Below are 129587 nucleotides of genomic sequence, written 5' to 3'. Positions count from 1 at the left end.
TTTTTATTTTTTTCTTTTTCTTTTTTTTTTTTTTTAAAGACAGAGTTTCGCTCTTGTTGCTCAAGCTGCAGTGCAATGATGCAATCTCACTCAGCTCACTGCAACCTCTGCTTCCCGGGTTCAAGCAATTCTGCCTCAGCCTCCCAAGTATCTGGGATTACAGGCGCCCGCCACCCTGCCTGGCTAATTTTTTGTATTTTTAGTAGAAACGGGGTTTCACTATGTTAGCCACCTGAATTCCTGACGTCAGAAGATCCACCCGCCTCAGCCTCCCAAAGTGCTGGGATTGCAGGCGTGAGCCACTGCGCCCAGCCTGTTTTTTTCTTTAAAAATGAAAAATATTTTACACTTCTTTTCTGATTATAAAATCAATAATCAGTATGGCCAGGCATGGTGGCACTTTGGGAGGCCGAGGCAGGTGGATCAATTGAGGTCAGGAGTTCGACACCAGCCTGATCAACATGTTGAAACCCCATCTCTACTAAAAATACAAAAATTAGCCAGGCATGGTGGTGCGAACCTGTAGTCCCAGCTACTCGGGAGGCTGAGGCATGAGAATCGCTTGAACTTTCGAGTCAGAGGTTGCAGTGAGCCGAGATCGTGCCACTGCACTCTAGCCTGGGCGACAGAACAAGACCCTGTCTCAAAAAACAAAAACCAAAACAAAAACAGTACATTCTGCTGGTAAAAAAAATAAAAATAAACAATACAGATATGTATGAGAGTAAAAAGTGAAAGAACCCCGCAATTCCACTGCCCAGAGGTAACCAGTGTTAATAGTTACTATCTTCTTAGTCATGCACACACACATAAAACACAGGCAGTGAGGTAAGTGGTCACATTCCTGTACCTATATACACATACACACATGGACACCCACATATATACATACACAGTGTGAAGGGAAAATAGAATCTCAGGACCCCAAACTCACTATGCCAAAGGGAAAAGTTAAGCTTGGAAATTGAGTCACACCAAAAGCTGCCTTTTCTTGTTTCTTTCTTTCTTTCTTTCTTTTTTTTTTTTTTGAGACAGATTCTCACTCTGTTTGCCCAGGCTGGAGTGCAGTGGCGCGATGTCAGCTCAATACAACCTCTGCCTCCCGGGTTCAAGCAATTCTCCTGCCTCAGCCTCCTGAGTAGCTGGGATTATAGGTGCCTGCCACTACGTCCGGCTAATTTTCATATTTTTTAGTAGAGATGGGGTTTCACCATGTTGGGCAGGCTGGTTTCGAACTCCTGACCTCAGGTGATCCACCCGCCTCGGCCTCCCAAAGTGCTGGGATTACAGGCATGAGCCACCATGCCTGACCAAACTGCCTTTCCTTTTGTTTTTAAGGAGATAGCTACAAAATAGAAGACCACATCTCCCCTGGTGGCCTCCCTCACCCTGACTATGTACATTAACACCTTATCTTCACAGGTATGAAACAAAGACAAGACTAAAAATCACCCTTCCAGCCACCCAGAGGTATGCAGATTTACTGAGCAGGTGTCAGAGGCATAATTGCCTGTACCTCCACCCTCTCCTTTCACAGGTAACACATGGATTTGGTGAGCACTAACCAAAGCCTCACAGAAATGTTCCCCTTATTTTACGGCCTACCCTCCTTTTTTTTTCCTTCCCCACTTCCCCTCCTGCCTGCTCTTTCCCCTTCTAATACTGAAGCCCTCAAAATCTTCTCTGAAAAAATTATGGGGCCACAGATCCCACTGTGGCATATGCCTCTTTTTTTGGCCACATCCTCAGCCTTGTCAAAATAAACCTCTAAATTGATGGAGACTTGCCTCAGATACTTTTCTGGGTTACAACACGCATATATACATATATACATACATACTATATATATAATCTGTATCTACACACGCACTTATGCACATATACACATACCTGTGTGTATATATACATACACACATGGACATGCATGCATGCACAAATACACACACACATATATACACGTGTGTATATAGAAATACTGTTTTGGAACTTATTTTTTCATGTAACATAATATATCCATTTCTCCACATCAATTCACATAGATTAATCAGCCTCATCCCCTTTATATTTAACATTTTTTCTTTATTTAAAAAATATATTTTTTTAGAGATGGGGTTTCACTATGTTGGCCGGGCTGCTCTCAAACTCCTGACCTCAAGCAAGCCTCCTACCTCAGTCTTCCAAAGGTCTTCCAAAGTGCTGGAATTACAGGCATGAGCCATTGCACCTGGACAGACTCACCTTTTTTTTTGGTTTTTTGTTTTTTTTTTTTTTTTTGAGATAAGCTCTCAGTTTGTCACCCAGGCTGGAGTGCAATGGCATGAACATAGCTTACTGCAACCTTGACCTCCCCGGGCTCAAGTCATCCTTACCTCAGCTTCCCAAGTAGCTGGGAATATAGGCGTGTGCCACCAGGCCTGGCTAATTTTTGTATTTTTTGTAGACATTGGATTTCACCATGTTGCCCAGGCTGGTCTCAAACTCATGGGCTCAAGCAATACACCCACCTTGGCCTCCCAAATTGCTGAGATTACAGGTGTGAGCCACCATGTCTGGCTGCCTTATCCTTTTCTTTCCTTTTTTTGTTTTCTTTTCTTTTGTTTTCTTTCCTTTCCTTTCATTTCCTTTTTTTTCCTTTCCTTTCCTTCCCTCTTCCTTCCTTCCTTCTTTTTTTTTTTTTTTTTTTTTTGAGATGGAATTTCACTCTTGTTGCCCAGGCTGGAGTACAATAGCATGATATCGGCTCACCATAACCTCTGCCTCCCAGGTTCAAGAGATTCTCCTGCTTCAGCCTTCTGAGTAGCTGGGATTACAGGCATGCGCCACCATGCCCGGCTAATTTTTTGTATTTTTAGTAGAGACTGGGTTTCTCCATGCTGGTCAGTCTGGTCTCAAACTCCTGACCTCAGGTGATCCGCCTGCCTGGGCCTCCCAAAGTGTTGGTATTACAGGTGTGAGCCACCGTGCTCAGCCCTTTCTTTTTTCTTTTTCTTTTTTTTTTTTTTAACTTAAAGACTACATTCCTTTTGATGGCTGCTTAATTTCCACTGTAGGATGCAGAATTATTATTTTTTTTGGTAATAAATCTCTTATTTCTGGATTTTTGTGCTGTTTCCAATTACTTTAATCATGACATATGACTCTGCAATGAACATATACCTTGGCACATGTGTTTTTCCTAGAAGTGTAATTGCGGGGGCAAACAGAAGCCATGTTTAATGCTTTTCCTCCACATTAATACATTCCTTTTAGAAGATTGTACAGGTATGAATTTGAAGGTAGTACTCGTTTTCCCATATTTATGCAGCATTAGCATTATATCTTTGCCAATGGTATAGGTGAGAAAATGTTTCATTGTTGGTTTAATTTGTGTCTCTTTAAAACCTGGTGAGACTCCTTTTCCATGATTACAGGCTATGTGGATTTTTTATTTTGTGAATTCCCTATTTATGTACATCTTTGGATGGTTATTTATTAAAGCTGCATTGCCTTAATAATTGTAACAGTAATATAAATCTTAATTTTATTTTTTGGAGACAGAGTCTCACTCTGTTGCCCAGGCTGGAGTCCAGTGGCACAATCTGGGCTCACTGCAACCTCCGCCTGCCTCCCAGGCAAGCAATTCTCCCACCTCAGCCTCCCGAATAGCTGGGATTACAAGCATGTGCCACCACACCCAGCTAATTTTTGTATTTTTAGTACAGACAGGGTTTCACCATATTGGCCAGGCTGGTCTCGAACTCCTGACATCAGGTGATCCACCTGCCTCAGCCTCCCAAAGTGCTGGGATTACAGGCATGAGCCACCATGCTTGGCCTGAATCTTAATTTAAAAAAAAAATATATATATATAACACCATATATATATGTTTTATATATATATCATATATATATACACACACATGCATATATATATATCTCTTTACCCCATGATCTCCAATCTGAAGACAGAGAAATTCTCATGAAGGAGGCACACTCAGGGTGGTCTGCGGGCAGAGCCCTGGTGTGAGTAGTAGGAGTTCATGCTCCTGGCTAGCTTTGCAGCTATCCTGCTGGGAGCGCTCAGGCAGGGCATCCACTTGGGCTTCTGGGAGCCTCTGCTTCCTCCTTCGAGGCCTGTGGCTTTCAAAATCTTAATATGGAATCCCACCATGATAGCCCAGTGTTTCTCAATCCTGGCTGCCCTTTTGAAAAACTGGAGGAACTTTAAAAATATATACCTCTTCTCAGTCCCCAGAGATACTGACTCAATGCCTGACTTAAAAAGCTGCTCAGGTGGGCACAGTGGCTCACACGTGTAATCTCAACCCTTTAGGAGGCCGAGGTGGGAGGATCGTTTGAGCCCAGTAGTTCAGGACCAGCGTGGGCAACAAGGAGAGACCCTGTCTCTACATAAATAATAAAAAATATTAGCCGGGTGTGGTGGTCCACGCCTATGATCCCAGCTCCTCGGGAAGCTGAGGAGGGAGGACCGCTTGAGCCCAGGAGGTCAAGGCTGCAGTGAGCCAGATCGTGCCACTGTGTTCCAGCCTGGGCAACAAAGCAAAACTCTTGTCTGAAATAAATAAATAAATAAACAAAAAACAACAACGAACGAACGAAAGAAAGAAAAGAAAAGGAAGGAGAGAAAGAAAAGAAGGAAGAAAAAAGAAAGAAAATTAGAATGGGAAGAATTTCAGTTTTACAACTGTAACTGATAATTTTAAACGTATATTTATTGTAAAATAAAACCCAGAGACATAATCCAATGGATCCCACGTACGGCTTAACTAATTACTACAAAGTGAACTGCCTCCGAGACCAAGAAAAAGAACTCTGCCAGCCACAGCAGAAGTCTCTCCACGCGCCCCACCCCAGTCACTCCTTCCTCTTCCATAAGTAGTCATCCTTATTCTGACTCACAGAACGCACTGATTGCATTTTTAGCAGCAAGTCCGCTGGAGGTGGGAGTAGCTCGGGGAAGCTTCTAGGGCCGTCAGGGCCCATTCCCTCCGCTAACACCCCTCTCTCCCCAGCCCTCAGGTTGCGCAAGACCTCCCCAGTCAGGCGGACCCCTGGGGCGGGCTCAGCAGTCCTCCTCCAAGCTCAAGATGCAGTTTGATGTAACCCTAGAGGACGCAGTTTCAAGTTTCTCCAGATAGAGAAGCGAAAGAGGATCCGAAACCGCGCTTCACGTCTGAATCTGATTTCAGATTCCTCTGGAAGAAAGCAGAAGCGCGGGGTTGAGGGCGCAGACCTGGGCAGAGGAGAGGCGCGCAGGTCTGCAGGGACGCAGCGCAGGGCGCGCGGTGGCGCACTCGTGGCCTGACGCATCCGCAAGACTGCACGCGGCCACGCGGGGGCCCGAGCGGGGCTGGGGCATGCGGGGGCAGCGTCGAGTGGGCCCCTTGCGGGTGGGGATGGGGGTGAGGGGCAGTCGAACTAGGGAGAGAGTCTGTGGAAGGGCTCAGTTGTCACTTCACACCTTTCCCCGGTGTTTATTGATCTTTAATTTTTTTTTTTTTTTTTTTTTTTTTTTGAGACGGGGTCTCGCTCTGTCACCCAGGCTGGAGTGCAGTGGCCGGATCTCAGCTCACTGCAAGCTCCACCTCCCGGGTTTTACGCCATTCTCCTGCCTCAGCCTCCCGAGTAGCTGGGACTACAGGCGCCTGCCACCTCACCCGGCTAGTTTTTTTTGTATTTTTTAGTAGAGACGGGGTTTCACCGGGTTCGCCAGGATGGTCTCGATCTCCTGACCTTGTGATCCGCCCGTCTCGGCCTCCCAAAGTGCTGGGATTACAGGCGTGAGCCACCGCGCCCGGCCTATTGATCTTTAACACTCTCTCTCTCTCTCTCTCTCTCTCTCTCTCTCTCTCTCTCTCTCTCCCTCCCCTCTCTCTCTCCCCTCCCTCCTGTCCACCCTTTGGGGTCATCTCTTCCAAGAAACCACCCGTCTCTCCCAGCCCATAGGAAATTGTTTCTCCTGCGAGCTTATCCAGCCTGAGCAGTTCTCATCCATGCGGATACCGGTTGCTTGTGGAACCTTGTAAGAGTTCTTCCCTCTCCCTGTAAAACGGGGATAAGGTGGGTGATGCTGAGGCCAGCGCCGGGCACACTCACCCTCACCTTCTTCCTGAGAGAGGAAACAGCCTGGAGACCTGGATTCTACCTCTGCCCCCAACCCCCACCACAGGCTAGCCCTGCCACCACCTGCTGGTTCATTGGGCAAGTCACCCCTTCATTGGACTTCCATTTCCTCAGCTCTAAAATGAAGGAAGTGAGCCCAGTGTGGTGGCACCTGTAGTTCCAGCTACCTGGAGGCTGAGGCAGGAGGATCGTTTGAGCCTGGGAGGTGGAGGTTAGAGTGAGCAGAGATCTTGCCACTGCACCCCAGCCTGGGTGACACAGCAAGACCCTGTCTTTAAAAAAAAGTCATAAAAAATAGAAATACAATGAAGGAGGTGAACAAACTCAGGAATTTTGTATGAATGCCATAATGACCACATTAGAAGGAAGTAGCTTTCCTTCTCTCTTTTTTTCAATCTTGTGCAGATTTTCTTCTAAGCCCCAGCTTCCCCTCTGCCCTCTGCCCCCCTCGTCCCTCCCTACCATCCTCCAGCTCCCCAAAGCCCTCCCAATTTGAGCTTCCTTTGGAAAACATCTCTGAGGATGGTACTGTGGGTATCGGTGACTAAGGGGCTCCAAGGACACCCCTCTGGGGGATTTCTGAAATAATGAGGAAGTCCATTTCCAAAGTCACGGGAAATCCCAACTGGGCCTCCCAGACAGTTGACCATTGAGTCTGTCCCTTAAGGATCTGCTTGACTTGACTTGCACAGTCTTAAAGGCATCATGTCGGGTTTTTTAACGTAATTTCAGTTAGTAGCCAACAGTTCAGATCAAGGGATCACACAGCCTGTTTGACCTGTTCTTGCAGGGTCACGCATGCCAGTGCAGTAGGGGAAATGTTTTGCCATCAGAAACCCTAAGCCGGCTGGGCACGGTGGCTCAAGCCTGTAATCCCAGCACTCTGGGAGGCCGAGACAGGCGGATCACGAGGTCAGGAGATCGAGACCATCCTGGCTAACCCGGTGAAACTCCGTCTCTACTAAAAAATACAAAAAAAAAAAAAAAAAACTAGCCAGGCGAGGTGGCGGGCGCCTGTAGTCCCAGCTACTCGGGAGGCTGAGGCAGGAGAATGGCATAAACCCGGGAGGTGGAGCTTAAAGTGAGCTGAGATCCGGCCACTGCACTCCAGCCTGGGCGACAGAGTGAGACTCCGTCTCAAAAAAAAAAAAAAAAAAAAGAAACCCTAAGCCTTTATGGACAAGAAATTCTGCAGGGACAGACTGGCCTTGACCCCAGAAATGTCACATTGGACTCCGGGCCTTGCTTTTCCTCATCTATACAATGGTTGATCGGACTAGTGATCTTTTTTTTTTTTGTTTTTTTTTTGAGAACAGAGTCGCCCAGGCTGGAGTGCAGTGTTGCGATCTCGGCTCACTGCAACCTTCACCTTCTGGGTTCAAGCAATTCTCCTGTCTCAGCCTCCCAAGTAGCTGGGACTACAGGTACACACCACCACATCCAGCTAATTTTTGTAATTTTAGTAGAGATGGGGTTTCATCATATTGGTCAAGCTGGTCTCAAACTCCTGACCTCAGGTGATCCACCTGCCTTGACCTCTCAAAGTGCTGGGATTACAGGCGTGAACCACCGCACCCGGCTGAGATTAGTGGTCTTTAAGGGGCCTGTGGACTCAGCAGTTTAGACATTTTAGGGCCTGTGCACTTCCGCGGTGATGGTTTCTTGTTTTGTCCTCACTCAGAGGGCACGTTCCTCAGGCTGGTGGTGTGGGCCATTGTCCTAGAGTCCCTGGGGCCAGGCCCTACCATGAATTCTACCTCTCCCTTCAGCCCTTGTCCCTCCCTCCATGCCATGGCTTGGCACCGTTCCTGTCTTTGCAACCCTCCATGGGCGCCTCCTCCTCTGACCCTTCAAACTTTCCTGCCCTCAAACTCTGTCTCCCCACACCTCCCTGCCTTCCACTCCATGTTTCTGCCATCTCCCTCAGCCCACAGATACTACTGACCATGGTTGCCAGCCCTATGTTAGGCCTGGGAATTCAAGAGAGAATTAGAGCCCTCTGTGGACTCCCAGCTCTACTAGGGAGAGAGACCCACAAATAGGGATAGAGAGGGGTAAATGCTTCAGTGGGTGAGTACAGGGCCTGCGAGGCCACTCAGCTCAGACTGAGGGAGTCAGAGAGAGCTTCCTGGAGGAGGCAGTATCTGAAGTGAGAAGCGGAGGGAAGTCCACCGGGCACGCACAGCAGGTCAGGGAGAGTGCTCCAGGCATATGTGAAGGCCCAAGGAAAAGCAGAGCAGGAAGCATGCAGGCCCTGGATGGGAGAGGCTGCAGCTGGGGAGGTCCCGTCCTGAGGCTGAGAGCAGGTTTAGGAGTCTGGAAACGCTGCATCCCCTGCTGTCTCCCTGGCTGTTCAACTCCTTCTAGGCCTGACATTCCCCAGCTCTTTGAAGACAAGATCATGCAGATACTTTTCAGCACACAAGTCTAGTCTCCCTGGCAGGTGCCCAGCTCTGGGCCTGTACCCTCCCAGCAGCGCCACCCAAGGTGGCTGGCCTGAGCTCATGAGCTGCTCACTGGGGTCCCTCCCCTGACCCTAACCCTGCTTCAGTCACCCACTAAGGGATCCCTGGCATGCAACATGTCCTTGGCTCCAGAGGGGTTAGATCCGTGGGACTCCAACGGGCAGAGCTGCCCCTTGTGGCATTTTGAGTACTCGTGGGGACAGTTTGGGTTGTTGCAGGGATGTGGGAGGCACTGCTGGCATTTGGGCCAGAGACCAGAATGGCTGAACATCCTGCAATGCTCAAAGCTGCCCTTTGGGACAAAAAACAAAAACTGTTCTAAGTATTCTGATTTTCAAATGTCCCTTCTGTAGCATCCCCTCATTTGTTCTACTTTCTTTCTGTGTCCTGACCGAAAATCAAGAGTGCCTTGACTGCTCCGTGACCCAACCAGCTGCAGGGCTTCCCAGCAGGCTTGAATCCAAACCAGGGCCTCGAACATTCCCAGGCACTGAAAATGATGTCTAAGTTATTGCCCCAAACCCTGAATGAAACTGGCCCCAGCCTTGAGCCCAATTCCTTAAAGCCTCAGAAAAATTCCACACCCTGATCCCATGGCTGTGGACACACCTAGGTGGACCTCCGTTTCTCTCCTGGCCACCTGAGGATGTGCACGGCCCCGTGGAAGTGAGCTCCCCTAATAAAAGCCTGGACTCATCACACTGGCGCTTCGTGCTTCTCTCCTTGGAATCCCAGCGGGCCGCCTTCAGGATGATTCAGGTACTCCCTTGTGGGAACTCCCCTGCCACCACTTTCGGGGCAATCCTAGCTGAGGGCTGGGGGTGAAACAAGACGCTTTCACATATTCGTGTCAGTGAAAAACCAAACTCCATTTCACATGTAACCACGAGGTATTTTTGAATATTTTATTTTTTTATTTATTTTATTCTATTTTTTGAGATGGAGCTTTGCTCTTGTTACCCAGGCTGGAGTGCAATGGCTCGATCTTGGCTCACTGCAACCTCCATCTGCCAGGTTTAAGCAATTCTCCTGCCTCAGCCTCCCAAGTAGCTGGGATTATAGGCATGTGCCACCACACCTGGCTAATTTTGTATTTTCAGTAGAGACAGGGTTTCACCATGTTGGTCAGGCTGGTCTCGAACTCCTGACCTCAGGTGATCCACCCGCCTCAGCCTCCCAAAGTGCTGAGATTACAGGCATGAGCCACAGCACCCAGCCTATTTTTTATTTTTGAGACAGAGTCTCGCTTTGTCACCCAGGCTAGAGTGCAGTGGCACAATCTCGGCTCACTGCAACCTCTGCCTCCTGGGTTCAAACGATTCTTGTGCCTCAGCCTCCCGAGTAGCTGGGATTACAGGCATGCACCACCACGCCCGGCTAATTTTTTTATTTTTAGTATAGGTGTGGTTTCACCATGTTGCCCAGGCTGATCTTGAATTCCTGACCTCAGGTGTTCCACCTGGCTCGACCTCCCGAAGTGCTGAGGTGTGAGTCACTGCACCCAGCCTTTTTGCATATTTTAAAACATACTCTGAGAACGCAAATGAATGGAAGATTGGACTTTGTTTTGTACAGAACTTTGCCAACAGTTTAACCATTTCAGAGAATCACAGCACTGATAGCGGCTTCTCTCCCAGGTTCAGGTCCCCAAAACAGCATCCTCCACCATCGGGGTTGGTGGCTGGGCGTCTGTGATGCTTCCCATGCAACGTGAGCAGTTGCCCACCGTCTCCTGGACTCCTAAGACCCTTCCCTCACAATCCTAAGACAGTATTGCCTTTTCACTGTGATGGCGTTAGTGACATAAAAGCCACTGTGGGCCGGGTGCAGCGGTTCGCACCTGTAATCCCAGCACTTTGGGAGGGTGAGGCAGACAGATAGCCTGAGTCCCAGAGTTTGCCCAGACCAGCCTGGGCAACATGGCGAGACCCCATCTCTACAAGCAATAGTAACAAAATTATCTGGGCGTGGTGGCATGCACCTATAGTCCCAGCTACTCAGGAGGCTTAGGTGGGAGAATTGCTTGTGCTCGGGTGGTCAAGACTGCAGTGGGCCATGATTGCGCCATTGCACTCCAGCCTAACAAAAAAAAAAAAAAAAAAACCACTGTGGGTGAAACTGCTGGAACTTCAGGAAGCAAGGCAGTGGCCGCGAACTGGGCAGGTCTCTGTGCGCTCCCCTAGGTAAGCACTTGCAGGGAAAAAACATGTCTGTGTCACTTAAGTACACACCCTTTTGATCTACTGTGTGATGAAGCAGGCATGCACACAGAGTGCCTGCTCCAGAGCAGGGGGGCTGGCTCGCAGAAACAGCTTGTCAGAGGTGGAGCCACATGACCCTCTGGTCCGGGGAACACCGTTTATTTTATTTTTTAAATTAATTGTATTTATTTATTTATTTATTTTGAGATGGAGTCTTGCCCTGTCACCCAGGCTGGAGTGCAGTGGTTCGATGTTGGCTCACTGCAACCTCCGCCTCCTGGGTTCAAGCAATTCTCCTGCCTCAGCCTCCCAAGTAGCTGGGATCACAGGCACACACAACCAGGCCGGGCTAATTTTTTGTATTTTTAGTAGAGACGGGGTTTCACCATGTTGGTCAGGCTGGTCTCGAACTCATGACCTCATGATCCGCCTGCCTCAGCCTCCCAAGGTGCTGGGATTACAGGCGTGAGCCACTGCGCCCAGCTGGAGAGCACTGTTTATATGGGAAAGAACGACGAACAGACATGTGATGGGTATTCAGATCTGGGCATTTGGCAGACAGACATTTTCTCATAAATGAGCAAAGTGAGCCTGTCCCTTCAAGAAACGGAAGCATTTGTTGCCAATGATAAAGTTGGAGCTTGGAGCTTTCAAGGGAAAATTAGAATTTTGGAAAATCTGTATACACCACCACAAGTCTGACAACTTCTCAATATTTAAAGATTTTTCTGATGCGATGGATGGCAGTGCTAACAAATGCTATTTTTTGACACTGTTCAGTGACATGTCATCTTTCAGAAGATGTATGCGATTTAATGGGTACCAAATTTCAAAATGGCCACATGATGCTGCAAATCATATGTGGGTAAAACAGCCATTCACAGTACCAGATAGGCCAGGTGCAGTGGCTCATGCCTGCAGTCCCAGCACTTTGGGAGGCTGAGGCAGGCAGATCACTTGAGGTCAGGAGTTCGAGACCAGCCTGGCCAACATGGTGAAACCCTGCCTCTACTAAAAACAGAAAAATTAGCCAGGCATGGTGGCACGTGCCTGAAATCCCAGCTACTCAGGAGTCTGAGGCGGGAAACTCACTTGAACTCAGGAGGTGGCGGTTACAGTAAGCCGAAATGGTACCACTGCACTCCAGCCTGGGCAACAGAATGAGACTCCTCCAAAAAAAAAAAAAAAGGACAAGATAGGCCCGTGCATTTTAATAAAGCATTGATATGGTTTCAGGTTCTACATTATAACCAACCTTAAAGAAACAATTGCTTGTTACGTTTTGGTGTAGCATTAAAGAAGAATATTTACAATTATCTGAAAAAGCTATCAAAATACTCATCCTTTTTTCCAACTGTGTGTTTGCGGGAAGCTGGATTTTCTTCAATCAAAACAATATATTGCAGGGCACAGTGGCTCACACTTGTAATCCCAGCAGTTTGGGAGGCTGAGGTGGGCGGATCACCTGAGGTCAGGAATTCAAGACCAGACTGGCCAACATGGTGAGACCCCATCTCCACTAAAAATACAAAAAAAATAGCTGGGTGTGGTGGCGCACGCCTGTAATCCCAGCTCCTCAGGAGGCTGCGGCAGGAGAATTGCTTGAACCTGGGAGGCGGAGGATGCAGTGAGCCGAGATTGCACCATTGCCCTCCAGCCTGGGCGACAAGGGCAAAACTTTGTTTCAAAATAAAATAAAAATAAAAATTTTAAAACCCCCAACATATTGCAACAGACTGAATGCAGAAGTAGAAATGAGGCTCCCACAGTTAAGACAGTTGCTTGAGAGGTTTGTAAAAGTGTAAAACAATGCTGTTTTTCTCACTAAATTTCTCTTTGTTTTGGAAATGAAGATATTTTTCGTAAAAATATGTTGTTTGTGTTTACATGTAATGAGTTCATTATTCCTTTTTGATAAATTAATAAATATCTGGGTCCTCAATAATTCTTTTTAAATTTTTTTTATAATTTAGGGCTGGGCACGGTCGCTCACGTCTGTGATCCCAGCACTTTGGGAGGCCAAAGTGGGCAGATCACTTGAGGTCAGGAGTTCAAGAACAGCCTGGCCAATATGCTGAAACTCTGTCTCTACTAAAGATACAAAAATTAGCCGGGCGTGGTGGCACGCGCCTGTAAACCCAGCTACTCAGAGGCTGAAGCAGGAGAATCGCTTGAACCCAGGGGGCAGAGGTTGCAGTGAGGGGAGATCTGCACTCTAGCCTGGACGACAGAGCAAGACTCCTTTTCTTTTTTTTTTTTTTTTTGAGACGGAGTCTCGCTTTGTCGCCCAGGCTGGAGTGCAGTGGCCGGATCTCAGCTCACTGCAAGCTCCGCCTCCCGGGTTTACGCCATTCTCCTGCCTCAGCCTCCCGAGTAGCTGGGACTACAGGCGCCCACCACCTCGCCCGGCTAGTTTTTTGTATTTTTAGTAGAAACGGGGTTTCACCATATTAGCCAGGATGGTCTCGATCTCCTGACCTCGTGATCCGCCCGTCTCGGCCTCCCAAAGTGCTGGGATTACAGGCTTGAGCCACCGCGCCCGGCCAAGACTCCTTTTCAAAAAAACAAACATGTAGCAATGAAGCCATTAAAATAATTTATTTTTTATTTCTTTTTCTTTTTGTATGAATCGACTTTTGATAAGAAAAAATAATCTACTTTTTAAAGAGCTGGGTTTGGGTGGTGGGACACGTATTGGGTGCAACAATGTTGAGAACACTGCCCTCTGGCGGTTACTTCCAGTATAGTACCAGACAGGAGGGGAAGCTGCTCTTGCTATTCTAGGACTGAACACGAGACGGCAGAAGAACACAGTATTTGCTTCTTTTCTATTTCGGTTATTCTTGCTTTTCTTTTTCTTTTCTGTTTCTATTTGCTTCTTTTCTATTTTCTGTTCCTTCTTTTTTATTTTTTTTTAATTTAAGTGTAGCTAAGGGGACTTGCTATGTTGCCCAGGCTGATCCCCAACTCCTGGGGTCAAGTGACCCTCCCACCTTGGTCTCTCAATGTGCTGGGATTATGGGCATGAGCCACCATGCTTGGCCCAAAACTGTGTTCCTAATCTCTAGGTTGATCCTCAAAGCCTCACACTCAGCTGGGTACCCAGGGATTGGGGCAGGAGTGACCTCACAGAGCTGCCCACAGTAATGATGCCTGAAGTGCTCCAGTTAGCAGGCTAAGCCTTGTCTTCTCTGCCTCCACAGGAACTCATAGGAGCACTAGGGAAGGCCACATCCCGGACCCCTAAACCCAGAGAGACAGAACTCAGACCTGGGCGGCAAGGACTCAGTAAGTTACTGGTTGCCAAACCTGGCCACCACTGTGCTTGGCTTTAGGAAAACTTGACATTTTGAAACCCCGTCTCTACTAAAAATACAAAAAAATTAGCCGGGCAAGGTGGCGGGCGCCTGTAGTCCCAGCTACTCGGGAGGCTGAGGCAGGAGAATGGCGTAAACCCGGGAGGCAGAGCTTGCAGTGAGCCGAGATAGCGCCACTGCACTCCAGCCTGGGCGACAGAGCGAGACTCCGTATCAAAAAAAAAAAAAAAAAAAAAAAGTTTAATCTCTAGTAGGTGCTCAAAAAAGCCATTCAGTCTTTCATGTAACCAAGAAAAGATGTTTGAGCACCTACAAAGTGCCAGGCCCTGTCCGAGTCACTGAGGACACAGTGAGGAGCAAAAGGGGCCCAGGTCCTGCCCACATGGGGACTTATAATTTGGTGAGGGAACAAAAAGTTTAGTCTCAACAAACCAAAGTTTGGTTAGATGCTGTGAAAAAGGATGGGGTTCTTTAAGGGCATCTGAGAGAGGGGTCTTGTTTATTCTGAGAGCCAAAAAGAAGCATAAACGTTGTTATGGTTTGGATGTTTGTCCTCAAAATCTCATGTTGAAATGTGATTCCTGGCCAGGTTCAGTGGCTCACACTTGTGATACCAGCACTTTGGGAGGCCGAGGCAGGCAGATCACTCGAGGTCAGGAGTTCGAGGCCAGCACGGACAACATGGTGAAACCCTGTCTATACTAAAATTACAAAACTTAGCTGGGCATGGTGGCACTCAGGAGGCTGAGGGAGGAGAATAGCTTGAGCCTGGGAGATGGAGGTTGCAGTGAGCCGAGATTGTGCCACTGCTCTCCAGTCTGGCCAACAGAGCAAGACCCTGTCTCAAAACAAACAAACAAAACTACATCTTAACTTAATTTAGTGCCCTGCTTTTTTTTTTTTTTTTTTTTTTTGAAACAGGGTCTCAGTCTGTTACCCAGGCTGGAGTGCAGTGGCGCAATCATGGCTCACGGCAGCCTCAAACCCCTGGGCTCAAGCAATCCTCCCACCTTAGGCTCTTGAGTAGCTGGGACTACAGACACGTGCCACCACATCTGGCTAATTTTTTTATTTTTATTTTTATGTGGAGATGGGGGTCTCACCATGTTGCCCAGTCTGGTCTCAAACTCCAGTGGCGGAATCTCAGCTCAGTGCAACCTCCACCTCCCACGTTCAAGCGATTCTCGTGCCTCAGCCTCCCGAGCAGCTGGGATTACAGGTGCCCACCACCATGGCTGGCTGATTTTTGTATTTTTAGTAGAGAGAGAATTTCACCATGTTGGCCAGGCTGGTCTCGAACTCCTGACCTCAGGTGATTCACCCACCTCAGCCTCCTAAGGTGCTGGGATTATAGGCATGAGCCACTGCGCCCAGCCCAATTCTGTTATTAAAGGACTCTGATGCATTCTTCAGTGTGCTAATTGCATTTTTCAGCTCCAGAAATTCTGCTCTGGGTGTTTTTAATTATTTCAATCCTTTTGTTAAATGTATCTGATAGAATTCTGAATTCCTTCTCTGTGTTATTTTGAATTTCTTTGAGTTTCCTCAATCAGAATTCTGTCTGAAAGGTCACAGCTCTCTTTCTCCAGGATTGGTCCCTGGTGTCTTATTTAGTTCATTTGGGGAGGTCATGTTTTCCTGGGTCATGCTGCTAGTAGATGTTCTTCGGTGTCTGGGCATTGAAGAGTTCGGTATTTATTGTAGTTTTCATTGTCTGGGCTTATTTGTACCCTTTTTTTTTTTTTTTTTTTGAGACCAAGTCTCACTCTGTCACCCAGGCTGGAGTGCAGTGGCGCGATCTTGGCTCACTGCAACCTCCACCTCCCGAGTTCAAGCAGTTCTCTGTCTCAGCCTCCCGAGTAGCTGGGATTACAGGCGTCTGCCACCACGCCTGACTAATTTTCGTATTTTTAGTAGAGATGGGGTTTCACCATCTGACCAGGCTGGTCTTGAACTCCTGGCCTCGTAATCCACCCGCCTCAGCCTCCCAAAGTGCTGGGATTACAGGCATGAGCCACCACGCCCGGCTGTACCCATCCTTCTTAGGAAGACTTTCAAGATATTGAAAGGACTTGGGTGTTGTGATCTAAGCTGTATCTGCTTTAGGAGGCGTCCCACACCCAGTAACGCTGTGGTTCTTGCAAACTCATAGAGGTACTGCCTTGATGGTCTTAGAGAAGATCTGGCCGAATTCTCTGGATTACCAGGCAGAGACTCTTATTCTCTCCCTAACTTTCTCTCAAATAAATGGAGTCTCTCTCTCTCTCTCTCTGTTCTGAGCCACATGAAGCTGGGGGTAGAGTGACACAAGCACCCCTGTGGCCACCACCACTATGACAGTGCTGCAGACCCGAGACCAGCACAGCAATGGGTCTTGCCCAAGGCCGGCTGTAACCACTCCCTGGGCAGTGCCTATGAGTGCTCAAGGGCCTGGGGCTCTGCAGTCAGCTGGTGGCGAAGCCAGCCAGGCCTGTGTCCTTCCCTCCAGAGCAGTGAGGTCCCCCAGGCCCCAGGCAGGTCCAAAGATGCCTTTTGCAAGCCAGGGACTGGCGTCCAAAACCTGACAAGTCTACCTGGTGTTCTATTGTACTGTGGCTGAGCTGGCACTCAAACCACAAGACACAGCCCTACCCGCTCTTCCCTCCCCTTTCTAAAGGCAGAGGAGCCTCACCCTGTAGCCACCGCCACCACAGGCCCACAGGGAGTTCTGCCAGAGTTCCCTTAAGACCCAAAAGCTCTTCAGTCAGCTTGTGGTGAATGCTGCCTGGCCTGGGACTCACCCTTCAGGGCAGTGGGCTCCTCTCTGGCCCAGGGCAGGCCCAGAAATGACACCCAAGAGTCAAGTCCTGGAACTGGGGACCCCAAGACTGCACTTGGTGCTCTAGTCCTCTATGGCTGTGTCAGGACCTGAAGCGCAAGACAAAGTCCCCTTTACTTTTCACTCTGCTTTGTTCAAGTGGAAGGAACCTCACCCCACAGCCACCGCAACTGGGAATGTGCCGAGTCTCACCTGAAGCCAACAAGACTCAGAGGCTCACTGAGGCCCTCGACGTAGCTCCTGGGCATCGCCGCTGGTTATTCAGGCCCCAAGGGCTCTTCAGTTAGCAGCGGGTGAATGCTGCCAGGACGGGCTCCTTCCCTTCAAGGCAACAGGTGCCCTTCCTGCCCAGGGTGTGTATAGAAATGTCATCTGGGAGCTAGGGCCTGGAAGTGGGGTCTCACAACTCTGACTAGTCCCCTACCTGCTGTGGCTGAGCTGGTAGTCAACATGCGAGACAAAGTCCTCCCCACTCTTCCCCTCTCCTCTCCTTAAGAGGAGGGAAGGGGTCTCTTTTGGAGCCATGAGCTGTGTAGCCTGGGGTTAGGGGAGGGGTGATGCCAGCACGCCCTTGGCTGCCCCAGCTGATGTCTCAATAGGTCGTGTGTCCTGCCCCCCGGCTGGCTGAGTGATTTTGAGTGACCTTGGACAAGTCATGTCACCACTCAGAGACAGATAATGGGTATGAATCACACATTCATTCAACAAACACTTCTTGGGAGCCCATTGTTGCCCAGGCCTGTTCAGGACACTGCACAGGTAGCCGGGAGCAGGACTCTCGCTCTGTTTCCAGGCTTTCCAGTCTAGTGGAGAATCTGGACACAGACATGAACAGGTGGTCACACTACTGTAGTGTGCACAGAGTGACCCAGCACGGTCGGGGACATAGGAGCTCTTGCAAACCAACTCCTGGGGACTCGGCCCAAACCCTTTGCTGGCCAGTCCTTCCTGGAGGCCATGATCTGCTGCAGCCGCTAAGCCTGGGGTGGTGGATGGGTGCAGCCGGCCTGGGGAAGAAGGGGATGGCACAGATGCCCTCCGTCCCTGATCCCCGGGCATCCCTGGAAGTGGCTTTGGGGAACAAGTCCCTCAAATACCCTTGAGATTATTTTGTCATTTGCTCTTTTTCTTGAATATGACGGGGGGTGGGGGGGCGGCAGATGTGTGGCTGTTAGTTTGCCCTGCTTGCCCTCCCTCTCTCCCTCCCCGTTCCCATCTTCCCTCCCTCCCCCTCCCGTTTGCAGAGCCCCTTACACATTTTCCCAAAGCAGCAGCCCTGTGAGTTCCTTTGAATCAGACAGTTGAAAAACAACAGGATCCATTCAATGTTCACTGTTGGAAAGCAGAAAGAACTGTCGCCCCTAATCTTGCTCCTCAGAGAGAACCATTGAGAATATCTTGGAAGATAGACATCTAGGTTTTTTTCTCTATGTGTATTCATTTTATTTTATTTTATTTTATTTTATTTATTTAGTTTTTGAGACAGAGCTGTGCTCCTGTTGCCCAGGCTAGAGTGCAATGGCGTGACCTCGGTTCACCACAACCTTCGCCTCCTAGGTTCAGCGATTCTCTTGCCTCAGCCTCTCGAGTGGCTGGGATTACAGGCATGTGCTACCACACCCCTCTAATTTTTGTGTGTGTTTTTTTTTGTAGAGACGGGGTTTTTCCACGTTGGTCAGGCTGGTCTTGAACTCCCTACCTCAGGTGATCTGCCCACCTCGGCCTCCCAAAGTGCTGGGATTACAGGCATGAGCCACCGCGCCCAGCTTTGTTGTTATTTTTTATTTTTTGAGACAGAGTCTCAAAAACTAAAAGTCTCTGTTGCCCAGGCTGGAGTGCAATGGTGCCATCTAGGATCACTGTAGCCTCTGCCTCCCCAGTTGAAGCTCTGGGCTCAGTCACTTTGGGAGGCCAAGGCAGGCAGATAACCTGAGGTCAGGAGTTCAAGACCATCCTGGCCAATATGGCAAAACCCTGTCTCTACTAAAAATACAAAAATTAGCTGGGCGTGGTGGCACACACCTGTAGTCCCAGCTACTCAGGAGGCCGGGGCAGGAGAATCACTTGAACCCAGGAGGCTGCAGTGAGCTGAGATCATGTCACTGAGCTCCAGCCTGGGTGACAGAACGAGACTCTGTCTCAAAAATGATAATAATAGTTAAAAATAAAAATTGATATTCAGTTTTACACTATAGGGTCACATTGTATATATTGTTTCATAACTTTGCCTTTGCAATCCATGCGGTTCCTGTTTAAAGAGAGAGAGACTGAGGCAGAGAGGGAGGAGTTACTGTCAGAAAATGTTGGGGCAGAGTGGGGCATGAACCCCTGTTCGTGTCCTGTCCCTTGGGGCCCTTGGAGCAATTCCAGGGCCCACCTGGAGCAGGTAGGGCAGAGGCTGACAGCCCATGGGAGCGGCCCCTCCACCTGCTCTCCAGATGGTGCAGGACATGGAGCCTCTGTCAGCCATACAGTGTGACCGAGACCCAGCCCCCAACATGAGCAATTCCAGGGCCCACCTCACATCCCCTCCTGGACACACATCTGGGCTGCATGCCGTCGTCCAGGCAAAGCATCCCATTGTTTTCTCTCAACAAAAAGAGTTCAGAAATCACCCCCAGATCCCACCACTCTACACATGGTCCAGTAAGAAGGGAAATGCCTATCTTTACCCATCAGCTCCCAGCACCGCCCTCCCCTCCTGCCACATCTGCTGCATTCTAACCCGTTACCAGTTTGGGGCATAGTCTTCCCAAACGTCCCCCAAGTTTAAGTAGACATCACTTTACAGGTAAGTGTATAGATAGTTCACAGAAGAATACATTTTTTCCTTCTTAAACATGAGATTAGGCTGGGCGCAGTGGCTCATGTCTATAATCCCAACACTTTGGGAGGCCGAGGAGGGTGGATCACCTGAGGTCAGGAGTTCGAGACCAGCCTGGTCAACATGGTGAAACCCCGTCTCTACTAAAAATACAAAAATTAGCTGGGTGAGCCAGGCGCAGTGGCTCAAGCCTGTAATCCCAGCACTTTGGGAGGCCGAGACGGGCGGATCACGAGGTCAGGAGATCAAGACCATCCTGGCTAACACGGTGAAACCCCGTCTCTACTAAAAAAATACAAAAAACTAGCCGGGCGAGGTGGTGGGCGCCTGTAGTCCCAGCTACTCGGGAGGCTGAGGCAGGAGAATGGCGTGAACCCGGGAGGCGGAGCTTGCAGTGAGCTGAGATCCGGCCACTGCACTCCAGCCTGGGCGACAGAGCAAGACTCCGTCTCAAAAAAAAAAAAAAAAAAAAAAAAAAAATTAGCTGGGTATGGTGGCACATGCCTATAATCCCAGCTACTTGGGAGGCTGAGGCAGGAGAATTGCTTGAACCTGGGAGTCAGAGATTGCAGTGAGGGGAGATCACGCCACTGCAGTCCAGCCTAGGCGACCAAGCAAGACTCCATCTCAGGAAAAAAAAAAATGGGATTATAGAGCCAGGTGTGGGGATGTACACCTGTAGTCCCAGCTACTTGAGAGGCTGAAGCAGGAGGACCACTAAAGCTCAGGAGTTTGAGACCAGCCTGGGCAACATAGTGAGACCCCCATTTAAAAAATTTTTTTAAATGGGATTATGCTCTTAATATTGATCTGTATTTTTTTTCACTCAGTAATATACTATGAACATTTTTTTCTTTTTTTCTTTTTTTTTTTTTTTTTGAGACGGAGTCTTGCTCTGTCGCCCAGGCTGGGGTGCAGTGGCAGGATCTCAGCTCACTGCAAGCTCCACCTCCTGGGTTTACGCCATTCTCCTGCCTCAGCCTCCCGAGTAGCTGGGACTACAGGCGCCCGCCACCTCGCCCGGCTAGTTTTTTTTTTTTTTTTTGTATTTTTTAGTAGAGACGGGGTTTCACCGTGTTAACCAGGATGGTCTCGATCTCCTGACCTCGTGATCCGCCCTTCTCGGCCTCCCAAAGTGCTGGGATTACAGGCTTGAGCCACCGCGCCCGGCGAACATTTTTTTCAACTCAGTATTGATAGATTTACTTTATCCTTTTCCAATGACTGCACAGAATTTCATTGCATGGACATAGCATCATTTATTCACTCAGTTCACAATTGATATATAGCTATACATATAAACATAGACATAAATATAGATTGATATTACTTTCAGTTTTCTTATTTTTTAAAAAACTTTTATTTTAGGTTCAGGAGTACATGTGCAGGTTTGTTATATCGGTAAACTTGTGTCACAGGGGTTCGTTGCACAGATTATTTCGTGACCCAGGTACTAAGCCCTATACCCAGTATTTATTTATTTTTTCCTGATCCTCTCCCTCCTCCCCACTCTCCACCCTCTAGCAGGCCCCAGTGTCTGTTGTTCTCTATGTGTTTATGTGTTCTCATCATTTGGCTCCCATTCACAAGTGAGAACATGCAGTATTTGGTCTTCTGTTCCTGATTTAGTTTCCTAGAGATAATGGCCTCTAGCTCCATCCATGTTCCCAGAAAGGACATGATCTCTTTTTTTTTTGGAGATAGAGTTTCGCTCTTATTGCCCAGGCTGGAGTGTAATGGTGCCATCTCGGCTCACTGCAACCTCCGCCTCCCAGGTTCAAGCAATTCTCCTCTCTCAGCCTCCCAAGTAGATGGGATTACAGGCGCCTGCCACCACACTGAGGTAATTTTGTATTTTTAGTAGAGACGGGGGTTTCTCCATGTTGGTCAGGCTGGTCTCAAACTCCCGACCTCAGGTAATCTACCTGCCTTGGCATCCCAAAGTGCTAGGATTACAGGTATGAGGCACCTCGCCTGGCTGATCTCATTCTTTTTTATGGCTGCATACTTTCAGTTTTCTTCATTACAATATTACAGCAAACATTAACATCTACACCTGTAACTGTATGTTTGTATCAATCTCTGACATTGTCATGCTTTTTCTATAGGGTCAACTTCTGGAAGTGAGATGGCTAATTCAGAGGGGATGTGGATTTAAAATGTTAGTACCTGCTATCAACTTACTCTCCTAAATTTACACTCCCATGCACAGGCTCCCCAGCCCTGGATGTAAAATGTTTTCTGCCTTTAAAAATAACTGCTCTCAGGAGGCCGAGGTGGGCGGATCACGAGGTCAGGAGATCGAGACCATCCTGGCTAACACTGTGAAACCCCGTCTCTACTAAAAATATAAAAAATTAGCTGGGCGTGGTGGCGGGCACCTGTAGTCCCAGCTACTCGGGAGGCTGAGGCAGGAGAATGGCGTGAACCTGGGAGGCGGAGCTTGCAGTGAGCCGAGATCGCGCCACTGCACTCCAGCCTGGGCGACAGAGCGAGACTCCGTCTCAAAAAAAAAAAATAGCTGCTCTCCCGTCCTTTGCAAGGCCCAAGATTGCCCGGGTGAAAACCCATCAGGCCCAGCAGGCAGGGAGGAGGCTGAGGGAGGCAGGTGTGGATCATGGGAGCTGCACCTCCTCATCCGAAGAACCTGGGACTGTGTTACCTCAGGGGCAAAGGGTTTTGCTGATGTGATTAAGGTTAAGGACCTTAAGATGTGGAGATAATACTGGATTAACTGGGTGGGCCCAAACTAATCACACACGTCCTTAAAAGCTGATAACCCTTCCCAGCTGTGGTCAAGAGAGGCGAAGTTGCTGGCTTTGACTGTGGAAGAAGAGGCCGTGGGCCAAGGAACATGAGCAGCCTCTAGAACTGGGAAAAGGCTAAAATGGCCTCTCCCCTAGAGCCTCCAGGAGCACAGCCCTGTCCACACCTGGATTTTAGCTCAGTGAGACCTGTGTTGGACTTCTGGTCTTTAGAACTATAAGATAATTAATTTATGGTGTTTTAAACCACAAAGTTTGGAATTATTTGTTACAGCAGCAACAGAAAATAAATACAGTGGACACGGAACTGCCTATTAACCTGGCCAGATTTCTCAGGACCTGGGAGGCTAGGTAGGCCTCTCTGGCTCCAACTCCTTCAGGGAAGAACCCTTTAGCCACCAATTCTCACCACACCCAGCACGAAGCAGGCACTATCCTGCTGTACTGATTCTCCCACCAAGAAGGCCCGGCTGCCTCCCTTTGGACTTGGCCTTCAGATCCTTCCGGCCCAGCCCCTACACTCTCCCCACCTGCCTTCTGGAGCCCAGTCAACCCTCAGAGAGCACCTCTTCCTTGAACACAGTGCGACTGGGCTCACCTGTGCCTCCTCTTTTGTCGGGAGGATGGGGGAGCAAAGAGAAGCATAGGATACCCTCTCTCCTCTCCTGAGCCCTGAATCCATTTGGGGCACACAGACCCACAGAGAACAAGGGCTCATGTGCATGGCTGGGCCCTTCTCCAGGCGAGCACCAGCCTTGAAGGGCAAGACAGCGTTGCTCTTCTGTGTCTTCAAGAGCTTTTACTTGATTTGGGTGGTAAGGTACCTAAGCAGATGCTTTTAATGGCCTTGTCACGCCCCTTCAGCGCCTGATGACAGCCACAGCTGTGGTGGACCGCTGTAAAGGGATGCTGAGGGTGGCTCATCCCTCGAAGCTTACCCTCTGTGGCCCTCCACTCCTCTGTCCCAGGACTTTCTCAAAAGCCACAGGATCTTGCTGGGCCCCTGGGCAAGCACGGCCTGGTAGGGTGGGGAAGCTGACCCCCAGGCCATCCACAACCAGTGCGGGGAGGAGCCAGGGGAGGAACCCCAGCCTCCCACACTGAGATGGACCATTCTGGGCCAGGTGTGATGCCTTGTGCCTGCAATCGCGCTACTCAGGAGGCTGAAGAAGGAGGATCGCTTGACCCCAGCCAGGGGTTCAGGATGGATCATTCTGGGATGACTTCTGTATGAGACAAGCAACCTCAATCACACACCTTTTATCAGCATTTATACTATCCCTGTAGCAGCCCCTCCCTTCCTCACCCCTGCTTCCTGGGAGGACCCTGATAAACTCTTGCACCCAAGTCCTTGTCTGAGGCTCTGCTTCCAGGGGAAGCTGTAAGGGTCTCCAGGGTCATAGGAATTTAATCAACCTAAACAATCCACTTGTTTTATAGCCTCCTGCCCTGCAGCCTGTTTCTTCCTAAACCCTGTGTGGAATGCACTCACCTACTTGGTTAAAATCAGCTCCTGGCCGGGCATGGCTGCTCATGCCTGTAATCTCAGCACTTTGGGAGACTGAGGCAGGCAGATCACATGCAGCCAGGAGTTTGAGATCAGCCTGGGAACAGGGTGAAACCCCATCTCTACAAAAGATACAAAAAGCGGCCAGGTGCAGTGGCTCACACCTATAATCCTGGCACTTTGGGAGGCCAAGGCAGGTGGATCACTTGAGGTCAAGAGATCGAGACCATCCTGGCCAACAAGGTGAAACCCTGTCTCTACTAAAAATACAAAAATTACCTGGGTGTGGTGGCGTGCAGGAGAATCTCTTGAACCCAGGAGGCGGGGTTCAAGGTTGCAGTGAGCCAAGATCGTGCCACTGCACTCCAGCCTGGTGACAGAGCAAGACTCCGTCTCAAAAAATAAAAATACAAAATACAAAAATCAGCTGGGTGTGGTGGCTAATTAATTAGTTCCAGCTATTCGGGAGGCTGAGGTGGGAGGATTGTTTGAGCCTTGAGCCTGGGAGGCGGAGGCTGCCATGAGCCAAGATCGTGCCACTGCATTTCCAGTCTGGGCAACAGAGTAAGATCTTGTCACCAAAAAAAAAAAAAAAAAAAAAGGCCAGGTGTGGTGGCTCACACCTATCATCCCAGCACTTTGGGAGGCCGAGGCAGGCGGATCACGAGGTCAGGAGATCGAGACTATCTTGGCTAACATGGTGAAACCCTGTCTCTACTAAAGATACAAAAAATTAGCCTGGTGTGGTGGCAGGTGCCCGTAGTCCCAGCTACTCGAGAGGCTGAGGCAGGAGAATGGTGTGAACCCGGGAGGCGGAGCTTGCAGTGAGCCGAGATTGCACCACTGCACTCCAGCTTGGGCGACAGAGTGAGACTCCGTCTCAAAAAAAAAAAAAGTCAGTCCCTGACAGAGCCGTCAACTTACGGATGAACCCACGTGACCTCTCCTCATGAGCCTGCTACAGTCTCCACTCGGAAGAAGCGATGGCTTCATCACCATCGCATGCGGCCCAGGTGCTGGCGTGATGGCTCACTACATCTACGCCACTGGGGCCCTGCCTCTGCGCACAACCACACACCCTCTCCCCTCTCCTCGCCCGATCAAACCCTCCTGTCACTGTCCCTAGAAGAGACACTGCTTTAGAGAATTCTCCCAGTGTCCTTACTCACGCTAAGTAATAAAATGCCTATTGTTCAAAACAAACCCTGGGTTTTTTTGCAGGTAACAAACCCAAACTAAGGTGCTCAGGAACAATCACAACCAAAATTTGAGTATCTTGTGTACCAGAAGTATCAATAAGGGCCCTCAGACCCAGCAAAGTCACCCCCACAACACACAAGTGTGGGAGATGGTTTCAGCCTAAGCCAGACCAGAGGGACCGAACAACCAAATGCAGCCAATAAACTTGATTGGATCCTGGATCAGGAAATAAAAAAGACACTTTAAGGGAAAAGTTGAAGCAATGTGAGTGTCCTGCGGACTGCATGTTTGCTGATCTTGTTGAATTAATGTTATTCTTGGGTGTCATGATGGTTCTGTAGGAGGATGTCTTTGTTCTTAGGAGATGTACACCTTCGTGTTTATGGGTGAAGGGCCAAAAGATTGGCAAGTTACTTTCAAATTAGAAAATAGAGAGACAGAGGCCGGACGTGGTGGCTCTCATCTGTAATCCCAGCACTTTGGGAGGCCAAGGCAGGCGGATCACCTGAAGTCGGGAGTTCGAGACCAGCCTGACCAACATGGAGAAACCCCGTCTCTACCAAAAATACAAAAATTAGCCAGGCATGGTGGTGCATGCCTGTAATCCCAGCTGAGGCAGGAGAATCACTTGATTCCAGAAGGTGGAGGTTGCGGTGAGCCGAGATCGCACCATTGCATTCCAGCCTGGGCAACAAGAGGGAAACTCCATCTCAAAAAAAAAAAAAAAGAAAAGAAAGAAAAAGAAAATAGATAAACAGAGACAGAGTTTAAAAGGATGGGAGGGAGAAAACATGCTAAAATGTGAAGAATTAGTGAAATCTGTTTGGGGGCACACAAGTATTCATTGTACTAATCTTTTGGTACAACTTTTCTTAAATTTTGATGTTTTAAAATAAGAACAGGTGTGCAGAAAGGGCTGCAAGCCTCCGGATAAAGAAAGAAGCTATTCTTGAGGTCCATGCCTCATGCCTGTAATCCCAGCACTTTGAGAGGCCAACGTAGGTGGATCATGAGGTCAGGAGTTCAAGACCAGCCTGGCCAACATGGTGAAACCCAGTCGCTACTAAAAAATACAAACATTAACTGGGCATGGTGGTGTGTGCCTGTAATCTCAGCTACTCGGGGGGCTGAGGCAGGAGAATCACTTGAACCTGGGAGGCAGAGATTGCAGTGAACCTAGACCACCCCACTTCAGTCCAGCCTGGGCAACAAGAGCAAAACTCTGTCAAAAAAAAGAAGGAAGGAAGGGAAAGGAAAGGAAGAAAGAGAGGAAAGAAAGAAGGGAAAGAAAGAAAGAAAAAAGAAAGAAAGAAAGAAAGAAAAGAAAGAGAAAGAAAGAAAGAAAGAAAAGAAAGAGAAAGAAAGAAAGAAAAGAAGGAAGGAAGAAAGGAAGGAAGAAAGAAAGGAGGGAGGGAAGGACAGAGGAAAGGAAGGAAGGAAGGAAAGAAAGAAGAAAGAAGGAAGGAAGGAAAGAAAGAAAGGAAAGAAGGAAGGAAGGGAGGAAGGAAGGAAGGAAGGAAGGAAGGAAGAAAGAAAGAGAAAGAAAGAAAGAAAGAGAAAGAAAGAAAGACAGAGAAAGAAAGAAAGAAAGAAAGAAAGAAAGAAAGAAAGAAAGAAAGAAAGAAAGAAAGAAAGAAAGAGAGAGAAAGAAAGAGAAAGAAAGAAAGAGAGAGAGAAAGACAGACATTAATTCTTGGCGAGCCAGGAAGGCTTCGTGGAGCAGGTACTATCTAGGATGAGCCTGAAGGTTGGGTATGTTCATGGCAGAGACCAAAGGTGTTCCCAGCACAGGAAACAACACGTGCGAAGGTGTGAGGGTTAGATGTGACTTAGCTGTAATTAGCCGACAGGTTCCTCCTGCTTGCTGCATGGACAAAACCAATTCATTGAGACCATGGTACTGCAGTAGAGAAAGAAGGCTAGCTATGTGGAAGACAGAGTTATTACTAAAATCAGTCTCCCCAAAGGCTCAGAGGTTAGAGTTTTTCAAGGAGAGTTTGGTAGGCAGGGGGCTGGGGGAGGGGGAATATTGATTGGTTGGGGGTGAAATTACAGGGGTGTGGAAAATTGTCCTCGTGCTCCAAGTCCTCTCGGTGGGGGCCACAGGACCAGTTGAGTTACGAGTCGGTGGTCCAGGAGGGGTCAGTTGATCGTCAGAAATGCAAAAGTCTGAAAAGACATCTCAAAAGGCCAATCTTAGGTTCTACCATACTGTTGTTATTTATAGGAGTAATTGAGGAAGTCACAAATCTGTGACCTCTGGAACAATACTGATAGTAATTTACTGTGCCTTCATCTTAGCAGAGTTCAGGCCCTTCTCATAACCCTAACTTTGTGGACTTTTATTAGATTTACAAAAGTGGTTTAGTTTTGGGAAGGGCTATTACCATCCTTGCCTTAAACTAAAAACTAAATTCCTCCCAAAGTTAGCTTCGTCTATGCCCAGGAATTACCAAGGACAGCTTGGAGGTTAGAGGGAAGATGGAGTCCACCATGTCAGATTTATCTCACTGTCATAATTTTGCAAAGGTGGTTTCACTAACACAATGTGGCAGGTGTTATGGGTTGGGCCACTCATCACATATTCAAATTGGATCAAGAAGGATCTTAGAAAACTATAAACTCACCTTATCTCAAGCCCTTGCAGCTAGCAGTGGCCATGTGACACAATTTTGACCAAGAAAGCTACTGAGGAATCCCAGGAAAGTCTTTGCTTTCCTGATATGGCCGCAAACTTGTCTTCCACTTCCCTCCTCCTGGAACTCAGACCTAATTGATGTGGGGCTGGCCATGCAGGAGACAGAAATTTGTAGAACACAATACTCACCAACAGTAGAATACACATTCTTCTAAAATACCCATGGAATGCTGGTCAAGATACACCATATGGACCAGGCATGGCAGCTCATATCTGTAATCCCAGCACTTTAGGAGGATGAGGTGGACAGATTGCTTGAGCCCAGGCGTTCAAGACCAGCCTGGGCAACATGGCAAAACCCCATCTCTTCAAAAAATGAGAGAAATTAGCTGGACGTAGTGGAGCACACTTGTAGTCCCAGCTACTCAGGAGGCTAAGGTGGGAGAATTGCTTGAACCTGGGAGGTCAAGGCTGGGGGGCAGCCTGGGGGACAGAGTGAGACCCTGTCTCAAAAAAAAAAAAGACAAACCCTATGTTGGGCCATAAAATGAGTCTCAATAAACCTAACAGGATTGAAACAATACAGAGTATGTTGTTTGATGCAATGGAATTAAATAAATTCTTTTACAAATCAATATAATCAGTATCAGTATGATATTCAGAAACTCCCCCAAAGTAAGCAAGACTTCTAAATACATATTCTCTGGGTCACGGAAAAAAATCACAAGGTAAATTAAAAAATACTTATAAGTGAAAGATAACAAAAGCACAAGATATTAATCTCTTTTAGTAGATTTTTATTTATTTTTTTATTATTATTATTATTATTATTATTATTAGGCGGAATCTCACTCTGTTGCCAGCCTGGAGTGCAGTGGTGTGATGTTGGCTCACTGCAACCTCTGCCTCCCAGGTTCAAGCGATTCTCCTACCTCAGCCTCCCAAGTAGCTGGGATTACAGGTGCCCGTCACCATGCTCAGCTAATTTTTTCATATTTTCAGTAGAGACAGGGTTTCGCCATTTTGGTCAGGCCAGTCTTGAGCTCCTGACCTCAGGTGATCAGCCCGCCTCAGCCTCCCAAAGTGCTAGGATTACAGGCGTGAGCCACTGTGCCCAGCCTCTTTTAGTAGATTTTTAAATTTTTCTTAGAGACGGTCTTGTTCTGTCACACAGGCTGGAGTGCAGTGGTGCAGTCACAGCTTGCTGCAGCCTCGGCCTCCTAGGCTCAAGTGATCCTCCCACCTCAGCTTCCCAAAGTGCTGGTGAAGGGCTGACAAGCATTGCATGCTGGGTTCTAGACAGAAATACAGTTACAATTAAGTATTAATCAGGCTACACTTTTGCCCACTTCCTCGTTTCTAGAAGTCAGCATGAGATCCTGACCAATTGCATCCCCATTGTTCCCATAGACAGGGTCTCCGATATTAGAATCATAAGGCTTTTCTTGAAGCATCACTTCAGATGTTTTTCAGACCCCAAATTCCAGCAGCCAGTTTGGAGACCCCCACAGAGGAATGGGATCAGCATGGGAATACAGCTGCTTCCTCTCCCAGTCCCATGACTTCACCCTGCACTTTTCCACCCATCAGTGATCTCCACACTTCAGCCCACTCCAAAACCCTTAGGAACCCTAGCCCCAGGCTCCTCAGGGAGATGGATTTGAGGTTCCCTCCCATTTCTTTGTTTGGTGACCCTACGATTAAACCTCTTTCTGTTCTGCAGCCTGGGGTCTTGTTGTATTGACTTGCTGTGGGCTTTGGGCAATGAACCTCTCACAGTTATACTGAGGTCACAGGCGTGAGCCATGGTGCCCAGCCCTCTTTCAATAGATTTTTGATTTTTTTTTTTTAAGATGGAGTCTCGCTCTGTTGCCCAGAATGGAGTGCAGTGGTGCGATCTCGGCTCACTGCAACCTCTGCCTCCTGGGTTCAAGCAATTCTCCTGCCTCGGCCTTCTGAGTAGCTGGGTTTACAGGCACACACCACCATGCCTGGCTAATTTTTGTATTTTTAGTAGAGATGGGGTTTCACCATGTTGGCCAGGCTGGTCTCAAACTCCTGACCTCAGGTGATCTGCCTGCCTTGGACTTCCAAAGTGTTGGGATTACAGGTGTGAACCACTGCGCCCAGCCCGATAGATTTTTTTATTTCAGATATTGTATCTGGCTATTGTAGGATTTCCATGGGCTTCTTAATTCCCCTGGCCTCCTCAGAGTCTCACCTGGCACATGTGCAGGTCAGGAGTTGGCAAAGAATCTTAGGATGTTCTTAGGCAGATGTTACCCTCCCCCTCCCCAACCCCCTGTGGCTCCCACTCTGCTGGGATTTCCTTCCTCCATCCCTAGCTGCTGGACCCACTCTTAACTCCTGTTACTACTAGGGATATCTCCAAGTCACGTGGCACCAGAGTATGTTAGAGGCAGTGAATCTGTACAGGTCTGCAGCAATCTCAATCCTTGCCTCCTCAGAAGACAGAATTCAACCAAGGGGCATAAGGCAGAGTGAGAGACCAAGGCATGTTTTAGAGCAGGATTGAAAGTTTATTAAAAAGTTTTAGAGCAGGAATGAAAGGAAGTAAAGTACACTTGGAAGAGGGCCAAGCAGGCAACTTGAGAGAGTCTAGTGCACGGCTCGACCTCTGACTTGGGATTTTATATGTTGGCATGCTTCCACGGTTTTGCATTATTTCTCCCCTGATTCTTCCCTTGGGGTGGGCTGTCTGCATGCACAGTGGGCTGACAGTACTTGGGAGGGAGCATGCTCAGTGCGTGTACTGAAGTTGGGCACATGCTCACTTGAGGTGTTCTTCCCTTAGCAGTGAGTGTTCCTAGAGGAACATACCAGTTAAACTCTATCATTTTCCATCTTAATGTGCATGCTGGAGCCCACTCACCCAGCTCCTGAGATCTTACCCAGAAGCTGCTTCAGGTGCTTCTGTCTATTACGAGACTGCCTTTCCCTGGCACTGGCTGAACCACTTAATATTTTAGAGACAGTTAATAATCGCCTGACCGTCACCCGATGGTTGCCTGATATTCCTGGTGTTGGGGGGCCCTCTCCTGCCCTGCTCATGTCTCACTAACTGTCTACTGTAACACCCTGACCTCTGATCCCTCTGACCTCTGATACCAGAGGGTCTGGGCCATGTTCTCCTGGGAAAAACTGGAGAAACATGGATCTCAGCCCATGACCCCCTTCTTTCAAGAGTCACATCCACTCCACTCTCCTGCTCTGTGCCGTTCTCCAGTGCCTCCAAACAGTTGTTTTTTTTTCTATTGCATCCAGAGCTGTAATTGTTCTTGTTGTTGCTGTTGTTGTTTTTGAGATGGAGTTTCGCTCTTGCTGCCCAGGCTGGAGTGCAATGGTGCAATCTTGGCTCACCACAACCTCTGCCTCCCGGGTTCAAGCAATTCTCCTGCCTCAGCCTTCTGAGTAGCTGGGATTACAGGCATGCGCCACCACGCCCAGCTAATTTTTTGTATGTTTAGTAGAGATGGGGTTTCTCCATGTTGGTGAGGTTGGTCTTGAACTCCTGACCTCAGGTGATCCACCCGCCTTGGCCTCCCAAAGTGCTGGGATTACAGGCGTGAGCCACCATGCCCGGCCCCAGAGCTGCAATTCTTATGATTTTTCCATCTGCCAACGGCAGATAAATGACTCTGCCATTCCTGGGAGCCAGAAGTCACTCTAGCCCTTGCCTGATCATCTTCCCAGGTATTGGCCATGTGACATGCATGTGGTTTCACACAAATGGAGCCATACAGCTCATGTGGCATTATAGTGTGTATTTTTCGTCAGCAATGACATGGATGTCTTTTTAGGTCCAGGTTTCTAGATCTACATTATCCTTTCTAATAGCTACATAGTTTTCCATAGATATGTATAAATTATTTTCCTAGTTCCAGTTCAGTACACATACAATACTGTGTAAAACACTTTGTGCAGTTCTTTTTTAGTATTTATTTATTTATTTATAGAGACAGGGTCTCACTATGTTGCCCAGACTTGTCTTGAACACCTGGCCTTAGGCAATCCTCCCACCTCAGCCTCCCAAAGTGCTGGGAATATAGACATGAGCCACTATGTCCAGCCCCTTTGTGCATCTTTGTGCACTTCACCCAGTTATCTCTGGGGACAAATTTCTAGAAATGAAATTGCTGTGTCCAAGGCATACCTCCATGATACCCCCTCAACTTTTGGGGAGTCTTGAGACCCTCTTCAGTAAGCAAAAGAAAAACATAAATATTTTCCACCCACCTCTGGCCCCAGTCACCCAATTCCCCTTCCTGGAAGCAACTAGCATATTAATTTCTACGTAATTCTTCTGGGCATACTCCATGCTTCTACATAAAAAGATAGTAATATATTTCTCCCAATCCATTTCACACAATGGTAGCCTGCTCTGAACATGATTCTGCCCTTCTGGCACATTCTACTTGCTTTGTTTCAGAGACAGGGTATCTCTGTCACCCAGACTAGAGTGCAGTGATGTGATCTTGGCTCACTTCAGCCTCAACCTCCCAGGCTCAAGCGATCCTTGTACCTCAGCCTTCCAAGTAGCTGGGACTACAAACAGGAGCCACCATACCTGGTTAATGTTTTTTCATGTAGAAATGGGGACTCCCTGTGTTGCCAGCTCCTAAAGTGCTAGGACTACAGGTGTGAGCCACCATGCTTGGCCCTTCTAGCACACTTTAATTTTTTTTTCTGGTATCTTCACAAAGACGGAATGGCACATTTTAAAAGTAAAGATACTAAGAATAAAACACGGCCGGGCGCGGTGGCTCAAGCCTGTAATCCCAGCACTTTGGGAGGCCGAAACGGGCGGATCACGAGGTCAGGAGATCGAGACCATCCTGGCTAACACGGTGAAACCCCGTCTCTACTAAAAAATACAAAAAAAAACTAGCCGGGCGAGGTGGCGGGCGCCTGTAGTCCCAGCTACTCGGGAGGCTGAGGCAGGAGAATGGCGTGAACCCGGGAGGGCGGAGCTTGCAGTGAGCTGAGATCCGGCCACTGCACTCCAGCCTGGGCGACAGAGCGAGACTTCGTCTCAAAAAAAAAAAAAAAAAAAGAATAAAACACAATATTGTAAGCTTTAAAATGGGCCCCCAAAATATTTTCCCAAGAAGTTTTTTAATTAGTCCCCAAAGATGGGAGAAAAGAGACATAACTAATGTTAAAAAGTTATATCCTCTCTCTTTGATTGTCTGTAGACAAGTCACTGTCAGTGGCAGAGATGCAGGACAGAGGGAGAGGCGTGACCCTGCCACCCATGTCCTGCTAAGGCCACGTCTGTAGACAGCCCTGTTTGCCAAGAGGAGATGCCCCTTCACCTCCCACTCTTGGCCAGGGCTTATTTTTATCCACCCCAGTCACCAGCTAGCCTGGCAGCCCTGTAATTTGGGAGCCTGGCCACCCCTGTACTATATAATTCCCTGGCAGATGCTCAGACCTTAGGTTGGCCCCTTTGACTTGCGTTTTGGTGATGCTCTGTGGCCAGAAGCCTCTTTGGCAAATTAGGGGTCAGAACTTGGTGCAGTGGAGTCAAAATGGGGGAGGGAGTCTGGGGCCTTTGGATTTTTCACAACTGTCTCACTTCTACCATCAAATTGCATCTGGCCATCCTGGAAATATGAGTGCACCACCACTTCTCAAAGGAGACCAGTTGGTGCTGAGTGTGGGGCTTGCTATAAAAAGGTGAGGCTGGGTCAGATGTGGTGGTCTGTAATCCTAGAAGTTTGGGAGGCCAAGAGAGGTGAATTACTGGAGGTCAAGAGTTCGAGACCAGCCTGACCAACAAGGAGAAATCCTGTCTCTACTAAAAATACTAAAATTAGCCAGGCATGGTGGCACACACCTGTAATCCCAGCTACTCGGGAGGCTGAGGCAGGAGAATTACTTGAACTCGGGAGGTAGAGGTTGCCATGAGCCAGATCACACCACTGCACTCCAGCCTGGGTGACAGAGCAAGACTGTCTCAAAAAAAAAAAAAAAAGTTGAGGCTGGAGGAGCAGCATGAGGGGCCAGTGAGCTGAGACTGTGCCATTGTAGTCCAGCCTGGGCAACAAGCACAAACCTCCATCTCAAAAACAAACAAAAAAAGATTATTGGTAAAATAAAAATGTCTTGAAAATTTAGACATTTGATCTAAATTAGGCAGGTCAGATATTAGGTTTGCTAAATGCTTTAAGGCCATAAACTGCTTCTTTGACTTTTAAAAATTGTTCAATTACCTACTTTGGAGTATTAGATTCTAGAAAGGGTTCTTTTTTTTACAACATGTGGTCTCTGGGCAAGATGGTCATCCTGAGAAACAGAAAAGATAAGAAACGGAAAGAAGAGAAAGAGAGAGAGAAAAGCATTACCTGTGGCAGGGTGGGGAAGGCAAGGTGCTCAGGGAAGCCAGAGAAAAACCCACCCATTGCAGCGATGCTGAATTAAAAGTTCAGGCAGCCACTTGTCAGTTGCAAAGGGGTCTTTTCCAACAGTCCCATCAGCTCTCAAGTTTCTCCTTTTGGGGCGGAAAAAGCTCCCCATGTTCCATATCCCTGTACATGCCTAATCGTGTCAACAACAGCCCTCAGCAAACAGTGCAAGGCAGATTAATTCAAAGAGAGTAACAGTAAACATCCTATAGTGCCAAACCCGTTCTTAGCTGAGAGGGACTTTACTGAGGTGGGGGGCCTCTAACTCCCTAAACTTTAGGAAGGGCTTTAACCTTCCTGAGTTGAGACTTGAATCCAAGTTCAGTCAAGTGCCCTTACCTTCTTTATTTTATTTTATTTTTTTTTGAGATGGAGTCTCGCTCTGTCGCCAGGCTGGAGTGCAGTGGCGTGATCTTGGCTCACTGCAATCTTCACCTCCCAGGTTCAAGACATTCTCCTGCCTCTTACCTTTTATTAAGAGGAAGCTTTAAACTTCTCTATCTTAGGAGAGACTCTAACTCCTCTAAGTTGGGCCTCTAACCCAATCCCACCCTTTACCCAGGTCAGTGCACCCCACTTACCTAAAGTCAACCAATCAGTGCTATAGTCTATTTTCTTTGGGTTGGGGGTCTCCTCAGTATCATCCCTTCCATGGTTCACCAGAAAGATGTTACCAGAAAGCGGTCCCAATCCAGACCACAAGAAAGGGTTCTTTTTTTTTTTTTTTTGAAACGGAGTCTCACTCTTGTCACCCAGGCTGGAGTGCAGTGGTGCAATCTCAGCTCATTGTAGTCTCAACCTCCCAGGTTCAAGTGATTCTCCTGCCTCAGCCTCCAAAATAGTTGGGATTATAGGAACCCACTACCATGCCTAGCTAATTTTTGTATTTTTAGTAGAGACAGGATTTCATCGTTTTAACCAGGCTGTTCTCGAACTCCTGACCTCAGGTGATCCACCCGCCTCAGTCTCCCAAAGTGCTGGGAATACAGGCGTGAGCCACCATGCCCATCCAGGTTCTTGGATCTTGCGCAGGAAAGAATTCAAGGCGAGTTCATAAAGTGAAAGCAAGTTTATTAAGAAAGTAAAGGAGTAAAGAATGGCTACTCCATAGGCAGAGCAGCCAGCCCCGCATTCTATCTCTTGATAGCATTAACCTCTACTTCCTGGAGTGTCATTTGCTTTCCATTCTGTTATCGGATCCTGGCCTGTTTCTCCCTAGAGTATAAGCCCCTTGGAAACAGGGACTTAGTCTGCTTTAATCGCAGCTGAATCTTAGCACCTAGAGCAGGGATGGCGTGCTGAGGGCAATCAGCTGGTTTCACAGAACAAATTCAGGGGCAAAGTCTGGATCCAAACCCAGGTCTTGTAACCACCCAATGGGTTCACCTTGCCCGCTGCCTAGACAGACAGAGCCGATTCATCAAGACAGGATAATTGCAATAGAGAAAGAGTATTTCACGCAGAACCGGCTGTGCAGGAGACTGGAGTTTTATTATTACTCAAATCAGTCTCCCTGCACATAACGGGATCAGTTTTTTTTTTTTTTTTTTTTTTTTTTTGAGACGGAGTCTTGCTCTGTCGCCCGGACTGGAGTGCAGTGGAGTGATCTCGGCTCACTGCAAGCTCCGCTTCCCGGGTTCACACCATTCTCCTGCCTCAGCCTCCCGAGTAGCTGGGACTACAGGCGCCTGCCACCTCGCCCGGCCAGTTTTTTGTATTTTTTAGTAGACACGGGGTTTCACTGTGTTAGCCAGGATGGTCTCAATCTCCTGACCTCGTGATCCGCCCGTCTCGGCCTCCCAAAGTACTGGGATTACAGGCTTGAGCCCCCGCGCCCGGCCGGGATCAGTTTTTCAGGATAACGTGGTCAGTGGTGGGAAGCCAGTGAGCTAGGGTGCTGACTGGTCAGGTCAGAGATAAAATTGTAGGGAGTTGAGGTTGTCCTCCTGTGCTGAGTCAGTTCCTGGGTGGGGGCTACAAGATCAGATGAGCCAGTTTATGGATCTGGGTGGTGCCAGCTGATCCATCAAGTGCAGGGCCTGCAAAATATCTCAAGCACTGAGGTTAGGAGCAGTTTAGGGAGGGTCAGAATCTTGTAGCCTCCAGCTGCATGATTTCTAAACTATTATTTCTAATCTTGTGGCTAATTTCTTACTCCCTACAAAGGCAGTCTAGTCCCTGGGCAAGAAGGAAGTTTGTTTTGGTAAAGGGCTGTTATTGTCTTTGTTTTAAACCATAAACTATAAACTAAGTTCCTCCCAAAGTTAGTTCTGTCAACGCCCAGGAATGAACGAGGACAGCTTAGAGGTTAGAAGCAAAATAGAGTTGGTTAGGTTAGATCTTCACTGTCTCAGTCATAATTTTGCAAAGGCAGTTGCAGTTTGCCTGATGCTAAATGGTTGCTTTTTCCATCCACCATCCTACTAAAGGAACACAGTGAGGTTATGTGATGGAAGGAGGCTGCAGGGTCAGCTGCAGCTGCACTCAGGATTTCAACCCAGGTCCTCCAGTCCCAGGCTGTCCTGATGGAGTCCCTAGTGGGTGGGACCGTAAAAGAGTTTGCTAAACACCCACGCTCCTTCCTCCTACCTCTTGCCTGGAAAGTTTAAGCAAGGGGATTTGAGTGAATGGTAGACATCTGGGATATTTCTGAGCATGGCAGCAAAACCCATTCAAAGTTCTCCAGCGGGGTAAGGGTTACTATTGTGGCCAGTCCCTGTATGAAACCTTTGGCTACCTTGGACTGAAGGCCAGTATCCAGTGCCAGGTCTGCAGTCACAGTCAGATGGATCTGTGTGTTCCTCACCAGCTCAAAGCGAATTCTGGTCACCATGGAAACTGGGCCCCTGGGCTTCCTTCTAAGGACATCTTTGGACACCATCCCACCAGCCCAGGAACCCCTCCTGCCCAAGCTGGCCCTGAGGAGAGGCTCAGAGTGGCCTGGGGTATCCAGGATGGCAGGGCTGACCTGTTGACCCCGTTTCTGATCAGGATTCCAAGAAAGGAGAGATTGCCAGGATTCGTGCATTTTGGCAGGGGGTTGTGGGTGGCTGGAACCCTGTGCTCAAGGCTGGAGAATGGGCCACTGTAGAGTCACTGATCCAGAGCTACAAGGGACCTTGAGCATCAACTCATTCAATGTCTTTGTTGTCCGGATGGGGAGACTGAGGCCCAGAGAGGGGAACCAACTTGCCCAAGGTCACATAGGGAGTGTCAGGGTGGAAATGGTTTTAGGTTGGATTCCCTGAAGCAGGCCCTGAGTTTAGGATTTGTGTGAAAGTGATTATTTGGAATTCTTTGGGAGTAGGAAGAGATGGAGGCCAAACAAAGGGGTAATGTCAAGCCATGTACCACAGGTAGGGAGGTGGGGACCCAGTCCTGGAGGGAGCTTAGCTCTGGAAGCAGCGTGGGTCACACCTATGCAAGTTGTCGGAATTAGAACAGTCACTGACATTTTTTGAGACAGAGTCTCACTCTTGTCACCCAGGCTGGAGTGCAGTGGCGCAATCTCGGCTCACTGCAACCTCCACCTCCCGGGTTCAAGCAATTCTCCTGCCTCAGCCTCCTGAGTAGCTGGGATTACAGGCGCCCTCCACCACGCCCGGCTAATTTTTGTAGAGACAGGGTTTCACCATGCTGGCCAGGCTGGTCTCGAGCTCCTGACCTGTAGTGATCCCTCCACCTCGACCTCCCAAAGTGCTGGGATTACAGGCGTGAGCCACCGTGCCCGGCCAAACAGTCACTAACATTTAAAAACAAAACAAACAAACAAACAAAAACCTGACAAATAGAGCCAGAGAAGGCCACGAAGAGATGGTTCTCATGCTTGTATGCCTGATAACAAAAACTATCACAAAAGACTGCAAAACCACAGCCTTGCACAAAGGCCAATCACAACCTTACACAAAAATTCCTTCTGCAAGGACATCTGCCTGGCAACTGACTGTCCAAACTTGAACTGGCGTCACCATGTTACTGATCTTTGTAGCCAAGGATAATTATTTCAAGACAATTATGTAATCCTCCTCATTTTTCCCTTTAGAAACCTCTGTCTTCCTTTACCTCCCTGAATACCCACATAGTTTACTATGGCTGCATATTCCCAAAGCAATGCTCCATTTCCAAATACATTCCTTTTCTTTTGGAGAGCCTCTCTCTGTTATTTAGGTTGATACATCTCAAAGCTGTACTGATCAGGTGACAAGGGAGCTGGAAATTCTATGGCTCCTCACATGCTAGCTGTTGACAAAAATCTGCCCCAGGAGACCGTGAATTCCCAGGTCCTTCCGGGGCTCCCTCCTGAGCACAAGCCAGGGAGGTGATGCAGCCCAGGACAGTCCTTCAACAAAGAGACGCAGGCACTGGCTGCGGGGGGTGGAGCACACAGGGAGAGGGTGGCCCAGAGGTGAAGGGAGCAGGAAGGAAAGGTCTCATCTGCTCCAGAGTTCACCAGGTTCTCTCCCTCATTGTACAGAGAAGGAAACTGATGCTCAGAGAAGGCAAGTGACTTGCTTAAGGTCACACAGCTAGTTAATAGCAGAGCCAGGCCTTGGACCAACTCCCCTGACTCCAAGACCTATGAGTTTCCCATTTTACTCAGATGTTTCTCATCCCACTCCCACCCTGAGCTGCTGGAAATCAGGGAGGTGAAGGAAGAGAAAGGCAAGAGGAGACAGGCAATGCTTGGACAAGCCATTGGTGTGTCTAGCTCCAACTGACACATTGGCTCTGCACACAGGAGGTATTCTAGAAATGCTCAGAGCGGCCAGGCGCAGTGGCTCACACCTGTAATTCCAGCGCTTTGGGAGGCCGAGGTGGGCAGATCACAAGGTCAGGAGTTCGAGACCAGCCTGGCCAACATGGCAAAACCCCATCTCTACTAAAAATACAAAAATTAGCCAGGCATAGTGGCACATGCCTGTAATCCCAGCTACTCAGGAGCCTGAGGCAGGAGAATTGCCGAGAGGCAGAGGTTGCAGTGAGGTGAGATCGTACCACTGCACTCCAGCCTGGGCGACAGAGTGAGATCCCATCTCAAAAAAAAAAAAATTTTTTTTCTTCAGCCGGATGCAGTGGCTGGTGCCTGTAACCCCAGCATTTTGGGAGGCTAAGGTGGGTGGATCACCTGAGGTCAGGAGTTCAAAACCAGCCTGGCCAACATGGCGAAACCCCGTCTCTACTAAAAATGCAAAAATTAGTCAGGTGTGGTGGTGCACGCCTGTAATCCCAGCTACTCAGGAGGCTTAGGCATGAGAATTGCTTGAACCCGGAAGGCGGAGGTTGCAGTGAGCCAAGATTGCGCCACTGCACTCCAGCCTAGGCGACAGAGTGAGACATCATCTCAAAACAAACAAACAAACAAAAAAACAAAACAAAACAAACAAAACCCGGGGGCTTCAGCCTCAGGCAGCCCCAAGCCCAGATGCCAGTTCCGCCACCTTCTGGCTGTGACCTTTCTGAGTCTCAGGTTCCTCATCTTTAAGATGGGACAATAGCGGACTCTACACTGTAGGTACTTAGCACAAGGCTGGCGCAAAGTATGAGGCTTACTACTACCGTCATTGTGTGAGACGCAGGGAGAGGAATCCCTTTATACCCAGGGACACCACGGAAGGCTTTGCAGAGGAAGGATGCTTAACGCAGGTTTTATGGTGATTCCATTTGCCCCCTTCACACCCCATTCATTCTCTGCACTTCTCAGCCTGCTGTGTGCCAAAGAACTGGACCACTACAGGTGGCATCACCTGGGCCCTGTCCTCTGGCTTCTAGTTGGGCTCAGCCTATGAAAGGCACTGGCAGGAGATGGAAGCAGGGAGGTGAGAGAAATGGGGATATTTACTCCTCCCAGATCCAGCTCTCCCTGGCTCCAGTAGCCCCCTACCTCTTCTTGCCCCAAAGACCTTCAAGCTTCCCCCAAGTGCTAGTCCCTGGATAGTTCCCATATCTTGGTACCCCCCAACCCTGCTGACATCTCTGTCCTCTGTCCTTTCATGAGAGCATCTTAAATGTGCCAGGATCTTAACGAAATAAGGTTGGAATTGGTATCCCTGGTGAAGAGGGAACAGCATGTGCAAAGACACAGAGGCATTCATTCATTCATTCATTCATTCATTCATTCATTCATTCATCATTATGTAGGACTGGCCACAAAATTTGTGGGGCCCTGTGAAAAATAAAAATGAGGGTATGTTTTTTCGAATTGTTGAGAACTTCAAGACAGCATCAGCAGAACATACAAGTGCAAAGCCCTTCTAAGCCCAGGGCCCTGTGCAGTTGCACAGTTGCACATGCATGAAGCTGGCTCTGAATTCATCAAAGCTTGACAAATATCTTGTAGGAACCAAGCACTGGACCAAATACTGGGGATGCATTGGGACCAAGACAGATAAGAACAGGGGCCTTGGAGCAGGCAGCCTGGTGGGCAGTAAAGCAGGTCTCACTGCGGGAACTGCAAGAGTTTCAGGGTTGAAATGTAAGGTGTGAAATGGGGAGTGCCTGAGAGACAGAAGGTCCAAGTTCCCCACAGAGTGGTGCTCTGTAGACAGCGAGGGGATTGGATTGGAGGAGGAGAGCTAGAGGCACAGAAGCCCTTAGGGCTCTGTGATGGTCTAGAAGAGAGATGAACAAGGTGTGAGCAGGGCCAGGCAGATGGAGAGGAGGGCACACGAGTTATCTGATTCTAGAAATAACCAGCCAGTGCCCAGTCCTGGGGACCGAAGGGAAAGGTGACCACATGAGACTCCACAGACCAGACTCTGGCCTGCTCACTGATCCGCATAGCCTTGGGTGTCTATTATCTCTTAAGGCCTCAGTTTCCCCTTCCATATATCAAGGACATGGTGTCATGGCTCTGAGCACCCTCCCTGCTTGGGATTCTGAAACGGGGAGCAAAACCGAGTGCTCTGTGCTCCAGCTTCGCTTCTGCCCCTCTGACTTCTGTGCACACATTGGTCTGGTGCGTTTGGAGGCTCACTGCAACTCCACCTCCCAGGTTCAAGCTCTTCTCGTGCCTCAGCCTCCTGAGTAGCTGAAACTACAAGCACACCACCACACCTGGCTAATTTTTGGTAGAGATGGGATTTCACCATATTGGCCAGGCTGGTCTCAAACTCCTGACCTCAAGTGATCCACCCGCCTTGGCCTCCCAAAGTGCTGGATTACAGATGTGAGCCACCACGCCTGGCCCATATCATTATTTTGGGGGTTAAATTCCAAACTCCAATTTTGGAGACACACATACATGCAAAACCATAGCAGTAGGTCTTTTCTCCAAATACAGTCTCTCTGGGGGTTAGGGCTTCAACATATGAATGTGGCAAAGTGGGCAACAATTGTGTCCATCACAGGGGGAATTTGGAGAAAGGCAAAAACTACATTCTGCCATTTTCATCTTCCCAGAATAAGAGAGGCTCTGGGGACAGCCCACGCAGGTCAGCTACCCAGGACGTGGAGCAAAATGGAGCAATTACGGTGCTATGGTTGAATGTTTGTCCTCTCCAAAACTCATGTTGAAATTTAACCCCCAAAGGGACAGTACTGAGAGGACTTTAAAAGGTGATTAGGTCATGAAGGCTCTGCCCATTAATGGATTAATGGATGAAAGGACTAATGAGTTATCATGGGTATGGGATGGTGGCTTTATAAGAAGAAAAGAGATCTGAGCCAGCACACTGAGGCCCTTTTTCGCATGATGCCCTTCACCACCTCAGGACTGCAGGGAGTCTCTGTCAGCAAAAAGGCCCTCACCAAATGTGGCCCCTTGCCTTGGACTTCTCAGCCTCCATAACCGTAAAAAGTAAATTTCTTTTCTTTACCAATTATCCAGTTTCAGGTATTCTGCTACAAGAAACAGAAATGGAGAAGGACATGAGAAGAGATCTGGGGGATATAGGAAGAGTCCAGAGCATCAGAAAGCCCCCATGGTTGGGTCCTGCCGACCTCTGCCTGTCTTCTCCTCCTCATGCCTACTGCCTCTCCCTGCATGCTCCAGCAACAGCAAACTGCTTCTCATTTTCCCTGCACATACCACACTGCTCCTGGCCTCTTGCCTTGGCTCACACAGTGTTGACTGCCCGTAATGCCTTTCCTCCCTCCCTACCCACTTCTCTCCATTTCAACTAAGAGCTTGTCCTTATTTTATCCTTTTGCACTTATACCTTAGGCCTCTCCTTCTCTAGAAAGTCTTTCTAGATGTCCAGGTGGCTGCAGGGACCTGCCTGCATGCACATGTATATATATATATGCATTCATGTGCACGCGCACTCCCATGCCACCCACCTACGCCTCCTCATTGCACTTGCCTTATTGCATTGTAATTGTTTCTTTGTGAATCCCCCCACTAGACTGTAAGCTCTCTGAAGGCAAGCAAGGTTTGTGCCTCATCACTTGCAGCAGACTGGATCATTGCTCTCAATTTTTCATTCCCTTCTTGAATTATCTTCATTGAATTATCCAGCTATGCCGTATCATGGCTTCACAGTGGGCAGAATATACATCTCTGCCTCAGTGACTTTAGATTTGGGTATGGGATTTGCTTTGGCCAATTATATAAACAGAAGTCTTCATTGTGCCTGTGTGGTTTGGCCCATCTCCTGTACTCATACTCCTGTAATCTATCTTGAGAAGAACATATACCAGGGTAGCCACTGGGCCAAGTAGAATGTGGAGATATGAGTAGACTTGAACCCAATCCAAAGTCTGGTCCTAGGGCCAACCAACTCATGGTCTGAAACAGAACCCTGCTGACCCACTGACCTGTGAATGAGGAAAACAAATATTTGGTGTTGTAAACCACCAAGATTTGGAGGATGTTTGTTACATGGCACTACGGCAGCAATAGCTAACTAAGACATCATTCATCCTTGTGTTCCCAAGCAGAGTCCTAGATTAAAAGATATTCACTGAATAAAGAAGCAAATATGTTCATTGATCTAAAACATGTAGTATGAGTGTTCTCATAGGTCCTCTGCTTTTTTCCAAGTGGATAGTAATGGCTTTTTTCACAGGGTTGATGTGAATATTAAATGATACAATATAGGTAGAGCTCTTGGTACTTTGCCCTAAGTAAGTGAAATTTTTCTTCCTTCCTCTCCACCCCTTGACTTCTTTAAGTGAGCTCCTAGGCTAAAGTTATTAGAGGCAAAGGAAGTACTCTAGGCTACTGAACCTCTGAGCCCTCTGACCTCTGTGGGGGAGCCTCTTTGTGCTCTTCTTCTCCCTCCCTCTCTTTTGCCCCTAGGATTCTTCCCTGAGTCACTGCCTAACTGGTTTTTCCTTGCCTAGAAAAGAAGATTTGCCCTAGATTCTGAAATAGCTCAGCAACTTCCTGTCTCAAGAGGATGGGCAGCTTACATTTCTCCCTCTTGCAAGTTAGCAGCTACAAGAAGTCTGTCTCCTCTGAAACCACCATGTTGTGAGGAAGCCCAAGGTAGTCACATAGTTTGAGCCATAGAGGCCATATTAAGAAACATCAAGGTGCCGTACATATGAGTGAAGCCTTCTTGGACTTTCTAGCCCAGCCCAGCCCAGCTGACCGAAGCACAGTGAATGATCTCAGTTAATGCCATACAGAGCAAAGGAATCTTCCAGCTGAATCCAGTTAATCCACAAAATTGTGATAAGTAATACATTTCTGTTGTTTTAAGGCATTAAGTTTTGAGGTAGTTTGTTATGCAACATATAAATTAATATATGGACAAAACTTTATAATTATTATTATTATTATTTTTTTTTTTTTTGAGACGGAGTCTCGCTCTGTCACCCAGGCTGGAGTGCTGTGGCCGGATCTCAGCTCACTGCAAGCTCCGCCTCCCGGGTTCCCGCCATTCTCCTGCCTCAGCCTCCCGAGTAGCCGGGGCTACAGGCACCCACCACCTCGCCCGGCTAGTTTTTTGTATTTTTTAGTAGAGACGGGGTTTCACCGTGTTAGCCAGGATGGTCTCGATCTCCTGACCTCGTGATCCACCCATCTCGGCCTCCCAATAATTATTTGTTTTATATATAATATTACTTATTGTTTCTGAACCATCTGAGAGGAAATGGCAAAAATCATAACCCTAAATTAAGGGAGAAGACCACCTCTCATATAACTTCTGCCTAATTTCTGCCTCAAAGGAAAGAGAAAGTAGGAGTTAAAGAAAAGGCAGAAGTGAAATTAATAGTCAGACAGCCCGGTGCCACACCCCAGGCCTGGTAGTTAAAGATCGAGCCCTGACTTAATCGCTTATGTTATCTATAGATTCCAGACATTGTATGAGGAAGCATTGCGTAACTCCCTGATCGGTTCTATTCTGTTCTGATCACCAATGCATGCAGCCCCAGTCACGTAGCCCCTGCTTGCACAATGTATTGTGACCCTTTCATGGGAACCCCTTAGTTAGTTGTAAGCCCTTAAAAGGGACAGGAATCTTGACTTCAAGGAGCTCAGATCCTGAGATGCGAGTCTACCGATGCTCCTAGCTGATTAAAGCCTATTCCTTCCTAAAACCAGTGTCTGAGAGGTCTTGTCTAAGACCGGTGCTGCTACATTTCTTGGTTCCCTGACTGGGAAGCAAGGTGATTAATGGAAGGTCAACACCGCCCCTTAGGCGACTTAGGCCTGCCCTGTGGAGCATCCCTCGGAGGGACTCCGGCTGGCTTTAGTGACGCAAATCCTGAGAGCCTCCCAGGTGGGCAATTGCCCCAGTGGAACGCCTCTCCAGAGCACGGCACAGTAGGCTCCTGCAGATGATTAATGCAGCAGCTGAGCACTGGGAAGGAATCGGCGCTTAGAGTCTGGACATCTGGAACATGGTAAGACCGGTCTTGGAACTTGGCCACTCCATCTAAGTGGAAGCATGGCCTGATCACCCACAGCGTGCCTTTATCGGCACCTTGGTTTTGGTTTTGATTTTGACTAGATTTGCACTGTTTTGGTAGATTTCAGTATTTACTTTCGGATATGAACTGTTTTGGCTTTGATTTCAGTTCTGACTTGGCTCAAATTGCTTAATGAATGAGTAACTCCTTATCCCTACTTTGGTTTTAATGTGAATTGCTTGGTGAGCAGGTGACTTTTTGCCCCTTTTTCCCTTCCCTCTTTGTGGTAAGAGTGTTGTTTTGTCTCCTGAGAGAGGAGTAAAACACAAATAAGCCTACCCCTTTAGGAACTATGTTAAAGAATTTCGAGAAAGGATTCAATGGGGACTATGGAATCACTATGACACCTGGAAAGCTTAAGGCTTTGTGTGAGATAGATTGCCTGGCATTAGAGGTGGGATGGAAGGAAGCCTAGACAGGTCCCTAGTTTCAAAGGTATGGCATAAAGTGACTGGTAAATCAGGACACCCAGATCAGTTTCCATACATAGATACTTGGTTGCAACTGGTTTTAGACCCCCCACAGTGATTAAGCAGACAGGCAGCACTAGTACTAGTGGCAAAGGGACAGACAGCCAAGGAAGAAAGAGTAGCTCCACTCCCGCAGGTACCTCCCTTAGGGGAAGAGGAAGGAGAGAGGAGAACAGCAGCATAAGTGGCTTGCAGAGGCAAGGAAAGACCAGCAGAGAGAAAAAGAGAGAGACAGAAAGAGAGAGAGGGGAAAGAGAGCGAGAGAAAAGAGAGAGACAGAGGACAAGAGAGAGGATAAGAGGCAAAGAGAGAAAGAAAGAGAGAGAAACAGACAGAGAGACAAAGAGGGAGTCAAAGAGAGAGAAAGGGGCAAAGAGAGAGAGGAAGAGACAGAGACAAAAAGAAAGTCAAAGAGAGAGAGAGAGATAGAAAGTCAAAGAGAGAAAGAGAGAGATATACAAGTAGTTAAGAAAAAAACAGTGTACCCTATTCCCTTAAAAGCCAAGGTAATTTTAGAACCTATAATTAATAATTAAAGGTCTTGTCAGTGACCATATAACACTCCAATACCACTTTGTTTTCAGTTTAAACAAAGGCATAGCCCAAAAGCACTGAGGCCACTAACAACCCATAGCCTTCCTGTCAAAATTCCTTAACCCAGTAACCCGTGGATAGCCCAAATACATTCAATCTGTAGCGGCAATGGCTTTGCTAACAGAAGAAAGTAGAAAAATAACTTTTAGAGGAAACCTCGTTGTGAGCACACCTCACGAGTTCAGAACTATACTAAATTAAAAAAAAAAAAAAGCGAAAAGGTAACTTACTAACTCAAAAAAGTATGAGGTTATTCTGTTAGAAAAAAATGATTTAATATTAACCGCTGAAAATTCCCTTAACCCAGCAGGTTTCCTAACAAGGGATTTAAATCTTAATTACCACACAAAGGTCCGACCAAACCTAGGAGGAACCCCCTTCAAGACTGGACCATAGATGGTTCCTCCTGGGTAATTAAGGAAAAAAAAAAATAAGAGAGAGAGAGAGAGAAAAAAAAAAAGCTGGGGAGGGGGGAAGAATTTATGTAAAAAGAATGCTATATGGTAAATTCTTGTCCTAAAATACATTAACTGGTTGTTTAAAGAAAAGGATGTTTGCAATAAGTCAGAAAATTGAGACATGTCAAAGAACTGTCTGCAAAAGTCGTGAAAGAAGAAAAAAAATGTGTGTTATAAAAAAGGAATTTATGCAAGAAATGTTGTATAATTTAAAAGTAATCAGGCCTCCCGAATGTAAAACTATTGAAGAAACAGTTTATATGCAAGGTGTATAAGGAAAGTAAAATATACTTTTAGTAAAAGGATTATAAGGAAGCATAAAAATGTGGATTTTTACCTACATTAAAAAGTTAAAAAAATTTTTTTTGTTTTGAAGGTTTAAGCAAGTTTTAAAACATTAATTGTAAAAGAAATTCTGTATGTAAACATATTGGCTAAAGTTAAAGAGGTATCATCCAGTTTTTCTGTGAACTGGACAATAAAGTAAAAACACAATGGATTTTTCTTAAAGCACTAACCTGCTCTTTAAAAAAATTATAATAGATTAAAAAGAGTCTATAAAAATCTTACCTTATGGTCAGATATTAAAATTTAAATAAATATGTCTACAAAGTTTTATTAAAACTAAGTTTAACATTAATAACACACTAATATAAAGGTGAACTTTAGCTTATCTGGTAGAAAAAAATCATACAGAAAGCATTGTCAGATATAAAATGGTGTTTGGCTTTCTTTGGTCTAAAAACTAATAAAAATAGGTGCTAAAGGAAATTTCTCAGTAAGAAGACACCAAGGACTATAAAATCCACTGCTGATGTCACCACATTTAAAACAAAAGGTCAATTTCTTAGAAATTACATACTTGGTTTATCTTCCACTTTCCTTTCCCTCAAAACTAAAAGTCTTTTAGCACATGTACCACTAGAATTTCCGATAAACCACCACCAGCCTGAAGATTATGTTCTCATCAAAGGGTGGAAAGAAGGAAAACTCCAGCCAGCCTGAGAAGGACCCTACCTTGTGCTGCTAACCACCAACATTGCTGCTCATACAGCAAAAAAGGGATGGACTCATCACACCCGAGTCAAGAAAGCACCACCCCCTCCAGAGTCCCAGGGGAAACCCCTATCAAACTAAAGCTAAGAAAAATTTAACTCTTCATCGATTCTATTACTCTTTCTTCTTTCCTAGTTCTATTGCTGACCATCTAGTTATTAACATAACCAAGTCAATTTTGCCTCAAGCTATTGCATTTAATGCTTGCCTTGTTATACCCTGTGGGGACTTGCCAAGTCTCAAAGACAGCTTTCTACTTCAGAAAAGTACTTCTGTCCCTCCTGACTCTCCTCAGACTGGGCATTAGTAAATTGGGACCATTTAATCTGGGGAGATTTCAATAAAGATCCCAGTGTCAACCAGGAATCTTGCCCCCCAATGTAGAGCTTTTATGCCATAGTTGGTCCAGTGTTCTGTGGACCACTAAAGAGCAAGGATGGACTGCCCCAACCGGTTTTTGTAATTTCCTAAAACCATACATTCATTTTACTAGAGGATCATGGAAGTTAAAGACTTAAAACAAACTTTGGCAGTTAGGACAGGATACCAAGATGTAAATGCCTAGTTGGAATGGATCAAATATTCCGTCTGCATGTTAAACAAAAGCAATTGTTATGCTCGTGCACATGGCAGGCCAGAGGCCCAGATTGTTCCCTTTCCACTAAGGTGGTCCTCCAGTCGACCAGGCGTGGGCTGCATGGTAGGTCTTTTCCAGGATTCTACAGCCTGGAGTAAAGGTCATGCCAAGTTCTCTCCCGAGGGCCATCCAGCTTCAGCCTGGAGTAAAGGTCATGCCAAGTTCTCTCCCGAGGGCCATCCAGCTTCCGTCTCCCAACACTAAGTTCACTTTGTGTCTCTCACAACAGGGAGGTAACTTAGTGTTCCTTGGAGACCTGAAGGGATGCAGTGAACTTAAGAACTTTCAAGAGCTTACCAATAAGTCAGCCCTTGTTCATCCCCAGGTGGATGTGTGGTGGTATTGTGGTGGACCTTTACTGGACACTCTGCCAAATAACTGGAGTGGCACTTGTGCTTTAGTCCAATTGGCTATCCCTTTCACCCTGGCATTTCATCAGCCAGAGGAAGGGCAAGTGATAGAAAAAGGATGGATCTGGTCATCGGATGGAAGAATGGCTGTGTCACAACTGCTAGGAGCCTCAGTCATACTGGCTGTGCATGAGTCCACACACCTGGGCCAAGAGTCACTTAAAAAGTTGTTAGGCTGGTACTTCTACATCTCATATCTGTCAGTACTTGGTAAAACAGTGGTGCAGCAGTGTGTCACCTGCCGGCAGCACAATGCTAGGCAAGGTCCAACTGTACCGCCCAGCATACAGGCTTATGGAGCAGCCCCCTTTGAAGATCCCCAAGTAGACTTCACTGAGACGCCCAAATGTGAAGATCTCATCGCTAGGTTTGGACTGCCCTTACAAATTGGCTCAGACAATGGGCTGGCGTTTGTGGCTGACTTAGTACAGAAGACAACAAAGGTGATTGGGTGTGGATCAAGGTTTGGAACGTAGCCGCCTTGCGGCCACGGTGGAAAGGACCTCAGACCATCATCTTGACCACTCCCACAGCCGTGAAAGTAGAAGGAATCCCAGCCTGGATCCACCACAGCCACGTGAAACCCACAGCACCTGAGACCTGGGAGGTGAGACCAAGCTCGGACAATCCCTGCAAAGTGACTCTGAAGAAGACGACAAGCCCTGCTCTAGTCACACCTGGAAGCCAACTGGTCCATGCATGGCTGAAGTATGAGGAAACTCACTGTGGGACTTATTTTCCTTAAATTTTGGAGTTGTACAGTAAGGACTTCAACTGACCTTCCTCAAACCGGGGACTGTTCCCAGTGTATACATCAGGTCACTGAGGTAGGGCAAAAAGTTCAAACTGTCTTTTCGTTCTATAGTTATTACAAATATGCTGGAACTCTAAAAGGGACTTGTATGTATAATGCCACCCAGTACAAGGTATGTAGCCCAGGAAGTCACCAGCCTGATGTGTGTTATAACCCATCTGAGCCCCCTGTGGTCACAGTTTTTGAGATAAGATTAAGAACAGTCACCTGGTGGGGTCTAAACCATACTAAGAAGAATCCATTTAGTAAGTTTCCTAAGTTGCAAACTGTTCGGGCCCATCCAGAGTCTCACTGGGACTGGATGGCTCCAGCTAGACTATACTGGATATGCGGGCATAGAGCCTACAACAAACTACCAGAACAATGGGCAGGTAGTTGTGTTGTTAGCACCATTAAGCCATCCTTTTTCCTACTGCCCATAAAAACAGGTGAGCTCCTAGGCTTCCCTGTCTATGCTTCCCGAGAAAAGAGGAGTATAGCCATAGGCAACTGGAAAAATGACGAGTGGCCCCCTGAAAGTATCATACAGTACTATGGGTCTGCCACATGGGCACAGTATGGCACGTAGGGATACCGAACGCCCATTTACATGCTCAACCAGATTATATGTTTACAAGCTGTCTTAGAAATAATCACTAATGGGCCGGGCGTGGCGGCTTAGGCCTGTAATCCCAGCACTTTGGGAGGCCGAGGCAGGTGGAGCATGAGGTCAGGAGATCGAGACTATCCTGGATAACACAGTGAAACCCTGTCTCTACTAAAAATACAAAAAAACAATTAGCCAGGTGTGGTGGTGGGCACCTGTAGTCCTAGTTACTCAGGAGGCTGAGGCAGGAGAATGGCGTGAACCTGGGAGGCGGAGCTTGCAGTGAGCCGAGATCGCGCCACTGCACTCCAGCCTGGGAGACAGAGCAAGACTCCATCTCAAAAAAAAACAAAAAAAAAAAAGAAAGAATCACTAATGAAACTGGCAGAGCTTTGACTGTTTTAGCCCAGCAAGAAACCCTGATGAGAAATGCCATTTATCAGAATAGACTAGCCCTAGACTACTTGCTAGCAGCTGAAAGAGGAGTTTGTGGGAAATTTAACCAATTGCTGCCTGCACATAGATGACCAAGGGCAAGTAGTTAAAAATATAGTTAAAGATATAACAAAGCTGGCACATGTGCCCATGCAAGTGTGGCATGGGTTTGATCCTGGGTCCATGTTTAGAAAATGGTTTCCAGTGCTAAGAGGATTTAAAACTCATATAGTAGAAATTATAATAGTAATAGGAACCTGCTTGTTGCTTCCCTGTGTGCTGCCCTTGCTCCTTCAAGTAATAAAAAGTTTTGTTACTCACTTATTCCATCAAAATACTTCAGCACAAGTGTACTACATGAATTACTATCTATCTATCTCATAAGAAAACCTGGATAGCGAAGATGAAGATGAGAACTCCCACTAATAAGTGAGATTCTCAAAGAGGGGAGTAAGGGAGGAGACCACCTCTCATATTGTCTTCTGCCTAATTTTTGCCTCAAAGGTAAGAGAAAATAGGAGTTAAAGAAAAGGCAGAAGTGAAATTCAATAGTCAGACAGCCCAGCACCACACCCCAGGCTTGGCAGTTAAAGATCGACCCCTGACCTAATCACTTACATTATCTATAGATTCCAGACGTTGTATGAGGAAGCATTGTGTAACTCCCTGATCGGTTCTGTTCTGTTCTGATCACTGGTGCATGCAACCCCAATCACATAGCCCCCGCTTGCACAGTGTATCATGACCCTTTCACTTGTACCCCTTAGTTAGTTGCAAGCCCTTAAAAGGGACAGGAATCTTGACTTCGGGGAGCTCGGATCTTGAGATGTGAGTCTACCGATGCTCCCAGCTGATTAAAGCCTATTCCTTCCTAAAACTGGTGTCCAAGAGGTCTTGTCTAAGACTGGTCCTGCTACAAAATCTTTAATGAACAAAACATCCTTTTATAAAACCACAGTACGACTAGCACTCACTTATTAGTGGGAGTTCTCGTCTTCATTCTTCACTATCTAGGTTTTCTTGTAAGACAGATAGATAGTAATTCATGTAGTACACTTGTGCTGAAGTATTTTGATGGAATAAGGGAGTAACAAAACTTTTTATTACTTGAAGGAGCAAGGGCAGCACACAGGGAAGCAACAAGCAGGTTCCTATTACTATTATAATTTCCATTATAAGAGTTTTAAATCCTCTTAGCGTTGGAAACCATTTTCTAAACATAGACCCAGAATCATTGAGACAATATTACCTATTTTGTCACTATTCATATTTTACCAATTATCTAAATAGTGTCTTTCATAGTAATTTTTTTTTTTTTTTCAGTTTCAGGATCTAGTTCAGGATGACACATTGCATTTAGTGGTTGTATTAGTTAAATTTAGCTGCATAACAAACTTAGTAGCTTAAAACAATGTTTGTCATCTTAGTTTCCATAGGTCAGGAATCTAGACGTGGCTTAGCTGGGCTCTTTAGCTCAGGGTCCCTCACAAGACTGCAACCAAGGTGTTGGCCACAGTCATCTCAAAATTCAAGTGCAATACAATCTGCTTCCAAGCTCATTCAGTGATTGTTGGCAGGATTCAGGTCACTGCAGACTGTTGGATTTAGGGCTTCAGTTCCTGGCTGGCTGTTGGCCAGGAATCCCTCAGTTCCTTGAAACATGGGCCTCTCCAGAGGGCAGCTCACAGTTTGGCAACTTGCTTCATCAGAACAAGCAAGCTGAGAAGAGCCAGAAAGAATTTTAGCAAGACAGAGGTCTCAGTCCTTTGTAACCTAATCTCAGAAGTGACAGCTCATCACTGACATCTGCCTATCACATGTTTATGTCTCTAGTTTCTTCTGATCTGGAAGAGTTTCTTAGCCTTTTTATTGTCTTTCATGTCCCCCGGCATTTTAAATACTGCAGGCTAGTTGTTTTGTAAACATCCTTTGTTTTGTAAACAGGTTGAGTCTGTTTGATATTTCCTGTGATTCCATTCAAATGATGCATTTTTGTCAAGAATACTTCACACTCAATGTAGTATTCTCAGTGCATCGCATCAAGACGTTTGTCCCCTTATTAGTGACAGTAACTTGGATTGCTTGCTTAAAATGGTGCTCAAGCTCTTTACTTTTTTTTTTTTTTTTTTTTTTTGAGACAGGGTCTCACTCCATTGCCCAGGCTGGAGTGCAATGGCTCACTTCAGCCTTGGACTCCTGAGCTCAAGTGGTCCTCCACCTCAGCCTCCCAAGTAGCCAGGACCACAGGCATGCACCACCACGCCTGGCTAATTTGTTGATTTTTTTGTAGAGACAGGGTCTTGCAATGTTGTCCAGGTCCCAAACTCCTGTGCTCAAGAGATTCTCCTGCGTCAGCCTCCCAAAGTGCTTGGATTACAGGTGTGAGCCACTCAAGCTCCTGTATTCTTAACCACTCTGCAATTCTGCCTCTGGCCAGGAAAGTTCTTTCCATTTTTCAAACAGGGTAGAAAATGAGACCAATTCTCTTGGCTGAGAAATTGTGGGAAGAAATTGAGCCTGGAAACTATTTTAGGACAAAAATTCCCAGTGTCCTGGATCAGACCCTCTGGCTCTCATTTGCACTCAAGATACCCTCACTGGAGGCCCAAGCATTTGCTGCCATGCCAGTCCACAGCTTGGAGGATGAATGTCCTTTCACACCTGTTTTTCTTTTTATTACTGGTTCCTTCATCTAGAAAACCCTTGGAGGGGCCAGTGGTGTAATGGATAATACGTCTGACTACAGATCAGAAGACTCTAGAAAAGCCTTTGTCCCACCTCTACCTCCTTCTCTGCCTCTAGAACGCCTGTTCATCTCTCAAGCCTAGGCCAGGGTTCAGTTCCAGAAATAAGGCTGCAGCATTGTACGATTCCAGTAGTGCCTGGCACGCCCTGGAGTTGTGCTAGCCTGTGGTTCTGCTCTGGAAACCCCTCCCCAGCCTCACCTCATGTGCACATTTTCTTGTTAGTATTTGTTTAGATGTATGTGTGTCTTCTCCAGACAGAGAGGAGGACTAAGGCTTGTTTCCCCTGTGGACCCAGTATCCAATATGTGCTCAACAAGGGCTGAGTGAACACAGGAATTTTTCGTCCCACCACCACTCTGCCCTGAAACAATGGCACAGTCCCTTTCTCCTTAATATGATGGTGACACAGCTCTGGCATTTGGCCTTTGTATCCCTGAGGTGCATCACAAAGTTCCCGCAATAAAATCCAACACTCCAAATGTCCCAGTGGAAAGGCCCCTTATAAGGCCAGCAGGTGCAGTTAGAATGTGGCTTCTTGACAAACTTGTGAGGCTGAACCGTGGCCCTCCCATCCGAGACAGAAGAGTGCTGAAAAGCTGTTGGAGAGCACGCAGACTGATTCCAAGGCAGAGGCCACCGGTAGGGTGGGGTGGGGTGAGGGCAGCCGGGCTGCTGAAGATGCAGACAGGGACTTGGAAGTGAGCTGGGCTCTGAATTCTCAGCAAACCTCTGGTTCCCGAGGGCAGGTCACAGAACTATTAGTAATAGGACCAAAGCCCCCAAACGGGTTTTTCTGCTGAAAGAGACTCTTCGGTCTCACAGGAGGATCTGGAGTGCTTCATCCAGGCTCCTTCCCCAGCAGTCTTGGTGGAAGCTTTAGCTGGTCTGGACCCAGACGATGAACTGCGACCTTTGACTCCCACCCGCTGAGAAGCCAGCTCCTGGGAAAGCGTGGTTCTAAGGTTAGCTGAGAGAAAGGACCAGAGAGAGACCCAAGGTCAGGTGAGTAAGTTTACTAACGTGCCGGGCTGCTTCACCACAGTCAGAGGAAGAAGGCCTGAGCTTACAAAATGAGGGGTTTATATGGGGGAGAGAGACCCTGGGGTTGTTTGTCGGTTAACTTTACCACATATCATCATGTGACCAGCTTACAATATAGGAGTTTACAAGAGGGTGTAACTTAGGTTTATTCACGTTTCTCATGACCTTCCCGATGCTGCCCGGAGGGCTGTAAGCAAGTCTGGTGACCTTGCTGTAACACCTAGATAAGGGTCCAGTAATACAACTGCAGAGTGTTCAGGGTCAGGGCCAGCTGCCTTGTGTGTGGGGGGGGGAGTCCTGAGGCAGCTTGTCCCTAACATTCCAGCCTTTTAATAGGTAATAGAAAAGCGACACGTTGTTATCTGGCTGCTTCTTGCTGGATAGGGGCGACAGTTAGGGGGAGAGGCTGGGTGGTAGGGACTGCCGTTCCTGGAGCTGTCGGTATTCTTGGAGCAGCATCATATCTTGTATTGTTCCATGGCTGAAGGCTCTAATACGGTCCTGTAAAAACTGGGTAAGGAGACGTAACAGACAAGGGCCAAGCACTAAAAGGAGGAAGAGGTTTATGGCAGGGCCTAGAAACGGCAGTAGCCATGGTGCCCAGGAGTTACGAAACCACGGGGGCCAGGAGTCTGGAAGGTACTGCCTGATTTCAGAAGCTTTTTCATTTATTCGTCGGGCGGCATCTTGCACTAGTCCTGACCGGTTAGTATAGAAACAGCACTCTTCTCCTAAAAAGATGCATAATCCACCTTTCTTGGCAGTGAGGAGATCTAAACCACAACGGTTTTGAAGTGTCACTGCTGCTAAAGAGTCTCTTTGGGATTGGAGAGCAAGGATGGATTCAGCTACGTGTTGTAGGCTGTCTGAGAGATCTGTTGAGAGAGCGTGATAGTAGGACAGGGAAGTGGACAAGCCTGCTATCCCTGTTGCTGTTGCAGTGGTAGTTCCTAGTCCTATAAGCAGGGGTATTAGCTGTACGGCTCTGCGTTGACAGACTTGAGCCTTAACAGAGACTGGTAAACTCTGATTTCCAGGGGCAATGTCAATTTTGGGACTTAAGAAGACCAGGGTGCAGGTGCCGGTCCGATTGGCAGGGAGGCACACATAGGTTGAGGTTCCACACAAGAAAAATATGCCTTGACTGGGCAGACAGAACTGGTTATGTTTATTGAAAAGGTGCGAGAGTATATTGTTTTATTGTTTTCATTTTCCCACATGCCTAGAGTCCTTGCTAAGGTGGCTCCAGTGAGTGGCTGAAAAGGAGTTGCAGGGACAGTTTGAGTGCCTCCTTGTGTTTTATTTTCCCATTGGAGAAAGAATCGTTTTGTGTCTATTAGGAGCCAGTCAGAGGAGTAATTGAAAGAGGGTATGAGGAGGCATTTGGCAGGGAGGGGAGCCGTGCTGTAAGGGGTCCATGGGTGAATGATCATACTGCTCATATGTCTGCCATTACAAAATCCTGAATGTTTATTTAGTAAAGAGCTGGTAATGACGTTTGGGGGTCCTGAAAAACTGACAAGCTGTTTAAATTCGGCTGTTTGGGTGACCTTACAATTTTGGTGGTCGTTTGTGGCTTGAAGCTGTAAGGTATAGTTACATTGATGGGTCCGTAGGTGACCTAAAGGCAGACCTGAGGACAGGGTGTGTTGGATACATATTGCGGCTTGAAAAGTTAAACCGGTGGTCACAGGGCCATGAATGGGCTTATTATTACTTGCCTATTAGGTAAGATTGGAGATACAGGAGCGTAAAAGTTGTACTGCGTGCCTGGTCAGAGTGTTTTTTGTCATGTCTGTGATAGAAAATTTGGCCAATAACTGCATGTCTAAAAGTCAAAAGGGGCGTTCTCCTTCATAACGGGGGTGATAGGTTAATTTAGTAAGAACCCAGTTTTTTGAGGAAACGGGGGTAGCAACATAGGTGGTAGTTGATAGGGAGATGCAGAGCCCGCAGTCTTGCTAGGATGGGGTTGGACTGGTGTAGCAGGGAATGAGTTAGGTTAAGGGTCTTAGAGAGGTAGTCGGGTACTATTGGAAGGGAAGGTGTGGCTATGTGGGCAGCCAAGGAGTAGGAGAGGTAGATAGGCAAAGAGTGAGTAGGAAGGTACATAAATGCGTTTCATCTGGGGAAAAGTCACATAAGGTGACTTTAGAGTGGATAGAGAAGGTCATCTATCCACTGTAAAAGAGAGTCAAGATTGGGAGTTTGGGGATGAAACCAAGAGTCTTGGCAAATAGAGATAAGGAAGAGGGTGAAGCGGCAAGGTAGGCAAGAACAGAGCATTTAAGAGACATCAGGAGTGTACTTGCGGTTGTCAGGAAGGCAAGGAGGAGTCTGGGTATTGTTCAAGGGTCTTCTTCAGGACAGGTGTGAGGCGGAGTTTGGTTGGGCCAGGGAGAGTACTGGAGAATCGACAGAGGATGGCAGTCAGCGGGTTGGTGGGTGCTTCAGGGGCTCTTTTTAATCTGGAAAGATGGTACCAAGAGATACGTCCTGAGAGTTTAGCTGCGGTGGGGGTAGTGAGAAGAACTTGAAATGGGCCTTCCCACTTTGGTTTAAGGGTTGTTGGGTTAAGAGTTTTTAGGAAGACATGCTCTCCTGAAAGGAGAGTCTGGTCGGTGGGGCCTTCATGGGGTTTTGGGAGGGCCTGGTCAGCTTGTTGGTGGAGGAGATGGTGGATAAGCGAGAGTGCTGGGAGGTATTCTCTTAGCTGAGAGTTAGAAGGGGACCTGTTTTGTAAGATGAAAGGCCATCCATACATTAACCCAAATGGACTGAGGAATGAGGGTGTTTTGGGACTGGCTCTGATGCGGGCCAGTGCTACGGGCAAAAGGGAGGTCCATGGTTTTTGGACTTCAAGAGTGAGTTTGGTCAACTGAGCCTTAAGGATCCCATTTGCCCTCTTGACTTTTCCAGATGACTGGGGCCGGTATGGGATATGGAAGCACCACTGGACACCGAGGGACTGAGAAACCTGTTGGGTGATTTGGGAGATGAAGCTAGCTAGGGCCACTGTCTGATTATATGGAGCAAGGGAGACCAAATCTAGGGATGATTTCTGTTATAATAATTTGGGAGACTTCTGCGGCCTTTTCTGAAAAGGTAGGAAATGCTTCTACCCACCTAGAGAAAGTATCTATAAGAGTAAGAAGAAATTTTGTCCTCTCGACGGGAGGCATGTGGATGAAGTCTACTTGCCAGTCCTGCCCTGGGAGTGTTCCTCTGAGCTGATGTGTAGGAATAGGGGGAGAGTGGAGGCCCCTTGGGAGGAAGTAACGCAGCATATGCAACAGTTGGAGGTTATGTCTCTTAGTGCGGTGAATAGATGGGGGGAGGAGAAATGAGGGCAAAGGAGTAGGTACAGGGGGTGCACACCAATATGGAAGGATTGGTGAAGAGATGTCCGAATTTCTTTGGTTTGCTCTTGGGGGAGGACGAGCTTTCGATTTTTGACTATCCAGTCTCTTGAAAGGAGGCTCCTTGCTGTAGCAGTAAAGATTTCTCGGTGGGAGAGCACTTGGGTTGGATTGCTGGGATACCGAGGAGGAGAGGGGGAGGGGCAGAAGAAAGGGAGGATTACTTTGCTGCCTCATCGGCCTTTCTGTTTCCTCTTGAGATTGCATCTGATCCTGCTTGATGTCCTCGACAGTGTATAACTCCTGCTTTAGTTGGGAGGTGTGTGGCCTGAAGGAGTTGGTAAATAAGGGAGCTGTTAGTGATAGGAGTTCCTTTGGCAGTAAGGAATCCTCTCTCTTGCCAGATAGAGGTGTGGGAGTGAAGCCTGTGATAGGCATACTTGGAGTCTGTATAAATGGTGACTCGTTTGCCTTTGGAAAGGGTTAGGGCCCTGGTGAGAGCTATGAGTTCTGCCTTTTGGGAAGAGGTTCCTGGGGGTAGGGACTTGGCTTCAATTACTGGTCAAGGGAAACAACTGCATATCCAGCAATTTTGGGGGAGCCGGTGGGCCCAGAAGAGGAGCCACCTATAAATAGTTGGTCATTGGGGTTGGTGAGAGGCTCGGAGGAAATGTTTGGGAAATGTGGCTGTACGTGGTCCAGAATGTCAGTGCAATAATTAGTAGGAGGGGAAGAGGATACAGGGAGTAAAGATGCTGGGTTGGGGGGAGCACTTTTGGTAAAACTGGATTCGGGATTTTCGATAAAGAGGGCATGGAGTAATTGAATCCAGGAAGGAGGAAGGGAGCTTAATGCTCGGGAGGAGAGGAGATCTTATAGATTATGAGGACTGTGGATGACGGTATTCTGGCTGAAAGTTAGTTTCCTGCTTTCTAGAGCTAAAACGGCAACTGCTGCTAGCGCTTTAAGGCAGTTTGGCCACCCTTTGACTGTGTTATCTAGTTGTTTAGAGAGGTAAGCTACAGGGGCAAAGGAAGGACTTCCTTTCTGTTGTCCTAAGACACCGAGGGCTCTTCCTTGGCTTTCGGCAGTATAGAGAGTGAAAAGTTAAGAGATACCAGGTAAGGATAGAACTGATGCAGTGACAAGAGCGGTTTGGAGTTTGTGAAAGCTGGGGAGTATGTGATGTGTGGGGTTTAGGGGTTCATTGAGAGGGCCTTTGGTCGCTTCATAGAGGGGATGAGCTAGGAGGGCAAAGTTGGGAATCCATATTCTAAAGAAGCCTGCTAGCCATAGGAAGGAAAGGATTTCGCTTTTGGAGGAGGGTGGGGATCGATTATCTATTAATGCTGCCGCAGCTGGAGTCACAGCCTGGGCCCTGGGGAAAGTTGAATTCCTAAGTAGGTCACCATGGAGGTGGAGAGTTGGGCCTTGGACGGGGAGACCCTATACCCTTTGATAGCAAGAAAGTTTAAGAGAGCAGTGGCTGTGTGAATTTGAGAGTCTTTTAGAGAGGGGCTGCAAAGATGAAGGTCATCCACGTATTGAAGAAGAAGACTGGGAGACAGGTTTAAGGAGGTGAGGTCTCAGGCTAGAGCTTGTCTGAAGAAATGAGGGCTATCCCTGAAGCCCTGAGGGTGGACAGTCCATGTGAGTTGCTGTGACTGGAGGGTGTCAGGGTCAGTCCAGGTGAAAGCAAACAGGTTTGGGGAATCAGGGTGTAGGCGAATGGTAAAGAAGGCATCCTTCAGGTCAATTGTGGTATAGTGGGTGGTGCTAGTGGGAACGAGAGACAGAAGTGTATAGGGATTAGGGACTATGGGATGGATAGGGAGGACAGCCTAATTGATAGCTCCAAGGTCCTGAACGAGTTGGTATGAGCCATCAGATTTTTTTTTTCTTTTGAGACAGAGTCTTGCTCTGTTGCCCAGGCTGGAGTGCAGTGGTGTGATCTCGGCTCACAGCAACCTCCACCTCCCTGGTTCAAGCAATTCTCCTGCCTCAGCCTCCTGAGTAGCTGGTATTACAGGTGCATGCCACCACACCTGGCTAATGTTTTTATATTTTTAGTAGAGATGGGGTTTCACCATGTTGGTCAGACTGGCCTCAAACTCCTGTCCTCAGGCAATCTGCCCACCTTGGTCTCCCAAAGTGCTGGGATTACAGGCATGAGTCACCACGCCCGGCCCAGAGTCATCAGTTTTTTTTAACAGAGAGGATGGGGTGTTATATGGAGAGTGTGTTGGTCTAAGAAGACTGTGTGAGCAGAGCTTGTTTACTATGGTCTGTAGGCCTTTTTGGTGGGTTAGAGAGATTGGGTATTGGGGAACGTTGGGAAATTTGGAGGGGCCTTTTAAGCAGATTTTGATGAGGTCATGGTGAGCAGCTATGGAAAGGGTGGTGGTGTCCCACGCAACTGGGTTAATGAGAGAGGCAGGAAGTGGGTACTGGGGAGAGGGGCCAGGGGCCGGACTAGTGGAGAGGAGCAGGAGGGACTCTGCTTGAGGGGAGCAGGAAAAGGTGATAGAAGCTTTGAATTTGTCTAAAAGGTCTTGGCCTAGGATGGGGATGGGGCAATGAGTCATGATAAGGAAAGAGTGTGAGAAAACAGTATCAAACAGGGAACAAGTAAGAGGTCTGGTGGCGCATGGATGTCAGATGAGTCAGTCAACCCCCACAATTAAGACTTGATGTTGGTAGAAGAGCTGAGGCAGGACTGGCTTGTCTGTTGAAATATAAGAGTATTGGAAGATGTCCGGTGTCCAGGGTCTAAAACCCCTCGTGGCCTCTGGAACACCAAGCTCTGTGCCAAAGGGTGGAAGGCTGCCCTGCCGCACCACAAATCTAAGCCCAGGGCATAAAACCGCTCATGGCTTGGATGGAATCCAGGGTTCAGGGCATAAAACCCCTTGTAGCCTCTGGAATGTGCACAGACTTCATGTTGGTGGCTCTCCCAGGCTCGTAAACATGTTCTCCATTATCTCAAGCAGCAGAGCATATTCTATATGTGTCAAAGAAAACACTAAACCATCACAGCTACGCTTGATGCACCGCTACCTTTCTACCCCCACATCTGCACATCCTCACCACCTGCTTCTTTGTTTGATCACCGATAAACAGTGTGGGTTCCCAGAGCTCGGGGCCTTCTCAGCCTCCATACCAGCGTTGGCCCCCTGGACCCACCTTATGCACTCTTACCGTGTCTTTTCTCTTTCCTTTGACTCCACCGGACTTCGTAGCCCCCATGGCCTAGTGTTGGGTCTGATCATCCCAACATTTCTGGCACCCAACATGGGGCTGTGAAGACCCTGGTGAAGGAACACTAGAGCATGCAGAAGCAGAGGATGCATTGTCAGAGGACACCCGAGGATGACTGAAAGAAGTTTGGCAGGTAAGCTGGGCTCTCAGAAGAACCAGTGCAACAATGGGACAGAATGAAAATAAACATTCTGCTTATTTAAATTTCTTTTTTTTTTTTTTTTTTGTGGGCAGCAAGCCACCCAGGTGGTGAGGCAAGAGACTGAAGCTGTTCAATAAAGAAACAAGCTGTTCAATAAAGAAAATACCTAAAATAAGAATAGTTATATTAGACATAAAATATAGACATGATTATATATGAATATTATCAATAATTAGTTGGTAGCATTACTCTTTATTCCAATGTTATAATAATCTCTGCTTTGCAATTATAACCTAGGAAAAACCAGGCCATACAGAGATAGGAGCTGAAGGGACATGGTGAGAAGTGACCAGAAGACAGTGTAAGCCCTTTGTCACGTCTGGACAGGGCCACTAGAGGGCTCCTTGGTCTAGCGGTAACACCAGTGCCTGGGAAGGCACCCGTTACTTAGCAGACCTTGGTCTAGCGGTAACACCAGTGCCTGGGAAGGCACCCGTTACTTAACAGACCAGGAAAGTTAGAGAAGATTCTGCTCCACCACCTCTTGTGGAAGGTTTGACATTAGTCAAGCCCACCCACAGCCATCCAGAGGCCTAAACGTCTCACTGTGCTGTGCTTCAGCAGTCACACTCCTGGTCCACTTTCATGTTCCACCCTGTACACCTGGCTCCGCCTTCTAGAGAGCAGTAGCAGAATTAGTGAGAATGTTAAACTCTTTGATCTCTCCAAGAAATGCATAGAAGAAATAATGACCTAAGCTGTCCCCTCTTTCTCTCCGCCTCGGCTACCAAACAGGGAACGGCCCCCTGTCTGGTGGACACATGACTTGCATGACCTTACCTATCATTAGAGATGACTAACACTCCTTATCCTGCCCCCTTGCCTTGTATACAATAAATAGCAGTGCAGCCAGGCATTTGGGGCCACTATTGGCCTCTGCATCTTGGTGGTAGTGGTCTCCCGGACCCAGCTGTCTTTTTTTTCTCTTTGTCTTGTGTCTTTATTTCTATGATCTCTCATCTCTGCACATGAGGAGAAAAACCCACAGGTCCTGTAGAGCTGGTCCCTACATTTTTTGAGACAGAGTCTTGCTCTGTCACCCAGGCTGGAGTGCAGTGGTGCGATCTCGGCTCACTGCAAGCTGTGTCTCCCAGGTTCACGCCATTCTTCTGCCTCAGCCTCCTGAGTAGTTGGGACTACAGGTGTGTGCCACCACACCTGGCTAATTTTTTGTATTTTTAGTAGAGACGGGGCTTCACTGTGTTAGCCAGGATGGTCTCGATCTCCTGACCTTGTGATCCGCCTGCCTCAGCCTCCCAAAGTGCTGGGATTACAGGCATGAGCCACCGCGCCCGTCCTTGGTTATTTAAATTTCTTAAGGCATTTATTATGGAGAGGGGGAGTGAAAGTTAGTACTCAGAATTTATTAACACTCTTTAGTACTGTAGAGTAGTTTTGCCCATGATTCCCAGAACAAGGGACAGTGGAGTTGGATGAATGGGAAAGAATTGGCAGAGATTTTTAAAAGGCACATAAAGAAGGAGCCAAATTCCAGTGTCTTATTGGTCAGTGTGGGCGTTGATAAAGGCAGCTCTTGAGCCATTTCAAACAGATGATGAGGCAGGTTCAGATGAGGAAGAGGCAGACAAGTGTGAAAAATTAACTTCAGATTCTGAATGTGAGGAACAGGAACTAGAGGAAATTAAATAAAAGAAAGGGAAACTGAAAAAGGTACATTTCACTAGCCTGTTGGTTCCACCTCCTGAATTAACTGAATGGCCACCTCCTCCCTTTCCCTTAGTGGGCAAGAAAATGAATTAGCTGAAAAACTTACTGCTCCTATAGTTGCAACATGAAAACCTAGAGTGATTGGTGATGCTATACAAAATTCTATTCAAAAGGCTAGAGCCGAGGGAAACCTTGAAGCGTGGCAATTTCCAGTTACTATAACCCAACAAGGAGGACAGAGTGTAGCTAATTGGGCCACTTTTCCTTTTAAGTTGTTAAAGGAATCTAAGCAAGCCATTAGTCAATATGGGCCAAATTCTCCTTTTGTAAGAACTTTACTAAAAAATGTGGCTCTTGATAATAGATTAATACCATATGATTGGGATACTTTAACAAAACCCGTTCTCACTCCATCCCAGTACTTGCAGTTTAAAACTTAGTGGGCTGAGGAAGCTCAAACTCAAGCAAGAGAAAACACACAAGCGCAGCTGCCTGTGCCTGTTTCCTTTGAACAATTAATGGGGTTGGGCCCTAATTGGGGCCGATGAGACAATCAAGCAGTAATGAAAAAGGTTGCCATTGTTCAGTTACACACTGTGTGTTTACGGGCATGGAAAAAAAATAAATGTTACAGGGAAAAAATATCCTTCTTTCAGTTCTGTCCGACAAGGACCTAAAGAACCATATACTGACTTTATTGCTCAGCTCAAAGAGGCCATGCATAAAGCCATAACTGATAAAACAGCTCAAGATGTGGTAATACAACTCCTGGCATAGGATAATGCCAATACAGAGTGTCAAAGTGCTATTAGACCTATGAGAGGGAAGGCTCATTTGGCTGAATATATTAAGGCTTGTGATGGCGTTGGAGGTAACTTAAATAAGGCTTCTATTTTAGCCCAAGCTGTGGCTGGACTAAAGGTGGGAAAAAATATGCCCCGTTTCTCAGGCTCTTGTTTTAATTGTGGGAAGTTTGGACACACAAAAAAGGAATGTAGAAAAGGAAATCAAAAGGCTAAAACTATTACCACCAATCAACAGAAAAGTCCCAGTGTATGCCCCAGTGTAAGAAGGGCAATCACTGGGCAAATCAGTGTCATTCTAAATTTAGCAAAGATGGGCAACCTCTTTTGGGAAACAGGAAGAGGGGCCCGAGGCAGGCCCCTCAACAAACCGAGGCATATCTGGTACACTCAGTGCCCTTACAAACGTACAATAATTGTCCCCCGCCACAGCAGACAGTGCTGCCGGAGATCTTTGCAGCAGTTCCTGTTTCCCTACTTCCTGGGGAGCCACCAAAGAACGTCCCCATGGGAGTTAGGGGCTCTTTACCCTCAGGAACAGTTGGTCTATTGCTTGGAAGGTCTAGTTTAAATTTCAGAGGTATCACTGTACATACAGGAATAATTGATTCTGATTATACCAGAGAGATTAAATTAGTTATTAGTTCCTCAATTCCATGGTCTGCTTCCCCAGGAGAAAGAATTGCTCAGTTGTTACTGTTACCTTATGCAAAACTGGGAAGCAGGACAGTAAAAAGAATAGGAGGCTTTGGTAGGACTAATCCAGCAGAAGCTGTATATTGGGTTAATCAAGTGTCTGATAAGAGACCTATGTGTACAGTAACCATTCAAGGAAAGAACTTTGAAGGGTTAGTAGATACTGGAGTTGATGTCTCTGTTATTGGTTTAAATCAATGGCCCCAGCATTGGCCTAAGCAAAAGGCATCCATTGGTATTGTTGGAGTAGGGGCTGCCTCAGAAGTTTTTCATTATTTAATTTTGCCATGCCAAGGGCTGAATTGCCAAGAAGGGACAATTCAACCTATTATTACACCTATTCCTGTCAACCTATGGGATAGAGACTTATTACAACAATGGGGTGCTAAAATATCTCTCCTATGGATTAGTATAGTAGTAACAATAAACAAATGGCGAGAAAAATGGGATATCTCCCAGGGAAGGGACTAGGAAAAAATGAAAATGGCCAACCAGAACCTTTAGAACTAAAAGGACAAACAGATCAAACTGGATTAGGGTATCATTTTTAGGAGCAGCCATGGCTGAGCCTCCGGCTCCCACTCCTCTTGTTTGGTTAACTGCCAAACCAGTTTGGGTGGAGCAATGGTCACTAAACAGGAAAAACTGGAGGCTTTAAAAGAATTGGTACAGAAACAATTACAAAAGAGACACATAGAGCCTACTTTCTCTCCTTGGAATTCTCCTGTGTTTGTTATTAAGAAAAAATCAGGGAAATGGAGAATGTTGACAGATTTGAGGGCCATTAATGCTGTAATTCAACCCACGGGCAAGTAGCAACCAGGGCTGCCCTCCCCAACTATGATTCCTAAATCCTCGCCTCTAATAGTGATAAATTCAAAAGATTGCTTCTTTACTATTCCTTTAGCTACCCAAGATTAGGAAAAACTTGCTTTTACTATTCCCGCTATAAATAACAAAGAACCAGCAGATGAATACCATTGGAAAGTATTACTATTTGTCAAACTTATGTCAGAAAAGCTATTAAGCCAGTTAGAGAACAATTCAAAAAATGTTGTATTATCCATTACATGGATGCTATTTTATGTGCAGCCGAAACTAGGGAGGAAAAGGCTGTAACTGCAGCAGGGTTAATCATAGCCCCTGATAAAATCCAAACTTCTCCCTTTAGAGGAGATAGATTAGAAGAGATAATTTAAAACCCCTAAATGATCTTCAAAATTTATTGGGAGACATTAATTTGATCCATCCCACTTTAGGCATTCCTACTTATGCTATGTCTCACCACTTTTCTACCTTACGAGGTGATTCTAACTTAAACAGTAAACACTCCCTGTCCAAAGAGGCATTAGAGAAACTTCAATTAATTGAAGAAAAAATTCCACAGGCACAAGTGACTCGAATTGACCCTATGCAACCATTACAGTTTTTAGTTTTTCCTACTAAACATTCACCTACAGAAGTTATTGTTCAACAGAATGGTCTGGTTGAGTGGCTTTTTCTACCTCACAATACAATCAAAACGCTTACTCTGTACTTAGATCAAATTGCTGTACTAATAGGACAAGCAAGGCTGCACACAACAAAGTTAATGGGATATAATCCAATCAAATTACAGTTCCATTAAACAAACAACAAATTGAACAAGCTTACATTAATTCCCAGGAATGGCAAGTTAATTTGGCAGGTTTTATTGACATCCTTGATAATCATTATCCTACATCCAAAATATTCCAATTTCTTAAATTAACATCATGGATATTGCCTTCCATTACTCAAAAAGCACTTATTGAAGGGGCCATTACTGTTTTTATTTGATGGATCTAGTAATGGAAAGCCTTCATTTGTGGGACTTCAACAACAAGTTTTTCAAACTGACTTTGCTTCTGCTCAAAATGCTGAACTTATGGCTGTGATAACAGTGTCACAATCTTTTAAACAGGCAATAAACACTGTTTCTGATTCAGTCTATGTAGTGCAAGCCACACAAAATATTGAATGTGCCTTAATTCAAAATGTGACTAATGACCAACTTAATCTTTTATTTCATTCTTTACAGCAAGCAGTACAACAAAGGCATTCCCCTTTCTATAGCACTCATACGAGAACACATACTAACATCCCTGGCCCTTTAACTAAACTTAATCAAAGGGTGGATAATTATATGGGGAAGAGGATTTGCTTGTATCTCTCCAGGTAACAATCAGGTGCCTGTATGGGTGCCTACCAAACATCTGAAAATCTATCATTAGCTACAGCAGGAAGACAGGGCTCTGGGAAGAGTCATCTGGGAAGAGTCCAGAACTCCTGATACAAGTGATGGTGCAAATAAACATCTCAGAGATGAAGGAGAAAACCAATAATAGTCATCAGGCAAATTCTCCAACATGGGGACAAATCAAGAAGTTGGCACAGATGGCAAAGGACAACTTGAAAGCACAGAACAAACTAAAGACAACTAGTAACCTGATGGTGGCCATGCTGGCGGTACTCACCATGGCAGTAAGCCTCCCTACTACAGGAGCAACTCAGAATTTCACTTATTGGGCATATGTCCCATTTCCTCCTTTAATTACGTCTGTGAGTTGGATGGACACTGTTATTAAGGTATACACCAACGACAGTACCTGGATACCTGAGCACATAGATAACCAAGGGCCAATGCATCCTAATGAGGAAGGCATAAAAATAAATATATCCATAGAATATAAGTATCCCCCAATATGCCTGGGACCTGCTATTGGATGTTTACAGATTGACACACAGGCCTGGTTGGCAGTAGTCCCCAAAAAAATAAATCATGGGCTGCTTTGCATATGATTTTGGGGCATAGTTTAAAATATAATCATTCCCATCCTAAAACCCTGCAGTTCCATCTGAATAAGTTCAAATATAAACAAAATAGAGTTTAGTTTAAAGGTATGGACGCTTGAACTTAGGAAGATTGTATAGCAAGTAAGGCTGAGGTGCTACAAAATAATTCCTATCGAATCATCATTAATTAGTCCCCTAAGAGGACTAATTAACAAAGATCCCACTAAGGGGATCTTTAAAAAAAATTGCAACAGGCCGGGCGCGGTGGCTCAAGCCTGTAATCCCAGCACTTTGGGAGGCCGAGATGGGCGGATCACGAGGTCAGGAGATCGAGACCATCCTGGCTAACACGGTGAAACCCCGTGTCTACTAAAAAATACAAAAAAACTAGCCCGGCGAGGTGGCGGGCGCCTGTAGTCCCAGCTACTCGGGAGGCTGAGGCAGGAGAATGGCGTAAACCCGGGAGGCGGAGCTTGCAGTGAGCTGAGATCCGGCCACTGCACTCCAGCCTGGGTGACAGAGTGAGACTCCGTCTCAAAAAAAAAAAAAAAAAAAAAATTGCAACAGAAGGCCTTCTTATAGAACAAATGTAATAAACTGATGGAACCATTGGCAATTAAATCATACACAATATATTTGGACAAAAGCTGAGGTCCCTATCATATGGAGTCCTAGTGGCACTGTTGGCCCTAGTCCAAAAATAATATCTCCTGCCATGGGACAGGGACATTCTGAATTATGGAAATTAGCTATGGCTCAAAGTTCAACCAAAATTTGAGAGAGTATATGTAACAAGTATAAAGGGGAAGGAGGTAAAAATAAATATGCTCTTCCTTTTCTTTCCAACAGGACTTTTTGGATTCAAAGTTGTGTCTGGTCACCTTTTGTGCTAGCAATAGGAAATATTACCCTTGATATAAATACACACTTTATTTCATGCCCTGAATGTCATTTGTTTACCTGCATTAATTCAACTTTTAATAAAAATCAGATTATCCTAATAATTAAAGCCAGGGAAGTAGTCTGGATCCCCATGTCTTTAAATAGACCATGGGAGGCCGGGCGCGGTGGCTCAAGCCTGTAATCCCAGCACTTTGGGAGGCCGAGGTGGGTGGATCACTGGGTCAGAAGATCGAGACTATCCTGGCTAACACGATGAAACCCTGTCTCTACTAAAAAATACAAAAAACTAGCCAGATGAGGTGGCGAGCGCCTATAGCCCCAGCTACTCGGGAGGCTGAGGCAGGAGAATGGCGTGAACCCGGGAGGCAGAGCTTGCAGCGAGCTGAGATCCGGCCACTGCACTCCAGCTTAGGGGACAGAGCGAGACTCCATCTAAAAAAAAAAAAAATTACAAAAAAAAAAAAAAAAGACCATGGGAGGTATCTCCATCCATTCATATAGTAAGTGAAATCCTCAAAAAACTTTTATCCCATTCAAAAAGATTTATAGTTGCTCTGATAGTTGCTACAATTTGGCCTCACTGCTGTTACTACTACTGCTGCAATAGCTGGTGTGGCTCTACATTCATCTGTACAAACTGTTAAATTTGTCAGTAAGTGGCAAAAGAATTCCACAAAATTATGGAACTCTCAAACTCAAATCAATAAAAAAATAGTTAACCAAATTAATGATCTCCACAGACAGTGATTTAAATGGGAGATTGCATGTAAGTTTAAAAAGTAAAATTCAAATGCGAGGTGATTGAAATACCTCTGATTTTTACATTACTCCTCGTCTGTATAATAAAACAGAACATGAGTAAGAAAAAGTTAAGAGACATTTAAAAGGTCATACCAGACATTTATCTTTGGATATTGCAAAACTGAAGGAATAAGTATTTCAAGCCTCTCAGGGACATCTGACACTAATGCCAGGAATTGAAGTGCTTGAAGGAGCTGTAGGTGGATTAGCAGCTATTAACCCGTTAAAATGGATCAAGACACTTGGAGGCTCTGTGATTTCAATTATGATTGTGCTTTAAATCTGTGTTGTTTGTCTTTATATAGTCTGCAGATGCAGAAGCCACCTCTGGAGAGAAAGCCGCCACCAAGAGCAAGCAATAATAACTGTGGTGGTTTTGCAAAAAAGAAAAGGGAGGCATGTTGGTAGAAGAACTGAGGCAGGACTGGCTTGTCTGTCATAATGTAAAAGATGGAATTTTTCCAATGTAAAAATTAGAAGATGTCCGGGATCTAGGGTCTAAAACTCCTCATGGCCTTTGGAACACCAAGCTCTGTGCCAAAGGGTGGAAGGCTGCCCTGCTGTACCACAAATCTAAGTCCAGGGCATAAAACCCCTCCTGGCTTGGATGGAATCCAGGGCTCAGGGCATAAAACCCCTCATAGCCTCTGGAATGTGCACAGACTTCGTGTTGGTTGCTCTCCCAGGCTCGTAAACATGTTCTCCATTATCTCAAGCAGCAGAGCATATTCTATATGCGTCAAAGAAAACACTAAACCATCACAGCTACACTTGATGCACCACTACCTTTCTACCCCCACATCTGCACGTCCTCACCACCTTCTTCTTTGTTTGATCACCAATAAATAGCGTGGGTTCCCAGAGCTCAGGGCCTTCACAGCCTCCATACCAGCGTTGGCCCCCTGGACCCACCTTATGCACTCTAACCTTGTCTTTTCTCATTCCTTTGACTCCGCTGGACTTAGTAGCCCCCAGGGCCTAGTGTTGGGTCTGATTACCCCATCATTTGAGAGGGATGAGTCAGTCCTGAGAACTCAGGCAAAGCCAAGTAGGTGGCCCCACTATCGATTAAAAGAGATTGGCTTACCTGCTGCTAGTAGAGTTACCCTGGGCTCCAATGCAGTGATTGCAGTGGGGGCCGGGAGCCCTGGGCCTCATCAGTCTTCAGTGGCTAGGCCAAGGAGCTGTGGGAGTGCAAGCAGTTCTTCACTTTTTGTCTTATTGAAGGGATGGTAGCTCTGAGGAGCAGGCTTGTCTGTCCATCTGTTGAGAGGACAGTCAGACTTCCAGTGGCCAGTCTGCTGGCAGACTGGGCAAGGGATCTTTGGCACTCATGGGTTGGGACATGCCTGCACCCAGGGGCCTTCTTTGCCGCACTTAAAACAAAGCCCAGGAGGATTGCTGCTATCAGGTCTTTTGTGCCCTTGGGTACCATGGCTAGGTTGACAGATAGCTGCTGCTAAAAGCTGGTATTTAGCATGATCTCTTTGGGTTTTGTCTAATTTATTTCGCTGATCCCTGTGACTAAAGACTTTGAAAGCCACGTTAAAGAGGTCTTGTTGTGGGATTTGAGGGCCATCTTCAGCCTTTTTAAGTTTGCACTGGATGTAAGGGGCAGACTGGGAAATAAAATGGGTATTAAGAACAATAGATCTGGGGAAGGTTCCAAAATGGCCGAATAGGAACAGCTCCAGTCTACAGCTCCCAGCGTGAGCAACACAGAAGACGGGTGATCTCTGCATTTCCAACTGAGGTACCGGGTTTATCTCACTGGGGCTTGTCGGACAGTGGGTGCAGGAGAGCAGGTGCAGCCCATGGACTGAGCTGAAGCAGGGCAAGGCATTGCCTCACCTGGGAAGCGCAAGGGGTCAGGGAATTCCCTTTCCTAGCCAAGGGAAGCCGAGACAGATAGCACCTGGAAAATCGGGTCGCTCCCACCCTAATAATGTGCTTTCTGAACGGTCTTAGCAAATGGCACACCAGGAGATTATATCCTGCACCTGACTCAGAGGGTCCCACACCCATGATGGGACTAGCACAGCAGTCTGAGATCTAACTGCAAGGCAGCAGCAAGGCTGGGGGAGGGGCACCTGCCATTGCTGAGGCTTGAGTAGGTAAACAAAGTGGCGGGAGGTTCAAACTGGGTGGAGCCCACCACAGCTCAAGGAGGCCTGTCTGCCTTTTTAGACTCCACCTCTCGGGGCAGGGCATAGCTGAACAAAAGGCAGCAGAAACTTCTGCAGACTTAAATGTCCCTGTCTGACAGCTTTGAAGAGAGTAGTGGATCTCCCAGCACAGAGTTTGAGATCTGAGAACGGACAGACTGCCTCCTCAAGTGGGTCCCTGACCCCAGAATAGCCTAACTGGGAGGCATCTCCCAGTAGGGGCCGACTGACACCTCATATGGCCAGGTGCCCCTCTTGAGACCAAGTTTCCACAGTAACGATCAGGCAGCAACAAGGCTGTTCTGCAATATTTGCGGTTCTGCAGCCTCTGGCAATACCCAGGCAAACAGGGTCTGGAGTGGACCTCCAGCAAACTCCAACAGACCTGCAGCTGATGATCCTGACTGTTAGAAGGAAAACTAACGAACAGAAAGGGCATCCATACCAAAAGCCCATCTGTATGTCACCATGATGAAAGACCAAAGGTAGATAAAACCACAAAGATGGGGAGAAACCAGAGCAGAAAGGCTGAAAATTCTAAAAATCAGAGCGCCTCTTCTCCTCCAAAGGAACGCAGCTCCTTGCCAGCAACAGAACAAAGCTCTGACTTTGATGAGTTGAGAGAAGAAGGCTTCAGATGATCGTAATAACAAACTTCTCAGAGCTAAAGGAGAATGTTCGAACCCATTGCAAAGAAGCTAAAAACCTTGAAAAAAGATTAAACAAATGACTAATTAGAATAACTAGTGTAGAGAAGACCTTAAATAACCTGACGGAACTGAAAACCATGGCACGAGAACTACGTGATGCATGCACAAGCTTCAGTAGCCAATTCAATCAACTGGAAGAAAGGGTGTCAGTGATTGAAGATCAAATGAATGAAATGAAGTGAGAAGATAATTTTAGAGAAAAAAGTAAAAAGAAATGAACAAAGCCTACAAGAAATATGGGACTATGTGAAAAGACCAAATCTACCTCTGATTGGTGTACCTGAATGTGACGGGGAGAATAGAACCAAGTTGGAAAACACTCTTCAGGAGAACTTCCCCAACCTAGCAAGGCAGGCCAACATTCAAATTCAGGAAATACAGAGAACACCACAAAGATACTCCTCGAGAAGAGCAACCCCAAGACACATAATTGTCAGATTCACCAAAGTTGAAATGAAGGAAAAAATGTTAAGGGCAGCCAGAGAGAAAGGTCAGGTTACCCACAAAGGGAAGCCCATCAGACTAATAGTGGATCTCGGCAGAAACTCTACAAGCCAGAAGAGGGGGGGGGCCAATATTCAACATTCTTAAAGAAAAGAATTTTCAACCCAGAATTTCATACCCAGCCAAACTAAGCTTCATAAGTGAAGGAGAAATAAAATCCTTTACAGACAAGCAAATGCTGAGAGATTTTGTCACCACCAGGCCTGCCTTACAACAGCTCCTAAAGGAAGCACTAAACATGGGAAGGAACAACTGATATCAGTCACTGCAAAAACATGCCAAATTGTAAAGACCATCGATGCTAGGAAGAAACTGCATCAATTAATGAGCAAAATAACCAGCTAACATCATAATGACAGGATCAAATTCACACATAACCATATTAACCTTAAATGTAAAAGGACTAAATGCGCCAATTAAAAGACACAGATTGGCAAATTGGATAAAGAGTCAAGACCCATCAGTGTGCTGTATTCAGGAGACCCATCTTACGTGCAGAGACACAAATAGGCTCAAAATAAAGGGATGGAGGAAGATATACCAAGCAAATGGATAACAAAAAAAAGCAGGGGTTGCAATCCTAGTCTCTGATAAAACAGTCTTTAAACCAACAAAGATCAGAAAAAAAAAAATCCTTCAAAAAATCAATGAATCCAGGAGCTGGTTTTTGAAAAGATCAACAAAATTAATAGACCACTAGCAAGACTAATAAAGAAGAAAAGAGAGAAGAATCAAATAGACACAATAAAAAATGATAAAGGGGATATCACCACTGATCCCACAGAGATACAAACTACCATCAGAGAATACTATAAACACCTCTATGCAAATAAACTCGAAAATATAGAATAAATGGATAAATTCCTGGACACACACACCTTCCCAATACTAAACCAGGAAGAAGTTGAATCCCTGAATAGACCAATAACAGGCTCTGAAATTGAGGCAATAATTAAGAGCCTACCAACCAAAAAAAGTCCAGGACCAGACGGAGTCACAGTTGAATTCTACCAGAGGTACAAAAAGGAGCTGGTACCATTCCTTCTGAAACTATTCCAATCAATAGAAAAAGAGGGAATCCTCTCTCACTCATTTTATAAGGCCAGCATCATCCTGTTACCAAAGCCTGGCAGACACACAACAAAAAAAGATAATTTTAGACCAATATCCCTGATGAACATCGATGCAAAAATCCTCAATAAAATACTGGCAAACCAAATCCAGCAGCACATCAAAAAGCTTATCCACCATGATCAAGTTGGCTTCATCCCTGGGATGCAAAGCTGGTTCAACATATGCAAATCAATAAACATAATCCATCATATAAACAGAAACAAAGACAAAAACCACACGATTATCTCAATAGATGCAGAAAAGGCCTTCAAAAAATTCAACAGCCCTTCATACTAAAAACTCGCAATAAATTAGGTATTGATGGGACGTATCTCAAAATAATAAGAGCTATTTATGACAAACCCACAGCCAATATCATACTGAATGGGCAAAAACTGGAAGCATTCCCTTTGAAAACTGGCACAAGACAGGGATGCCATCTCTCACCACTCCTATTCAACATAGTGTTGGAAGTTCTGGCCAGGGCAATCAGGCAGGAGAAAGAAATAAAAAGTATTCAATTAGGAAAAGAGGAAGTCAAGTTGTCCCTGTTTACAGATGACATGATTGTATATTTAGAAAACCCCATCATCTCAGGCCAAAATCTCCTTAAGCTGATAAACAACTTCAGTGAAGTCTCAGGATACAAAATCAATGTGCAAAAATCACAAGCATTCTCATACACCAATAACAGACAAACAGAGAGCCAAATCATGAGTGAACTCCCATTCACAATTGCTTCAAAGAGAATAAAATACCTAGGAATCCAACTTACAAGGGACGTGAAGGACCTCTTCAAGCAGAATCACAAACCACTGCTCAATGACATAAAAGAGGACAAACAATGTTCTTCCAAACAAATGGAAGAACATTCCATGCTCATGGATAGGAAGAATCAATATCATGAAAATGGCCATACTGCCCAACGTAATTTATAGATGCAATGCCATCCCCATCAAGCTACCAATGACTTTCTTCACAGAATTGGAAAAAACTACTTTAAAGTTCATATGGAATCAAAAAACAGCCTGCATTGCCAAGACAATCCTAAGCGAAAAGAACAAAGCTAGAGGCATCACACTACCCAACTTCAAACTATACTACAAGGCTACAGTAACCAAAACAGCATGGTACTGGTACCAAAACAGATATATAGACCAATGGAACAGGACAGAGCCCTCAGAAATAATACCACACATCTACAACCATCTGATCTTTGACAAACCTGACAAAAACAAGAAATGGGGAAAGGATTCCCTATTTAATAAATGTTGCTGGAAAAACTGGCTAGCCATATGTAGAAAGCTGAAACTGGATCCCTTCCTTACACCTTATACAAAAATTAATTCAAGATGGATTAAAACTTCAATGTCAGACCTAATACCATAAAAACCCTAGAAGAAAACCTAGGCAATACCATTCAGGACATAGGCATGGGCAAGGACTTCATATCTAAAACACCAAAAGCAATGGCAACAAAAGCCAACATTGAGAAATGGGATCTAATTAAACCAAAGAACTTCTGCACAGCAAAGAAACTACCATCAGAGTGAACAGGCAACCTACAGAATGGGAGAAAATTTTTGCTATCTACCCATCTGACAAAGGGTGAATATCCAGAATCTACAAAGAACTAAAATTTACAAGAAAAAAATCAAACAACCCCATCAAAAAGTGGGCAAAGGATATCAACAGACATTTCTCAAAAGAAGACATTTATGCAGCCAACAGACACATGAAAAAAAAAAAAAAAAACTCATCATCACTGGCCATCAGAGAAATGCAAATCAAAACCACAATGAGATACCATCTCACACCAGTTAGAATGGCGATCACTAAAAAGTCAGGAAACAACATGTGCTGGAGAGGATGTGGAGAAATAGGAACACTTGTACACTGCTGGTGGGACTGTAATCTAGTTCAACCATTGTGGAAGACAGTGTGGCGATTCCTCAAGGATCTAAAACTAGAAATACCATTTGACCCAGCCATCCCATTACTGGGGATATACCCAAAGGATTATAAATCATGCTGCTATAAAGACATATGCACATGTATGTTTATTGTGGCACTATTCACAATAACAAAGACTTGGAACCAACTCAAATGTCCATCAATGATAGGCTGGATTAAGAAAATGTGGCACATATACACCATGGAATACTATGCAGCCATAAAAAAGGATGAGTTCATGTCCTTTGTAGGGACATGGATGAAGCTAGAAACCATTATTCTGAGAAAACTATCACAAGGACAGAAAACCAGACACCACATGTTCTCACTCATAGGTGGGAATTGAACAATGAGAACACTTGGACACAGGAAGGGGAACATCACACACCAGGGCCTGTCATGGGGTGGGGGAGACGGGAGGGATAGCATTAGGAGAAATACATAATGTAAATGACGAGTTAATGGGTGCAGCACACCAACATGGCACATGTATACATATGTAACAAACATGCACATTGTGCCCATATACCCTAGAACTTAAAGTATATATACATAAAAAAAGAACAATAGTTCCTTCTTGGGAGGCAGGGTCAATGCAGGTATATTTTTGGAGAGCCTCTGAAAGGCGGGAAAGGAACTGGACAGGATTTTCATCTGCCTTTTGGGAAATTTCTTTAAGTTTTTCAAAATTTACAGCCTTATGGGCAGCTTTGTTTTTGTTTTGTTTTGTTTTTTGTTTTTGTTTTTGTTTTTGTTGTTTTTTAACATGGAGTCTCGCTCTGTCACCCAGGCTGGAGTGCAGTGGCACGATCTCAGCTCACTGCAACCTTTGCCTCTCGGGTTCACACCATTCTCCTGCCTCAGCCTCCTGAGTAGCTGGGACTACAGGTGCCCGCCGCCACGCCCAGCTAATTTTTGTATTTTTAGTAGAGGCAGGGTTTCACCATGTTAGCCGGGATGGTCTGGATCTCTTGACTTCGTGATCTGCCCACCTCAGCCTCCCAAAGTGCTGGGATTACAGGTGTGAGCCACTGCACGTGGCCTTTACCTTGCAGCTTTGTTAAGGCCTGCAATGAGGCAAGTAATCATATGGTTACAGACGCCCAGCCTGGGTCTGTAGGTTGGTACTCCCAGGAAGGCTCTTCCCAGGGAACAGCAGCAGCTCCTACGGGCTTAGTAGGATCTTGCCCATGAAGATTGTCAGCATGTGCCTGTGCTGTGAGCCACACTCTTTCCTTCTTTTCTGGAAGGAGATATAGAAGAGAGGATAATGTAGAGATCATGCCAAGTGAGTTCATAAGATTGGGTAAGATGTTTAAATTATTTGATGTAAGTATCGGAATCAGAGGAGAAGGATCTGAGACATTTTTCAATCTGTTGAGAGATTGGAAAGGGAGAAAGGGACATGGACACGGATGGTCCCCTTGGCTCCTGCTACTTCTGGAGAGGAAGCAAGGGAGCTGGTTGCTGAGCATGCTGGGCCCAAGAGCAGGTGAGGGGCGGAGATGGAGAGGACTCAGAGTCAGAAGCGGAGTGGTTGGAGAGAGGGGGACAGAGGGTTAGAGCCAGAGCGGGGACATACAGTGAAGGATCGTGATGCTCTGGTGGAGGATCATGATGCTGTCAGGGAGGGGGAAAATTGGTGGGGTCAAAGAAAGAGGAGTTGTCGGCTGGGGCTGTTACAGGTGTGGTGGGAGACCAGTCGGGAGAGGAGGATTTGGAAAGTAGAGCAGGACTGTCAGAGGGAAGGGCGGTTACGAAGAGTGAAGAAATCCTGAACATCAGGAATCTCAGACCATTTCCCACTGCGATGGCAAAAGTTGTCTAAGTCTCTAAGTATATTGAAATCAAAAGCGCCGTTTTCAGGCCATTGGGAGCCATTGTCCAGTTGGTATTGAGGCTATGCGGTATTGCAGTGAAAGATAAGCCTCTTAGAATGGACCTCTGAATGGAGGCTGAGAGCCTTGAGATTGCGGAGGAGACACCCAAAGTGGGTGGTCTTGAGATGGGTAGACTGAGAGGCTCCCATAGTGAATGGAGAGTGGTAGGTAGAGGAAGAAGAGACTGCCAATGACAAGGATGGCAAGAGAGGGTGTCCCCTGTCCTGTGGGCCTTGTCTGGAATACAGGAGGCAGCTGCCAAGTCAGGCATCCTCCAGGCCTCCTCTATTCTGGACACCTCTTTTCTGAGGGGTGATGGAGGGTGTGGGGGAGGAGAGAGAGAGAGAGAGAGTCCTCTAAGTACACCCAGCCAGAGCCTATCCCCTTCCTGGGTTTCGGCACCAAAATGTAACGTTAGCCAAGAGAAAGAACACAAGAGAGACCCAAAGTCAGGCAAGTAAGTTTATTATCCTGCCGGGCTGCTTCACCCCAGTCAGTCAGAGGAGGCAGCCCTGGAGCTTACAAAATGAGGGGTTCATATGGGGGAGAGAGACCCTGGGGTTGTCAGTTAACTTTACCACATATCATCTGGTGACCGGCTTGCAATATAGGAATTTACAAGAGGATGTAACTTAGGTTTATCCACATTTTTTGTGACCTTCCCCATGCCGCCCATTGGGCTGTAAGCAAGTCTGGTGACCTTGCTGTAGCACCTAGATAAGGGTCCAGGAATGCAGCTGCAGAGTATTCAGGGTCAGGGTCAGCTGCATTGTGTGGGGGGGGGGGCGGGTCCTGGGGCAGCTTGTCCCTAACAGGGTCAGGATCAGTTCTATCTGGTTCTGTATTTGCTGTCCGTCTGTAAATGCTGAGAATGGCAGAGGAAGGTCAAATGTAGACGTTCAGGTTTTATCTTTTTTGGATTTTCCTACTTCTCCTGTACAGGAAATAACTTACTGTCTAAACCTCATACTATCCCATTAAATGTCAAGAGTGCTGTCTTAGAGAGGCCTGAATTAGTTCATGACGTTAAGTACTGGAAGTCCCAGGAGGAATGCCCAGCAAGTGGAATCCAAGACGTTCTCGCCTTCTAGGGGACAGGGCCATCACCAGGATTCAGACAAGGAAAGGGGAGGTTTGGTTTGTGTTCCAGTTCTGAGCCCTTTACCTCGTCCCTCCAGAAGCTGGCCTTTGCACCTCGGAGCTGGTGCTGCCCAGCCAACCACGCCATGCGCGGGAGGCCACTGGGACCCCACTTGCCTGGCAGCCCAACCGGAGACCCAGCTGCCTGGGAAGGTACGAAGATAATGACAGGCAGCCCTGGCGGGCCCGGAAGACCCTCTATCCCTCCTGTTTCCCTGTTCTTGCATTCGGGGAGCCCTGGACTGGCTGGCGGCGCAGGAAAGCGCGGAAGGGCGGGTGGGGGACCTGCTACCGCCCAGGGAGATGGTGCTGCGTTCTTTGGAAATCAGGGAGACCGTCCTCTAGCCCCCTTGCCCCAGGCGGCAGCGGGAAGATCCTCTCCAGGCAGAGATGACGGGGAACCCCTGCAGCCGGAGGGTCTCCCTGGCAAAGGTCGGGGGAGAGGGGAGGCGGTAACGGCCCGGGGGCTCCGGCACTGAGACGCCAAGGAGGTTCTCCAAGCAGCCTCCACCCACCAGCCTCGCCAGGAGAGCGTGGATACTTGAGCGGCCCCAAGCGAGTCCTCGGGGACTGGAGGGCCTAGGGGCAGCGCCCGGAACAAAGGCCCGCAGAGGGGTCCTGGAAAGAGCGGCTCCCCGGGGGCGGCTCCCCTCTCTCCCCTCCTCTCCCGCCAGCTCCTCCTCCTCCTCCCCTTCCTCCCGCAGAGGCCCGGCCAGCGCGCGGCCCGAGCAGCGCCAACTTCGCCAACGGTTCCCAAGTTGCCGGGAGCGCAGGGGTGGGAGCTGGGTGGGGTGAGGAAGAAGAGGAGGAGGGCTCCCGGACGCCTTGGACGCGGTTCAGGAATCCGCTGCCACTCGCCGGCTAGGGCCGGAGCGGGGAGGGCGCCAGGCAGGACTTCTCGCGGGCTCGCTGCGCAGGACGGCGCCCTCCTGGCGCCGCTTCCCTTCCAGCGTGCGGACCGGCCCGGCCGCGCCTGCATCCCTCCCGCCTGCCCCGGAGAGGGCGTACAGCCCGGGCCGCGCGGGCGCCGGGGCCACGGAACCGCTTCTGTCGGGATCTTCCAAGAGGAAGGCAAAGTTGCGAGCGGATGCTGCCCGCGCCGGACCCCAGCCGTGGAGGGTCGGGGCCGCCCGCGCCGGTGGAGCCTCGGCAGCTGGGGTAAGTGCGGCGCGGGCGTCCTGGAACCGCCGCCCGGCCGGGGGGAGGCCGCCCAGCCGGGAGCCCCCCGCCTTCCGCGTCCAGGCGCGCGCGCCAAACTTTGGAGGGAGAAGGGGACGAAGCGGAGGGTGGGAGGTGGAGTTCCCGGCTCGGGGAAAAGCCCAGGCAGGCACCCACAACCCGCTGCACCCTGATCACACCTGCCAGGTACCCACAGCTCATCGCCACTCATACCCCGCACACCGCGCAGGCCGATCTGCGCACACCCACACCGGCCAGGCACGTGCCACCCACCGAAATGCACATTCCTGGGAGCGCGGGGGATTTGGCCTCTACACCAGGCACGTCCTCACACCCCTCCCTCACATCCACGGCCTTTGTCTGCTACCCCCGCAGCCCCCAAGGAGAGGGAGCCCCCAAAGCGCAGCGGGCAGGAGGGAGGCTGCCTGGGTTTTGAAAAGTCGTGGCCAGAACCCCGAGACCAAGGGCGGGGGAGCAGACGTTGCAGTGGGTTCTCGGGGTTCTGCAGGAGCCGATTTGGTGTGGAAACTCGGTGTCTGGGTGATGTGTCTGGGTGTGCGAAGCCCTTCCGGAGGCGAGGCCCAGAGAGAGGAGGGAGTGATTCATAAACTCAGAGCCGGCGTGCCAGGGTCTGTGAGCAGAGTGGAAGAGGCTGGCAGGCCGCTGCTGCGCTAGACAGAAGGGTAGTGGCCGTGACAGTCTTCCAGGGAAGCAGGGACCCTTCCCCCCAGCGGATGTGCTTCCTCCAGGGACTTCCAAGGGAACTGGATGAGCAGATTCCAGTCCTGGGTGTGGACGGAGTAAGGGGAGGTAAGGGAATTTAAGCCTAAAAGGTTAGGGAGACCAAGGCAGGCCTGAAGCCTTAATGATTTTCCTCGCACCTGAAATTGTGTTTGGTTTCTGATGCGTGGTGTTCCTGGGCCCCAGGATGTCCCTGGGATTGTCCTGGGCCTAGCATAGTGCCTGGCACAGTGGGCACTCAGTCAGTACTTGCTTGATGAATAATGACCCCGGTAATTATCACTCATTATGGACTCACTGTGAGGCAAGCCCAGTGGGCCTCTGCTGGTTTGAAATTGGTCTTCCAGCAGAGAAGGGGACCTGAGTAGCTCCTGGGAGCCCTGCCTGATCTGTTTGGGCCAGTGGCCCAGGTACTGTGTGTTCCACTGTGTCCCGTGGGCTGGCCTTGGGAGACTTGAGCTCATCATTGGCCTCTGCCCCTCTGAGGGCAGCAGGAAAACTTCATTTCTGTATCTGGCTAAGATGGGGTTGATGTGGGTTTTGGTAGATGGCAGGCTGTTTGGCAGATTCTGTGGGTTCTCAACTGAAGAGTAACTTTAGATCTGCAGCAGAGAGAGGAGTTGATTCCATCAACCCCCCCCCCGCCCCCACCCCCGTCTCCTGACTGCAGGAGAGAGGGGTGGGTACCTGGAGAAAGAGACGGGCCAGGCTGCTGGGCATGTGCTGGGGGCAGGCAGAACATGGGAACATGTAGAATTCAGGGGCAGCTGTTTTTCTGCCTGGCTTCTGATGGCCTGGCTGGAGATGGGTCTCATGAAGGGTCTAGGAGCTGTGTTCTGCAGCAGTGGCTTGGCTCTGTAGTGGCAGCAGTTAGAGGGGTGGTCACAGTCCCTTTACTGAGTATTGCTGTGGAGTTTCCCAGAGGAGCAGAGACATTCGTGTTCCTGGAACTGGATTGCCAGTAGTCTTGGGATTGAGAGTGCACAAAGATGTGGGGGCGGCCTGGGCATGTCATCCAAAAGAAATGTGTCATTCCCCACCCCTGCCCCCTTGTGAAGAGCTCTGACTAGGTTCAGTGTGCATTTCAAACTTCTAAATGCTGAAATCAGCAAGGCATGTGGGCGGCACCAAGGACTGTGGCCTCAGATGAAAGAGTAGGTAATCTGGGCTTGGCCATCCCCAATTTCAGGTGGAACCCTGCAGCCAGTTCCTTCCCTGTATCACCTTTCCACCTTCATTATGCCCTCTGTGAATCGAGAGTTCTGTATACGTTTTCTAATTATATCATTACATCATTATGAGGTTAGCATTTCATCTCCATTTTGCAGATTAGGAAACTGAGGATCAGAAAAGTTAAATAACTTTTTCAATGTCACACAGGCAGTGAGAGACAAAGCCAGTATTGGTGTATTTGGTTTTTTGTAACTTTGTGTTAGGTTCAGAGGTACATATACAGGTTTGTTACATAGCTAAATTGCATGTCTGGGGGTTTGGTGTACAGATTATTTCATCAGCCAGGTAGTAAAGCATAGTATCCAACAGGGAGTTGTTGGGTTTGTTTTGTTTTGTTTTGTTTGTTTGTGTTTGTTTTGAGACAGGGTCTCTATTGCTCAGGCCGGAGTGCAGTGACATGATCACTGCCACTCACCATAGCCTCAACCTCCCGGGCTCAGGTGATCCTTCTGCCCCAGCCTCCCAAGTAGCTGGCACCACCATCCTGACTAATTTGTTTGTATTTTTTGTGGAGACAGGGTTTCACACAAAAAAAATGTTGCCCAGGCTGGTCTCAAATTCCGGAGCTCTAGCGATCTGCCTGTCTCAGCCTCCCAAAGTGCTGGGATTACAGGTCTGACCCACCGCACAGGCCCGAGATAGGTGGTTTTTGATCCTCACCCTCCCACTCCCTCCACCCTCAAGTAGGCCCTAGTGTCTGTTGTTCCCTTCTTTGTGTTCAGATGTATATTCAATGTTTAGCTCTCACTTATAAGTAAGAACATGTGGCATTTGATTTTCTGTTCCTGTGTTAGTTTGCTTAGGGTAATAGCCTCCAGCTCCATCCATGTTGCTGCAAAGGACATGATCTCATTCTTCTTTATGGCTGCATAGTATTTCATGGTGTATATTTATCACATTTTCTCTATCTGGTCTACCACTGATGGGCATTTAGGTTGATTTCATGTTTTTGCTATTGTGACTAGTGCTATGATAACCAAACATGTGCATGTATCTTTATGGTAGAACAATTTATATTATTTTGGGTATGTACCCAACAATGGGATTGCTTGGTGGAATGGTAATCCTACTTTGAGTTCTTTGAGAAATCTCCAAACTGCGTTCCACAATGGCTGAACTGATTAACATTCCCCCCAGCAGTGTATAAGCACTCTGTGTTTTGTTTTGTTTGTTTGTTTTTGATGGGGAGCGGGGGGATGGAGTCTTGCTCTGTGGCCAGGCTGGAATGCAGTGGTGCAATCTTGGCTCACTGCAACCTCCACCTCCCAGGTTCAAGCGATTCCCCTGCCTCAGCCTCCTGATAGCTGGGACTATAGGCGCTTACCACCACCATGCCCGGCTAATTTTTTTTTTTTTTTTTTAATTTTAGTAGAGACGAGGTTCCACCATGTTGGCCAGAATGGTCTCGATCTCCTGACCTCGTGATCTGCTCGCCTCAGCCCCGCAAAGTGCTGGGATTACAGGCATGAGCTGCCTCGCCTGGCCAGCACTCCCTTTTCTCCACAACCTGACCAGCATCTGTTAATGTTTGACTTTTTAATAATAGCTATTCTGACTGGTATGAGATGGTATCTCATTGTGGTTTGATTTGCATTTTTCTAATGATTAGTGATGTTGACCATTTTTTCATATGCTTGTTGGCCACATGTATGTCTTCTTTTGAAAAGCATCTGTTTGTGTCATTTGCCCACTTTTTAATGGGGTGGTTTTTTGCTTGTTAACTTGTTCAAGTTCCTTATAGATTCTGGATATTAGACTTTTGTCGGGTGTATAGTTTGCAAATATTTTCTCCTGTTCTGTAGGTTGTCTATTTACTCTGTTGATAGTTTCTTTTGCTGTGCAGAAGCTCTTTAGTTTAATTAAGTCCCATTTGTCAATTTTTGTTTTTGCCACAATTGCAAAGCCAGTATTTGAACCTGGATCGTCTAACTCCAGAACCCACCCTGTCTCTACCATGCTAGGCTGTCTGCAAGGTCCTTATTGGTTCTCCATGGCAACAGGGAAACAGCCTTGATGCTTCTTACTAACATGGTCCCAGGGCCTCTGCTTGCATTCTTCTTTTTCCACACACTCTGCCGAGCCTGGATTATATCTTAGGCTGTGGGAATCAAAGGCTGGGTGGTACCAGGCTGCTGGAGCCTTCTGTGTGGCTCTGGAGTCAGGAAACTGTGGAGATTTGAGGGGGCACACAGGGAGATGTTGCAGTAATTCCAGTGAGAGATGACTCACTGCTTATCTGAGAAGTTGGGGCAAAGCTGCCACTTGTGACCATACCGTGAATAGGGAAGAAATTGCCAGGTAGACAAAACATCCTCAAATGTTACTGTATTTTTTTCCCCTTTTTGGTCCTCTCCAGGGTAATCTATTACCTGGGGAAATCAGCCCTCACCTGACACCTCCGATTGTCATTCACCTGGTGAACACGAGGGGCCATGTCACAGCTGTCCTTCTGCCCCTCCACATGCTCTGGGGAGCTGGACTCCTCAGCAGTGCCCGGTCCACAGGAGAGAAGGATAGGGCAGAACCGCGACAGCCAGGGGAGGTGATAACCACATGTTCATCTGGTTCCCAGCTCTTGCTTTTATACCCACGCCCCACAGGGAGACAGTAATTATCCGCTGGACCCACTTTACAGCTGAGGACATGAGGCTCAGAGAGGTGCAGTGGTTGCCCAAGCTCATGAAGCCAGGGAGCTGCAACGGCCTGGGACAGCCATGTTTTCAGTCACGGTGGTATTTTCTCTCCCCGCCCCCAAGGGCCGAGAGTGGTTATCCCTGCTAGGGCAGGGTCCTCACTGCTCCCCGCACCCTCATCTGTGCCCTGAGAGCCCCCAATACAGGTGTCCATAGCATGGGAAAGGCTGGCACCCTTCAAAAGATGCCAAGAGCATTGGTTGAGCACTGCCCAGCCGGCCCCTGCCCACCTTCCGCAGGAAGCCTGCCTGGGTGAGTTCTGAGAGCTTTCCTAGCACTGAGCTGCAAAGAAACTGGAACCCTCTCGGCCTCCATTGCAGAGGGGACACGCTGACCAGGATGGAAGTTGGGGGACTGGGTGTAGGAAGAAGCCATCCCACTGCAGGGGCCAAGGCTGTCCATCTTTGTGCCCCTGGTTCTATGCCGGTGCCTGAGGCATGGGAGGTTCTTGGAAATGCAGTCAGATGCTGGGTGAAGCCCCGGGAGGGGCTATGAACGCTTCTGCTGGGAACTCCTAGAGGGGCGGCACAGAGAGGCTCTTTGATGCGACCAACACTCAGAGAGTCTCTGGCTTTTGTGAGGTCGTGCCTCAGGAGAGGAGACACTTCTCCTTTTCATCTGTAAAACAGAAATGATATTTGTCACCTTTTCTTCTCTGAGGCCTAAAGAGATGACAGAATGCTGCTGGTCCCACCCTGAGCCCGTGGACTCCACAGCAGGGTGTGGGGTGGCCCCTGACAGGCCTGGACGGTTTGCTCTGTGCTTGCTGGTGGACACGCTTCAGCCCTCTGTCTCCATGGCCCCAAATCTGTTCTGTGGCTCCTGGGCCCCCACCAGCATGGAGGGCAGGGGTGGGCCCCAGGAGCCCCTGACCACCAGTGACTTCTTGTCTCTAGCCGCCCTCCTTCCTCTTGATTCCCCCCGACCCCCCGCCACCTCCTCACAAAGATGGCTGTGTGCTGAGGGACTGTGGCTTCCCTGGGCCCTGGGAAATTTATCACTGAGGTTTCAGAGGACTCTATGAAAAGGATCTGGAGAAAAAGTGTGGAAAATAAACAAGCCAGTTCCCAGCTCAGCCTCTCCTGAATGCCACAAGTAAACAGCCACCTCGGAGGCCAGCCCGGGATGTTCTTATTTGGCCTCTGTGGTTACACCTGCCCCTTCCCCGCCCAGTTCCTCCTCCTTGACTTTGAGAGCCTCATAAGTCAGGGAACACACCCTCCGCTGGCCAGTCCTTGTGCTGCAAGGACGCTGGTGGCCGGGCACAGGAGGAACATGTATATGGGAGAGAAGACGGCCGGGGGTCCCAGCTCAGCCCTGCTCCCTCTGAGTCAGTCCCAAGCCCGGACCCTCCCCAGCAGGCAGACAGTGACCTCTTGGTTGGTTGGTGAGTTTAACTTTGATGGTGCAGAATGATGGGACTTTTCTCCAGTTTTGTGGCATCTAAGAAGCTTTACTTCTTAAACATTGCTTTAGGTTGGATAAACCAAAGCTAATTTTCTCGTTATGTCTCTCCAAGGTGGGGCCTACCTGTGAGCAAACCCTCATACATTCATTTACTTTGTAGGCTACCTGAACAAAAATGTCAGATTTCTTTGCTTTGGGCTCGAGTCCTATCAGCTCAGGGGTGGTGGTGTAAGGTGGCACCAGTGATTTCCAGAAACTCAGGCACTATTCTGAGTGACTAAGTCTGTGGGATAGGAAGCACATTTTCCATCCTTAATAACTTCGATTTACTTAGTGACCAACTTTAAAACCAAGCACCTGGTGAGAAGCGAGAGAGCCGGGCTTGGCAGTGGAGGGTCCTCACCTTGCATCCAGGAAGTGGCTGAGGGCTCTTCTCATTCTCTGTGGCTGTGCTGAGCTGAGTCTGCAAGCCTCTGGGATTTGGGGAGTGGGGCACTGCCAGAAGGTTCTGGTTCCTGCTTTGTCCTGCTGCTGCCAGGCTTCTGGAGAGGGTGGTTGTGAGGTGAGTCCTGCATTCCGCACATCCACTGGTTCCAATTCTACATATTGGGCTTCCGAAGAAAGTTCTGGTTCATAAGACGGCTTCACAGCTTAGCCGTCTGCAGACTAGTCTGCAGGTTGATCGGCTTTCTGTCGTGTGCGTGCTGTTCCTGTTCACACATGCCGCGCCGATGCCTGCCTGTGCCTGTGCCAGCCCCAGCCCACACAGCTACCTGAGATTTAGCCCTAGGCGTCCCCCCCACCCTTTCCCGCTTCCCCCTTCTCGTCCCTTCCTCTCCAGCTGCCTCGCCATCTGCAGGATTCTGGAAAGTGCTAACGTGTGTGAGCCAAACAGTGCTATCCGAGGAAATATTTTGAAAACACCCCGGCCACCCACTTCCCCACACTGTGACTACGCTGATTTTCAGCGAGGAGTTCACAACTCCAGCCACAGGGCAGGGCTGCAGGTGCCTCGCTTTCCTCTGGAGACTTCCAGGGGCTTGTCAGGGACCCAGAGGCAAGCTGAGGGCCTGTCCTGCAGGGTTGAGGACAGACGTGTCTGAAAAGGCCCCGAGAATAGGAACCTAGAACCTGCTAGTCATGAAGCAGTGTCAGCCACCAGAGGATGAAGAACCGACCGTGATCTCACAGGTCAAGCACTTGCCTTCTTTTTACCCGGACACATGCTATTTCTTTTTCACTTTTCTTCCTTCTTTTGCATCTGGTGTAGGTGTCTGGGGGTAGCATGCACAGGAAACAATCATAGTAAGAGCAGCTGGCGTGCCTAGCACTACCCTGAGCACCTCCAGGGCGTCCTCACTGAGTTCTCACCGGAAGCTCCAGAGATGGCTCCGGTTATTCCCAACATTTTACAGATGGGAAAACAGAGGCAGACAGGCTGGATAAGTTGCTGACATGCCACAGGTGGTGAGGGGCAAAGCTGGGCCCAACCCCCGCAGCTGACTGCAGACTCTGTGCTCTCAGTACCACCTGTGTGTGCATCTGTCCCATTTGTGGCTGCACCGAGAGGAGAAACGGCACACAGACACTCATTTTCAAACCGTGGCCAGTGCATGTCATTGCATTCTGACTGGGAAGCTCTGGCAATGCTGGCATTGCATGGCCTATTATGGGCACTACCAGTGAGCCTCGGCCTTCTCCAGGTCTGACTCTGGTACCTGTTGGCTGCCCTGGGTGGGGCATTTTGGATCCTGCATCAGGGTCTTTTGCCCGCTCTGCTGATTCTGCTCCCCTGTGCTCTGACCTGGTCACAGGAAGGGTGCAAATGGCAGCGGGTGTGGTCTCAGTTAGCAAGGGGGAGCTGGCAGATCAGGGACTTCTGCCTCCCTAGTGGCCATTCCAGCAAGACAGAAACCCCACCCTGAGTGATGTCTGGCCCTGTGATCTTTCAGCAAATATTTCTTCCCCAGCCTCACCTGGACTCGGTATCCCACGTTCCAAATTGTCCTCATTTCCCAGACACACACACCCTGCTCTCTGTAGCCTTCCCAGCTGCCAAGGACATTCCCTTCTTCCCCCTTTTTCCCTTGGCTTGAATGCCACGTTCTCCTGGAAGCCTGGGTGGTGGCCCTCCCCATGGCTGCCCATGGGTCCCCCTCGCCGCACTGCCCACAGTATTGTGATTGCTGGTTCAGTGATCTGTGGTCTGCACCAGGCAACGGGATCTGCAAGGGCAGGACAGCTGTCTGCCTTGTTCATCCTTGTAGCCCCTGACTTAACAGTGAGTGCCGCTACCTGTTTATGGAAGGAATGAGTGACAGATGTGGCACAGGACCCTCAGGGGGCTGCTGGCTGGGAGAGTGGGGCAGGCCCAGTCCAGGATGCTTCTGTGAGGGAGTGCTTTGTGTCTGGGGAGGGTGGCAGGAGTCATGGTGAGCGGGAGGGGTGGCTAACATGGGCCAAGGAAAAGACAGGAAGAGTGGGACCCGGGCACATGGCCTCTTGAGGTCATTATCCCATGGGTATTTGACTGGGATACGGAGGATGAGCCTGAAACCCTTCTAGAAGCCCCTCTAGTCCCGCCACTAGTCTGTCTGCCTGCCCTGGATACCCCTTTTTGGGCTGGTGGCTGGCTGCACTCTGGGCCCACTGCTCAGCCCCACCAGCTTGTGGACAGCTGTTCAACCGCTCAACAGTCCAGTCCCCATCCCCAAATAACAAGGCCTCCCGTGGCTGAGTCGTTTCCCTGAGCAGAGAGAAGGAAGTCCTGCTGGCCGGCTGCCTCCCCATGGGTGGGTAGAAGTGTTCTGTGGCCCCAGCTCCAGCCCTCAAGCTGTCTGTCCTTGCAAAAGTAGTGGGGCGCAGAGTGCTGGGTTCTTGGGCGTCACCTGTCCAGGTATTGCTCACCTATGCTCATGCTGACACTGCAAGATGGAGGGACTTTCAGGCTGGAAGAGAGGAGACCTGGGTGCCCCAGTAACCACCTTTGATTCCCGCTGTGATGAGTCCACAAAGGTAGACATGAGGGAAGGCTTGGGGAAGGCTTCCTGGAGGAGGCAGGCATTCCAGTGCACGAGGGAAGCTGGGCAAAGGCACGAGGATGGGAAAGTTCAGATCGAAGACAGGGACTGGTGAGGAGTCTGACTGGACTGAACTGAAATGTGTAGATGCACAAGGAGAGAGAGACAGGCAGGGTGGAGTTGCGGTTACGCACATAGGCTCTAGAGCTAGGCTGCCTTCATGGGAACCCCAACTCCCCACTTACTGGCTGTGTGGCCGTGGCCAAGTAGCTTACCTTCTTTGTGCTCAGTTTTCTCACTACTGGTACCCACCACATGGGGATGATATGGGAATAAAATGTATTTCTATACAAGTGTTGAGAGCAGTGCCTGGCACACTGAGCATCAAGAAGGGTGAGCTGATATTATATAGGTATATGTTTTAATGCAGCTAGAAAAGGAAATCGAGGTCAGATCATAGAGGCCCTTGAATGTCATTCTTTCCATTCACTAAGCACCTGCCATGTGCCAGATTCTTCACAGTCATTCTCACCAAGCGCCCTACAACCCGGCAAGGTTGTTATCAATGTCTCCATTTCACAGATTAGGAAACTGAGGCTCAGAGAGGTTGAGTAACCTGCCGAAGGTCACTCAGTCAGGGAGAGTCAGAGCCAGTAATAACACCCAGGTCTGCTGTCGCTTGAGTCTTCCCTCAAAGTGAAGATTGGAGAGACATGGCAGGGGCATCACAGGGATGAGCCCTGGGCTGGGGCTGCAGTCAGGAGCAGAGCAGGAATGTGGCAACTGTGGGTCCCTGGAACAGGGCGGAGACGGGGAGAGATGCCAGGCGGGCCTGGAGGGTAGGGAGGCCCGGAGGCCACAGCATACAGCTCACCATTCATAGCCCAGGGCAAACCATTGAGTCATTGGGGGAAAACATGACATCACTGAGTCTCACTGTCTGCCGCCCACCTGCTGTCTGCCCTCTGTGGTTCTCCTGATGACCTCAGTGCTCCAAGTCCTGCAAGGGGACCCACACACCCCAGGTCGCAGGGCCAGGTCAGCACTCCAGCTTCCTGCACTGGGTTTCCCTCCCCAGCCACTGTCTCCCACTTCCCCACCTCTCCCCTCCCTGCTTGGGGCTCCTGCCCCAGCCCTGCTCGTACACACTGCTGAGGCAGAAGCTTCTGGAAGTGGTACTGGGCATGAAGAACTTCCAGAAGGGCTTCCATGCCAAGCCCTTGATTGGAATTCCGGGCGGGGAGGGGACAGCTCAGAAGCCTGTGTCGAGCTTTTAGAGTTGCTTTTCCTTGAGAATGGTGCTGCTGTTTGGGTGGGATCACTTTTAAAAAGTAGAGCCTGGTAGAGCTACGTGACCAGCACTATGCCATGACCTAGAGGAGATTCCGACTGACGGGCAGGCCCCGCCTTCCTGGATAATACAGTTGAGTGTCTGAGAGTTCTTTCTGTACTAAGCATCTTTGAGCTGAGTGCTTTGTTTTCATCCACCTGATTGCACAAGGTAGTCTCATTTTACAGATGCCATTCCTGAGGCCCAGAGAGGTTAGGCAACTTGTCCAAGGCCACACAGCCAGGATTCACACCCATAACTGTCCAACTCCAGATGTGCTCTTAGCCACTCTGCCATCCGGCCACAAATGAAGCTACCAGAGAACCATAGAAGGTGGAACGTACGCAATATTTGCCCCATAAATTGTACAGTGCAGACAGGAAGTACAGGGAGTTTTCATGTCAGAGTGTAGGTCACTCCCCCAAGTGGCTTGAAGTCTGTAGATCCATTTAGGAGAACATCCAGCTTCACTGGCTGTGCAAATCCCACCCATGCAGCTGTTTGGGGTGAGAAGTTTCTTTTTTTTTTTTTTTTTTTTTTTTTGAGACGTAGTCTCGCTCTGTCGCCCAAGCTGGAGTGCAGTGGCCGGATCTCAGCTCACTGCAAGCTCCGCCTTCAGGGTTCACGCCATTCTCCTGCCTCAGCCTGCCGAGTAGCTGGGACTACAGGCGCCCGCCACCTCGCCCGGCTAGTTTTTTGTATTTTTTTGAGTAGAGACGGGGTTTCACCATGTTAGCCAGGATGGTCTCGATCTCCTGACCTCGTGATCCGCCCATCTCGGCCTCCCAAAGTGCTGGGATTACAGGCTTGAGCCACCGCGCCCGGCCGAGAAGTTTCTTTAAATGTCTGTTGACTCTCCTCTCTGGAAGGAGCACGGGGACTCAGGGGGCGCCTGTCCTGGTGTTGGTGGCCACACCTGGAAACGGACTATGAGTCAAGCCAGGGGCCCAGTGCCAGCTTCTTTGGCCTGTCTGTGGGTGCAGATGCCAGCCTTTGTAGCTGCTGCGGCAACTCACAGCTCTCTCCCTGTGCCGCCCCCATCAGGCCAGCTGGAGTGGAGCGGCCAGTGGCTGGGCCCTGTGCAGAATGATACCCTCTCACCTTCGCAAGGGAAGTGTGATTATCCTTGCTTTCCAGGTGAGGACACTGAGACTTAGAGTTTTCTGGCTGCCTGAGCTCCCTCGGCGGGAAAGAGGTAGAACCGAGACTCGTCTTCTTTCTGCAGGGAGATGGCCAGTTTCTTCCTAGAGGAGGGAGGAGCCAGCCTGCCCTCTGGCACTGGGTGGCACAGCCCTGTTCGGTTCTCTGGGGCTTGCACTTCTGATTCATTCTGCAGTCACCGGCTGCCTGTGATTCGGGAAAATGACCCTCTAGGGTAGGAGAAAAGCTCTTGGAGCACTTAATGAAGCCATAGAGGCCCTTTCCAGGCTTTGGGAAATGTTCCTTCTCCACCAGGATGCCAACACCACCCTGGTCCTGGCGGTACCTGTCCCTGGAACGGCCTCACTGCGGTGACTGATTACCCAGCATGCAGCACATTGCCATTGCTCTCAATGGGCAGGTGCTGTGGGGACACAGGTCTGCTGGCCTGCCATCTTCTGGGGTCCCCCATGTCTTTTAACGCCTACATCAATGTACCCCAAGCCTCAGTTCTGTGTAGTTTGTACAACTCTGGCCCCTACCCCAAGGATTTCTGGGAAGCCCCCAGGAATGCTGCTAAGCCCACAGTCTGCCCTCCCCAGCCCCAGTCTCATCAGGCTTCAGGGATGGCCATTCCTCCCCTATAGGAGAGAGAGAGAACTCAAACCAGTAACTCCCCCTCCTCAGACTCAGGCCCAATCATTGCAGTAATAATTTCTGGGGAGCTGTCTTTGTTCTTGCAGAGAAGGCAGGCTTTAAAGTTAGACTGTAGGGGCCATTTTGCTTCCAGTTGCCCCCAAATTTTCCTTTCTGTGATAGGATTTGTCCTTTGTCTCTGCCTAAATTCAAAGACTTGTTAAAATGACTTTTCTCAAACAAGAGGCTAGCCTCAAAATAACTTTGCCTCTACAGATAGAAAACTGGAATCTACTTTTATTTTGGTTTTACTTTTATTAAATTTTATAAAATCAATAATACATGTCCACGGTGCAAAGTTGAAAAGGCACAAAACAGTCTATGTGCGGTCTCTTTCCCATGCCGGACTCGGACACTCAGCATTGTTAGTTTCGTGTATGTGTAAGCTGCATTTAAATTGTCCAGCTTTAAAACAAAACCCTTCCCTGTTTCACAATTAGGTCGACCGAGGTACACCCTGAAAAATAACCTGGAAATAGCATCGGGCCCCCTGCAGCGTCCAACTCTTCCCAAGGACTGTTATTATGATAATGATCATTGCTAAGGCTGCCCCTTCCCAAGCAGTGCTGCTGCCCACAGTCCCAGCCCCCAGACCTGAGCAGCCACCCACGCAGTATGAATGCGGCCAGCCCCAGCCTGCCCGCTCAGCTTCCAAGCCTAGCAGTCTCAGGCTCTGGGCTAACCCTGCCCTTCCAGCTGCCCCTTCTACATTGTCCCCTCTTGTCTTGCAGGGCAGTAGCCACAGCTGGGGCTGTGGGGTCAGGGCATGGCAAGGGTGATCTGACCAAACTATGCTGCCTCTTAGCCAGACTGTGTATTCGGAGTCCCCTAAGCTCGATGTTTTTTGTTTGTTTGTTTGTTTGTTTGTTTGAGACAGGGTCTCACTCTGTCACCCAGGCTGGAGTGCATCAGTACAGCCATAGCTCACTGCAGCCTTGACCTCCCAGGCTCAAGTGATCCTCCCACCTCAGCCTCCCAAGTAGGTGGGACTTCAGGTGTGCTCCACTTAATTTTTAAAGGTTTTTTTTAGAGAGGGGGTCTTTCTATGATGCCCAGGTTGGAGCTTGATTGCTTGTTTGTTTGTTTGTTTGTTTTGAGACAGGGTATTGCTCAGTTGCCCAGGTTTGAGTGCAGTGGCACGATCTCAGCTCACTACAACCTCTGCCTCCTGGATTCAAGTGATTCTCCTGCCTCAGCCTCCTGAGTAGCTGGGATTACAGGTGTGCACCACCACACCCAGTTAATTTTTGTGTTTTTAGTACAGACAGGGTTTCATCATGTTGGCCAGGCAGTTTTGGTTTTTGTTTTTTGTTTTTTTTTTAAAGAATGTATCCTACCAGCTGCGTCTGAGCCACTGGCTGAGAAGGGAATTCCATGAAGCATTCAACAGTAGTAACAGCACCACCACTTCCTCATATTGAAGAAGCCTCTATGCTTCTTCCTATGCCTTCCTATGCCTCTATGCTGACTTCTGGAGAAGCCAGTCACTTGCCCGGTCACACTGTAAGAAGTGGCTCAGGGCTGGACTCGCTGAATTATGCCTATAATCCCAACACTTTGGGAAGCCAAGGCGGGCAGATCACTTGAGGTCAGGAGTTCGAGACCAGCCTAACCAACATGGTGAAACCCCATCTCTAATAAACATACAAAAATTAACTGGACATGGTGGCAGGCGCCTGTACTCCAGCTACTCGAGAGGCTGAGGCAGGTGAATTTCTTGAACTTGGGAGACAGAGGTTGCAGTGAGCCAAGATCATGCCATTGTACTCCAGCCTAGATGATAGACTGAGACTCCATCTTGACAAAAAAAAAAAAAAAAAAAAAAAAAAAAAAAAAAAAACCAAAGTGGCTCAGCTGGGCTTGGATCTCCAACGTGCTGGGCCCCAGTCACCAGGTTCCTAACCCCGTGCTGCCAGGCTTCCCCAGAGGGTCTCATGAACTCAACAATCTACCCCCTTCTTCCACAAGGTAACCTCTCATTCCCCAGAGCTCATTTAATAACAAGAGGAGTAATCATAGTTAACCTTCTTTACCCTTTACTATGTGCAAGGCATTGTTCTAGAAGCACACACATCAATCACTGAGTCCTCACAGCACTCCCAGGGGCTAGGCGCTGTCCTTATACCCTTTTTGCAGATGAGAAGCCCAAGACACAGGAGCCTGCCTGATGAGCAGCCCATGTTTAAAGGGCAGCGAGGAGCCGGCCTCTAGGGAATGCAGGGCTCCTCTTGTGCCCAGAAGGGAGGCACCCTGCCTCTTCTCTGTGGAGCCTTTGGAAATGGCCTCCGAGGGGCCCCTGCTCAGCACAGCTCTGTGGGTCAAGAGCAGGAGTGTTTGAGGCACAGATAGATGATGTCTGGACCTCTCCCCGGGATGCCTCCTCATGTCTGACCTTGGGGGTCCAGTGCCAAGGGGAAGTTCAATAACATACCAGGTTTCTCCTTGCCCTGGTACAGGTTCCTTCCCTTCCCTCCTCCCTGCATCCTTCTTTCCTTTCTTCCTTCTTTCCTTACATATTTATCCAGTGCCATACAGCGATAGCGCACACATGTGACCTCTGATACAAGGTGAAAAGCGATATGAATGGTGCAAGGTAGAGAGAGGAATGGTGCTGCGAGAGGAGCGTGTGGTAGGAGGCCCTCCCTTCACATCCTGGCCTCAAACCTCCAGCCAGGTGGCTTTGGGCGGGTCACTCAGCGTCTCTGGACCTCTGTTTCTCATCTGGATAATGAGGGAGAGGTTGGAGGTGAGGACCCCGGTTGCCTGCCAGGCTCTTGTGAGAATTGGAGGTGTAAAAGGGCTTTCTTTTTTTTTTAGACGGAGTCTCGGGAGAGGGGTTAGATGGCGGGAGAGGGGTTAGACTAGTCCCCTGGGGGATTGGTTATGGTTGTGGGGGAGGACGGAGGGAAGCTCTGGGGATGTGTGGGGTTTGGGCTCAGCCGTAAGGGATGGGTGGAATTTGGCCTGGCACAGATGGGGGAGGGGGTGGTGCTTTGGGCACCACCAGCCCTAGGCTCACGGTTGCCACCCTCCCTTCGGGCACCGCCTTCCCTTTTCTGCATTTCCACCCAGAGATGGACTGTCAGCTTTGAATTCTGTTTAGGAAGTGACTTTATTGTTTGTATTTTTTTCTCTATGTAAGGCAGTCAGAATATTATTTTTGTAATAATGCTGGATGCTTAGTATGTAAAGTTCAAGTACAATGGGTAAGTACAGAGAAGAATGCAGCAAATCGCCACCAATGCCACCACCCAGATGGAACTGTTTAGTTATTTGGTCTGTATGCGTATAGACACCTCAATAGGCAGGCCTACCTGGCGAGCGTGGGAGCACAGGGGCTGGAGGGCCAGAAAGGTTTATAAGCACAGGGAAAATGCACAGTTTAATTTACCTTCAGGCCAGAGTTGTAAAGATTGTCTGACCTGAAACAGCCCTTCCCTTCTGTCCGCTGCCTACATAACTGTATCAGATGGGGAAAGAGGGAGTGGGGAACTCTTAGGCCATGGCCTTCAAAATCTCCCCATTCAGACAAATTTCAGAAAAGGAGCCAGTCTCGGTGAGCATATTCCAGCTCCAGAACAGAGGCTTTCCACCTTTTAGACTAAAACCTCAGACACAGACACCCACACATAACTGAAACAAAAGCCTTATGAAACCCATATTTTGGCTGGGCACAGTGGCTCATGCCTGTAATTCCAAACACTTTGGGAGGCTGAGGTAGGAAGATCACTTGAGCCCAGGGGATCGAAGCTGCAGTGTTTGCAGCGTTGTACTCCAGCCTGGGCAACAGAGTGGAAAAAAGAAACTCATGCTTATCAACTCATGCTTATCATTATGATACAGAGGCATTCTGATATTTTCTAATCTACACAATGCTGTTGTGTTTAAAAAAGAAAAAAAAAGTTTATCTTAACCTACCAAATTGTTGGCACAGCCTGCAGTTTGAGAAATGTCACTGTTGACCAGCGATTTTCAAACATTTGTGTGCGTCAGACTCAACTGCAGAGTGTGCTGAAACAACTTGCACCCAGTCCTAAGGTTCTGAGTCATTAGGTCTGGAGTGGGACCTGAGGATTCGCATTTCCACCAAGTTCCCAGGAGGGGCTGATACTGCCAGTCTGGGGACCCCACTTTGAGACCCACCCTCCTAGGGTGTTTTTAAGGCAACATGCTCCCTTGGCAAAGACCATCAAGGGATTTGCTTTATTGAATGGATGAGAATTGCTAATCGCTAACATCGGAACTGTGGATCTCTGAGATACTTGAGGATGCTGGTCAGGCACTGTCATTGGGACCTTTAACACCACCCTCCTAAAATCCAGCTCACACTATTAATACATAGTGTTGAATGTAGAAAAGGTCTGCTAAGCAAAAGGACATTTATGCCTAGCCCTGGTTGAATTCCCTGCCTCTCAAATCCCAGACCCGCAGAACATAAAACCCTCCCAGCCTTTCTGAAAACACTGTTCTTCTAAAGGCAATGAAAGGCGCTATTTAGCATGTGGGTTTTACCTTTCTGTTTTTTTAAAGGGAAGAAGGTAGGTCAAGCGTGACTGCCCCATGGGGAAGGCTGTCCCCGCTGGCTCTGGTAGGGGCCTGGTGGGTTTCACTGGCAGTCCCCAGTTTCCCAGCTTTAACCGGAAATTTTCTTGGCATTGTAGCACACAGCAGCACCTCGGCCTTGCAGCCTGCCAGCTTTGGAGACTGGCCTATATCCCAAACTGCTTCTGCTCTCCAACCAGGGACTGTCAGCCCCCACCCCAATCCTCCTCCTCTGTAGCCTTGGGGCCCCCATGGGCCCCTCCCCAGCCTCACAGCCCTCCAGAAGCCAGCCCTCAGCTGGGAGCAGCTTCGCAAGGGAGGGGAGTGTTAAATGGGCACAGAGCACCACTGTTCCAGCAACAATGGCCCGTTGATGACTAGATTCTGCCCAGGTCAACCCCCTCAACTGGACTTTGGGGAGGAGAAAGGACTCCAGCCCCCGCAGGCAGCCATTTCTGGGTGTGAGATTGATTCAGAGGCCTGAGCCTCTGTCTGCCCACAGAACCTCATTCTTTAGGCCCTGGTGCAGCAGGGAGAAATGCCCATCCCAGGGCAGTGTAAGGGCCCAGGAGTGATTCCATTCCGTCCAATTCCACAGACAGTTATTGAACAGTCCTGGCCACTGAGGTGTGGTGCTAAGTAGCTATGGGGAATAAGAATAACTGCTGACGTGAATTAAGTGCTTCTTACTGTCAACTCCGCCCCTGACTGCCCAGTAGTCTCTAGGGAACTTATAAAAAATCCCAGGCACAGATTCCCCCTACCCCGGAATCTTCAGGGGTGAACCCTTGGCACTGATATTTTTTAAAAGCTCTCCGAGTGATTCTCATGCCCAACTGGGATGCAGCATCACTGGCCTCCAGTCTGTCAGACGCTGTGCTAAGCATTTAACTTGGAGTACCCCACTTAAGGAAGCAGGTGCTTATGGGCTGCTGAAATATGGCCCCCACAGATGTCCACGTATGAGCCACTAGCACCTGTGGATATGTGAGCTTGCATGGTAGGGACTGTGCAGATGGGATTAAGTTAAGGATTTTGAGTTGAGAGATTATCCTGGATTATCCAGGAGAGCCCTAAATATAATCACAAGCATCCTTATAAGAGGGAGGCAGAAGATTTGACTACAGAAGAGGAGTGTCAGAATAATGCATGGTGAGAAGAACTGTCAGCCATTGCTGGTTTGCAGATGGAGGAAGGGGGCATGATCCATGGAAAGCAGGTAGCCTCCGGAAGCTGGGAAAGGCAAGGCTGCAGACTCTCCAGAAGGAACCCAGGCCTGCTGGCACCTCCATGTTAAGTCAGTGAAACTGACCTCACACTTCTGACATGCAGAACTGTACGATAGTCAGTGTGTTGTTCCAGCTAGGCACGGTGGCTCATGCCTATAATTCCAGCAGTTTGGGAGGCTGAAGCGGGAGGATCACTTGAGACCAGGAGTTTCAGACCAGCCTGGGCAACCTGATGAAAACCCTGTCTCTACAAAAATAAAAAAATTAGCTGAGTGTGGTGGCACCCACCTGCCCCAGCTACTCAGAATCTGAGGTGAGAGGATCTCTTGAACCCGAGAGATTGAGGCTGCAGTGGGCCATGATCATGCCACTGCACTCAGCCTGGGCTGTGAGCATGACCCTGTCTCAAAAAAAAAGCAAAGAAAATAAGTGTTATTTGAAGGTACTAAGTTTGTGGCAATGTGTTACAACAGCAGTAGGAAACAGATACAGGGCTGTCATTAACCCTGCTTTACAGATGAAGCATGGGGGCCAGGCAGTCACCTGGGCTCACCCAGCTAGTGGGCTACCAAGCCGGAAGAACGAGGGTGTCCGACCACTTCTTCACTGCCCGCCCCGCCTCACCACACTGCCCCCTCTTGGCAGTCAGACAGATAAGGGTTCACTCAGCTCTGTCATCTTCTGTCTGTGTGTCCTGTGCTGCTAGTAAGGCTTGTTTGGCCAGGGGGAGGTTCCAGGAGGGGGAGGTGTGGAGACCAGTTGGAAAGATAGAGTGGGACAGTTTGTCCCCAGGTAGAAGAGTTTGGACTTGATTTTGGAGGAATGGAGCCCACAGAGCACTGTCTGGTCTCCTCTGCCCTATTTCCTCATGATGCCTCAGACCCACAGGCCTGCTCAGTCTTTGAGATCAGACATAATGCAGCAACGCAGCTCCCATTCAGAACCTCAGGACTGGGACCAGAAGCATCATTCTACTCCTTGTCACCCACAGCCAGTGACAGCCATTTATCTGGGACGGCCAGTGAGCTCCTGTTTCCCAGGAAGCCAGCAGTGGCTTGGTGCCAGCAAAATATGTTTCTTCCAAGATTCTCCTAGAACCGTGTATTTGGGGCCATGTTTTTTTGTTGTTGTTGTTGTTGTTTGTTTGTTTTTTCTCGAGACCGAGTCTTGTTCTGCTGCCCAGGCTAGAGTGCAGTGGCTCGATCTTGGCTCACTGCAACCTCTGCCTCCTGGGTTCAAACAATTCTCCTGCCTCAGCCTCCTGGGTAGCTGGGATTATAAGCACATACCACAATGCCCAGCTATTTTTTGTATTTTTAACAGAGACAGGGTTTTACCATGTTGTTCAGGCTGGTCTCGAACTCCTAAACTCAAGTGATTCACCTGCCTCGGCCTCCCGAAGTTCTGGGATTACAGGCGTGAGCCACCGCGCCTGCCCAAGGCCATGCATATTTTTTAGAGTAAAAGTATGAAATACAAACAAATACAGAGAGTTGTCCAGATGAGGCAGGAAAATAGGGTCTAGAGGCTGGGAATGTAAGGCCAATTCACACTTCAGCTATAACAGGAAATACCCTCTGCATAGCGCAGTGCTCTGTAAATGACTTTGTAACTTTACTTCATCCTCTTCATTTACATAGGGTGCACCCGAAATAACAAATGGAATCCTCTAGGGGGTATTTAAACTCACCAAAATTCTGTAATGGGCTTTTTGTTTGTTTGTTTGTTTTGAGACACAGTCTCACTCTGTCACCCAGGCTGGAGTGCAGTGGCACAATCTCAGCTCACTGCAACCTCCGCCTCCCGGGTTCAAGCGATTCTCCTGCCTCAGCCTCTTGAGTAGCTGGGATTACAGGCATGCGCCACCACACCCAACTAATTATTGTATTTTTAGTAGAGACGGGGTTTCATCATGCTGTCCAAGCTGGGTTCAAACTCCTGACCTCAGCCACCCAAAGTGCTGGCATCACAGGGGTGAGCCACCACACTCAGCGGACGGCCTTTTGAGCTCCTGTGCTCGGGCCGCCCCACACTGTGGAGTGCACTTTCTCAGTAAATCCCTTCGTCCCTTCCTTGCTTTGTGCTTTTTGTCCAATTCTGTGTTCAAGACGCCAAGAACCTGGACACCCTCCACCTTTAACACAAAGCCGCACCACAAGTTGGTGGCAGGTCCTGAAAGATCAGTTCCTGACCAGGACTCTGATCTGCCCACTGCTGTACAGCTGCTCCCTTCTGGCGCAATCAGCTTGCTCAGACCTAGAGCACAGTGGCTGAATTCGTGGACTGTGGAGCCAGGCTTCCTGGGTTCAGATCCCAGCTCTGCCTTTAACTAAGGGTAAGTTTTCTCATCCCCTTGCCTTTGATGGGGATGGTCACTATTATCTACGAGCATTATCCAGGGTTCTTCCAAAGATTAAGTACATTCATGTACGTGAAGTACGTGGAACAATTCCTTATTCATTGTGTTAACTTCTGTTACTATTCAGCTCCTCTGGAGCAGGGGCTGTGTCTTGTCTTTCCTGTTCCTAGTGCCTGGTTCCATGCTTGGCCCAGAGCAAGTGCTCAGCAAATGAATATATTTGTTTTATGTGAGCTTTTATCACTTAAGGATTCTTTAGGTACTTTCCCAAAAGCTTTTAGTCTCACAAATTTCCATCTTAGTTCTTCAAATATTTATTCTCCTCCTTCCTGCCTGGGAGCTGCTGCAAAATTGCCATAGAGCAGCCTAAAGCTTGCTCTGCCCCTTGCAAAGTACAGCAAGCAATTCAAAGATAACCCAGATGTCCCAAACCTCCCAGCCAGAGTGCCTGTGCTGCACAGCTGGCATGGCTGCCCCAGTCTCCTTCACTCCGAGGCCACGCTTGGCCGACCCGCTGAGGTTGCACAGAGCTTTTTGGGCCCTGTAGCAGCCCTGCTTGGGCAGCAAGCCTTGCATGGTCCCACAGGACTCACTGCCTGCAGCCACTAGTCCCAGCCCCGCTCCTTAACAGAACCCACACCATGTTGTCCAGCTGATGGGGGATCACATATCATGCTGTTCCCTCCAGGATCCTGTCCCCTGTTTTTCTCCCCCTACCAAGAGGAGTAGCATCCTCATTTAGCCTTTCCCTCAGAAAGTCCCCACGCTTATTACTACACATGAGTAGACCCCAGGAAGGTCACTTGCTCATGGTTCTGCAAAAAGCTAAACTCCAGTTGAGTTCCAGTTTGAACCCAACTAGTTGACTCCTCTGCCCTAGGGAGGCCGTTTCTGCTCAATCTTACTGCCCCGCCTCTAATTCCATTTTGCAAAGATCTCTTGAAACTCTGCCTGCTGTTGTGGGAGCTAGTTTTCTTTTCTTTTCTCTTTTTCCTTTTCATTACATGGTTTCATTTTGACATAATAGTAGATTCACATGCAATTTTAAGAAATCGTACAGCGAGGTCTCATGAATCTGTTACCCACTTCCCCCTATGGTAACATTTTGCGAAAGTCTAGCTTAATGTCACAACCAGAATATTGACCTCATACAGAATCCCTTGTGTTGCCCTTTTATAACTACACTCACTTCCCTCCTGCCCCCACCCCTTCCTTGACCCTTGGCAATACTAGTCTGTTCTCCATTCTTACAGTTTTGTCATTTCAGGAATGTTCTATAAATGGAATCATGTAGTGTGTAACCTTTTGTGATTGGCTGTTTTCATTCAGCCCAGTTCCCTGGAAATTCAAGTTATTGTATATGTATGACTAAGTAGGTAAAACAAGGGACACAGACCTGTTCTCCTGGCATCCCTCCCTGGTTAGCAAGAGATTCAGCAGCCTGCTGCCGCTCTGGCCTTGCTGATAGCTAGTGTGTGTGCAGGCAGCAGCTCCCGCTGTCTCTAAGAGCGCCAGGGTAGTGAAGCTGGATGCTCTAAAAGTAGTGGCTTTCCATGTTTGCTGATTCTAGGTTAGAATCACCTACGGAGCTTTAAGTAATCTTGATGCCAGGCCATACCCACACCAATGCAATCCGAATCTGGAGGTGGCACCCAGGCCTCAGTAATTTTTAAACTTCTCTGGATGATTCTCATGCTGTCAGAGTTGAAAACCAGTCCTCTGAAACAGCAGATTCACAATAGCTACACCATCCTCTACTCATGACAGATGTCACAGAGCAATCGCAGCACTCGTATTTTCAAATACAGCGCCCCAGGCAGCCCCTTCCCATCCGTCAGCCTTGGCCTGGAGTGGAAATTGACTTGCCCTCTTAGCTGAGAAATGGTTTGGCCATGGCCATGTCCAGGTGTGCCCAGGCCCGAGGCCTGATGTGTTAGTTGAGCGTCCCTGTAAATAATGCTGGAAAGGTGGGCCCTTGACCGATAGGAATAGCTGCAGCAGGCAGAGATCTCCTGGGCTGGTTCTACAGGATAAAGCCGAAGTGGATCAGCCAGTGTCCCTCCCCTGCAGCCCAGCATGGGGAGAGATGTACCCAAGCAATACCAACCAACGGTGCCATTGGCATAGACGGGCTGTGGTTGACATTTGTTCAGACCAGCAGTAATGCCCAGCCTGTGTTCAATCTTCCAAATTTTCAGAGCTCACACAGCTTCCTTGATGCTCACAACAACCCTGTCGGGCCGACCTAGGCTCAGAGAAGTTAAATGCCTCACCCAACGTCAGCAGAGAGTAAGTGGGAGAGCTGGGACTCACTCCAAGTCTGTCTAAGTTCAGGGCCAACTGTCCAATGCTCAGAGCAGTTAGACAATTGACCTCTGTTTCCACCGGCAGGCCGAGTGTAGATGAGCTCTTTTGTGGCTGTAGATCAGCCAGAGGATAGCAGCAGACACACGTGGACCAAGCCTCCTGCTGCCCAAGACCCCTGTGGCCCCTCTCTCCCTAACCCCTGCTTCTCCTACAGATCTAGTGTGGAGATACTGGACAGAACACAAGAGGTTGAAGTCAGGGCGGGAGCAGGAAAAAAAAAAAAAAGAATAAGAAGAAAAGAGGCTGGAGTTCCTCTTTTCATCACAGGAATAAAACCCCTTCCTGCTGTCAATGGGACCATTAAGTGGGAGTTTGAGGAAGCTCCAGAGGATTCCAATTCTGTTGCCACTGTATAGAAACAGGAGATCAGCGCGGTGACTCACGTCTGTAATCTCAGCACTTTGGGAGGCTGGGGTGGGCAGATCACTTGAGGTCAAGAGTTCAAGACCAGCCTGGTCAGCATGGTGAAACCCTGTCTGTACTAAAAATACAAAAAATTAGCTGGACGTGGTGGTGCCTAACTATAATCCCAGCTACTTGGGAGGCTGAGGCAGGAGAATCGCTTGAACCCGGGAGGCGGAGGTTGTGTTGAGCCAAGATTGTGCCACTGCACTCCAGTCTGGGTGACAGAGTGAGACTGTCTCAAAAAAAAAAAAAAGACAGGAAACACTCAGAAGTAGGGTTGGAAGAAAACAGGGAGCAGAAGAAATTCTCCTCTCTGTCCTGTCCCTTACTTGGTCATTCTCCAGGAGCAGAAAGTCCCCTAAGAAGGTCAGGAAGGAGGATAGAGCGGGAATTGGGTATCCTAGACTTACGCATGTGGAGTTTTTCTCTACTTGGTTATCTCAGAAATCCTGTAATGGAGTCGTCTTTACAGAGGTGCAGAACAAAATGGGAAGCTGTGGCCACTGTGTAGCCATTGAAGGCTAGCCCATGGTCCCCTCACAGCTTCCATGGGCTTCTCCCGAAAATGTGCATGTATGATGCACCCATTGCATGTATACGTACGTGTACACATTTCTGGTCAAGAGGTTGCTGATTGATAAAACAGACAAAAGCTCCAAACCCCACAAATAAGCACAGCATTTTGCAATAATGAGCGTGACTAAAATGGGAAAAAATAGGGCACATGAGGGATGAGGGAAGGAAAAGGACTCCAGGGCCCAGAAGATTCCTAGCCTTCGTTAGCCACCGCCTCCTAAAGTAGGGGTAACAAGTACATGACACATATGCCAGCCCTTCCCCTGTGATAGAGTTGGAATATTTGTCCCCACCCAAATCTCACATTGAATTGTAATCCCCAATGCTGGAAGTGGGGCCCGGTGGGAGGTGTTTGGGTCATGGGGGTGGATCCCACGTGGCTTGGTGCTTTCTTCCTCATAGTGAGATCTGGCAAGAACTTATTTAGAAGTGTGTGGCACCTCCCCATTCTCTCTCTCTCTCTTTCCCGCTTTTGCCATTTGAAGTGCCTGCTCCTGCTTCGCTTTCCGCCATGATTGAAAGCTCCCTGAGGCTTCACCAGAAGCCAAGCAGATGCCAGCACTGTGCTTCCTGTACAGCCTGCAGAACCAGGAGCCAATTAAACTGCTTTTCTTTATAAATTACCCAGTCTCAGGTATTTCTTCATAGCAGTGCAAAAACAGCCTAATACACCCTATCTATACACGCAGCAGACATCACTAATCAACTGCCACATTCTTTCCCATAGAAAACAAGCCTGACTTCAGGATTCTTCTCATCAAAGTGCTCCAGGCTGCCAGTTACCAACCTATCAGGTTTTACTTATGAGATGAAAATGATTTGCCAGCCCAGGTGTGGTGGCTCACACCTGTAATCCCAGCACTTTGGGAGTCTGAGGCGGGTGGATCACTTGAGGTCAGGCCAGCCTGACCAAAATGGTGAAACCCCATCTCTACAAAAAATGTAAAAATTAGCTGGGCATGCTGGCACTCACCTGTAATCCCATCTCAGGAGGCTGAGGCAAGAGAATCTCTTGAACTCAGGAGGTAGAGGTTGCAGTGAGCCGAGATTGTGCCACTGCATTCCAGCCTGGGTGACAGAGCAAGACTCTGGAAAAAAAAAAAGAGAGAGAGAGAGAAAGAAAGAAAGAGAGAGAGAGAGAGAAGGAAGGAAGGGAGGGAGGAAGGGAGGGAGGGAAAGAAAAAGAAAGAAAGGAAGGAAGGAAGGAAAGAAGGAAGGAAGGAAGGAAGGAAGGAAGGAAGGAGAAGGAAAGGAAAGAAAGGAAAGAAAAGAAAGAAAAAAAAGAATAATTTGCCATCCTCGGCTTGAGCCCAGGAGTTTGAGACCAGCCTAGATAATAGGGAAAGACCCTGACTCTCCAAAAAGTTTTTTAAAAATAGCCAGGTGTGGTGGCACATGCCTGTGATCCCAGCTACTTGGGAGGCTGAGGCAGGAGGATCACTTGAGTCCAGGAGGTGAGGCTGCAGTGAGCCATGATCACGCCACTGCACTCCAGCCTAGGCAATGGAGCAAGACCCTGTCTCAAAAAAAAAAAAAAAAAAAGTTGGAAATCTGGTACAGTCACTATCTTTGTCAGGATCCCTCTTGCTTATTCTGGGTTAGGTTCATCACAAAGCTGCTTAGATGGACTTGGTCATTCAAGTAAATATTAAGTGCTAACTGTGTGTAGGGTGATGGATTGGGACACAACTCCATATGCTTTTTATTTCCATTTATTTTTATCACCGCTTTCTCTTATATTGATATTTTATTTTAGTAACATGGTAACAAATTTAAACAATAGAAGAAGAAGTTAAAAGTCAGTGACAGTTCCCACCCGTTTCCCAGTTCTCTCAACCACTCTTGTCAATCTCTTGTCTCCATCTCCAAAGATACCCAGCACATGCCCCATTTGTGTGGATCCAGCCTGGTTTGCAGGCAGTTGGTAGCATGCCACGCGTATTCTTGCCCTTGCTTTTATCACTCATGTCTTGAACGGCATTTTATGTCAGCCCTCCAGAACTGCCTCCTTCTTTTTAATCCTTCTTTTTAATCCTTCTTTTTAATCATTACATGGATAAATGTACCTAACATTGAGCTAGGCATGGATAAATGTACCTAACATTGAGCTAATGAGTTACTGTTTCTTGTTTTTGTTTTTGTTTTGCCTATTAACATGCGTTAATGTCATGGTTAGCCTTTTGTAATTATAATCGATTTATTGTTTTATGTGTCCTTGTTGTATCTATGCAAGTATATCAGCAAGATTAGCTCCTAGAAGTGGAATTCCTGGGTCGAAGAGCGTTACAGCAGTCCTTTGGGGCTACTATAACAAAGTACCATACACTGAGAAACTTACAAATAGCAGAAATTTATTGCTGATGGTTCTGGAGTCTGGGAAGTCCAAAATCAAGGAGCCAGCAGATTTGGTTTGGGGAGGGCTGCTCTCTGCTTCCAAGATGGCACCTACCTGTGGCAACCTGACCTGGTGGAAGGAGCAGACAAGCTCTCTCAGGGCTCTATTTTTTTTTTTTTTTTTTTTGACACGGAGTTTTGCTCTTGTTGCCCAGGCTGGAGTGCAATGGTGTGATCTTGGCTCACCGCAACCTCCACCTCCCAGGTTCAAGCAATTCTCCTGCCTCAGCCTCCTGAGTAGCTGAGATTATAGGCATACACCATCCTGCCCAGCTAATTTTGTATTTTTAATAGAGACGGGGTTTCTCCATATTTGTCAGGCTGGTCTCAAACTCCTGATCTCAGGTGATCCACCTGCCTCGGCCTCCCAAAGTTCTGGGATTACAGGCATGAGCCACCACGCCCAGCCTCTAATTTAAAAGAACACTAATCCCATTCATGAGGGCTCCACAGTGGTGACCTAGTCACCTCCCAAAGGCCCTACCTCTTCATGCCAGCACAATGGGATTCAATTACAACACAAAAATTTTAGAGGGGCAGAAACATTCAGCCCATAGCAAAGAGTATGCACATTTAAAACTGTGATGGTTTGGCCCAATCGTCCTTCAGAAAGGACACTGCCATGACATTGTGTATTAGGACAGGACGGGCTATGCTGTAGGAACAATTAGTCCCCCAAATCTTAGTATTTAACACAGCAAGGGCTTGTTTTTTTCTCTTGTATCACATCTGATGCAGATGGGATGGCTTTCTAAGCAGCATCCCGGGGATCCAGGCTGCTTCCATCGTGAACTAAGCCAGTTGGAACCTGTGGCCTCCACTGTTGCCACAGCCAGGGTAGAGAGGCCTGGATGAGTGTGTGGGATAATTTTAGGCGAAATGGCTTACATCACTTTCATCCACATCCTACCTGTCAGAACCAGTCATATGGCCTCAGCCTGACCGCGAGAGACTCTGGGCAATGTGGAGGAGCCCATGGCCACTCAATGAGTCTCACGTCTCTGCCAGTCGGTTCCCCCGAAATTCACCCGCACAGTATATTCCAGGGCATTTTGTTCTTCGCTAATTAAATATATGAAAAATGGCGTCGCATAGACTGTCGTTCTGCTCTGCACATCTGTGCTTTCTTTGGGCAGTTGCCCTCCGCCTTTTTCTGCTGAAATACTCATAGGGGATTATGTTCACACTCCAAACACACTCCAGTGGCCTTCTCCAAATTTTCTCAAAACCCAAAAACCTTTTGTGGGGAAGCCCTAAGATATTCTATATTTTAGCTGTTATAGGCATACCTCAGAGATATTGCAGATTCGGTTCCAGACTACTGCAACAAAATTAATATCACAATAAAGCAAGTCACACAAATTTTTTTGTTTCCCAGTGCATATAAAAGTTATGTTTACACAAACGGGTGCAGTGGCTCACACCTGTAATACCAGTACTTTGGGAGGCCAAGTTAGGAGGATCACCTGAGGTCAAGAGTTCACGAACAGCCTGGCCAACATGGTGAAACCCTGTCACTACTAAAAATACAAAAAATTAGCCAGGCGTGGTGGCAGGCGCCTATAATCCCAGCTACTCGGGAGGCTGAGGCAGGAGAATCGCTTGAACCCGGGAGGTGGAGGTTGCAGTGAGCAGAGATTCATGCCATTGCACTCCAGCCTGGGTGACAAGAGCAAAACTCTGTCTGGAAAAAAAAAAAAAAGTTACATTTATACTATACTGTAGTCTATTCAGTGTATAGTAGCATGTCTAAAAAAAGTACATATCTTAACTTAAAAGTACTTTATTTGCTAAAAAAAATGCTAACAATCATCTGAGACTTTAGCAAGCGAGTTGTAGTCTTTTTGCTGGGGAGAGTCTTGCCTCAATGTTGATGGCTGCTGACTAACTGCTGAAAATTAGGGTGACTATGGCAATTTCTTTCTTTTTTTGTTTTTTTTTTTTTTAGTTTTTTTGTTTGTTTGTTTGTTTTTTGTGTTTTGAGACAGGGTCTTGCTCTGTTGGCCAGGCTGGAGTACAATGCCATGATCACGGCTTGCAGCAGCCCTGATCACCTTGGCAATGCCCCCACCTCAGCCTCCTGAGTAGTTGGAACCACAAGTGCGTGCCACCACACCCAGCCTATGTTTTTATTATTTGTGGAGACATGGTCTCACTATGTTTTTTCTTTGTTGTTGTTGTTTTGTTTTTTTTTTTTTTGAGACAGAGTCTCGCTCTGTCACCCAGTCTGGAGTGCAGTGGCCGGATCTCAGCTCACTGCAAGCTCCGCCTCCCGGGTTTACGCCATTCTCCTGCCTCAGCCTCCCGAGTAGCTGGGACTACAGGCGCCTGCCACCTCGCCCGGCTAAGTTTTTGTATTTTTAGTAGAGACGGGGTTTCACCGTGTTAGCCAGGATGGTCTCGATCTCCTGACCTCGTGATCCGCCCGTCTCGACCTCCCAAAGTGCTGGGATTACAGGCTTGAGCCACCGCGCCCGGCGGTCTCACTGTTTCCCAGGCTGCTCTCAAACTCCTGGGCTCAAGGAGTTCCTGGGCCCACCTGGGCTTCCCAAAGTGCTGGCATTACAGGCGTGAACCACTACACCCAGCCGTAATTTCTTAAAATAACACAACAATAAAGTTTGCGGCATCAATTGACTCTTCTTTTCATGACAGATTTCTCTGTAGCATGCAATGCTGTTTGATTCACAGTAGCACTTCTTTCAAAATTAGAGTCAATTCTTTCTAACTCCACTGCTGCTTTATCAACTAAGTTTATGAAATATTCTTTTTTTTTTTTTTTTTTTTTTGAGACGGAATTTCGCTCTTGTTGCCCAGGCTGGAGTGCAGTGGTGTGATCTCGGCTCACTGCAACCGCCGTCTCCCAGATTCAAGCAATTCTCCTGCCTCCACCTCCCGAGTAGGTGGGATTACAGGCGTCCACCACCACGCTTGGCTAACTTTTTGTATTTTTAGTAGAGGCAGGGTTTCACCATGTTGGCCAGGCTAGTCTTGAACTCCTGATCTCAGGTGATCCACCTGCCTCGGCCTCCCAAAGTGCAGGGATTACAGGTGTGAGCCACCATGCCCAGACAGTTTATGGAATATTCTGAGTCAAGCTTGTCCAACCCATGGGCCACGTGCAGCTCAGGACGGCTTTGAATGTGGCCCAACACAAATTTGTAAATTTTCTTAAAACATGATGAGATTTTCTTTGTGTTTTTTATTTGTTTGTTTGTTTTCTCATCACATACCATTAGTTGTTAGTGTACTTTGTATGTAGAACAAGACAATTCTTCTTCCAGTGTGACCCAGGAAAGCTAAAAGACTGGACACCCTGCTCCACATCCTTTGTTGTCATTTCAACAATATTCACAGCATCTTCACCAGGAGTAGCTTCCATCTCAAAAACCACTTTCTTGACTCATACAGAAGAAGCAACTCATTCATTCAAGTTTATCATGAAATTGCAGCAATTCGCTCATATCTGCAGGCTTCACATCTAATTCCAGTTTTCTCTTATTGCTTCTACCACATCTGCAGTTCATTTCTCCACTGAAGTCTTAAACCCTTCAAAATCATCCACATGGATCCACTTCTTCCATCCACTTCTTAGCATCCACTTCTTCCAAATTAGCATCCATTTCTTCCAAATTCCTATCCATGTTGATATTTTCACCTCCTCTCTTGAGTCACAAATGTTCTTACTGGCATCTAGAATGGAAGGTTTTCAATTTACTTTGCCCAGATCCAACAGAGGAATCACTACCTATGGCAACTATAGCCTTACAAAATGTATTTCTTAAATAATGTAACTTGAGGGTCAGATATGGTGGTTCACGTTTGTAATCTCAGCACTTTGGGTGACCAAGGCAGGAGGATTGTTTGAGGCCAGGAGTTCAAGACCAGCCTGGGCAACATAGTGAGACATCTCTACAAATTAAAATTTAAAAATTAGCCAGGAGGCTGGGCGCAGTGGCTCACATCTGTAATCCCAACACTTTGGGAGGCTGAGGTGGGCGGGTCACCTGAGGTCAGGAGTTCAAGACCAGCCTGGCCAACATGATGAAACCCATCTCTACTAAAAATACAAAAATTAGCCAGGCGTGGTGGCAGGCACCTGTAATCCCAGCTACTTGGGAGGCTGAGGCAGGAGAATCGCTTGAACTCGGGAGGCAAAGGTTGCAGTGAGCCAAGATCACGCCACTATACTCCAGCCTGGGTGACAAAGCAAGACTCCATCTCAAAAACAACAGCAACAAAAATTAGCCAGGTGAAATACCATGCACCTGTAGTCCCACCTACTTGTGAGACTGAGACAGGAGGATCACTTGAGCCCAGGAGTTTGAGGCTACAGTAAACCATAATCATGCTACTGCATTCCAGCCTGGGTGACAGAGTAAGAAGAACCTGTCTCTAAAAAAAAAAAAAAAAAAAAAAAAAAAAAAAAAAAAATTCATTAAAAAACGACCTTGAAAGTCAAAATTACTCCTTGATCCATGGGCTGCAGAATTAATGTTGTGTTAACAGGCATGAAAACATTACTCTCCTCTTACCTGTCCATCAGAGCTCTTGGGTGACCAGGTGCATTGTCAATGAGCAGTAATATTTTAAGCAGGAGGTGTCAACAGTGGGCTTAAAATATTTAATAAATCTTACTGTAAATAGATATGCTGTCATCCAGGCTTGTTCCATTTACAGAGCACAGGCAGAGTACATCTTGCTTAAGTGTTAAGGTCCCTAGGAGTTTTGGAAGGGTCAATGAGCATTGGCTTCTGCTTGAAGTCGCCAGCTACCTTAGCCCCTAACAAGAGAATCAGTCTGTCCTTTGAAGCTTTGAAGCCAAGCATTGACTTCTCTCTAGCTATGGAAGTCCTAGATGGTATCTTCTTCCAATAGAAGGCTTTTTGGCCTACATTGGAAACCTATTGATTATTGTAGCCACCTTCATCAGTGATCTTAGCTAGATCCTTGGGATAACTTGCTGCCACTTCTCCATCAGCACTTCCTGCTTTACCTTGCACTTTTATGTTATGGAGATGTCTTCTTTCCTTAAACCTCACGAACCAACCAAAGCTAGCAGCTTTGAACTTTTCTGCAGCTTCCTTGTCTGTCTCAGCTTTCCTAGAATTGAAGAGAGTTAGGGCTATACTCTGGTTTAGGCTTTGGCTTAAGAGAATGTTGTGGTTGGTTTGATTTTCTATCCAGACCACTCAAACTTTCTTCATATCAGCAGCAAGTCCACTTCACTTTATTATAATTTGTGTGTTCACTAGAGTAGCCCTTTTCATTTTCTTCAAGAACTTTTCCAGCCGGGTACAGTGACTCACGCCTGTAAATCTCAGCACTTTGGGAGGCTGAGGTGGGCATATCACTTAAGGTCAGGAGTTCGAGACCAGCCTCGCCAACATGATGAAACCCCCTCTCTACTAAAATACAAAAATTAGCCTGGCATGGTGGCGGGCACCTGTAATCCCAGCTACTTGGGAGGCTAAGGCACGAGAATCACCTGAACCCAGGAGGTGGAGGTTGCAGTGAGCCGAGATTGCGCCACTGCGCTCCAGCCTGGGCAGAGTGAGAGGCTGTCTCAAAAAAAAAGGAAGAATTTGTCTTTCGCACTCACAACTTGGCTAACTGTTTGGTGCAAGAGGCCTCACTTTTAGCCTTTCTGGCTTTCAGCATTCCTTCCTCACTAAGCTCCATCATTTCTAGCTTTTGATTTTAAGCAACAAAAGCGTGACTCTTTCTTTCACTTGAACACTTAGAGGCCATGGCAGGGTTATTAATTGACCTAATTTCAATATTGTTGCATTTCAGGGAACAAGGAGAGACCTGGAGACAGGGAAAGAGACCAGGGAATGGCTGGTTGGTGGAGCAGTCAGAACACACACATTTATCGATTAAATCCATCATCTTCTATGGGTGTGGTTTGTGGCACCCCAAAACAATTACAATAGTAACATCAATAATCACTGATCACAAATCACTATAACAGGTATAATAATAATGAAAAAGTCTGCAATATTGTGAGAATTACCAAAATGTGACACAGAGACACACAGAAAGCTCATGCTTTTGGAGAAATGGCGCTGATAGACTTGCCGAAGACAGGGCTGCCACAACCTTTGATTTGTAGAAAACACAGTTATCTGTGAAGCGTACTAAAGCAAAGCACAATAAAATCTGGCCTGTTCGTATTCACAAAAGCATATAAAGGCATGTGAGTAATAATATAAAATTAGCTGGATCAAGATCGTTGCCAGCCGTGGTGTGGAATGGATTGGCAGCAGTTCTGTGCCATTTCCCAGGCTCGCTGTGCTTCCATCTCCTCCCTCATTCATGAAAGACAAGCCAAGCAAGGGACAAAGGTATACAATAGTTGCTGTAAATGTCCCTATTTCACCTATGAGAAAACTAAACTCAAGGAGGTTTAAGTTCCTTGCCTAAGGTCACAGGGCCTCAAAGGCAATAAGTAAAAGCAAGGAAACTGAAAGCACCCATAGTGAGAGAGATTCATTGCTAACTTTGTCAGATGTTGTGCCAAGACTCTCTCTTTCTCTCCCTCTCTCTCTCTCTCTCTCTCTCGCTACCCGTCCCCCCACCCCGTATGTGTCTCTGTGTGTGTGTGCATATGCATGTATATACCCTTTTTTTTTTTTAACAAAATAGACTGCAACTGGAGATACTGATGTGTCCTATTTTTTGGTGCAGCATCATAACATAAGCATCTTTCTGGGCAATAAATTAACGTTATGCTGGCCTTCTTTTTTCAGTGGAGCATTAATTAAGCATCTTGTATGTGCCCAATATTCTGCTGGTTCTGGAGGGGAGAAGGCCAGCCTACAGGAAACAACAGCTAACTCTTTAAGGCAGTGCATAAGTCCATTCATTTGCTTCACAAACGTTCATTGAGCCCTGCCACGTGCCAGGCACTGTGGGTATCGTGGAGAACAAGACTGCTGTACGAGGCAAGAGCGGGGCTCCTCCTAACTTCCTCTGTCCCCCTAACCTCCCCTCACCCACAGGCATTGCTGGGGGTATTTTCCTGGGTTTGTTTGTTTGTTTTGTTTTTTGAGACAGGGTCTCGCTGTGTTGCTCAGGATGGTCTCAAACTCCTGGGCTCGAGCAGTCTCCTGCCTCGGCCTCACTATGCCTGGCTGTTGTTTATTTATTTATTGTGGTCAAATGTACATAGCATAAAATTGACCATTTTAACCATTTTCAAGTGTACGGTTCAGTGGCACTAAGTACATTCACACTGCTGGGCAACCCTTCCCACTCTTCCACTGCAGAACCCCTTTCATCTTGCAGAACCCAAACAGTCCCCATTAAACATTAACCGCCCCCCCCCCCAGCCCTTCATCCCAGCCCCTGGCAGACACCCTTCTGTCTGTCTCTATGATTTTGGCGCTCTAGGTACCTCATAGATAAGTGAGATTTATAGTATTTGTCCTTTGGTGACCAGCTTATCTCACCAAGCATGATGTCCTCTGGGGACATCCGTGTGGAGCAGATGCTAGCATCATTTTGACTTCTCGAACATCTCGTGGGTGTCACCTCCCCCTCTACCTCTCTATCACTGCCTTGCTCAGCTGCCTGCTCTCTCCTGGACCCTTGCAGAAGGGACTGACTGGGCTCCTGGCATCCAGTCCTGCCCTCTTCTAATGTATTTTTCATACCACTTCCAAAGTGGTAATACATTCCTCTTTTGAAATCTTAGATTTGGTTATTAAAGTGATACAGGTGTATGGTTACCAAAAATTCCAACAGTATAAAAGAGAATACCTGCCTGGGCAATGTAGAGAGACCCTGTCTCCATAAGTGTTTTTTGTTTTTGTTTTTGTTTTGAGATAGAGTCTCGCAGTGGCTTAATTTCGTCTCACTGCAACCTCTGCCTCCTGGGTCCCGGTTCAAGCAATTCTCCTGCCTTAGCCTCCCAAGTAGCTGGGATTACAGGCATGCGCCACCATGCCCAGCTAATTTTTGTATTTTTAGTAGAGACGGGGTTTCACCATGTTGGCCAGGCTGGTCTCGAACTCCTGACCTCGTGATCCTCCCACCTCAGCCTCCCAAAGTGCTGGGATTACAAGCGTGAGCCACCGTGCCTGGCCTCCATAAACGATTTAAGAAAAAATGTAGCCAGGCGTGGTGGCACACCCCTGTGCTCCCAGCTACTTGGGAGGCTGAGGTGGGAGGACTGCCTGAGTCTGGGATGTCGAGGCTGTAGTGAGCCAAGATCATGCCACTGTACCCCAGCTTGGGTGACAGAGTGAGACCCCATCCCCCCCAAAAAATAAATCAAAAGGTGTAAGGTGAAAAGAATCGTAACATTATGTTTTTGTAGCTCTGCATCTGTGATGGTGCCCCCTGCATGGCTTGCTTTCACTGTCTCAATGCCCCACAGTTACCCAGCCTGCTGGCTTTGAGAAGATGCTCGCCACGCTTCTCCCATGCTGGGCTTGGGCACGTCCTTGGCCATGAATCTTGGTCCATGTCCAGGTTCTGAATGAGCTAGCAGACTCCTCCCAGGGCTGCCTGGCAACATGGTTGAGGGCATCATGGACACCAGCTTCAGCCACAGCTCCTTACCAGGCAGGTGCAGTGAAGCCAGGAGGTGTGGGTCAGTTCCCACCTCTCCAACCTGAGGTCCTGCACTTCCTGCAGCTGTTGGAAGGGACTGTGTCCAATGGGAGCAAGAAAGTGTGCTCCCCAACAGCCCCATGCGGGCATAAAGGGCCGAGGGGCAGCCAGGCCTGTCCTGGCCGCGGCTGGCTCAGAGTCTGTGGCAGCCCCACCCCTGCCAGGCTGGTCCTCAGCCCCAAGATCCACCTATGGCACTCGTCCCTTTACAGCTACGTGGACATCCACTGACATTCAGGTGACACACCTTTGCCTGCTTCTACTCCGTCTTGGCAGTGGTTGGACAAAAGGAAATCAAAGATCGGTTCTTTCTTGGGAGAGGAAGAGGAAGCTGGAGCCCCGGGGGCTCGGATGCGCTCAGGAGTGACATAGCCCCATAGCCCTGGGGCTCTACTGGGTGCCGGTGGGTGGAGGTGGTGGGGGAGCTGGAGCCAGGCATTCATTCACTTCCCCTTCTTTCATTCCTGCTCTTCTTTCGCTCACTGGCTCATTCAGCAGTCTCTGGGCTGGGCATTTACCCTCCTGTCAGACACCACACTCCTGATTGGGTGGCCTTGGCCTTCCCAAGCTGTGTCTGGATGTCCCCAAGTGAAATGGAATCTGGGCTGGACAGGCCACCGGATGGACAAGCTCTTCTCATCTAAAACCAAGGCAGTTGGCATTTTGGGCTAGATGGTAAGAACAAAATTAAAAAATAAAAACCAGGCAGGCTGGCACAGGAGCCCCATTTCCCTGCCCTACTGTGCCAGTGGCCTGGGGGCTTCCCCGCCACCTCTTTCTTCACTCTGCAGATGCTGAGAAAACTCACAAAAGAGCCCACTCCAAGGTGTTTGGCAACAAGGTGGGTGGGGGCAGCCTCCCAGCACCCAGCACACGTGGCGCTTTCCCGCGGTGGGTTTCAGCGCTCCCACTCTGCCTTGGAGTGCCTCTGTCACCAGCTCTTGCCCTCCCTTGGCTCCTCTTTCCCATGCAGCTCCTCCTCCAGCTCGTGGGAAAGGCCAAGAGGCTGAGCCAGCAACAGCTGAGCACCAGCCCCTGCCCAACCTCCCCCTACCCCACCCCACCCCACCCCACTGTGCTCTTGGCCCCAGGCAGGCGAGGGGAGTGGAGTTTTGCTGCCTGATGCAATGTCTGGCAGGGCCGTCCCTTATCACAGCCGACTTGCTGGGACCCCCACCTTCCCTGGGGGAGGCTAGAACGGGGCCACAGTCCATTTTGGGCCTCAGTGGAAAGGCCTGGTTGGAGACCATCCAAGTAGAAAACTCGTTCTCTGGGAGGCACCTTGCCAAGTCACGAGGGAGGCCTGAGCAGAAAGACCCCTGGGGGAGAGAAGGGAGGGAAGCTGAAGCCTCACTTGCTGGGGCTTGCCCGGCCTCAGCTCACAGCCCCCTTTTTCCACAGCGTTCCCTTGCTCACATTTGTCTGCAGATGGCTTAGGCTGTTTTCTGCCCTCCCCCTTGTTAGCCCACAGCTGTAAAAGGCTGGATGGAAACAAGAATTCAAGAGACTAAAGTTATGTGCAGTCCCAAGTGTGAAGTTTTGCCCACAGTCGGTGCCCATGGTTCACACTATGCTCCCAGCACAGGTTTCCAGCACACACCCTTGGCATGTACCTGTGGCCTACGCACTCATGCTCACAGCCTGTGCACACGTGGGCCACTCATCTATGGAGCAACTGCCTTTTTTTCTTCCTCTTCACATCTTCTGTCAACTTAGAACGATTAAGCATCTTGCACTGGGCTCAATGCTTTGGGAAGGACATTGATTCATTCATTCATTCATTCAGCAAGTATTTATGAAGCACCCACTCTGTGCCAGGTACAATTCCGGGCATTGGAGATGCAAGGGTAGAGCAGACAGATGAAGCTCTCCTCTCCCGGAGCCAGTGTTCTGGGGGATGAGAGGCCATCAGCAAGCACGTTTCCATCTAGGAAGGGAGTAAAGCAGGGTGCCGAGAGGGAAAGTGATGGGGGTGGCCCACATTAGGTCAGGGGTCAGAGAAGGACTCTAGAGCGGGGGGACATTTGAGCTGAGTCCTGATTGCTTAGAAGGAGCGAGCCAGAGCAGATCTGGCCCTGGCAGAGGGACCAGCTGATGCAGAAGGCCCCAGGTGGGGAGCAGCAGGAAGGGCCGGGGTAGGGGTGTTGGGAGAAGAGGTGGGAAGGGTGAGCAGGGTCTGGATCTCGAAGGCCCTTACAGGGCTTTTTTTTTTTTTTTTTTTTTACCAAGTAGTGCATGGAGTGTTTGAAGCAGGAGCTGCCTTGTTGTCTGTGCCTCTGAGAAGTTTCCATGTGGCTGAGAAGCTGGGTGGCAGCACAGTTGTAATCAGGTGCTCAGGTGCTCCCCTGTCTGGGTGGCAAGCGTGCCCACATGGGATCCCATAGAGGAGGCCGGGCCTGAGGAAGCCAGGGAAGCAGGAGGGGGCGTGGGGAGGCCAGCAGAAATGTGGGCCTCCGCGGGGAGGGAATAGGCGATGCAGCATGGAGGATGAGAAGCCCACAGCAGCCGCACTAGGGCCCCAGGAGATTGTGGATGCCGTCGAGAGCATTATTCGGTGGAGGGGTGGGGACAAAAGCCAGATGAGACAGTTCGGAGGTGATAGGCAGGTGAGGACGTGAGACAGAGGGAGAACAGTGATTTGAGAACTGTGTCATAGGTGGGACAGGAGTCCACATCCCAGTCAGCACCTGGAAGGTTGGGCTGGTTCTGCCCAGGGCCTGGCACGTAGTGTGCACTCACCAGATGGTCGCTGCCCTGAAAGAACTCAGCACCGTGCCTCCTTTCCTGCCTCTGGTGTTTGCTGTCAATGTGCAGAGTGCTGGACAAAACTGGGCCAAGGGAGCTGTCCCACTGCCTGCTGCCCTCAAGCAGAGCTGACCTGGCACATGCCTCTGGCATGCTTCACTGTTGGCCTGGCCGCCCCAGTGGGCCCAAGCAGGGGATGCCACCTGTTCCTTGGGCTGTTACGTATTTGCTGGGGCATTGAGGGGATGAAACGTTTTTTGTTTTTTGTTTTTGAGACAGAGTTTTACTCTGAGTGCCCAGGCTCCAGTACAATGGCATGATCTTGGCTCACTGCAACCTCCACCCCCAGGTTCAAGCAATTCTCCTGCCTCAGCCTCCCAAACAGCTGGGATTACAGGCGACCGCCACCACACCTGGCTAATTTTTGTATTTTTAGTAGAGACAGGGTTTCACCATGTTGGCCAGGCTGGTCTCAAACTCCAGACCTCAGGTCCACCTGCCTCGGCCTCCCAAAGTGCTGGGATTATAGGCATGAACCACTGTGCCCGGCTGGATGAAAGGTTTTGAGTACTAGGGGCTAGGAGGGACCAAGAGAAAGAGGAAGAGATTTTTTGGTTCTTCCCATGAACTAAGCAAGGGAGGCAGGGCTAGCCCTTGCACCATGAAAATGGGAGAGAAGTGATACAAAGGTTCATCTGATGTCACAGGTGTCACAGGTCTGCTTCTTGTAAAGGGCCTCCTGCACGGGGGGCCTCCTGCATGGTGGGTTCTGCATGGGGCTTTGCTGAGTAACCCCCATCCGGGCCCTATCCCCTTCCCTCATGGCCCTGTGACCGCCTGGCACCATGACCCTCTCCCTGCTCCTGGCTCTAGGAAGCTCCAAACCTCTCTCACCTGCCTGCCCACCTGCCTGCTAGGTTTCCAAAGCTAAACAGAGGGGCGGCTGTCTGAGCAGAGCAAGGGAGCCAGCAGCCTGCCTGGGTTCCTGTCTGAGTGTCCAACTTTGCTTCTTCCTTTTAGGGCAGCGTCAGGAAGGATCTTAGGAACGCCGTGTTGCTCTGGGGATGAGGAGGCTGGAACAGCAACTTAAAAATAGAAATAGTACCTGGAAGGGAGGGAAGGAGAAGGTTCAGAGGCTTGTCATTTAGGCACCCCAACTTCTATACCTTACCAAGGTGCCAGGCCCAGAAGGGAGGGGTAGCTAGGGCAGCTCCCTCACCCACACCTGCCTTCTCACCCCTCTCCTATTTCATGAGCATTTACCATGCATCAGATACATTCCTCACAGCACCTTTATCAGCAGGGATGCCCTTTTCATGCTACAAACAGGATCAGAGAGGTTGTCACTTATACAAGGTTGCACAGCATCTAGAGACACAGAAAGGACTAGAGCCCAGGACTTCTAACCCCAGCTCCTGCTTCCCTCCCATCATCAGCCCCAGACAACCTGAGAGTGGAGAGGACAGAAAGTCAGGATATCAACACCTTGTACTCCGAAAACTCAGTGGTGCTTCTCACCCTCTCAGTGGGGTAGGTGGCCTCACGCCCCACCACGGGCTAAACAGGGTGCATGGGGGATGTAGCCCCACTGGCCATTCTATACATTCTTGCCAACAGCTGCCAGGCACCAGCCTCACCATTGTTTTTTGCACAGCTGGTCTGTGCCAAGTGCCATTCTAGATGTGACCCCCAACTTCGGGGAGTTTGCATTCTGGGAAGGGAGATGGTCAGCCGGAAAGCCCCACCACAGGAGCTAGGCTGGAGGTCCCCAAGGTACACCAAGAAGTTCAAATGACCTGGACCTGGGAGGGGTGGCCAGAGGCTTCTGCTGGAGGAACCTTAAGTAAGTTAGTGAACTTGTCTCAACCTCAGTTTCCTCACCCGGAAAATGGGTTAGTTGCTGCCTCATAGGGCTTTGCTGAGGATTGGATGAGTGCAAGTGCTTAGCATGGCACCTGGCACAGAGAAACATGCCTCAGTAAACTTCAGCTGCCCATATCATTGGTTGACCCTCCCAACCAGAGTACAAGCCCTGGGAGGGCACAGATCATGCCTGCTTGTTCACCGCCGTATTTTCAGTGCCTAGGCCAGAAGCCAGCACAAGGTAAATGCTCAGAAAATATTAACTTAATAAGTTCATGAGAAAAGGCCCAGAAAAATTAGGAAACGGCAGGACAATTCCAGTTAGGAATAGACTCTCCTAGGCCAGGTGAAGTGGCTCACACATGTAATCCCAGCACTTTGGGAGGCCAAGGCAAGCGGATCACCTGAGATAAGGAGTTCGAGACCAACTTGGCCAACATGGTGAAACCCCATCTCTACCAAAAAATACAAAAATTAGCCGGGCATGGTGGCACACACCTGTAATTCCAGCTACTCAGGAGGCTGAGGCACGAGAATCACTTGAACCCGGAAGGCAGAGGTTGCAGTGGGCTGAGATTGCACAACTGCGCTCCAGCCTGGGTTGCAGAGTGAGACTCCATCTCAAAAAAAAAAAAAAAAAAAAAAGGAATAGACTCCTTTCTGCACCTGTATTTGCTCTAGTCGTAAAAAAACTTTATAGCCAAGTGCAGTGGCACACCTGCGGTCCCAGCTACTCTGGAGGCTGAGGAGGGAGGATTGCTTGAGCCTAGGAGTTTGAGGCCAGCCTGGGCAATATAGCAAGACCCTGTTAGATATTATCTATTTAGATGATAATAATAATGACCTGTAATCCCAGTACTTTGGGAGGCCTAGGCAGATGGATCATCTGAGGTCAGGAATTCAAGACCAGCCTGGGCAACATAGTGAAACTCTGTCTCTACTAAAAATACAAAAATTAGCTGGGCACAGTGATGCATGCCTGTAATCCCAGCTTCTCAGGAGGCTGGGGCAGGAGAATTGCTTGAGGCGGAGGTTGCAGTGAGCCAAGATTGCGCCATTGCACTCCAGCCTGGGCGACAGAGCAAGACTCCATCTCAAAGTAATAATAATAATAATGATACATACTATTTTAGTCGAGAGTCATTTTTTCCTTTATCCATCTGTTGTTCACCAACTGTGTATCTCTTGCCTGGCCCAGAATTGAGAGATAATGAGGGGCCCAGACAAACTCCCTGTCCTGCCTGAAGGGATGTTCAGTATTGAACAATTGTTGCTTTATGGCTTTATGACAAAGTCCCAGGTGCTCATGATAATCTTTGTACAGTGGTGGGGCTGTAGGGAGCCCTAACATAGCCTGGGGAAGGCTGCCTAGAAAGTGGAGACCTGAAGGCTGAGGCCATGTTAAGGATTTAGGTAGAATTTATGCACTATGGTATTTTTTCTTTTGTTAATTTTTTATAATTTACACATACACATGGTAAAATGTGTAACAAGGCACAGTGTTACATAGCAAACATAAGCCTCACTCCACCTTCTCTCTCCACCTACCTGTCCACCTTCTAGATGCAGCCGTTGTTACCAGGCCTTGCGTTTTCCTGCAGCCAGAGTCCATTTGTATCTCACATCTATATTTTTTTCCCGGCATTTGTTTCCAAATGGGATCTTGCTACTTTGGAGGTTCTCCACCTGGGATGATTTGGCACCCCTCACCTTCCCACCCCAGGAGACACTTAGCAATGTCTGGAGATACTTGATGGTTACAGATGAACAGGGGGGGCCAGGCATGGTGACTCGTGCCTATAACCCTAGCACTTTGGGAGGCCAAGGCAGGTGGATTGCTTGAACTCAGGAGTTCAAGACTAGGTTGGGCAACATGGCAAGACTTCATCTCTACAAAAAATTTTTAAAATTAGCTGGGTGTGGTGGTGTGCACTTGTGGTGACTAAGGAGGCTGAGGTGGGAGGATCAATTGAGCCTAGGAGGTTGAGGCTGTAGTAAACTATGATCATGCCACTGCACTCCAGCCTGGGCAACACAGTGAGACCCTGTCTCAAAAACAAACAAACAATTATTGCCAATTAGTGGGTAGAGGCCAAGAATGCTGTCAAACATTCTATAATTCATAGGACAATCCCCACTTATCTGGTGGAAAATGGCAACAGTGCTGAGGTTGGGAAGCCCTGTCCTGCATAAGCACAGGGTCTGCACCTTGTGTGTGTGTGTGTGTGTGTGTGTGTGTGTGTGTGTGTTCTCATGTATTTTCTGGATCATTCACATTTATAGATCCACCTCATTATTCTTTGTGGCCACATAAAAATCCATTACCTGGATGCTCCACCATTTTCATTTAGGTATTTGCACTCTTTCTGCTATTATAAACATTTATGCTACAAGGGTTATTCTTTTCCATGCACATGCCTTTGATGTGTGAGGTCAAGGGAGAAACTGATGGAGGTGGGATGGATGAACCCAATGGTTCATTAGCATTTTAAACAACCTATTAAAGATACCTTCAGTCTCTCTGGGGCACATTATGTCTGGAGAGTGGGTCTGGGCCCTGGCTGCTCACCAGGGCTGAGATCCTCAAAAGTCTGGTGGAGAAACATCCTCTGCATTCCTCGTGTACAGACAAGGATGTTGTGACCACCTGTCTCTCCACAGGATGAGGGTGTCCCCCACCTGAAGACGACAAGCCGGGTCCTGAGTGATGCCCCTGAGCTGAGTGTCCAAGGCCGGCCCGAGGAACCCCCATGGCCCCACCTTTCCCCATGGAGAAAGGACTCACTTTGCTCCAGGACTGCCGGGACTTTCTGCACAGCCTGAAGATGAGAAGCAAATACGCTCTTTTCTTGGTTTTTGTGGTGATAGTTTTTGTCTTCATCGAAAAGGAAAATAAAATCATATCAAGGTGAGGGTTGCAAGCCCAAGTCTTCATCTTCCTTTCAAGGTGGGGTGGGTGGGGACAGGGAGGTAACTGCAGGGCTCTCTGTGGACCTGCAAATGCATTCCTTCAACAAGCCATCCCAGGCCCCTCCTGTGTCCCAGGCAGTGGCTTCTGCACACGTCCTCATGACTGCACAGGGGCGAGACTTGGGCTCTGGGCTCAAACAGCCTGGGTTGGAGTCCCCCGTGTTGGCCCTCTACAACTGTGAAAGGTTAGGCAAGATACTTCACATTTCTGAGTCTTCAGTTCCTCTTCTGTAAAATGTGGCTAATGATGGGACCAGCATTGTTGTAAAGAGTGAATGAGAAAATGTAAAAGCATTTAGCCCAGTGCCTGGCACATAGTTGGTGTCCAGTATTTGCTGGCTGCGACTATTACTATTAATTTACTTCCTGGCCTTGCATTAGCAGCACATCTCCTATAGAAGTCTTGATCATTGAACCCGTGGAAAGGCAAGGTCCTAGTATGGATACTCTGATGGGCAGGGCTGCCATGTGCAGCTGCCAGGCCGTGTACTGCTCAACTCCAGGAGCATGTCCCTCAAATAGGCTACCCTGGGAACGCCCCTTTACCTCTTTGAATTGGCAGCATACAGCTATGTGCAGTGGGCCTGTTAGATGTAGAAAGATTTCTTAGCCTGTTCTCCTCCCAGGCACAAGCCCTGCAAGAAAGCATTAGCTAAGATGGGTGGGTCAGGGATTGGGCAATACAGTGGACACTGTCAATGCCCCACTTGGGTCACTGAGCAAGGACCATTCTAACTTGTGCCTATTGGGTTCTACTGCAAGCCCCTACAGCTCTGCACCTGAGAGCTTTCTCTCCACCAGCACACTGGCAAGCCGGAAGTACTAGGGAGTAAATGTCCCCCCAGATCCCCATCAGACTGAGCCTCTGATGCCCACACCTGCTTCTAGCAGCATATCTGTCATGGACCTCTTTCCTCTCCTGCCTCACTTCCCTATCCAGTTCTTCCTGTGATCATGTCCCAAATAAACGAAGCACAAATCCTTGCCTTAAAGTCTACTTTTGGGGAAACCCAACTGAGACAGATCTTGTTCATCTGCTTGGGAGACTGCTTCGGGTTGCCCAGGAGGCGGGGTCCCCAGTCAGCCACTGACCCTGATCTTCTTTGTCCTCACAGGGTCTCAGACAAGCTGAAGCAGATCCCCCAAGCTCTGGCAGATGCCAACAGCACCGACCCCGCCCTGGTCTTAGCTGAGAACGCATCTCTCTTGTCCCTGAGCGAGCTTGATTCAGCCTTCTCCCAGCTGCAGAGCCGTCTCCGCAACCTCAGCTTGCAGCTGGGTGTGGAGCCAGCCGTGGAGGCCGCAGGGGAGGAAGAGGAGGAGGAGGGAAAGGAGGAGCCACCCAGACCGGCCGTGGCTGGGCCCCGGCGCCACGTGCTGCTCATGGCCACCACGCGCACCGGCTCCTCGTTCGTGGGCGAATTCTTCAACCAGCAGGGCAACATCTTCTACCTCTTCGAGCCGCTGTGGCACATCGAGCGCACAGTGTCCTTCGAGCCGGGGGGCGCCAACGCCGCGGGCTCGGCCCTGGTGTACCGCGACGTGCTCAAGCAGCTCTTCCTGTGCGACCTGTACGTGCTGGAGCACTTCATCACGCCACTGCCCGAGGACCACCTGACCGAGTTCATGTTCCGCCGGGGCTCTAGCCGCTCCCTGTGCGAGGACCCCGTCTGCACGCCCTTCGTCAAGAAGGTCTTCGAGAAGTACCACTGCAAGAACCGCCGCTGCGGCCCCCTCAACGTGACGCTGGCCGCCGAGGCCTGCCGCCGCAAGGAGCACATGGCCCTCAAGGCCGTGCGCATCCGGCAGCTGGAGTTCCTGCAGCCGCTGGCCGAGGACCCCCGCCTGGACCTGCGCGTCATCCAGCTGGTGCGCGACCCCCGGGCCGTGCTGGCCTCGCGCATGGTGGCCTTCGCCGGCAAGTATAAGACCTGGAAGAAGTGGCTGGACGACGAGGGCCAGGACGGCCTGAGGGAAGAGGAGGTGCAGCGGCTGCGGGGCAACTGCGAGAGCATCCGTCTGTCCGCAGAGCTGGGGCTGCGGCAGCCCGCCTGGCTGCGGGGCCGCTACATGCTGGTGCGCTATGAGGACGTGGCGCGCGGGCCGCTGCAGAAGGCGCGCGAAATGTACCGCTTTGCCGGCATCCCCCTGACTCCGCAGGTGGAGGACTGGATCCAGAAGAACACGCAGGCGGCCCACGACGGCAGCGGCATCTACTCCACGCAGAAGAACTCCTCGGAGCAGTTCGAAAAGTGGCGCTTCAGCATGCCCTTCAAGCTGGCCCAGGTGGTGCAGGCCGCCTGCGGCCCTGCCATGCGTCTCTTCGGCTACAAACTGGCGCGGGACGCCGCCGCCCTCACCAACCGCTCAGTCAGCCTGCTGGAGGAGCGGGGCACCTTCTGGGTCACGTAGGGGCGCCGGGGCCCCGTGTGCCCCTCCTCGTGAAAGACCTGCCCCGCCTTTCTGCCGCAGCCCTCGCAGAGGGCGGGTGCGCAGCGCCGTGAGCGGGCAGCACCTCCTGTAGCAGTAGGGCCCCCAGCCAGCGCTCCGCCAAAGCGGCGGCCCCAGGGTTAATCGCGGAGAACAGGACAGTGTCCGGTCCCCTTGAGGGCCATCACACCCAGACCCAAGGGGTTGCAGCCTCCTGAGCAGGCCCAGGCAGGCCCGGGCCTGTTGGCAAGCTTCGATCTCAGAGAAACATACATTTGTGCCTGGAGACCCTGCAGGCCAGAGTCCAAATATTTAACAACCAGAAGGGGCAAGGCTCTGACCAGTGACAGTCAGACCTCCTACTTTATTTGGTGTTAACCGTTTCTTGTCTGGATGGTGAAGTCTGGAATCTGGGTGGGTCCTTGGAGGAGGGGCCAGGACAGCCCTGGGTGTCAAAGGTGGCATTTGAGGCTCATTTGAGGTGACAGTGGCTGTTTACCAACCAGTACAGAGCGATTCAGCATTTTCATGAATGGAATGGCTGGATGAATCTGGGCCCCATATCGAGCTGAAAAACACACACATGCGTATAGACATGCATACATGTACGCCACACACAGACAAGCCTCATAAAGGCACAAGTGCACACACATCTATGCAGACAAGCTTCCTCGCTGCTTATGCCTACAGGGTTTTTCTGTATCACACACCTCAGAGGAGCCTGTGATTACATTTGTAGGATTATTTCGAGGGCAGGGCAGGGGAAGGAAATGCGTTAAAGGCCATGACATGACACGGTTCCCTGGCCAGGTTTGGGACTGAACGGCAGATTCAGAACTGCAGCGTTCAAAGCCCCTGCCCGCCTTAGGTTCTCATGGCTACCTCCTCTGACCTATCCACATCCTTGCGGCTGGCAGGCAGGATGTTTTGAAATGGTGCAGCCAAAGGCCCGGTCCAGCTTGGCTCGCTCCCGAACATGTCCATATTTGAAGGCTGCCTCAGGCCTGGCAGGGAGAGGCAGCTGTGGTCCCTGCAGGCAAAAGGCAGCTCATGGGGCCTTCCATTTCCAGCCAGGCCTCATCTGGGGCAGGGCCAAGAGGAAAGTACAGAGTACCCGTGGGGGAGAAGTCCCGCCAGGATGCACCCCTTCCCTGAGAAGCCCGCCTTCTCCCTCGTGGACAGGGTCGGCCAGCTGGTTGCCGTGGTTACAACCAGTGCCTGGAATTCCTCCTTAGGGCTCTGGGAAGAGTATTGCTCAATGCAGGATGTGCTGGGTGTTTTATTTGGGGTTTTTAAGTTATTTATGGCTTGGTGTCTTTCTTGTTTTGTGGCTGTGTTTTTGCTTTTGTTTCTGCAGGAGCGCCTCTCCCAAGCAGTGGGGGCCTGAGGGCTTGAAAGAGGCTGGGAACACTAGCAGGGAGCACTTGGCTCCTGGCAGAGGGAGAGGACAGGAGGAGGAGCCTTCCCCAGGAGGAGCGAGGAGAGGTGGCCGCATGGCAGGCCACAGTGCCCTATGGGCTTTTCTGTTTGAACCCCATGTGGGATGAATCTCAAAGCCACCAGCGTTCTGGCCTAGTGTCCAGAGCAGCAGAGATTTGCAGCCCTCGACCCTCCCTGAGAAGAAGCTGGATTTGAAAATCCCTCACAGGCCCTAACATGTTTCCTGGGTGGGCAGAGGCCTCATGATCAAGCAGCAAGTATACCCAGAGTAGAAGCCCTTCCCCACTCCCACCTCAAACCCAGGAGCAGAACTCAGTGTCCAGAGCTTGCAAGGGTTTGCCGAGGGCTGCCCAGCCCTGTTTCTGGTTTCCTGGACAATTTCTCTGTCAGATACGGCCCATTGTAAACCCAGAGGGCTGCATTTTGGGTTGAGTAATACGGACACCAGGGAAGTACAGAATGAGTCCAGCATTGCCGTGGGGGAGGGAAGAGTGTGTCCTGGCAGGAAGCCACCATTGGAGAAGGTGAGGCCAGTAACCGTCTCATGGGATTTGCAATCATCAGCCTATTTGAGCTGCTGGGTCTCTGTTACTGTGGACTCCAGTCATTCAAGGAGTTCTCCACTCTTGGGGTTTTTTTTTCTTTTCTTTTGCTATTTTGCCTGAACACCCCAACACTCTTGGTTTTAGAGGCCAAGAGTAAGTTGTGCAGAGACATGGTTCTAATTTGGAGTTCAAAGGAACACCAGCTCTGAAAAGGTGACTATGGGGTCAGGATGTTTCTGGCAGGCTCAGAAGTGCTGGCTGCTCTTCCCCAGCCTCCCCACTGCTCCCTCCTCTGTTCCCCATGTGGAGGTGGGGGGTGCTGGGACTGGGGAGAGGGCAGCCACCTCCATCCAAGGCTCTTCCTAGGGGCCTTGCTATTGTGGACAGCAGACTTTATCCCTCCTTCTTACTCTGGGCCAAGACCTCCCACTCCGCTCTCTGAGGATGGCACCAAGAATGGGCCTTTGGGACTTCTCAGGACATTGACAATGTGCACACTGCAAGTTGACTTAATTTATTTATTTTGTGAAAAGAAGAGACAGAAAATACCTTATTATCTGCAGGGACTCGACGCTGTACCCGAATCAAGAAAGAAAATAACAATAGAAACCATTCACACACTCTGTTCATGCACGGACACCAGAAGACGATTCAGAACACCAGAGGAGAATAAGCCGGAGCGCCAGCACCATGATGGCCCCGGGACGTTGTTTAAGATCTGAGATCCCTTGGTTTCTCTCATGTTTATCTGAGATGCCACATCAGGGCCCTTGCTGCTATATTACCTCTGCCCGGGTGTTTGAGACCGGTCACAAGTACGTGGGTGTTTCCTGGAAATGTATTCCCCTGGGACTCAGCGATGCTCTGGGAACCGTTGGGGTTTGGGGAAGGACAATGTGGTGTGACTATTGGCTTGACACGTTGTGGATGTGGTTGGAGTCATCCATGTGGACACGATTTTCAGCTTGGAGCTGGGATGGAGAAGATGGAAGCGCTGGGGGCCGGGCCTCCTTTTCCAGCAAGGCTGGCCCTGGTTTCTCCTCTGTTCCAGCTTGTCTGCCAGAGCCTTCCCCTACAAAGTGCCCACCTGCCCGGAGACAGTGGGAGCAGCTGAGGCCTCTCTCCACTGGCCGCCAGCCTCCCCAGCACAAGAGGACTATTCAGCTATGAGTGTTTACTCATGTTCTTTCTTATTGATGAGTTCTGCGGCCCAGCCTATAGAAATGGCTCAGAACATTCCAGGCCTTGGTGAGACAGAGCAGCATCCAGCGCTCACAGGCTGTCCCCGCTCTGCCTGTTCCCATCTTCCCCTTGGGGCCTGTTCATAAATTGAGGAATGGATAAGGGCCCTGGAGGGTCCTTGGGAGTAATTAGTGGAGGGCAGGATTCCCAGGTCCCCGTAGAGAGGGAAGGAGAAGCCCACATGTGCACAGAAGCCCGTCTCTGTCACACACACACTGCAGGTGGTCACCGATTTATTTTCCAAAAGCTTAGAAATATAAAGCAAATTTAGGCTTTTGTCCCTCTGCGATACATGCACTTGAAAATAAACAGAAAAGAGATGTTTAATAAAAAGTTTACTTCCTGTCTGCTAGCACCCTCAGCCTGGGAGGTACTGCCAGAGGCTGGCGTAGGGGAGCAGCTGCTGACCAAACCCCACAGAACGGAGGCACCGGCATCACACGACATCTTTCCCTTCCATCTCGGTCATCTATCTGTCTGGCAATGGAAGGAGCTCCAGCAGGAGGTCCTTCCCAGAAGGTTGATTCTTGGCCTGGGTGGTAGAGGAGATATCCTGACCCTAAAGTCTTCCAGCCCCAGGTCATCCTCTGCTATGCTGGGGTCCATTGACCGTATAGGCCAGGTGCGGTGGCTCAGGCTTGTAATCCCAACATTTGGGGAGGCCAAGATGGGAGGATTGCTTGAGCCCAGGAGTTGGAGACCAGCCTGGGCAACATGGTGAGACCAATTGACTGTAGGGCTTGTCCCTTGCTAGAACAGGAGCAGAAGACTGAATAGCTGTGTCCTCAAGGCAGTCCCCTCCCACCCCCATTCCCAAAGTCAGAAAGCGAAGCCAGATCTCAAAGGCTGATACCTGAGGCAAGGAGAGCTAAGGAGAGAGAAAGCGGGGTGGGGTGGGAGCAGACACCCTCACAAGCCAAGTGTGTCTTACAGATCTGTACAAGCTGATAGAAGGACCGCCTGCTGAAATCCAGGGCTCCTGAGTTGATGGGTTTGCTTGTGAAGCTTCTAGGACAAGGCGCAGCCAGATGGAAGGGAGAGGATCCAGGACTTCCTAAATGCAGCCGCATCACCTCTCAACTCGCTGCAGTTTCAGAGACAGTGGAAGCTGCTCTTTACCTCAAAAGCACAAAGCAGAATTGGCAACTTCACATGTCTCAAGAGCTTCAAGATCCTTTGGTCTTGTGTCCTTTGGCACCCCACAACTGTATGGGGGACAAATTTGTTACATGTTTCCAAGGCTACAGACATGGTGCCATCCTCACGGGCCTAGCTCATGTGAGGTACATGTCTGCCATTGGTTTGAACAGGGCACCCCCTGAAGTCTCCATCTCGGCTGTATAGTCTAGTCCAAATTTGCCTGGCTCCCCCGCTCCCTCCCAGGTCCTGCACACTGTCTTTTTGCCAACACCTCAGCCCTGTGTGCTATTTCATGTCTGCATGGTACGAGACACCGCTTCACGGCATATGCTGCCACGGTATGTACATATGCATCCACGTGTATGTGTAGCATGTAGCTCATTCTGCTCAGCCTCTGGTGCCGTTCCACATTGCTCCCAGCCCCACTGCTGTCACTGTCGTCCCAGATGTCCTTGCCATGGCCACAGACAATCTGCCGTCTCCTGGAAACGCTGGGGCTGCCCTTCAGAGAGCTGGCAGCCACTGGCAGTCAGGGCCTGCTTTGCAGAATAGAATGTGAACCCATCTCCTGATGGCCTACTTGACTTATTTAATTAAAGATGAAAACATGCAACGAGCAAAACCTGCAGCGTGTCTCTGCCTTTTCCTTTGCATTTGTTCTCAGCAGCAATTGGGTCACAATTTTTTTTTTTTTTAATTGACGGAAGGGAGGTGACTTCCAGCATGAAGCAGGACAGAGAATCCATTCCCTGCCCATTCCCAAAGGATCAAAGGCACTAGGGGAATATGGGCAGGATGAACGTTCCTTGTGTTACCAGGCTGGCAGAGCTGGTGGGGACTGCGCTGGGGGGAGAGAGAGAAAACCCAGGTATTTGGGGGCAGAGACAGGTGCATTGGGCCAGCGGTCAGGGGGCCTGGGGATG

At 48.5% G+C, this 129587-nt stretch overlaps 3 protein-coding genes and 1 long non-coding RNA gene across 7 annotated transcripts; all 4 read left to right on the top strand.

The window, feature by feature from the left end:
- The first annotated feature begins 54209 nt into the window (after positions 1 to 54209).
- LOC135965122 (uncharacterized) lies at positions 54210 to 69817 on the top strand. Its single transcript, XR_010577986.2, has 3 exons — positions 54210 to 54351; positions 60989 to 61140; positions 69200 to 69817. It is a non-coding gene; the product is annotated as an uncharacterized lncRNA (long non-coding RNA).
- Positions 69818 to 78308: 8491 nt separating this feature from the next.
- On the top strand, positions 78309 to 129286 carry CHST3 (carbohydrate sulfotransferase 3). Of its 4 annotated transcripts, none has more exons than XM_045400099.3 (3): positions 78309 to 78512; positions 121559 to 121805; positions 122983 to 129286. In XM_045400099.3, the coding sequence occupies exons 2-3, from the start codon at positions 121648 to 121650 to the stop codon at positions 124277 to 124279; spliced, it is 1455 nt and encodes a 484-aa protein (XP_045256034.1). In that variant the 5' UTR covers positions 78309 to 78512; positions 121559 to 121647; the 3' UTR covers positions 124280 to 129286. The 4 variants fall into 4 exon arrangements, with proteins under 4 accessions (XP_045256034.1, XP_005565634.1, XP_065376991.1 ...); XM_005565577.5 differs by lacking the exon at positions 78309 to 78512 and adding an exon at positions 79212 to 79517; XM_065520919.2 differs by lacking the exon at positions 78309 to 78512 and adding an exon at positions 80172 to 80348.
- On the top strand, positions 125586 to 129286 carry LOC107130840 (uncharacterized). Its single transcript, XM_065520920.1, has one exon. The coding sequence runs from the start codon at positions 126973 to 126975 to the stop codon at positions 127450 to 127452; it is 480 nt and encodes a 159-aa protein (XP_065376992.1). The 5' UTR covers positions 125586 to 126972; the 3' UTR covers positions 127453 to 129286.
- LOC107130839 (uncharacterized) lies at positions 125586 to 129286 on the top strand. The gene has a single exon (XM_015456202.3). It carries the CDS (start codon positions 126513 to 126515, stop codon positions 127002 to 127004), a length of 492 nt encoding a protein of 163 aa, XP_015311688.3. The 5' UTR covers positions 125586 to 126512; the 3' UTR covers positions 127005 to 129286.
- Positions 129287 to 129587: the final 301 nt, after the last annotated feature.

Source organism: Macaca fascicularis, chromosome 9 (assembly GCF_037993035.2).
Source record: "Macaca fascicularis isolate 582-1 chromosome 9, T2T-MFA8v1.1".
Classification (NCBI taxonomy): Eukaryota; Metazoa; Chordata; class Mammalia; order Primates; family Cercopithecidae; genus Macaca; species Macaca fascicularis.
This window is presented reverse-complemented; position numbering and strand designations above follow the sequence as displayed.

Excerpts from the sequence above, each read along its gene's own strand:
- CHST3 (XM_045400099.3), top strand. The coding sequence starts at position 121,648 with ATGGCCCCACCTTTCCCCATGGAGAAAGGACTCACTTTGCTCCAGGAC. Across the intron at positions 121,806-122,982 it reads GAAAATAAAATCATATCAAG|GGTCTCAGACAAGCTGAAGC; the intron begins GTGAGGGTTGCA and ends TTGTCCTCACAG.
- LOC107130839 (XM_015456202.3), top strand. The coding sequence starts at position 126,513 with ATGTTTCTGGCAGGCTCAGAAGTGCTGGCTGCTCTTCCCCAGCCTCCC.
- LOC107130840 (XM_065520920.1), top strand. The coding sequence starts at position 126,973 with ATGATGGCCCCGGGACGTTGTTTAAGATCTGAGATCCCTTGGTTTCTC.